The sequence below is a fragment of the Chelmon rostratus genome, chromosome 3 (assembly GCF_017976325.1).
Source record: "Chelmon rostratus isolate fCheRos1 chromosome 3, fCheRos1.pri, whole genome shotgun sequence".
NCBI lineage: Eukaryota > Metazoa > Chordata > Actinopteri > Chaetodontiformes > Chaetodontidae > Chelmon > Chelmon rostratus.
The window spans coordinates 15,727,957-15,831,260 of record NC_055660.1 but is presented as its reverse complement, the minus strand read 5'-3'; the positions used below and the strand labels follow the sequence as shown (position 1 = coordinate 15,831,260).

Here is a 103,304-nt window from a genome sequence, read left to right as displayed (position 1 = left end):
GAGAGGACGCGGCTGAGTAATTTGAATGTCGTGTTTTTGAGCGTTATGGCGAATCTGATTGAGCCGGGCGGTCAACAGATGGGTGGATGACGGCTCCATTCCGCATCAGGAGGCAGTGATGGATGTCTGACCTCTGGGAGACAACAATCAGTTCAAATATCCCATCATCTGCAGTTCACTCTTCTCCAAACGTGCAACAGCTGGACGCCCAAATAAACACACACCCAGGAAGCACACACCAGTTCAGTAGAATTTTACAAGTAAAACTTTATTGGAATGATACTCATGTTGCAAAATATTACACTTCGTGTTTTTATGTCACTGCTCCCATGACTTTAGACGCTTCCCTTTGCAGCGTGTGTGTGTGTGTGTGTGTGTGTGTGTGGCGGGGGTTAACATGGTTTACATTGGGGTCTCATTTCCCTAAAAAGTGCGACAGTATGTACCAGCATTGTGCCTGCATCGAGAGGAAGTTGTATCACTGCAAAAAAACATCGAGGAGACACAGAATAATATTGTATTATAATTTCAAACATTTGTCCATGATGATATAGCCAACATTAAACTTGACATGGAGGAAATACAGCAAATGTGAAGTCTCAACAAGTGGTTTACAACAATGTAATAATAATAATAATAATAATAATAGGTCTGTAAATTAGTCCATAATAACCAATAAGCCGACTGATAACTAAGCAGGGTGTATCCACCTTGCAGCTCTTGCCACCATCTATTTGCCAGTGTGATCTTCACTTCATATTGATCAATGAAATGTTTTCAGCTTTCACCACTCAATGAGAAAAAAAGTGGAATCTGAGCACTGAATATGAAAAGTAGTGAAAAGTCGGGGGGAGTAGTTGTAATATTTTGGTCAAAAGTCATTTCTTTGACAGGAAACAAGTCGACCATACGGCTATTTCCTGGGCCTTGGTCAGGGCTGGATTACCAATTGGGGACCCAGACCCCAAATGCCCCAGGTTCACTGCAGCAATTGGTTTGTGGTTATTTGATGTGTGTGTGTGTGACAGGGACATATGTATATATACAATTTACTGTATATATAACAGGGACAATGCTCTCATCGATCAACAGGAACAAAACTAAATGATTTACGCACGCACGCAGGCACGCACACACACACGCACACACACACCCCTGATTCCAAAAAGTTGGGACGATGTGTAAAACATAAAACAGTGATAATTTGCTATTACGTTTTGACATATACTCAATAGAAAACAGAACAAAGAGCAACCAAAGACTGGGAAAGTTGTGGAACGCTCCAAAAACACCTGCCTGGAACATTCCACAGGTAAACAGGTTGATTGGTAGCAGTTGATAGTATCATGATTGGGTATGAAAGGAGCATCCTGGAAAGGCTCAGTCATTCACAAACGAGGATGGAGCGAGGTTCACCACTTTGTGATCACATGACTGTATAACGGATGTTACTACATGGGCCCAGGAACACTTTGTTAATGCTTTTCTAGTCCTGCCAACCACTCAAAGTGCTTTATAAGTCGCTTTGAGTGGTTGGTAAAGGCTACCACCTGCTTGTCAGGTGGACTAACCTTTCACACACACAGCATCAGGAGCAATTTGGGGTTCAGTAACTTGCCCAAGGATACTTCAACATGCACAGAGCAGTGGCCTGGGACCGAAACACTGACCTTCTAATTAGTGGATGACAGCTCTACATCCTGAGCCACAGCTGCCCGAAAAAAAAAAAAAAAAAAAAAAAAATTTTGGAATCAGGGTTATGTATGTATGTATATAGGTGTGTGTGTGTATATATCTATATATCTATATATATATAGATAGATATAGACACACACACACACACACACACACACACACATATATTAATTTTGTCAATGCACAGTATTTGAAAACCTAAAGAGGCCAAATCATTTATCAATCAACCTTCTTGAATTGTCAGATGATGTCAGTGCTCGCAAGTCGTAAACATCTTTCCCACCTCCATCCCACATGACGTGAACACAGCATAATAGGCAGGGTATGTAGGCCTCTGCTGTGAAAATCAAATTACCACACAGTAAACCTGGGGCCATGTAATATTCCAGTTTAGCGATACTGTACATAATGTACAGCGAGTGGGAGGCTCGTGGACCTCTCTCTGGTTAATCCAGCCATGGACATCAGGCTACGCAAACCTACAAGTGATCTGAAACAGATCTTTTGGCCCACTTTGACTGGCTTGTTGGTAGGCCATTTTAAATATCATTCCACACGACTGGTATGATACAATGGCAATGGTACAATCACACATAACAAATGGGTAATTCTGAGACAAGGCTCGCAACATTTTCCCATATCTGAGTTGTTCTGGACAGGAAGGACTCATGTGAATCAAACAACGATGGGAAGAAAATGGGACACCTATATGAGCCAAATTAGATCTTCACTATGGTGGCACACACAGCTATGAAGAAGGCATTTGAATGTTTGAAAAAGACACTAGTGTCACTCTGTTTTATTTGAGAAATTCTGAATGAAACCCTACAACGACCACAATTTTGGGTTCTGCTTAAGTACCTTGCCATCATAGCTCAAGAGCTAAGGAGGCATTGAACACCTGAAGTGCTGTGTGTTGTGTACTTTACATTGGCAGGCTGTTTGTCTACTCTCAGTACTATTCTCACTCTACTCAACTCCATGTGCTCAACCTTTCCCTAGCTTGTTCAATGGAGTGCCTTTCATCTTTACATCATCAGCATGTGAAAAATGAAATCAAACAAAAACTGTTCATGTAAACACAGAGATGGGAAGAGATATGTCCTAACATGTAAGACTGAGAGTGTGGTCCAACTTTGCAAGTGATAAGAGGCCAGGTGCTGGGGAGATGAACAGAAAGACAGGTTTCTGTAACAGACCATAGAGCACACTATCCAGACCACCTCCAATGACTGGTCAAAGTGCTCTGGTGACCGGCAGCCAGAGGCAGTTTGAGGTAGTCTGCCTCAGATGGTCTCCTTCAGTTGGTGCTGGCAAGGGCCAAATGGTTGATTTGAAGCGTCGAACCAGCTTGACAAGTAAGTGAGCTCTGAGCGGAGACGGCGAGTGCTTTTATGAGTTTTTGAGTTAGCAAAAACAAATCTTCTGGGAGGGGAAACTACAGAATAAGCTAACCCAAAGTCTTAATATTCCCTTGTGTTCCTCTTAGTGCTAACCAGAAGACTACATTACCAAACCTAAGCAAGCGTCTCACGCATCTTTCTTTACGTGCTAATTCTGATGCTTTATGTTGATAAAATGCCTATCAAGTGATATGTTCAAACCTGAGATACCATTATGTTATGGTGCTCCTTCACAACACCATTAAAAACGGAGACGTTTCTGTTCCCTTATCCATATTTCCTTGTTAGTTAGCATCACATGATTTCACTGGAGCCACTAAGTGTCTTGTAACATTTAAAAATGGACTGCTTTAGATATGCACGACGTCTGGCTATGCTAACAATGAGTATAGATGGAGTTACACAGTAAACTTAACTGACTTTTCCCCCAGAAAGTGTCGTCCGACCTTGACTGAAATTTGTTTTGAGTACACACTGCACCATTTTTTTCTTTGGGCCAATCGTGCCAGTGACTCAAAGTCTGTCTATGCTATGAAACAGTTATGCTTTACATATTCAAGGAAAGTCATGACTGCAAAATATAAAAATTATTGAAGTGCATGTGTGTGTGACTCACTTTAATACTCCTCCTGCTGACTAGGCAAAGAGCATGTTCACTGGTTTAGTGTCACCAGTTTAAATTTCAGAAACTTGTTGTGTACACGAGACCTCAACCTACGCAGTTATGGGCTTCGTGTGATGACCGACAGACCGCAGCAGATCAGAACAGACGGACTGGTTTCTCTACGATGTGGCCCAAAATTGACTACGTGATGAATGAAACAAGAAAAGACCAGGGAAGATCTTGGGTGAAAATGTGTAGAGGCAACTCTAAATAAGTGGGGGTTCCCCAACACCCATGAATCTGAAGCACACCTTCATTATAAAGGGATCCATAAATAAGACAGAATAATAAATAAAATACAACAGAAATGCAACAGAAAAGGCAAAACTGCTGGTTATCAGTCTCCTTGCTCTTTTTCCCTTCTCTATCCCATTATTCCTCTTTTTGTAGCTGGTGCTTGTGATTGGACAGGAGACAGTACTCTCTCCTTACGTCTCCCACTTGACCAGCCTACCTTTGACTCTCCCTACTTCCTTCTCTCTTCCTCTCTCTCTCTTGCTCTCTAGCTCTAGAACTCTGCAAACTCCTTGGCACATTTCTCAGTGAAGGAGACGCGGATCTCCTCCTCCTCGTAGTCGTCAAAGTTGCTGGTGTCGCCTGGTCCTTTGAACTTGGGGACGAAGGGAGCTTCCACCTACAGGAGAGTAAAAGCACCAGTTGAGAAGGGAACTTTACAGGTGGGGAAGTCACACATCTACAGAGTGCACGCACACGCACGCGCACACGCACGCGCGCGCGCACACACACACACACACCTTTTTCTGGTAGATGGCGATCCAGTCAGTGGTTGCAAACCACTTGTGTCCCTTGATATCGTTAACCCCGTTCTTGAGGTTGCCGTAACGTTTTGTGAGATCCACCTGAAGGTAATACATTTTCCTCACTTTTACATCATAACAAATTCATATCACACAGTGAACTGAATGTAACCTGAACATCAAAACAACTGAGACATTTGTTTCCTACCTGTAACAGGTTCCTCAGCATGTCCTTCAGGTCTGAACTGAAGTGAGATGGGAAACGCACCTGAGAGAGAAGACCAGAGGAAGAAGAATGATGCAGCAGTAGTTTGGTGATGCAGCAGTGTGACCAGATGTTTGTCATTCTGAATCCTTCACTATGTGAATACGTTTGAACAGAGAGAGTGAGCAGCTAATGATTCACCTCTGTCAACTACCCAGTTCCCAGGTGTGACTGTGTGGAGTAAAAAAAATGCAAAGCGTGAAAAAGAAATTAACATTAAAACAGGAATGTATGATTGAGAATGCCCCGTTGACACTCATTCATACACACAGTCACACAGGCCTGGCCCAAAGGAGCCTTAGCTGTGGCAATGGTGGGGTGCTACTTATTCACTTTGCCCACCCAGAATTTAGGATCAAATCCAGTGCTTCTCTAACATTTAGGCCACCGCTGCCCCATGTGGTGGCCTGAAGAAGTGCTGCAATTTACAATTCTGTCATTAACAACAGTTTGTCACAACAACAAGATCTCACACTCTCACTCACACACGAGGGATTTCCGACATGGCTGAACAGAAACTGAAACTTTGCCAACTAAAGCACATATAGATAGGACTTTATTAATCTCACACAGGAGAAATGACTCCGAAGGACGTCAGTCTCCTCAGTCCAGTCCAGTTTATTGTTAAGGTGAACACCCAGGTACTTAAAACTATCCACTGTCTCAATGTCCTCCCCCTGTATGTTCACTGGTGAGTGTGGTAGTGAACGCCTTCTGAAGTCAACCACCATCTCCTTTGTTTTACTGGTGTTCAAGCACAGGTGGTTGCGCTCACACCAGTCCACAAAGTCCATAATGACTGGCCGGTACTCCAGCTCGTTCCCCTCCGACACACAGCCCACAATGGCAGAGTTGTTGTAGGTGAAGTCCGAGGTGTAGATGGTGAAGAGGAAAGGTGAGAGGACGGTGCCCTCAGTGAGGTAGTTGATGGTCCAGGCAGCAAGATGCTATCCACTCCCGCGTCCTCCAGCTTCCCCCTCAGCAGTGCCGGTCTGATGGTGATGACAGCGCTGGAGAAATCAAAGAACATAATCCTCACAGCGCAGCCGGTGGTCTCCAGATGGGTGAGCGCCCGTTGCAGCAGGTAGATGACGGCGTTCTCTACCCCAATGTTGGGCCTGTAGGCACACTGCAGCGGGTCTAAGGTCGAGCCCACCACGGAGCAGAGGTGGCTGAGGAGGAGCCTCTCCATGGTCTTCATGAGGTGGGAGGTCAGGGCGACAGGTCTGTAGTGGGCCGGTTCCTTGGCTTGTGTCTAGGTCTAGGTCTTCCACAGGACAGGGACCTTCTCCAGGCTGAGGCTCAGGTTAAAGAGGTGGCAGAGGACCTCACAGAGTTGGTCCGCACAGGTCCTCAGCAGCCTGGGGCTGATGCCGTTCAGTCGCCTCAGCTCTCTCCTTACCTGGTCTGATGTGTGAAGAGTGTGAAGAGGGGGGAGCAGGAAGGGGGGCAGAGGGGAGGGGGAGAATCAAATCTGTTGAAGTAACAGTTTAATTCGTCCACCCAGCGCTGGTCTCCATTAGCTGTCCCTCTGGCACTCCGTGCAAATCCAGAGATGTTCTTCAGTCCTCTCCACACGTCTCGCGCATTGTTCTGGGCCAGCTTCTCCTCCAGTTTCTTCCCATAATCCTTTTTGGCCCACCTGATCCTCCATTGTAGTTCGCACTGGACTCTCTTCTGCTCCACTCTGTCCCCTGAGTTAAAAGCCCCTTTCTTCTGGTTCAGGAGGGATTATATGCATACATATAACAGACCTCAGCACTTACAAGGAAAAGCTAAGACACCAGTGTGGTCGTGTTTGGTACAGGCAACACAGGCAACTGCCTGGAGAGGAAAAGGAGGGACAGGGACACTGTATCTGCCTTCAAAGTGTAAAGAAACATGTTTGAAAACTGAAAAAGCTGCTAAGGAGTTATTTCAACATTTTAGTTTATTCCCAAATAAATGCAAAGTAAACTCAGCCTAAAAGCACCAAAATAGATACGGAACGCAGCACAAAGTGGTTATCAGAGAGTCGGACTCACCTTCCCTGATACGATCTTTTCATATATCTGAATGGGCTGGTCGGCAAAGAAGGGCGGGTACCCTGCTGCCATCTCATACACGAGGACGCCCAGAGCCCACCAGTCTACTGCCTTGTTATACCCCTGGTGGACACAACAAGGAAGGAGAAGAGGGGTAGAGAGAAAATATTTATAGATACCTAATCAAGATATAATTCAAACTGTTGTTTTTGTTTTGAGAATATGTTTTAGCTTTATCAAACTTTATTCATCCTGTACACAAACTGCATCTTATTTTCCCAACAAAGTGTGTGCATCCCATCTAGATGTTCACAGGAAAGAGACATGTTGCATACAGAACAGTCACTCGCTGAATGAATCAGTCAAAATATTTTTGTGATGTTGGACCTTTCCAGGACATCTTCAAGAGAGCAAATAGCTGTCGGTCAGTGAAGATGTCATGATTGCTGTTGTCCCGCATTCTCACTTGAGTGGAAAAAAAAATCAGAATAATATTTCTAATAATAAATATATATAATAAATACTATGTTTTGTAGAAACAAACTGTTGACTTCACATTGCTAAGTCAATGTGCTACTCTGCAGCTTTAACACTCTACAGTGACCAGGTACAGCAACCTCAGAGGGTCAAAACTCAAACTCTAAAAGAAAAAAAAAATTGCTTACAAAAGGTAGATATGTAGCACTGTTTTATTTAAATGCTGAATATCTCGTTCTGAAAGGAAATACAGCTGACAAATCATGAGACACAAAAAGGGAAGCATGGTTGCTCACCTTGCTGAGAATAATCTCTGGAGCCAGATATTCTGGGGTGCCACATAGTGTCCAGGTCCGGCCCTTTACGCGTTTGGCAAAGCCAAAATCTGTGACCTGAGAGAGGAACAGAGAGAGCGACCACAAATATGAGAGAGGAAGAGGACGATCAAAAGAGAAGTCAGCAGACATACTCTCTGAGTGGCCAGGTGAGTGTCAGCACATGACAGGCAGAGGTGAGGAGACACAGATGATAGACAGAGGCAAAAAGATGGAGAGTGACAGGGATCCCTGGAGCAGAGAGGGAATTTTTCATTAGCTGTTGTTTCACCATTCACCAGTAGAGGGCAGCAGAATCTGTACCTCACAACAGCCCTCAGTCTGTCAGTGCGCCACACAGGAAACACAGACACAACAACTCACTGCCATCATAGCTTTACTCGTCTGTGCACACTCTCAATCACAGATTCAGGGGCAGGGCAAATGCACCACATTCTCTTTGTTCTGGGAAACCCATCTTCTTAAACACTCACTAACACAGGCCGAAATGCTCAGTTTTCTTAATTGTCTTATTTTCATTAGTTTTGGGTCACCCTGCTGATTATGATGGCACTGCTGAATTCAGCTTCATTTTAAAGACGGAGGAGTGCAGGAGACAAGCAGTTTACATGAGACTATGAGCCCCGTAGTAACACAACTAAAGCGAACAGTGTTAAAAAGGCTTGTTAAACTGAAACACGTATTTGGAAGTGATAAGCTAATTAAGAGAGGATAGACAGCTGTCCACTGTAGTTTGCAATGCACTGCAAAACTGCAGGCAACTAGTAGTAAACTAAAACAGGGCTGAACCTGCTTTTTAAAAAGCTGGATCAAGTCTGGATGCCTCATGGACTCTGCTGTGACGCAGTGACTAGTTTGGTCACTGCATCCCTATGAGAATAAAATCCAGAGGCTCAATTTAAATTGCGAGGCCAGGGAACCTCCTTCCTTTTATTACTTTTGATTTCATTCTTTTTCAGCAAATTCTCTATTGAGATTTTACACATAACTTTTAAGTGTCAATCCTGTTAATGTATCTAACTTGTACAGTTCCCCAGAGATGTGGCAACATATTATAACAGCAGCAACAATATCTCATTCCTTAATATAGCATTTCATATCCATCCTCAGGGTCCGTCCATCTTTTTTAGAGTAAGCACTTTTCAAGCACTTTCAAGGTACAAAAAGCAAAACTTTCCAGACTCGCGCAACATTTGCACATCTAAATTGCTGCTACAAATGCAAATATGAAAAATAAAACGCACATAATTATTTTATGCCCTCAGCGAGCAATATATGCTGTCACTTTGCTTATTTTATCAGATGTTCATATTAACTTTGTACAAACCCTGTGTCTTGAGTTACTGCATGTTTCACTTAAGTGTGAGCTGACTCAGGTGTGCTGGTGCCACTTAAATAAGGCTAGCAGAAAATAGAAAATAAAAGTTAGCATGCCTCACATATAAAGTTTAATCTTTATAATTTCCTTCCTGTATAAAATGATGAACAGCTTGAAAGGCTATGACACTCTTTGTTTGTAAAATATTCATGAATGTGATGTGGGGAGCTGAATCTTAACAACAACAAACATCAGCTAGCTAGCTGACGTGGCTGATGTTAGTTGCGTTGAGTTGAGTGTAATTACTTGGCCAATAAATATTAGAGCTGCAACAATTAGTCTACAAATCAATTGATAGTCTATTGATCATTAATTTTTCATTTTTCAAGCAAAAACACCAAATATGTGATGGTTCCAGATTCTCAAATGTGAGAATTTGCCTCTTTTTTTCCTTTTTTTTTTATCATGATTACCCACTGAAAATCTTTGGCAGGACAACACTTGACCTGGGGCTCCAGGTAATTGTGATGGCCATATTTCACATTTTTCATGCATAAAAAAAAAATCAGTAGATGAATTGATAATAAAAAAAATTGAAGTTGCACTGTTGACAAATATGAATTCAGCTGCATCAGCAGTGAAGTTTTTTCCTTCCTTTCAAATGCTGCACTGATGTTCCCTCAGTGCACGGCACAGCACACAGAAGTGGGCCTGTGTGTTTAGAAAAGCCTGAACAGTGATTGAGACAACACAAGAGTGGCTGCTGGCATTGTTTAGCATCACTTGTGAACTCCCACTGAATTACAACAGTTAATTTTGGCCTTGTGTGTCTATGAATACATGCAGGAGTTTATGTATGAAGAAGCAAAATGTGGTTAGTCAAGAACTTTTTTGAGTAAGTAATTTATGATCAGCGTTTACATATTACTGCATCAGGTGTCATTTACCTGTATGTAGCCCTGTTGGTCTATGAGCAGGTTTTCAGGTTTCAGGTCTCTGTAGATCAAGTCCAAAGCATGCAGGTACTCAAAGGTCAGGACGATCTGAGCAGCGTAGAACCGAGCGTGAGGCTCACTGTACACAAACATTAAGACAAGAGGTAGAGAGAAAGAGTGCAGATTAGCGGGAGCGTACAGTGCAGAACAGAACCGAACGGAAATGAACAAAGCTAAATAAAACCGAGCAGAGCTGAAACAGAATTGTTCTGTACTGAACCGAACAGGAAAGCATAGAGGAGAACAGAGATCCACAGTTCACCGGTATGTGCCTCTCACATGCTTCTGGTTGTAAACTGCATGTAAACTCCACCGCATACAGACACTAACCTAAATCTGCCAATTCTCCGTAGATGAGAGAACATTTCTCCACCCGGTACATATTCCATCACCATGTAGAGGTTAGTGTTGTCCTGGGGAAGGGAAGACAGAGGACCTGTTAGTCACACACACACACACACACACACACACACACACACACACACACACACACACACACACACACACACACACACTATACAATCCTGTTCCAAAAACGTTGGGACACTGTGTAAAACATAAAGAGAAACAAAATGCAGCCATTTGCAATGAACAGTTTAACAAAGTGCTCCTGAGCCCATGTAGTAACATCCTTCATACAATCATGTGTTCACAAAGTGGTGAACCTCACTCCATCCTCGCTTGTGAATGACTGAGCCTTTCCAGGATGCTCCTTTCATACCCAATCATGATACGATCACCTGTTACCAATCAACCTGTTTACCTGTGGAATGATCCAAACAGGTGTTTTTGGAGCGTTCCACAACTTTCCCAGTCTTTTGTTGCTTCTGTCCCAACTTGTTTGAAACGTGTTGCGGCCATCAAATTCAGAATAAGGAAACATTTACAAAAATTAATGAAGTTGATGAAGTAAAAAAATTATATATATTGTCTTTGTACTGTTTTCAGTTGGGTGTATGTCCGAAAGGATTAGCAAATGATCACATTCTGTTTTATTTATGTTTTACACAGTGTCCCAACTGTGGAATCAGGGTTGGACACACACAGGATGGGTAACTGGATGACATGGAAACAGTATTTTGCATGTGACTTTTAATTTCAGTTATTACCATATAAAATCCCAAATGAAAAAAATGCCTGTAACTGCGTCTATTATACACTCAGGCATGTTATACTTTCAAAACATGGTGTGCAAATCATATGTTCTTTAGACCTGGATACTAACACTTGCTTTATATCATTAGAGTATTTCATTCTTAACCCACATCTCTGTTGACACCTGCAAATACAACTTACATCTAACTAAGCTGAGGTAATATGTGTTGGTTGTTGACTGCTCTATCTGTGTACAGGACGAGGCACATGGACAGGAATATTCTGTTAATAGGTTTATTGGAGGCATCAAGGATATTCAATCCCTGGGCATCCAAGGTGCATCTAAACAGCTTAACCTGAATAAGGCTTTAATTGGAGTGTGGCCATCGGCTGGGTTAGTCTGTATGGCAGACATTGACAAAGCTAAGTGGGGGAAAGGTTGGAGAACAGAGAGACTGTGTTTGTGTGGTCATCGCATATTTGGTAGACCAAGCTCATTTCACTCTATATATGCAGATGACAACCCTTTAATCAGATTGATTGTCAATGATGAGGGAAGTGATACAAAGGATGAGATCAGTGAATTGACAGATGATTGCATTACTAGAGATAGCAGTCTGTTTTCACTAAAACAAACAAGAGGCCTGTATTGTGAAGACACGGGGCAGTAATGATGATGATGATGATGGTGAAACAGTCGGGGTGAGACTCTATTCGTAAAGTTAAGTTTGGCTTAGAAAAGAACTAGTTCCTATGAAGTGAAAGATGTAGAGAAAGACAAACAGCAACCTAAAAGCTGGAACAAGGGCTGGACGGCAAGCTGATGAGCAGATGGAAGGAAAATCTATCCAGTCACTCATCATCCGCACACAAACACACATAAGCCTGTGTACACACACAAACACACAGGCGTGCACGCACACACACACCCACACCATCTCAAATTCTCCTTACCTTGAATGAGTACTCTAACCGCACCAGAAACGGAAAGCTGACAGCCTGAAGAATCCTCTTCTCGTTCAGTGTGTGCTCTATCTGCTTGAGCTTCACCACCTGAAAGGCAAAGAAAGAGGAGAAGGAGAGTTTATATTCTATCATTAAAAAAAAAGACATAAAACTTCTGTGTACTTGTACTTCTTCAGACTCAGAAACAAGTGCATTAAGTAGTTTTGGCTCCAACACTTTTCCCTTGCCTGGCACTACTCATATAACACACATACTGCTTTAAAGGTAACTTGATAAACCAGATGCAGTACATGTTAACATTAGATACTTGACTATGTGAAGATAAAACATAGGTGGACAGATATTTATAATATTTTCAAAATGTTTCAAGGCTTTATTCTTGTAAAACTGTGAAAAAGTGCAAACACAAGCTGGAAGACAGCTGAAACACAGCGTCATCATCAGTCACACAAACATACAGTAGTTATGGTGCAACTAAGCAGCACAAACTGGAAAACAGGCCTGAACACAATGAATATATTATGAGCAGGAGGAATATGGTCTAAGCAGTTGGCATCAAATTGACCAATCACGCCAGCTGCTTTTATCCGGCAGGCAGAAGAGTCGCGTTCCTCTACTTTCCAAGAGGACTAGTACTCTCTAAGACCTTGATCTACCCATCTCTCCATTTCAATACCTGCTTATAATTTTCAGGGTTGTGGAGGACTGGAGCATATCCCAGCATGCATTTAGGTCAGGCAGTTTGCCAGGTCGCCACTACATACACAAAAACATCACTCACACCGACATCTACCGACCATTTAGTGACCAGTCCACCTGCACGTCTTTGGACTGTGCTGCAAATCAGGACTGCTTCGTGGCAATATTGTATTTACAGTATTTTTGCATCAATGTGATGAAGAACCTTGATTTTTCAGATATCAAATTCACTGGACTAGCCAATTAGCCAGAAATAAACATGCACATCTGTACATTTTATCTATAAAAATATATCTATATATGCTATGTCACAAGAAGGGATTGGGGTGGACCAAAAAGCAGGTGCAATTTAATTATAAATTGGGTACAATTACTCTACGTGATGTGTTCTGTATAAAGACAGCCCCAGCTCTGCCTCAGTTCTGCCAATGCCTGCTTTGACACAAGCGGAGTCACTGAGGTTCAGAGGGGGAAAAAATGCTTGCAGCTGTATTTGAGCCTTGTAAGTACAATCTTCACATCAATGACATTCCCATATTTTATATGACCGTCCTGCAGGATCCCGCGAGCGTCCTTACATCGCAGACACATTTATGCATCCTCCATCCCACTGCGACCCTGCCGACTCCTGACCCAGACTGACCTTCTGCTTGTTGAGGATCTTCATGGCATAATGCTGTCCCGTTTCTCTGTGCCTCACCAGCATCACACGGCCAAATGAGCCCGTACCCAGGGTTTTCAACCTCTCAAACTGCTCCAGGCAAGCAGTGTTCTGAACAGACAAAACAAAAAGCGTTGGCTGATTTTTGTGAATGTGGGATGGTGAGGGTTGTGGTGTGGGAATTATTTTCTAATGTGTCCTATGTCCTTTTGTATGTTCTTGTGCAGGCAAGCAAATGTCTGAGTATATAACGTACATAAAACAAGGTAGTTTATGATAATATGTTTATAGCACTGTATGCAACAGATATACCGTTACTTACGTGTACTATATGTGTATGTCATACTCCACATACACTGAAAAGGATATTACTATAGATCTCATTCATGCTTCATACCATTATTATACCAGCCTGTGAAATCTATCTTGACTGAGATCATCGACACATAGTTTATACACCTGTTATTTTTCACAACTACCTGGGTCTGAGTGAATGTTGGATATACTCTACAATGGAAAGAATATTGATACAGATCCTGTGTGAATTCAATATTCTTATCTGTGGCTACAATATATGTGTTGTTATTAGGAGGTCGAAAAGCTTTGTGCATGGCAGCACACAGAACATGCAACTTTTTCATCATACGGTTATTGGCTGGATCATACAGTTGAAATCAGCAGCAGAATATTCAACTAATTTATTCTATACATTACTCATACCTTGATATCAAAAATTGAATTTAAAACAACCAATTTAATGTTCAATGCTTCAATGCTATGCATTATGCAAAAAAAAATATGCACACATGTAAAAGGAAAAAAAAAGCATTATAGCTTGCTTGAAATCAATAACTTGGACAACAGAAAACTGTGAAATGACAAGAAAATGTGATCCTATCCTCACAATATGATTTTAAGTCAATAAATTATAACACTGAATCATCACCATGCATATTTTACTAACCTCTTGCTTTTGACAGCACAATAGCTTGTAGTGTGAAAACACACCAATTTGGGATGCACAATGAATATAGAAAACAAGTCCAGTGGCGAGACACATAACCCAACACCAACCTGTGCAGGGTTCTCCCACTTCTTGAGAAAGTCCTCTTTGGCTTTAGCAAGGAACTCCTTGACTGTGGAAGACAAAACCACAAGAAAAGCTTCAGTGGTGTGTGTGTGTGTGTGTGTGTGTGTGTGTGTGTGTGTGTGTGTGTGTGTGTGTGTAAAGAGTGAAAGAAACCAGGAAATAAATAGAAGGAAACCTCCTACGTTTTCTGAAATCGATTTTAAAGGCTGTGTTTTTCAAGTAATATAGCCAACATATTGGCTGGTTACATGTTGCTTACAATGCAAGAATACTTTAAATTGACATATGGAACACACATGGAACGAGAAATAACTGAGAATGAAACAAGAATGAGATTCAAAGAGGTGCCACACTGGTTTCAAACACAAAAAGTTACACGGTATGCACCTTAGCTCACTAAGAAAAACTAGTCACAACTAACACAGATACTCCAAATAAGAAGACATGGATCATGTGTCAGTGTGTCACAGTTTGTAAGGACATGCTGTTCAGTCAGTCCAATTTGAGGTCCACTGGAGACCTCTGAAGTCTGAGTATCACCAAACATACTGATTCTTTACATACTGCATACACAATAATCTTAAAGGGGCACTCCACTGATTTTACACATAATGGTGTGTTTACTTGTAATGGACTGTACCACTACGTGAAGTAAGACAGTTAAAGACAAAATATTTTCTGTGGATCTGTAGGGAACATCATCATATGACAGGTTGGGCTTGAGACTTTCAATTTTGACAGAACACCTGTGTTACAAAGTGGGAGTGTGGGGTTTGGAAGATGAGGGCATTTAACGGGCAACGGGGGTCTAATGGAAGACACTGTTGAGTTTGCACTGCATTGTGGGAATTGTGGCATCAAGTATTTTTGAAGGTGAAAACTCTAAGACACTAAAAAGTAAGACATCTCAGGATCTGCTGCTTAGATTTTTGGTCATTTTTTATTATCTGTTTCTTATGAGTCCCCCAACTTTATGGAAGTGCACTACTAAATCTCTGGAGTACCCCTTTAAACGGAAAACCACATTAATTGAAACAAACTTGAAAATAACCAAACATTAATTTCTTCGCTCACTTTCAGTACACTAATAATACACAAGGTAACGATTTGGTTTCAACTGAAATATTTCCTCATTTTCTCCAACAGGTTGCCTGTGTAGTTGAGGCAACTACACAGGCAAAAGTGCTCAATGACCAAGTGGATGTGAGATGCATTCGCAACTGGCAGCTCCCAGAAGTGAATGCGTGACACTCGATACACGCACAGCTTCTCAAATCATATTTTCACACACTCTTTAACCATCCTTGTTGCCTTTTTCAAGTTATCACATGCACACGTAGGATGCGTATGGCATCCAGCAGTACCAGCCAATACCCAGACTGACAGTATGAGATACACACAAACCCATTCTTTATTCCTCATTGCTAGTCTGTGCTGAATATGTCAGGGTAACAAGCCCTAGTAAATAACTACTAAAATCTCATCCTTCTGCATAACTCAAACCTTCCATTGGACTTCCGGTCAGACTTGCTAAGACCAGCTCAGCCAAACCTGCAGCCTTTTATGGGTTTACTAAACAAAATAGTCCCCACATAGATTAGATTCAACTCACCCACACAGCTTCAGTAGCATCTCCAAAAGGAGTGAAGCAACAGGCCTACGGTGTTTGGGAAATATCTTACACATAGATTGTTGTGATATTGCCAGTATTTCAGTGCAGTGAATATGCCAAGATGCTTGCACCGTACAATTGCTGTTGGCTGTTGTGCAGCTCACACAGAGATCTGGCTGTGGACAGAGCACTACATCCTGCTTCATCCTACCACAGAATCCAATAAAATAAATAGAAAAACGTCCAAAACTTAACAGTACTTCTGCACCTCAATACAAGAGAGATTCCCTTTACATCTGCACTAATGTTTCTGGTTAAATCATATTTAGGTCACTGACACCATTGACACAAGCTAATTCGTTTGCAGCAATGACTTGCCATGGACGTAAGAGTGGATCTTAATGATCTGGAAAGCAGGAGCAGGCCTCGAATAAACAGTGTATGGCTTATTATGTAAAGCTAACATAGCTTGCTGTATCACATCGTCCCACGATCGTTTCATGAGGCTGTAACCGAGCAGGTGCTGCTCATGACTGATGTGTACTGGCGACGGTACCCACCGCTTTCCATCTCGCTGCCCTTCCTGGCCGTGGGCGCGTTGCCCATGATGACAACTTGTCAACGGACAATCCGTGGCTTTTTGGCCGCCCCGCAGCCTTCTCAAGCCGGCCTAAGCTCGATTAGGTCTGAACGGTGTTTCCTCGATCCAGCTGTAACAGTTACCAAGCGTCAACTCCTAGGTCTTGATCTTTAATAGCCTGACAGCTGCTGATGCGGTGCCACGGCGAGACGGAGTGCAGCTCACTCACTCACTCCACGGTCATCAACAACCGGAGACCGATATCGAGCTTAGATCCACGCGGAGCAATCGTTGTGGTATCTCGGTGAGTGGGGTTTCAGTGGACTGTCAGGCCGACCTCGGCGCAGTTGGCCTGAACACGGAGGATTCAGTCTTCTCCTGTCCCTCCTTGCAGCCCCCTCCGAGCGAGGCCCCCCGGCTCCCCACTTCTCCCCCAGCCCAAAAACCAGCGACACCGACGGAAGGGATGCCGTAACCTCAACCGCAAGCCTGCCGCTTTTCGTTACCGAACCCAGCTTTAAAAATTAAACCTCAGCGGGGTCCGACAACGACGGAAATTCGCCCAAATCAACATCGGCCCCCTGTAGCCTCGGAGACGAGCGAGATGACGGAACTACAGCCGAGTGAACGTCCCGCCCACTCGCCAGAACCGGGTTGATTGGCAGCTTCAGATCGGGTACGGATTGGCCATTTCCCTACGGCGCTGGGCCACGGAACGCTCTGGTTGGCCCTTCGCAATCCATCAAAAGCGGCAAAGTCCTATGGATAGAGTCCCGACGCCCTACAAAAAGCAAGCGAGGGGAACGTCACTGATTATTTTCCTCCCGACGGCGTACGCGCCCACTTTTCTCTGGTTACTCGCCTCTATTGGCTTGGCGCGGCCGAACCGTGGGAATCTCGGTGAATGCGAGGATATCTATTGGCTGTCAGCAGCGCTTGACAGGAATGCCCCCCCGCCCTTAAAAAAAAATGTTAACCCCCCCTCCCCGCCACCAAGCGACTGATACACGTTTGGCTAAGTGACGTCAACCGCGAGCTATTTTTAGAAATGTTGGTCAGAATTGAACGCACGCGCGGCGCGATCTGGCTGGCAAGGCTTCTAAACACATCGCAGACGGCTGTGCACGGAGGGAAGAGTTTATCTGGTGGAAAATGAATCACCGAAAACAAAAGACAACCTTTTTTTTCTTCTACAATGAAAACACGCGGAGTGACATAATGTCTGCGTACCATCGACCTTTACAGTCAGGGTCCTCCAACAGTCTGTCGTCCTCGCCCCGCACCTGCTTTTACCTACAGGGCGAGTGCCGCAGATGCCCAAAAGGCCCCTTTATTATCAGGATCCTCATTAGATTTGCATCTGAATATCTAATTTCAATAATAATTTGAGCTTGTGTCGGTAAAATTTGGAATTTCTGAACAAACACCCGAGCTATAAATAGGTGATCACTACAACTACTGCAGGGTCTGCCGCCATCACATTATGGCTTTACAGCCACGTACTTTGTTCTATAAGAAGGGCCCAATCTACAAAACTACTACAGCTGTCATTGGTCGAAATCCAGCCTCAACGTTTGTGGAAAACGATTATAGGAGCTTCGAGCCTTTATGATCGGTGTCTGCCCGACATACAGCACATGGTGTGACCTGGGCTCCAAGTCACTGTCACTGGAGTTCAAATTTATTTTCACAAGTAATCATATAGTTTATAAAATGTGTCAAAATACTAAAGGCGACATACCCGGATTAAACTAATAAACAGACTAAAACACAAGAGTTTCAGTTTACAGTGACATAAAACAGAGAGAAGCAGCAAATCCTTACATCTGAGCAGCTGGAACAAGCTAATGTTTGGCATTTTTCCTTGAAAATGGCTTAGTCGGCAATCACAATTTTTTGATTAATCTGTTGTCAGTCGACTACTCATACAATATGAGCACTACTACTTGCAGCTATCAGAGGGCATGGCAGGCAATGCCGCATGTGGACTTCAATGACAAAATATGAATATGTGCTGTTTTAGATTCTAGATTTCTGCTTTTTTCTTCCCCACTCTAGCAAATAAACCCACCTATTTTTTTTTAGTCTTTCTAAACAGTGTAGACATGTGAGAAGGAGAGAGAGGTAACAGATGGATGGAGTTAGTCCCCTCAACTAAGAAGAGATAAAATGGGTGAGAGCAGACAGTCCCCCTCCTTTTTGTGCTGCAGTTACCAAGCAACATGAGGCTGGAGTGAAAATGGCGAAAAGATGCTGCTGCATTTTATGAATGAAGCTGGGAAAAAGAAAGAAGCCAGAGTGGGGAGGGGAGAGAGTGGCCTGATGCACGTGCATGCACCCGTGCAAACACACACACACACAAGCGCACACACACAGGCAGAGTGTCGCTGTGCTTCCTTCTCACTAGAAAAGGTTGAAAGCAGCTATGTAAGTAAGCTGTGGTGATTACCAGAAAGCAGCACAAGGTCCACAAAACAAACTTTATTAAGTCCATTGCTGTTGTTACAAATATTGAGGCAGAGAATATATACTAAGTACAAAAAGAAAATGTCTTCTCACCTCGAAGACAAAATAAGCACTGGGAAAACATTATTTACAGTATGCTTAAAGCATCCAAACAACTTCACTGCAATATGGCATCCATTTCTCCGTAGTCGCATCTTTTGTGCATAATTACAAACATCTTATGTAACATTTTAAAGAACATTATCTGAACTGAAGCCTGTTTGAAGAAGCAGGTTTACTGAGTTATCTGGATAACTCAAGGGCAAATCATTCAAGCACAAGGTTGTACTCAGCATAAACTATCCAGTAAGTAAAGCTACTTCTTACAACAGGCACCTGAAAGTGGGCTTCATTTTCAGTCCAAGATTTGCTTCCACAGGTTCTCCAGATGTTGCAAATATTTATCAGTGGAGACAAACCTTCAGGACAAGAAATGCTTTACCATGAGCGGCTAATGCCACATCTATTCCAACATACAGAGCATTGCCCACAGCTTCGACCTGCGCTCAAGGGGACAAAGTGTGTATGGGTACCAAACGGGTCAACGTCAGCTTATGAGTATGCAAGTCTCAGGGCTGTGAGGATACGATGGTCTCGCCTTAAATTCAGCCCACCCTGATGGCTCAAGCTTTCTCTGGCTCAGCTTGAACATCTACCATGACAGAGTTACGGTTAAATAAGGCATTGTTGGTTGTGCAGATCTGTGTTAGCGAAGAGAGTGGAAAAAGAAGGAAAAACAGTTTGTAACAATCCCAGATCCATCCCATTTGTTTATGCTGTATAAAAATAATGTCTCTGCTTCCTGTTAATGTCCATGTTATATAGACGCATCCATTGCCTCCTTGTCCAAACGTGTGTTAGTGATGTGGGTGAGTGTACAGATAAGAGCTTCTGGTCCATCATCTTACTCTGATGACTCTTATATGCAGTCCATGGAGTTGTCCGGCATCAGTCCAAGAGGTGGCATCTTCCCTGGTGCACAGGATGGGGGGAGCATGCCACTGATGTTGGGCGATGGGTCAACGTTCTCGCAGTCCTCCATCTTGTCTGCCAATCCTTCCCAGTTGATGTGGAAGCGGGTGACACGGGGGTTGGAGGCCAAAATATTCCGCTGGAGCTGTGTGAATGAAAGAAATGTTGGTGAAATGTCAGAATTATGGTTTATGAAGAATGGTCCAAATGAAAGCAGTAGGTGGAGATGTCCTGGCTTTTGGTCCCAAATACAGGCCAATAGAGAAAAAGAAAAAAAGAAAAAAATTCAACGGGTTTCAAAGGACCAACGATGTGGCTAAGAGTATATGTTGTTGTTGAATGCAAATAAATTTTAAGGCATTTTTATGGTGGTTTAAATGGCATACATCTCAAGCCTAGCTTAGATAATAAAAAGTAAAACCTCACTGTTATGCTTCAGCTCTTTAAACTGAAAATGCAGCGTTTGGTGCAATTTTGCAGTGCACAAAATGTTGTTTATTTTGTCTGACCAACATGACAAAACAATGAAAGATATTAAATTACCAACGACCATGTAAATAGGATGAGGCAGAGACAATCAACTTTAACACTATTACTACTAGGAAGCCTCCTTATTATGGGCTATTATATTATCTAGACTTTGCTGATACCACTGCAAATATGATAAAATAACAAAACAACTGCAAAACAAAAATGAATAATGTATATATATATGTGAACTGGACAGTTGACAGTTCATGTTACGCTTATTTCTTGATGTTACTGTTGCCTGTAACTTCAGTTTCAAAGCACCAGAGGGCAGTAGAAAACTGTGTATATTTCAAATGATCCTTTTCACAAGCAAGGGCCCGGAACTGTATTGTATGTTTAAGATATCTGTAGATCAGGTACTGCAATATTTTTTTGAAATGGCATAAAAAGATGATGCAAAGGTGTTTGGTGATTTCAGTCCAGTAAGTACAGTTTGTTGTGAGCAGGTCCCCTCGGCAAAAAATATGATCACGATCATTTTTTTCCATATTGATCAGTATCAATATTTAATACGTTATATAATTTGATGATGCTGCCAGTTTGAAGAGCAGCCTGATAACGATTGAAGCATGAAGAAACCAGAGAGCTCAGGAGTTAAACTTGAGTATATAGCTTATCAACATAAAAAAAATAGAGCATAGCATAAACTTTGAACTGTGCAAACATGCTGTATCTGCCTGAACAAAACAATAGAGGTTAGTTTGCCCTGTAACTTATTAAAATAATGGTGTAGTTTCTGGGAGGGCAACTCTTCAGGTGATGATAAAGACTTGTGTTTCCTGTCTTGGTTGGGACCGACTGACAGCATATTGTACAGACTATCTTAGTCTGCTCTTCATTGCTTTTAAGATACCTAAACCTCTTCCATATAATTGAGGTCATGTTACCTTTTTTCAACTATTTGCTTTGTGCTAGGAAAAGGGCATGGAGTCTAAAACTGCAGACTGACTGGCTGTTGTTGGAATTATTTCTGCTGCGCTATAGGCTGTTAGAGCAATACACATCAAGTAACAATGGCAAAATCTTGTCATTGTTCTCAACGTCAATTTTATCTAGATCGTATTGTCACCACCCCTACTTCTATCCATGACAGTCATCCCTGAGTGTGTGTGCTACCTGGGTGTAGTCTGGTTTGAGAGGTGGGTTTTCCCGTAGTTCAGGGTCTGTGTATTCATTGTTGACATAGTAACCGATGCGGATGAATTCCTGTCCGCGGTATGTGCAGGTTATAAGGACTACAGTCACCCCTACGGCATCACTTTCAGGAATCAGCCCTGTGTTAGGAGCATCAGCCTGAGGGGGGAGAGAGAAACACAAAGATATCAGATCAAAGTAAAGCATACTAATCATGCTATTAAAGCAGAAACAAGCTAAATGCTATCTAAAAACATTTTTTGGATTTTTAGTGTTCAATGGTTCTGTGGTCGAGCTGTATTTTGAAACAGGGTGAGAGGTGACATGGGACCACAGCTTACTTACCTGAAACACAAACATGTGTCTGCCAGCTGGTACCGGGCCAACTAGAACAGAGTCCAGAACCTGGTCGTATTCCTCACTCTCAGCTGAACCCACATAGATGATCTTCCACTCCAGATCTGACATTACACACAACAGTGAGACTTAAAGGTATAGTTCAGTTTGCAAATAACATGATGTAATGATATTGATAAATGAGCATTAGATACATCTCTTGACACTCTGCTTTGAAACTGAAACAAAACAAATATATCGGCTCAGTGACTGGTGGAAAATCTAGATCATAGAAGTTATCAAACTATCAAATCAGTATGCACTGTGCAATCGGTGCATCTCTGGATACTTTGTTTAATTTGATGTCTGCAACCACCAATACAAATAAATATGTATCGTTATCCCCTAAAAATGTCCTACAATCAATTCAGTCAGAGCTTGATGGCACGTAATATTTTCACTGTATACAGCTACTCAGTTAATGTCACTACAGGCAAACTGACTATTTGCATTGCCAGCTTACATGCAACTTAACTTCCCTGCTGTCTCTCACCGCAGTTCGCGGCAACTCGTTGAGCTTGTCTGTTGCTACAGTAACGGATGGTGGTTAACCAATCAGCTGCTCGACAAAAACTCCGAGCTCCGCACCCGAACCAATCACTGCAGGCAAGAGGCGGGGCTCTGACCACAAACGCGCCAGCGCCAATTTTCAACCACTTGCCAAATGAAATGTCACAAACCAGCACCAACGACCACTAATAATGGTTTATCATCGACTAAAACGGTCTGTTTATCGATTACGTACGATGCACCACGTCAACCAGCAACGTACAAGTTACCAACTGTGCAGAATGCGCCCAGGGAGGTAGCTAGTATTCAGCAGCTAATATAACGTAATTTACACACGTTAGCTAGCTGAAAACAATACTCACCTTCCGGCAAATCCTCCATGCATTCAAACGTTATTTCAAACTGAAACGGATTTCCAAACGGGCTCGGGTTGTCCAGCACAGCAACATTCAGCACTTGTACCTTCGCCATGGCAGTATCTTCTGAGGCACCTCGACCTGGAAAACTAATTAGCTTTTCTCTTGCGGGAACAAAGTTTAATGAGTCACTCTTCACTTCACTGTCGCTGTGGTCCCGGGTTGGCTCGCACGCTTTGGCGTTGCCTGTCTTCAGAGTGAAAGTTAAAGTGTGATTCTTTTATTCTCCAGAAACACCAACATGAACCTCTGGCGGCAGCTGGGCGACAGGAACTACGTCACTAAATTCTTCTTCGGGGTTTAACGGCATCTGACGTTCTAATGGTTGCATTACTGCCACCATCTGGAGATAGTTTAATCCTACATTGTCCGCGTGAGTCTTCTAGTACTGCACCTTTCCTTGTGCTGTTACCACTCTTTATTGATTTCCTTCCATGCAGTACCTTTTCCGTCATTTCACAGAATGCCCATACAAGCAGGAATTCCACGTGCATGTGCCGTATTTTTATTACTTGTGAGTGTATTGCTATTATTTCAAATAGTTTGTCCTGATGATGACTTGACACATTTGTCATAAGACTGTACAGACTCACATGACCTCTCCATGACCTCTCAAATCTATCCAACAGTTGACTCTGATATGTTTTCAATTAACATTTCCTATCTCTCGGCAGACACAGGTGAAGTTCTTACTGCCATAATCTGAGAGCCCAAATCGCTTTTTGATGTTGATCGAAAAACTATACTGCAATAATCCAAATTATCCAGCCTTGAGCTAATCAGAGCTTCAAATACAGTGTGTGTGTGTGTGTATACATACATATATTTTCACAATCACACACATAGATAGGTATGCATATATATTTAAATTATGCAATATCCAACCCTAAGGCATTTTTTTTACTGTTTCTTTATTTATGTTTCCTTCCTTTAAATTATCCTCTAGACATAACACTGGATCCAAAGCACTCATTCCCAGTGGGGCCCAGAGAAATTTTTCACAGTTGTGGCCAGACGAGTCCACTAAAAATCTTGGGGTGGCACGCAGCAGAGAGGGGGATTATAATCGAGTCTCTCAAGATACATCTGAGTTTTCTAATGCAAAACAAGATGGTGACCAGAAATTTTTATATGCTTTTGTTACGGCGAACAGCAATTAAAAAAGATTTTATTCCTTTCAGTTTCTCTATTGCTGACATCCAAAGAGTCTGTACTGCCGGACCATCGTCTCCATGCCCACACAGGTAGCGTTGTATTTCTCAATTTTGCACTCAGCTTCTGTGGGCCAGTACTCGATCCAGGTTCTCTCAGCGAGTATATACTGATACCTGAGGAGAGCAAAGTGAAAAACACATTGGGCCTTCATGTGGCCAACTATCTGTAACATGTTGAAATGAATCAAAAAAGGATGACCGCAAAATAAACAACAATACCACGTGGAAATGTGGAAATGCTAACAACATTTAGAGGACACACAACAAACTCACGATTGACTCTGTTGATCTCTGTAAATATCTTTGGATGCACCCATGATAAGGTAGGTTTTGCTGGTTCTCAGATCTAAAGCTGCTCTGCAGTGCCGGTAACTGAGGAATGTGCGCAGTTTTCCTTGAGGACCCACATCATTATTTCCTGTGATTGAAGTATAGGAGAAGAGAGAGATAGCCTTAAAGGGAAACAATGTTTTTTTTTTATTTCTATTTATTATATAGATCTTTGTAATGACCTTGGTGAATACAATCATAACTGATGGAAGTGATGGCGAGAGCTGCGAAAATAAAACCCCTGTTGTAATGAACCCTAATCTTCCTTTAAGCATATTTAGATGCATAACAACAAACACATCTTAGAAACATTACTGTTGATTCTCACATATTCCCACTCGAAGGGCTATATAGGGATAAGATTTTTTCTTTCACCTTTGGGGAGATCTGAGGTGCCCATAAGGAAAAGAAATGCGGTATCTCAGCTTTGAGGTGCTTTAGTTTTGGCAGTTCAAGGTTCAAATGAAATAAATACCCACCTTCTTTGATGACTTCCAGGACCCGCACTGTGTAAATGTCAGTGGACAAGCCATCAGTAAACTCTTGCAGTCTCACTTTGTACACTGCAGACAGACAAGTTGTAGATGATTATCTTGCTTGCTTGACACGTCAAGTCAAATTTCTTTCCATAGCACATCTGAAACAACATTAGTTGACTAAAGTGCTTTATAAGCGTAGAAGAAAGCAAGATCAACAGGGCAGACAACAGAAACATACATATGCCCAAGCAGAGATCAAGATGAAATAAAATAAAAAAAATAAAAACTAATAGGCCAAACATTATAAAAATCCATTTAGTGGTGGGAATTTAAGTATGTTTAAAATCCAAAGACAGAAGAAGGGTCTTGGACTGTGGACTCATTAGAGAGAGCAGATCTGACGTGGTGGGTTTGTACCACAGACTAGGGGCTGCAACTGAGAAAGCAGGGTCACCCCTGAGCCTCAGCTGAGCTGAGATGACCAGAAGTGACTGGTCAGAGGTGAGACGTTTCTGTTTGTCTGCTGCTAGTACCAAGTCAACCTGGACTTTTAAAAGAGCTGATTCAGTGCTATGGGGGTCCCTAAAACCAGACTGAAAAACTTGAAATATTTCATTCTTGCTGAAAAAAGGGCTGGAGCTGCTGGTAAACAACTGTTTTCCAGAATTTTAGATAAAAATAGGAGCTTGGACAAGGGCCTAAAATTAGATAGTCTATTTTATTTTTTAAGGAGCAGCCGAACCACTGTGTATCTAAAACAAGAAGGAAAACAACCTATAGAAAGGCAGCGTGTAGGCAATGTATGATAGATGTTGGGGCCTACAATATCAAACACCTATTTTAGTAGGAGAGAGGGAATGTGGTCAGATGGACTTGTGGGCTTCAGATGACAAACTACTTCCCACAGAAAGACACAGACACAGGTTAAATCTGATTCAAAACAGACAAAACAGACAAGGCTAGAGGACATTTTGCTTTCTAACATCAGCTGTTTTCAACAAAGAAGCTTCTGTTTCTGTGGAGGGGTCAGAGACGCTGTCGCAGCTGACATAAATAATGATGATTAGGACACTGCTGCATTAATCCAGGAGGCTGGGGGCATTTCTCCTGGATATCTGCAACCTTAGCCCCAGGGAAGCAGACAATCCTAATGGATTTTACTTTAATATTTCTTACAGCGGAGTCTAAAGTGACAAGCGTGGCTGGGAGAGGGACTGGTGAAGAGATAAGAGTCTGAGGTGGTGGAGTGGAAGGCAAACAAGTATGGATGGAGGGAGGCGGCCAGGAACTGCGCCGCGGTGCTGGTGTAAAATCTGGCTCGGATGTGAGATAATCTGACGAGTCAGCTCTTCTCGTGGGGTTGACGAGTGGCTTCACCCCGTGATCTGAGATGTTGGTCGTGCACATACACAAACAAAGTCTTACCATAATCTATTTTGCTGGTGACTAGAGTCTCGCAGGCCTTAGCTGTGCGCTCGTCATTGCTGACGTTGCCCTTCTTCTGCATACTGCAGTTCTCTGGAAGTACACAACAGGCACACAGTAAACATGCACCTGATGACATGATCAAATGCAGAAGCGTGTGTGTGTGTGTGTGACTCCATGTCAACCTTCACCAGAGCTTGAAACAGACGAACAATCTATTACAAGTGCAATTCCCACATCAGTGATCAATATATGGTTTAGCACAAGAGTATCGGATGTGACGCATTCCTGTTTACAGCACATGGATTAGCTCATCGGTTACACATCATCCTGCTGACCTTCAGCACATGTGCATTCATTGTTTCTGCAGAGCCGCAGCAGCTGTCCAGCTCTTCTCTCTGGGTGGTAGAACTTCATACAGCGTGTTTCTGCAACAAGAGAGAAAGATATTTGCAAGATATTTTGTTTGGGGGTTGCAGCTGTATGAGTGTGTGTGCGTCACAGAAAGAAGCAGCATGCAGTATGTTTCTTGGTCGCTGAGACTCACGGTTACTGTCTTGATGGTGGCCGTGTTCATAGACAGACACAGCAGCTGGTTGTAAGATGCCCACTTTCAGCTTCTGATGGATCCTGAACATGATCTCTTCTGGTCGCGTGTGAGAAACCTGCGGAGAGATGGAAAGCAAAGCTGAGACGAAAGAACAAAGCGAAGAGAAAGCAGAAAGGCAGGAAACAGTGATGACCCACCTTATCCAGGTAGATGATGAGGGAACCTCTTTCTGACTCAGCACTGTTTATGTTATATTTTGAAATAGTGCGGGCACGTCCTTTGGACAGCTATACACACACACACACACACAAAAACACACACATGGTTTGTATGTTTTTGTCCATACAAACGCACCTTTGAGCTCTTATATGTGTGTGTCTGTCTGTCTTACTAAGCTCAGGTCATTTGTGTCAACAGTGAAACCAGTTAACATGCCGATATCCAACACTGACATGGCTGCATCGCGCTCCCTGTCCTTAAACCTGTACAGAAAACGGGCCGGCTCATTAATTAATTCAACCCAATCAAACAAATGTTGAAAATAAGTGACCCCAATAGCATTTGTTGTCTATTGTCTTTGAAGAAGGAGAAATGAAGCAACTGGAGCACCAAAACCAGCAAATCAGAGACACAAGGCACAGAACAGTAACAGTTTGTTGGTATGACTTCTTCAATGTACTTACAAAACCTCTATTCTCATCTTGTATATCTTCTCATTCTCATCCAGTTTCTCTGGAGAAACAAAGCATTAGATGAGCATGAAATCTTTTCGTATTAAAAAATAAATGGTCAAAGGATGGACAGACAGCAAACAATGATACAAAACAGACCAAAACAATCAGACAAACAGATGAAGACACATTACCTGGGAGGAGCTGCACTGACAAATTAAACTTCTGACAGTCGCTTTCCCTTTCTTTAGGCAGAGCGTAATACAGCGACACCATCTGTTACACAGATAGAAGTGTATCTTAATGTGAAAATAGGAATCCGTCTTAATAATATTCTCCACACAATGTTAAAAAGCACAAAAATAAGCTTAGAAAATATGTAACTTACTGTCACTGTTGCTTCTCCTCTGCCCGTCGCAGTCACTTTCACATTGTGGTTTATATTTTTGATCTGCAGGAAATTAAACACACACACACACACACACACACACACACACACACACACACACACACACACACAATCAACAGAAGAAATAACAGGAATGACAATATTAATGAGCCACCGTGTGTGTGTGTGTGTGTGTGTGTGTGTGTGTATGTTGTATGTGTGTGTTCTCTCACTTTAGACGTTCTCGTGGTAAAGTGGTTTTCGTTGTTGAAGTTGTACTTCTCAGGCTTTGACCTGCCTGGCAACAAGATGTCCACGTTCAGATCATAGTCTGGTTCTTTAGGACTGGCCCAGTACTCAGCCACAGCCTGGTACACCATTATGGTAGCCTGGAGGAGAAAAATGAGTCAGGGGGAGAAAATGGTTGAGGCCAGACTAACGACTCCCTAAAGACTCCCTAAAGAACAAGCTAGAAATAGCTGGAGGAAGAGAACGAGAGGTGTGTGTTACCTGAGTTGACCCATAGCCTGCTCTCTCTCTCCGCTGTTGGTTGAACCATCTGACAATAGGTCTGGCTTCATCAAAGGCCTTTATTAACAGAAGGCAACGGTTTGACTGTGCATTGGAGTTTTTTTTTAAAATCATCATCAAAAATGTATTTTGGCTGTTTTAGCACAGAAATATCATTTTCATCATTAAAGGTTATACTTCATGCCAGTTTCTAAAGTGCACCTTAAATTACTGGACATATTTTTCCTTTTTTGGCACAATCAAATTTACCTAACATGAGCGCTATACATCAGAAACATGATGTCTGCTTTTAACAAATACAGTAGAGAAATAGTTTTCTCTGTGATGAATTACTTTTCTCAAACAAGAGTTTGCAAGTGGATTTTCCCTCTGTACTAAAATAAATGAAATGGCTGCCTAGAAGAGCAAGAAAAATGCTCTCAGCTATCGACATAACTGCTGTATGATGTTCTGTGGAAAATGGTCAGCAGTGTATTCTGTCCTTTAGTGTGGTGCCGTGAAAGATGATTCGACTGAAAGTTTTTTTTATAGCATTTCACGCCGCTGACACACACACACATACAGGTGAGTGCGACTTGCTTACCGTGACCTTCACCAGAGCCAGAAGAGCATAAGCTGTGGCCTCGAGTGTGTAAACACGTCCCATAGGTGCCTGCCAGTGGGACAAATCTAAGAAAAGCACAGATTTTTGTATAACTGTACTTGTGACAAGCCAAGATACGTACTGCAGTGGACAAACTATGCAATGGCAAGACTATTTCTGTATTTTATTCGCCTATATTCTGTTTCTAAATGTGTGTGTCAGCATTGTTGTATGAAGAAACCTGGGGAAGCAAACTTGAAGAGGAATTCTCGGTTTAGTTTGTTTTCATTGGCCAGGGCGTATGATGTCATGGCAACAGCATATGGGTTGGTGAGGCTGGGCAGACGCTTCTGCAGGTAGGCCACGGCTTTGTTTGTACTGTCTGGAAGACTCTGGAAAGAGAGTAGAGAAAGGAAGGCGACAGGAGAATAAGGAGAGAACAGATGGAAAGCTGGGTGTGGCGTTGGTAAATGAAGAAATAAAAGAGGCGAGGGAGAATGAAAAACAACATTGTGTGGAGATGACGTACTGACCTTAACAGAGGCAGCACATAATGTGCGTGACTCCTGCATAGCAATTAGGCAGAAGGCCGTCATGGAGGCATCTGAATCTGTGCCTTGCACGTCACCCTGCACATGCACGCACAAATATGTCAGCGCAATCATTATCGTGATCAGCGACAAACATCACTTTATTCATACAAGATGACAGCCAGTGACATGTAATATTGATACGGTCTTTTGTTCAACATCAATCTGAAGGCTGCTGTTATTGGAATCAGTGCACGCACGATCATCTCTCTGTGGACCACCCTTCCGACTTCTCTAAACATGCCGTCAGGTTGTTGCGCTCTGAGAATAAGAAACTTGACAGCGTCACAGATGGCGCTGTTTGGCACTGCCACCAGATTGTTGGCCATGGCGAACACCTTGACAACATAAGCTGTCAGCCTTAGAGAGGAGAGGAGAGGAGAGGAGTAACGCCAATTGCATTTATTTGCACATAATATACACCCATATACATACAATCTAAAGGAAAGGAGGATGTGCAAGCATTTATGTATGAGTTCATGCATGTTTGCAGGCCTCACCAGGTGCTACTTTGTTGGTCACGATGCACAGCAAAAGATCCATCATGTTTACGGTAGGCAAGCTCATTCTGGTAACCTACATAAAACAAACATAAAACCTTTTAACTGACAGCCATTCAACTCTGTATTGAATCTTATCTATTGAAAGCCCTTTTGAGTAGTGCTTTAGCTCTGCCAGTGTGTCTTTTTTATATCACTTCTGCAACAGTCAGAGCACTTCATCTCTTCCACACAAGGGCTTCAAACAAAAGTTCTAGTGTCTGTGCTAGCTAATGCATTCATTTGAGCCCACCGGTCTTGATGTGTTGGAGGGCTTCTTTACGTCCGTCGATGTTCACAGGTTTCCACTGGTTGGTTTTGTCCAAATAGGTGGTAGCGGTGACAGGCAGGGTCATGTGGATCATGTTCTCCTCTCCACAGCCTGAGGGCTGGTAGATCAGACTGCCCATTGATTCCCCATTAATTTCATTCGTCAGCTTGTTTACTTGCTCTCTTCCTGCAAACATTTCCACAACAAGTGAGGTCATAATTTGCCAGTAAGAACAAGGAAGAACAACAGTTAAAACTGCAGTGAGGTAATTCTACAGGTGCTTTACCATAGACCATGCCATTAACACATCTCACCTGTCACAGAGATCTGTGTGGCAGTAGGTGTGTTTGGAGCAAAATCTTTCGGAGCAATTCCACTGCTGATCATTTCTACTTGTTTACCATCTAAAAGGCAGAAATAGTTTCCAGGGTTTGGGATTAATTCACAAATAATAAACAGACATGGTAATGTCTTAACTAACAGACCATTAATTACATTCCATATGGAAAAAAATAGCTAGGCATTAAATAAGTAAAATCAAGGGTGCAGGTCCTGCACTCTGCCTATCCAGCTTCAGTTTGACTCAGTAATTACTGAATGATTGCAGTTTTACAGTTTCTGTTATTGCATCTATGTAATTAACAGCCAGTAGATTAAAATCTTAAAGACTATTACTAAATGACTGTGTTTCGTCCATACTGCAGCTGCTCAACGAGTAGACTCACCTACACCTGTTTTCGCTGGGTCAAGTCTTACAGTCTGAGGAATTTTCATCAGTACACCTTCAGGCTGGAAAACAGTTAGGATCAGCAATCACAACGATAGTTGTAAGTAACCTTTTCTACTTTAAAATTAGGGGTAAAACTACACCCGCTTTTGAGCCGTCCAATGAAATCAGTCGATTGGACGGCTCAAAAGCGGGTGTGGCTCGGCGAATACAGAGAGATACAGGACAGAGATGTCTTGCTGTATTTTGATGGCCGCACATATTTAATGAGAAGGCTTTCAAAAGTCCATGTGACTGTGGACAGCAGAGGAAAAGCTCTAAACCCATTACATGGAGCGCATTTCTCTTACCACCACCCGCAGCATCTTCATGATCCCATCATTGAGCGACGAGTCTTTAACAGCTGCCTTGACCTCAATGCGGTATAGTCCTTCCCTTGTGGGAATAACGACAAAGGGTACAGATCGCGCTGTTTGGCGCCCAACTTTAACCTGCTGCCGATATTTCCCACGCTTAGAAGCTGCACTGCACACGTGTGCCTCCTCAATCAGATCCACAAGCACCTGGAAAACAAGAAAAAGGTGGAGAAAGAGACTGAGATATGTGTAGGTGATCAAAGACACCCCCAAACAACTTTTCCTAAACTTAACCAAGCATTTTTGTTGCCTAAACCTAACCAAACAGTGACCATTTCACATTAATCAAGTGTTAATTATTAAACACTTATTATATTCATTATTCTCAGCAAGCTTTATTTTGAAAGTCTAAATGTATGTTTCACATTTATCATTGACTTGACCGTGGAGCCCTACACATGCAAAACTGAGCCTAGAGTGGTACTCAGAGCTTCATTGTTCGAAGTGTAGGATCACTAAGCATCCGTATACGATGAGCTGGGGGTGAGAACTAAATAGTCCTTCCATGTGGTCCCTGAAAGCAACACTCATGTAGCAGTCACGGAGCATCATCATCACTATCATCCGACATCAGACACAGCTACCGTCATCACATTGAAATGGCCCTGGATTGGTTCTCAGCCCCTGGTTTATTTGAATGACCCTGACTTACAGTGGCAGCATCAGGGCTGTAGTTGTAGAGGACTGCTTTAACTTCAATCTGCTCCCCACGGACAGCGGAGTACGGCAGCCTGAGATCAATGAAGAAGTCCTTCCGGACAATCACCTCTAATGGTTCGGCCACACAGATACCTTACAGAAAAGTAGAACCAAACAAACAAGGCATGAAACATAGTAAAGAAAACAGAGGCAGCTGAGTGAGGGACAGACCACAGAGACAGTACAATGTAGGTTACAGGAACAACTAAAACACAACACGTTTTAGCCAGTGAATCCTCACCGTGAGTTTTTGACAGACTAATGCCAGTGAACTGCCAGGTTGTGATTGAATCTTGCAAAGGAATGTCTCTCTGCACTGATGTGGAGTCACTGAAACATAGAAAAACGTTAACACTTACAGAGCCAACAGGTAAGTTACCGGTGAATTTTTCTATTGACTCACCAGTTTGGTTTTTCCTGAGGGCAAGGAGGAAGTTTGATATCTGACCACAGCCAGCTTTCAGGGAACTTGGTGCGAGAAACAATTTCATTGGTGTCCATGTAACTGTCGTCCTCCTCACCTGAAGTGTCATTAAAAAGGTTATTACTTTTCGGTGGAAGGCAACGATTGTTGTCTGACAGTATGACCATGTCTAGTAACCCCTCAGGGCTCAGGGCCCTCCATCCCTTCTCCTCATCTCTTACTGCGAGCTAATTGGAGACTATCCTTCTTCCTGTCAGCTCGCTGGCGTTCCATCTCCTTGCAGCAGTGCAGGAAGGCTTCGACACAGGCTGTGCCATCCACGATGTACTCACTGCGCCTCTCGCAGCTGTATGACACAGGGATGTCCCTTATGCCATCCAAACAACAGTCACGTTGCAGTTGGTCTTCATACTGACTCGCTGGGAAGAAAGATGGTTGTGGAGGAGAGACAGAGATGAGAAGGTATGGAGTACAACCAGTAGTAACCACTAGCTCAATCAGAGGCTAAAACCTGCTCAATTGCTAAAAAAGTCACCCAAATTATCTCCTGCGAACAAGATATTATGTTGTACACGGGAGATAAACATAATTTTTTCCACCTTTCCTTTCAGGGCTTCCATAATAACCCTATCCTGAATGAAGGGTCACTGCATCTGTTATTTTTGAGGGGAAAACAAAACATAATGAAACTGTAAGATTTGTCCATAAGTTGTTTACATGAACCACCCTGACTGCCAGTTGCTTAATGCAAGCCGAGAACAAGCTCCCATGTGACAGTGTGTAGCTGCTCAGCCAATGATTGTGTGGCCCGTCAGCAGGCTGAAAAGTGACCAAAAACTGATCATTATATATTGAAAAGTTCATTTTCCAGACTAAATTATTTGTATTTCAAATATGCCTTCGAACTGAGGGTACAGAATTCTACACCTTGGCTTAAACTGGAAAAACTCCCAAAAAATGAGACGGGATAGAAAGAAGTGAGAAACCTGCCAAGGGACAAGAAATTAGAAATCCCCCTCTCATAGAGTCACTGCAGCAGTATGAAGAAAGAGACTGTAAAAAGAGTTTGAGCTCACTTTACATTAATGCACAACACAACAGCCAACAACACAAGACGTCCAATGTTAAACATTTTGGAGAGCCTGAACTGTGTAGCAGAAGATGACTGAATATGTGGTTATTGTGCAGTTTTGAGCTGTGGTTCTTACCTAAGCTGGTTGTGGCATCCATCCCAGAAATGGCTCGTTTTCTCCTGCTGGGGGCCGAACATTTCAATTCTAGAAACGCAACAGAGGCTAGACTCTTTACCAGAACCCAGCAAGTTTAGAAAGAGACTTGATTGTTGCATGCATACAACTGATGTGAGACTCTTTAAATCAAAGTCATTTAGCTGGTTGGGCACAGGGTGTGAGGGGGAGAAAAATGGATCTACAATTGCTCCTCTCAATTCTTGGACTGTTAAAATGTAAAATTTCACCAAAAGCTTGCTTGCCCTGCCTCAGCTTAACCCTGGTTCCCACCTGTTGCTCAACTTTGGATTCCCTTGCTCCACACAGGAGGACATTTGGAGAGAGCGAGATCAGTAGTTGGAGGGAAAAGATTGAGACCAGAGAGTGAAGTAGTATCACCTTGTCTGTAGGGAGTCCCAGATGCCGTGTTGGACTCAAACAGCAGCCCAGCATCGTAGAACACACCCATACTGTTTTTCCCTCCACCTGCTGTGCAGCCTGTGTCATACGTCTCCACCATATCCCACACCTGAGCAGGGTGGAAGTCATTCACACACACAAATACAGGCAGACAAGGCATAGGGTTATGCCAAATCAAATCCACAGGCTAACACACTTGCACACATTGTGTTTTAGAGTGTAATAATTTGCACTTCTGAAATACTCAGAGGTGAAAATATGAGCTTTTTAAATTACACCCCTTTCAAATATTTCCAAAGACAAATGTGAAATAAAGAAACTGCCTTTTTCTGGTTGAGGCGGTGCTTGTTGTTTAGGAGGAAGACGCCTTTGTCAACGGCCACCAGTCCCACCGCGGCCCCTGGATCTCCAGTGACCCTCAGACGAAACATCTTGCGAGGCTCATAAGATGAAGCAGGTGCTGCTGATTCCAGCTTCAACTACAGGAGGAGGCATACTTGTATTTGTGAAAAATATGAAAAACTTTACCCCTTTGTGTTTGGGTGCATTGTTTCCCCACTTAAACTTTGCTACGTCTGTGTTGTGCGTCTCACCGAGCCCATGCAGGAGTCCTTGACATCCACCCAAACGGAGTCTGCCACCACTTCATTGGCATTTGCATGGTAGTAGGCTATGATGCGGAACGATGGCACCATGTTTCTGGTAATGGTGACTATCATGGAAATCAGTACTTGGCCTTTTGTCGTGTAACGGCCATATTTCACCAGCTGACCTCTGCTCAGGATCTGTGGACACAGATTTGAACTTCACCTGGCATGCATGCAAACAGGAACACTCGAGCATGTGCACAAACACATACATAAACAGGTGCAGAACATCCCTCACCAGGTACGTGATGTCCTTTTGTGTGCTTTCCGCTCTGTGGAGGTTGAGGCTGATTTTCAGGTTTTCACCTAATGTGGCCTCAGCTGTATCCACACCTACAATAATGGCATTCCCAATTCCAAGATTAGCACGTTAAAAAAAATCTCATACGGTATTTTGAAAGCACTGCCACCGCCATCACCATCACTTACAATCTATTATTTCAGTATGTACCTATGTGGATGTAACTGTTGCTGCTTGTTGTATATGGGAGAGCTGTCATGTTGGCTGATGCTTGCCTCTCAGCTGAAATACGGGGAAGATTGGTCTTTGCCTGCAATTACACACAGGTAACACACAGGTAAGAAAAGGCATACATGGTTACATAAAGTGTTAAGGTAAGGTGAGCCTCAGCTCACTACAGCACATCTCTCTTTGATAGTCACGCCCAAAACGTCACCATTCCTCAGGTGGAATTCGAACAGAGGGGGTTTTAAGCTTGGTTTAGACTATGTTGTCCCCACAATCCCAGTGGGAGAGACGCTGCTCAGTGATGGGCTTAGCATGCAGCTTAGCCTATGACACAAAGAACTGATCGGAACAGGCTCTGCTGAGCTGCAGCAGGTAGAATGTACAGTACAGTATTTCTTGGGCTGCTGCACACATTGCCTACATTTGTACTAAAAAGACAAACATTAATGAATTTGAGCAATTCTCAACACTTACTGTGACTGTCAGTGGTTGAGGATTTTCCTCTGTGTTGATAGAAAGCCTTGCTATGCCATTGGCTGAAGTGAGGCCCCGCACCTCACCTGGATTCACCACCACTGCGACACCTTGAGCCGGAGTGCTATCAGGATTCAGCACTTCAACCTGCCATCAAAGAGCCGAACAACTAAACAGTCAAAAACATCTAATGAAAAGGCATTTAAGGACAATGTGTTGTCCGCTTATGGAAATTCTGTCTGCAACCTTCAGTTTTTTCTCATGAATTTTATCCGTTTGAGTAGTTTTACATTTGCATCCTAATCAAGATCCATGATAGATGAACTGAAATGGAGTAAGGACAGTGACTTTACATGTCAGTTCAGGCTTTGTTTTCAGAGCCACATTTAGTTTTTGATGGTAAAATTTAAAAGTCAGTCTCCTGGCTACATACAATCATAGCAGTGATAAATGAAATAATCACTGAAGTAATGTTTTGTGATGAAAATCGAGAGATTTATATCCATCCATCCATTTTCTTCCGCTTATCCGGAGCTGGGTCGCGGGGGCAGCAGTCTAAGCAGGGAAGCCCAGACTTCCCTCTCCCCAGACACTTCCTCCAGCTCTTCCAGGGGGACCCCGAGGCGTTCCCAGGCCAGCCGAGCGACATAGTCCCTCCAGCGTGTCCTGGGTCTTCCCCGGGGCGTCTTCCCAGTGGGGCATGCCCGGAACACCCTCCCAGGAAAGCGTCCAGAAGGCATCCGGTAAAGATGCCCGAGCCACCTCAGCTGGCTCCTCTCGACGTGGAGGAGCAGCGGCTCTACTCTGAGCTCCTCCTGAGTGACAGAGCTCCTCACCCTATCTCTAAGGGAGTGCCCCGCCACCCTGCGGAGGAAACTCATTTCAGTCGCTTGTATCCGAGATCTCGTTCTTTTGGTCATGACCCAAAGTTCATGACCTTAGGTGAGGGTAGGAACGTAGATTGACTGGTAAATCGAGAGCTTTGCCTTTCGGCTCAGCTCCTTCTTCAACACGACGGACCGGTACAACGACCGCATTACTGCTGCAGCTGCACCGATCCGCCTGTCAATCTCACGCTCCATCCTTCCCTCACTCGTGAACAAGACCCCAAGACACTTGAACTCCTCCACTTGAGGCAGGAGCCCTCCTCCAACCCAGAGGGGACAAGCCACCCTTTTCTGGTCAAGAACCATGACCTCGGACTTGGAGGTGCTGATTCTCATCCCAGCCGCTTCGCACTCGGCTGCAAACCACCCCAACACATGCTGGAGGTCCTGGTTCGAAGAAGCCAACAGGACAACATCATCCGCAAAAAGCAGAGATGAGATCCTGTGGTCCCCAAACCAGACTCCCGCCGGCCCTTGGCTGCGCCTAGAAATTCTGTCCATAAAAATAATGAACAGAACCGGTAACAAAGGGCAGCCCTGCCGGAGTCCAACATGCACTGGGAACAGGTCTGACTTACTGCCGGCAATGCGAACCAAGCTCCTGCTCCGGTCATACAGAGACCAGACGGCCTGTAGCAAAGAGCCCCGGACTCCATACTCCTGAAGCACCTCCCACAGAATGCCACAAGGGACACGGTCGAATGCCTTCTCCAAGTCCACAAAACACATGTGGACTGGTTGGGCAAACTCCCACAAACCCTCGAGCACCCTGCGGAGGGTGTAGAGCTGGTCCAGTGTTCCATGACCAGGACGAAAACCGCATTGTTCCTCCTGAATCCGAGGTTCGACTATTGGCCGAATTCTTCTCTCCAGTACCCAACAAATAGATTTATATCACTTGAAAAAAAAGCCACATCAATAAAATTATACGTGGCATTGAAAAAAGAAAATTGAAAAAAGGCCTATTTTTGGTTATTGAAAAATATATATATATACATATTTCCCGTGTGACCGCTTGTGATGAAAGAATTTAACCTTACTCTCATTTTAAATACATGTAAGTGCACACTTAACCGCAACATCAAAGGACATTCCTGGCTTGAAATATTTGGATGTTCTCTTGAAGTGGATGGTGTACGGTGAGGTGACAATCATGATCCCTCTCAACTCTGCCTCCACCATCTCACTACCTGTGCAAAGACACAGCAAACACACACAAAGTGATAATCAAGTACAAGTATTTTTGCTTTTCTTCCCTCTGGTTGTGTTTGACTGATTGACCAATGGAACCAAAAAGTTCATTTTACTATATACCATATACTTTAATGAATTTCGGTGACAACAAAATACATTAAACCTGCATTTCACTAAGACTTAATTAAATGGTTATAATAATCAATTTTCAAAGCATGGTACCCAGAGGTAAATCTAGTGCAAGTTTAATTCTGTTACTCCTTATGAATGCTGACAATTCCTGACAGCCCAAAGTTGAGTGCAATCACTCTATGCCCCATGAACATATTGTGGTACGATTGCAGGCATTAATGTTGCATGCTACACAAACACACAAGCACACACATGCACGCGCAGTCCCTCTTTCTTACCGCTCTCCGTCAGCACACCGACAGCTACAAATATGGAGCTCCCCACCAGGTCGAGGATGTTTTGAAAGGTCTGCACAATGTGCTCTCTCTTCAGTATTACCGCTCCATTACCGCTCGTGATCTAATATGACAACATTTAGAAATGCTTCACTTAATTTACTCGTAGATTTTGGACCACTAGTTAAAGATCAAGCTGTAAATCATGCTGAGGTTTGTGCCTGTCTTTGCATGTGTTGTAACTACAGCTGAGACCGATAATGCAATATCGGTCTCAGATGTCACACTGATGACACTGATCCACACACCAATCCAGATTGCATAATCCACCTGTAGTTAACTTATTTGTTAATGATGGTGTAGATATATTTATCTACACAGTTCTCAAATCAAATCTCTTTATTAGTACTGATTCATTGCTGTGCACTGGATGTTTTTTAAAACCGTTAAAGGAGTCACCACAGAAATTTACACTCCTATACCACCACTTAACAGTTCAAATAAACAATACACTTACATTTAAACAGTACATGCATTTAAATTAAATGCACTTCTGTATATTTTTTGGTGTGTGGTTTATTGCAGCCTCATGTAACCTTACACAACAACAACTACAATAATATTAATAATCATCATCATCAAGAAAAAAGAGCTCTGGTATCAGTATCAGCATGGGCAGATTCAGGCATCTGAATCGGATCAGAAAAGAACAAACGTGGGTCAGCGCATCTCTAGCTTAATGCATGCAGAAGAGAAAGAGTGAGGGGGAGAGAAAACTACCTCAAAGATGAAATGACTAATCAATGGGCTGATAAACAGACAGTGATGGAGCAAATATGTGAGTACGTACTAACCTGCACTCTCTGAAGAGAACTGGGAAGGCTCTTTTTTTGACCCTCATGCTTCACACCAAATACTCCGTAGGCTGTCCCATCCACCTCTTCCCCGAACAGAAACCTAAAACCACAAGCAACGTGTTTGTTCATGTCACAATAAGCTTAAGCGGAGGCTACAAAATGGATATGGTTAAAATATAACCACAAAAAAAAAACACCCTTACATCTAAACAGCAAGAAACCCCCAAAAAGTTAAACAAGCCCACAAGTCTCTGGATCCACCAAACAACAAACGTCACATACGTAGCTTTGATGTTGACGATGAGCTCTTGACCGTCCACATAGAAGAAGGGGCTCGCAGGCGTCAGTTTAACCTCAAAACTGGGCAGCACTGAAAAAAATAAAACGCATTCTATTGAGTGTCCAATCAGGTAAAAGACACAAGCGCCATCTGCCTCTATCAGGTTAAGAGGATTACAGGTAAAGACGACCTCTGCTCGGTCTCACCGTATTCTTTGACCTCGAACTCTGCAGAGTAGCTCAGCTGTGGTTTGCTGTGGAACCTCGCCACCACCTTCCACAGTCCGAAACTACGCACACGCACACACACACACACAATTACAGTATGTCTGAGCCATGCTTGTGATGTGGCTCTAGGGATGCAAATGTCGATTTATCGGTTGGTCGCAAGTCCAGACTGAAAGATCTCAATAACTACCAGATGGATTGTCATTAAAGTTTGCACAGACATGTTCTCCAGAGGATGAATCTTACTGACTCTGGTGATGCTGACTTCTCCTCCAGCACCACCATGCCGGTGTGTCGCGAAATGTCGCGAGACATTTCCATCGCCTTTGTTTTTAGTGCTAACTGGTCAACGTTAGTGCGCTAACAGGCTAAACAAAGATGTGAAGTTAATTTTACACCTGCTAAATATGCTCGCATTGTCACTGTGAGCATGTTAGCATGCTGACGTAAGCAATGAGCTCGCAGCAACACTGTTCCTAAGTAAAGCATCACAGAGCCGCTAGCATTGGCTGACGACTCTTAATCTTGCTGATGCAATACAAGTGAATTCATCGTTGCTTGCAATAAAGGGAAATTCACTACTTAACAGAAGTGTATAAAACTTAATAAATACTTACCTGACAACTTCAGCAAGTCTGTAATCTCCGGAGTGCATCCCTGAATTCAGAGAGACTGGATCAAGTGGTAAAATGATACCTTCAGGGGTCTAAAAAGAAGGTACAATTTAACAAAAGTTAACAGTGAGCATCACCACTTTAAAAACTCATTCATTCATTTCATGCTACACTTTTAACAAATGCTCAAATAATTATCTTTTCTCTGCATCCTCCCTGATTGACACTTAGCTATTTAGCTAATTTCTTGGGCTTCCTGTTGAGGGAGAAGCTGCATTCATCTGATCACTAGAATTTAACTAGAAGGAGCCATGCATACCTCTGCAGTGAGTGGTGGCTCAGATGTTACTAGATATTAAGGTAAACCTTAACATGGAGGATGTGTTCTTAGCTTTGCAAGCAGCATGGCTCTCGGGATGGCAAACAATGTTGCAGATTGGACAGACATGAAGTGGCCCAATCAGAATCTCGAACCCACCCAACACAAACAAAACGTAGTCTAATCTTTAATTCTAACTAAATACTGACAGATCACAGGAGTCCTTAAGAAAATGAAAGTCTTTTAGATATTGTTTATATTGTAAGGACTGCACAGTCTGGCTGCACTGATGGCAGTGCTGGTCTGTCAGTTGTTCGGACCACCGCTTGAAATATCTCAACAATGTTTGGATGGATCGCCATAAACGTTTGCACAGATTTCCAAGAGGAACCTAATGACTTTGCTGACCTTTGTGTTTTGGAGAGGACAAATGTCCTTGACTTTACATTTGGCGCCATCAGCTGTGCTACTTAGCAAATGATAGCATGCTAACATGCTAAACTAACATTGCAACATAGTAAACCGTACTAAACATCAACATTTTAACATTATTACTGTGTTAGCATACTGACATTAGCGTGTAGCTCAAAGCACCACTGAGCCTGAGCCACTGAGCATCACAGAGCTTGGCTGTGGACTCTTAGGCTGATTGTAATTTTAGTGTTTTAAAGGCATGAGGGAGACAAAGGTGAAAAGTATGGAAATGATCTAAAAATGAAGTCCTACAACAGTCCTCTAATATTCAATTCTGTGCTTAAAGATAAAACACAATACCACAATCTCAATGGCGATAGAAGCGTCAGTTAGAGTTTCATTATCTCTCTCCACAGGCTCCATGCGGGGCGTCACTGCGAACATCCTGTAGTGAACTGAAAGAAAGACAGCACTTTTCCTGTTATCAGGACAGAAGTGTTTTAGTAAAGGTAGGTGTTCAGCTTCCAAGCAGTGACACTGGGCACACCTTTGCTGTTGGGGGTGTAGAGGGTCTTGTCGGTCTGGATGTAGATGTACCCGGACTGGAAGGACACTAAGACAAGTTTCTCCAGTTCTGCATCAGGGAACTGAGCTTTCAGGTACACATACTGGTTCGTGCTGGGATCCTGACTGAAGTCACCGGCAGGGATCTGACACCAGCATGTAAAGGCACAAGGTGAGCGTGAGGAGTAGGACGAGGCATGTGCATTATCATAGATGCTAAATTCAAAAACCGGTTTGTTTCTTCTTGTTTGTAGCCATAACAGAAAACCATGTCTTGAGATAAGGTGATGCATTCAATCTTTAAAATGCTAATAATACTTATACATTCTGGCATTAAAACCAAGAAACAGTAACACACATTTCAGTATACCTACATTACCTTAATTTGCCCAAAGGTCTGGAATCTTTCTGCACTGGTGAGGGTCACAGATGTGGATGCCAGCCGCTTGGATTTGGTTGGATAGGACATTACGCTGATTTCAACCTGGATGTTGTTGTCATCGGTGCAGTCTTGACACTCCACAAAGATGTTTTCTGGTGTTTCTACCCGCAACACGTTGGGGGCAGACAGCACCTTCCTGAGGAGCAGCGAGAAAAGAGAAAGATTAAGAATATAGCCACTATACAGTAAGAGCTACATGTTGTTTAGGATAAACTGACTTACTGATAAATGTAATTACCTATTTAATGTTGTTTCGCTTTTCTCAGTGGTTGTTTGAGTGTGTTAAAGTTTTGGTTCTCCAAATTTGCAAAAACAGCATATTTGCTCAGAAGAGGATCTTCTGCTCCGATATTGACTTATCGACATAATGAGTGATCTATTGATTATCTTGACTAAAAGCCAATCCTGTTTCAGTAAAACGTGTCATCAGCTATGGGGTTATACAAATAATCAAGACAGGGAGCACTGACAGGAACAGTAATGTAAACAAACCAGAACCAGGGAACCAGAAGAACAAATGGAAATGCAAAATGCACTGGCCATGCAAATGCTCCTCTACATGGCAACAGCGTTTCATCAAATTCATATCTAATATTTGCACTTACCACACAATACACACAAATCTTTTGGTGTTGTGCAGCTCCATGCATGCAGGCAGCACAGACACCCCCCGCCCCCTTTCTGTCTCTTTCCTGTCTTTTCCCTTTAACCTCCTCAGCTTAATTGAGCACGCGTTCAAGGAACAGTGCGAAAAGCTAAAGCAGGTCTACTTACAATGGGGATGCATCAGCCAGAGAAATCAGAGGAGAAAAGACCAGTGAGGCCAACAGCCAGAGCTGAGTCAAGCACATCCTTCTGCCTGATCCCATATCTGCTGTTCTTGTCGACTCTTGCTCTGCGGCTCTGCTTTTATGCACTTTGCTCCCTCCTCCTGCTTTTCCCTACTGCTGTGTCATCCAGTTAAAGTCACGGAAACGAAAAAACTAAGGCGAACTGCGCAGTCCTCTTTCAGAATGGTGAACGGTTGCCGGGAACTGGTTTGAATAAAAGGTCAGTTGGACCACATCAATCCTTGTGCTCTTAAATCTGCAAGGTTCCTTGCACACAATGTTTGATATAGCTATTGATATCCAAAGCATGATGGTTGAGGCCTGCCCCTTTTTCCTGCACTTTCTGCCACATTCAATTACAAGTACTTTTACAAGTATTCTTTCAGTATATACAAGCATATACCATGCTCGTTGCACTGTGATCCCTCCAGCACTCAAACCACGCTGCCAGACATGAGGCACATGACAAAATCAGCTTTATTTTCCAGATAAAGTGAAATATCCAGTTAACCGTGCTTATCTCCTCCCTGATGTCTTCTATCACTTAAGCTGTAAAACCCTGACTTACAGTTGAACTGGTATCACTGGGCTCAATGGGCTGTGCTCTCTGCTGCCGGTGCCTTCAGGGACATTAGGCTCAGATGACTGACTGACTGACTAAATAATTTGTTATTTTGTGTTGTAAAACATTTGGCTCATGAGACTTCAGCCTCTCTCAGCTTTTCAGACCAACCTTTATGTTTTCTCTCATTCTGTTTATCTATCTTGACCCACTGCACTATTTATCTAAATGCCACCACCTAACGCAGATGGGGAAAAGGGCAGGGCCCAGGTAAAGTCGCGATGGACTGGACCAAAAGCTATTGGCTGGTAGAGAGAGACTGGCCAGTCAGCCATGTAGCACTTGGTCATTTTTATTTAAGTGGGGCTGGTGTGATTTAAAAATATCCATATGTTGCATTGCATCGGTTTCAGTTGAAGATTCCTGGCACGAGAGGCCTCTCTGGATTCCACTGGGGCTTTAAGTTAAGATCTATTAACAATATATATACACTACCAGTCAAACGTTTGGACATACCGACTGACTCAATGTTTTTTTCTTTATTTTAATTACTTTCTACATTGTAGATTCATACTGAAGACATCAAAAATATGAACGAACACATACAGAATTATGTAGTAAACAAAAAAGGGTTAAACAACCAAGAATATGTTTTATATTTTAGATTCTTCAAAGTAGCCACCTTGTGCTTTGATGACAGCTTTGCACACTCATGCATTCTCTCAGTCAGCTTCATGAGGCAGTCACCTGAAATGGTTTTCAATTAACAGGTCTGCATTGTTAATTAGGAGTTAATTTGTGGAATTTCTTGCCTTCTTAGTGTGTTTGAGACCATCAGTTGTGTTCTGCAGAAGTAGCGTTGGTACACAGTTAACAGCCCTATTTGACTACTATAATCCATATTATGGCAAGAACCACTCAGCCAAGTCAAGAGAAACGACAGTCAATCATTACTCTAAGACATGAAGGTCAGTCAATCCGGAAGATACCTCTGCTGCAGAGAAGTTCAAAGTTACCAGCCTCAGAAACTGCAAATTAACAGCAACTCAGATTAGAGCCCACATAAATGTTTCACAGAGTTTAAGTAGCAGGCACATCTCAACATCAACTGTTCAGAGGACAGTGTGTGAATCAGGCCTTCATGGTTGAATAACTGCAAAGAAACCACTACTGAGGCAGAACAACAAGAAAAAGAGACTTGTTTGGACTAAGAAACACAAGTAATGGACATTAGACCAGTGGAAATCTGTACTTTGGTCTGATGAGTGCCAGCTGATTCCCACAGAAAACTGTGTGCTGCACCTTTACAGAGGTGGGGCAGTTCAGCAACCTTTAGTCCTTATCCTTAAAGCCATTTCTCTTGTGAAAGTAAGAATGAACCTCACCTTTGTGTGGCTTGTTCGAGTCTGTTTTAAATTGACAACGTTCACAACATATCTTAGCCATTTATGGCACTTCTGTGCAGTTTTTTTAATCTGACTTGTAACACTTGCACAAGCAAACCACATAGAAAAAAGTAAGACATTTAGCATAAGAAGATGAAAATGTAATTGCTTGAGACACATTTGCATGTCTAGGAATATGGAAATGTATCTGAAGATACTTTAACGTGAAACTAGCTACTTCAACTGTCAGTACCAATGTGTTTCACATACAAGAGTAGAGCCAGAGTAGCATTTTCAACCCACCAATATAGTGACTGACAGAGACTGATGTCAGTTACATGAACCTCAATATAAGACAACGACCATAAAGACAGTTAAATTTTAATCAGCAGAATATACAGTAATATTGTGACCTCTGCATCCCATAGCTCATTGTAGTCAAACTTTTACATATTAAGAATAAAGCAAAAACAGCATTTTATTATCTTCAGTTTCATTAATGCAGACATTCGAAGAGTGTGTGCCTGACCAGCTCCTTCATGCCCAAACAGGTACGTCTGTGTCGCTCAGTCTGACACTCAGCTGCCGTGGGCCAGTACTCAATCCAGGTGTTCTCACCAAGTACATACTGATACCTGAGAAGAGCAAAGTAAAAAGCACATTTTTCTTAGGCCATGCTTATAATCCATTCACAAACCATAACAAATATCAAATGCATCTTCCAGCGATACAAAAAGACCTTATCCTGTGTACTTTTTATTGCATCTGTGTCGTTAAGATTTAAATAATTTCCTGTTATTTATTATTCAGGAACACTACCACATCAAATAAGCCTTAACGTGGCCAGACTTAAAATATAATGAGGAGGATGCACACACCACACACACCACACACATTGTACACACGAACAAAGAAATATACTCACGATTGTCTCTGTTGATCTCTGGTAATATCTTTTGATGCACCCATAATAAGGTAAGTTTTACCTATTCTCAGAGCTAAAGCTCCTCGGCAATGCGGATAACTGACGAACGTGCACAGCTTTCCCAGAAGACCCATATCATAACTTCCTGTAGTCAAAATATACAGTAAGAGAAGAGAAAACAGGAGAACATTATTAATTATACAACAGGTTTCATGCAGGAACATTGCTGCTCATATTCTGCATTACTCGTAAATATATTCTCCATGTATTCCTGCATAAATGGTTAAGAAATGTTCTGTCTGTCTGAAAACACAATCTGGGAGATTGTTATGTCACTTTTAAGCTTCTTTTAGAAACATTACTTTGAGGAAAATTAAAAGTCAGATAGTTCAAATACCATAATTTCTCAAATAGTGACCATGGCCTAACTCAACTGCAGAAGGTAACAGGCCTTTATTTGAAGCTTGTATTAGAGGCAGGCCTTCATCTCCAGTTCCCTCTATTTGATAAGTATAACTGGTCACATTTTTGCATGAAGTCTCATTTGGTCCACTTCCTTTTGCCCTGTTAAAGTTACTGCATTATGCTGCTAAAACAAACTCAGGGCTTCCTGTAGCATTTCAACAAATAGAAGCACTTAATTTAATTAGCAAAGGCTTTTATTGTGAAACATGTGCAGGAATGTGTTGTGGAAAGTTGCAGGGTTCCCACATGGCAATTGAAATGTAGCTACTGCCGTCTTGTGGTGCTTGTGCAGAACTACAAATTACAGTGTGAGACATTAACTGGCATGGTTGGGGTTAGTTATTTCCTGTCGTTCTTTTTTTTCCCACCTTTGTCACTGATTTATTTCACTTGGCTTGCTTATGTCCTTCCCTCCCCAGTGTTTTTAAGTTTATGTTTTCCCTCAGTCTGTGCCAATTCGTATTAGTGCCTTGTGTGTCAAGCAATCACGCCATTTCCAGTGTTTTCCCGTCAGTGACAGGCTGCTTCACCCACGGTGTGTGAAGAAGAGATATGCAGCTCCTTCCTTCCTGTTGCTGTCAGACTTTACAATCAGCACTGTTCCCATTAGACACACACATCTAAAGTGAAACATTCACTCAAGTGCAATAACAGTGTTAACTGAACTGGACAATATCAAGGTTTCCTATGTGCAATGATGTGAATTCAATCATTGGCTTTTTTTCTTGTAATATTTTTACTTTTTTTAATCATATTTTACTTTTCTACTGATGCTTCTTACTACTGCACACCTTTGCTGCTTTAACACTGCAAACTTCCCGGCTGTGTGATTAGTAAAGGATTGTGTTATCTAATAGATTAAAATGAGGGTTGCATGAGATGTGCAGGCAGGAAAAATTAGTATGAAAAAGTTTGTCAGCTGTCAAAACCAATGATAAGGTAGGCTTAATTTGCAATAGAGCCCAGATTATACTGAGGCTATAGTACAAAACTATGACATATAGCCAAATATAGTGTCAAAAATATAACATTTTCCTGCCTTCCTTGAAACACCACAGTGAAGAATGGATGGAAAACTGGTGTATAGGGAAAAGCAGATTAATACCCACCATCCTTAAAGACGTCCATTATCCGCGCTGTGTACATGTTGATGAACAAACTGTCCTTAATTTCTTCCACTCTGACTTTGTACACTGAGAGGAGACAAGTGGCAGATTGTTAGTTCACTCGCGCACACCACACACACACACACACACACACACACAGGTCACTGACTTACAAACATGCAGTCTGGTTTCCATAATTTCTGGGGACATTACATAGACTTACATTCATTTCCTGGACAATTACCCTAACCATAGCCATAAGCACTACTTGCCTACCCTTAACCTTAACCCAAGTCTTCCTAATATTTAATGATTTACATTAAGGCGACCTGCATTTTGTCCCCATAAGTAAGGCGTGTCCCGACAATGTGACTGTGTAAACAGTTTTTTGTCCCCACAATGTAATGAATACATGGTACACACACACACACACACACAGGTCATCAGCTCACAAACATACACTCTTACCAAAATGTGTGGTCTCATCAGCTTTAGCTATGCGCTCATCATCGCTAATCTTGTCCCTCCTTTGCATAGCGCAGTTCCCTGGAAATACAGAGTGAGCACAAAGTAAACACACAACTGAGGGCTCAAATGAATGAACAATTGAGCATGTCTGTATGTATGTGTGTGTAGCTGTTAACATGTTTAGTGTGTGTATCTGTCTGTTGTCTGTTGTCCAATCATCAGTGCCTGACATTTTTGTTCAATTGTGGAAATTTCTGAGGACACTACACAGTGCATAAATCTTACACGGGACATTCAAATAAAACAGCGTAGGGTAAATGCGATGCATTGTATAATGTGCATGTCCCACTGCCCACACTGCCTCAGACAGTTGACAGTTGACACTATTCTCCAGACTTGACCTAACATGCCTTTAGGGACACATTCCAAGTGTATCTGCATGGCCAGGTCCTCCATGCCCAAACAGGTAACTCTGTGTTCCTCAGTCTGGCACTCAGCTTCTGTGGGCCAGTACTCGATCCAGGTTCTACCGGTAAGTATATACCTGAGAAGAGCAAAGTGAAAAACACTTCCTATCATAAATAACTCACTGCCTCTCAAAAAAGAGCTTGTGGTTTGTACTTTTCATTTCATGTGTCATTAAAAGTAATTTTAAAAAGTTAGTAAATGTCTACATTGTGAGATTATTAAAGTCTTATCTAAAATAATAATGAAGATAATTTCCCATGTATTATTGAGGGACACGATCACATCAAATAAGACAGAGAATGTAGCCATACTTGATTTGCTCAAGAACGCTATATGCAGCAATAGAAGGCAGGGAAAAGGAAGCCAGTAAAAGTGTTTAAAGGGTGACAATATTACGAGGGGGACTCACACACCACACACACACACACACACACACAAACAGTTTACTCACGATTGGCTCTGTTCTTCTTTGAGAACGTCTTTGGATGAGCCCATGATCAGGTAGGTTTTGTTTGTTCTCAGATCTAAAGACTCCCTGCAGTGCGGATGACTGAGGAACATGCACAGTCTTCCCAAAAGACCCATATCATAACTTCCTGTAATTTAAGCATACAGTAAGAGGAGGGAATAGAGAAGAACACCATTAACTACACAACAGGTTTCATACAGGAGCAATAAACTGTTTCAGGCGTACTCCTTAATATCTCATGTATGAATGGGTATGAAATGATTTTACTGTCTGCCTTGAAATACCACAGAAAAAAATGGATATAAGGAAAGAGGAAATTAATACAGACCTCCTTTAAGGACTTCCACTATCCGCGCTGTGTAAACGTCAGTGGACAAGCTGCCTGTAAATTTTTCCAGTCTGACTTTGTACACTAAGAGGAGACAAGTTGCAGATTGTCAGTTCATGTGTTCTCTTTCTCACCCATTCGATCTCTCTCAAACACACACACACACACACACACACACACACACACACACACACAGACTCATGTGTCACTGACTTACAAGCACCAACTCTTACCAAAATCTGTTCGACTGGTCGGTGTGACTTGAGCAGCTTTAGCAGTGCGCTCGTTATTGAAAATGCGGTCCTTTCTCTGCATAGCACACATCGCTGGAAATACAGAGTGAGCACAAAGTAAATACACAACTGATGACTCTGATAACACATATGCATGTCTGTGCGTATGTGTGTGTTTACTGTTTTTATAAAACTTCAGACTAATCAACTGCGCCTGTCCAATCAGCAGTGCCTGTCCAAAAGCACTGCCTAGACTGTTCCCTGTGTCATAGATAACATGTGATTTTCTCTAAGGTGGGCAGCAAAGTGAGACTTGTTAATAATCATCATTCTGCATCATCACTGACTGGTGAAATGCTGTGCAACCTTAATTTTTGTACCTATCAGTTGTGATGCATTGCATGCTGGGATTGTTAATAGGAACCAGTGTACATGCAAGGGACAGTTTTTTGGTTCAGTTGTGGAAATGTCTGAGAGCACTATACAGGGCATAATTCTTATACTGAGCAGATAAAATGGCAGAGAGTACATGCAGTGAACTACATGCACAGCATGTCCTAGTGCCCACACTAGGGCAGTAGTTTAGCTGCACGTCATCAAGGGGCTTCTGCAGTGGGTATCATGCTGTGCTGTTGTAAATTTGACACAATTGTCTAACCACAAACCTAACATACATGTAAACTGCATTTAAATTCAACAGAACAAAAGCAAAGTTCCCGCTCAGTAGTAAATCCACCAGTGCTTTATCCACCTCTAGACAATGTTCACTTTGAGACTTTGATAGTATCTTATAGAAATGAGAGTAAACATTTTCATTACTTCCACTCTTGCTTCTATTGACAACACCAAAATGATTAATTAAGGTGTGATTTGCATCCTCAAAGCAAAATGTTGGTGTGGTTTTTGAGTGTCAGATTTAAAAAAATGTATGTTTAGACAGTTCAGGTCAGGGGTGGGGAACCTCCGGCATCCGAGCCGTATACTGCCAGCAGGGCTGTTTGATGGGGCATCTGAGGCAATTCATAGATACAAAAAAAGCAGTTACTTTTTCTCAGCAATAAAAGGAAAAAACTGAAGAGCAGCCACATCTTCCGAGTCGTCCCTGAACGCAACACTCACATAGCAGTTGATATCACATCAATGCATTATGGCGACTGTCAAGAAAAACTGTATCCAGTGCTCACAGTGATACAAAATGATTGCACGCCTCAGCTCCAACCATCGCAAGGGTTGGTGAATCAGAAGTGTTCAATCATTTAATATTTAAATGGTTTAGGTCATCTGATTTACCGTCAGCACATGTGCATTCATCATTCACACAGAGTCTCGGTAGCCGTGCATGTCTCATCTCTGGGTGGTAGAACCTCACACACTTTGTCTCTGCAACAGGCAAGAAAGACATTTAGAAATATTTTCTGTTGATTGATCACAGCATCACAGCACATCAGCAGATACACATTAAATATCTTGGTTGGTTTGGTTTGGTTTGGTTTTATTAATTCATGCTTGCAGTGGAGCCATGGCTCCACTGAAAAAACGCAGAACTTTACAAGAAAAACATTGGAAAAAGAAATTACACAACAATTTCAAAATTAAGAAACATAAATAAATAAGTAAAATATTTCTGGAATATATCAGGGCAGTGAAACAAAGGCAGTTAGCAGTCATGGTGGCCATGCTATATTATTGTTTTTTTGGTTTTTTTTTTCTTTTTTTTCTTTTTCTTTTTTCAGTCTAAGTAGTGTCATTATATAGCCTGACTGCTGTATGCAGTGTTGAGTTTCTCAGCCTGCTGGTCTTGGCCATGGGTTCAGCCAGCTTGTGCTGGTTCCTCAATGTCTTGGCTGTGCAATTGCCTCGTGTTGGGGGTAGCAGGTCATGCAGGGGGTGTTGCTCATCATGCATGTCCCTGATTAACTTCACTGCAGCCTCCTCCCTCCTGATCTGGAGTGATGGTAAGGGTTGTGAAAAGTTACCAGCTCTTCTTATGATGATTTTAGAGGCACATGTCTGGACCCGCTCTAGCTCTGCTTGTTGTTTTTTTGAGCAACCCACCAACTGAGCTGTATTCGAGGCATGGCCTGATGAGAGTGGTATAGATGGTGATGAGGCCATCTGCAGGTAGACCATATCTCGCCATGACAGTGAGACAGTGCAGCCTCTTGGAGGCAGTTTTTACTGCCTTCTCAATATGCACATCTCCGGTCAGCTTTTGATCCAGGTGGTATCCCAGATATTTTGTTGTTTCTACAACAGGTACTATCTGTCCCCCCAGCACCAGCGGGGGAGGTTGTGGGGGGTCACGTGCAAAGCATATCCGTAGCTCAGCTGACTTTTTCCCATTTAACATCATGTTGTTCTTTGCTGCCCATTCGTCCAGCCTTTGTGCCTCCAGGTGCATTGATGTGTCTGTCTTGACGTTGCATATGGGGATTGCTCTCGACAGCCCAATGTCGTCCACATATCCCACATCAAGAGTGTCCTCGAACACAGCATCCCGGGTAGCCATATAAAGGAGGAAGACATATGGGGAAACCACCCCCCCTTGTGGAACCCCCGATGTAACTTCAATCCAGGGGCTGTGGGCCCCATTTGCTATCACTCTTTGTCTCCTCCCTGTGATGTAGCTTAAAATCTTAAAAAATGTTTCTGAAATGTTTCTGAAATGTTTCTAAAATGTATCCTCATCTACTCTGTCAAGATCAATGTTGTGTTTTCAGCTAATTCAGTTAATTAATCTTAAGGATTTATTCATTTCTCCAGGTAGAATCTAAGAATCAAATAAGATTATTTTAAATGATGCGACAGAGCGCATTTAAGATTACACAGCACTAAATTGCTCATTAACCAGACCTTAATCTTACAGTACAGTTGGCAGATCACATTGTCGCACTAGGGGTCTTTGAAGAAAGCAAGGCTACTTGGTCTTAATGTGCGTGAGTGGAAATGACTTTGAGTGATCTTCTGTTTCTGAACATAACTTTACATCAACATGCAGCTGTTTACAGTTGTCAGTAAGGTGATTATGCTGGGTTTTGGACCCTGGCTCGTGCACAGAACAGCTTGTTAGCACTGTCCATGTGATAACCGTCAGCAATGTTCACCCTTAACTGACTAAGTCTTATGGAATCTCATTAACATCTGATCACATTATGCCCAATGGCCAATCAGCCTGCAACAACTTGCAACAAATAACACATTTTGAAAGGGGAGGAAGGCCAGACAAACTGATCTACCATCAACTGTCCTCCAATACGAATCGCTTCTGGAACAGCCCTACGAGTTGCTTTGAAAGACACTGACAAACAAAATGTTTTGCGGTTCAGGCATGAGCATTTGTCTCGGAGACTCACGTTCATTGTATTCATAGACAGACACAGCAGCTGGTTGTAAGACGGCCACTCTCAGCACTTGGCGGATCCTAAAAGTGATCTCCTCTGGTCGGACGTGAGAAACCTGTGGAGAGACGTCCAACAAGGGTACAATACACATGTGTGAGAGAGAGAAAGACGAGTTGATTTCAGCTGTTGTTTGGCCATGAAGATTCAAGATTCAAGATTCAAGATTCAAGATTTCTTTATTGTCATTGAGCATGACATGTCAATGAAATTTTCATTGGAACCCCCATATTAGAAACAAGATAATAAGGAAGATAAGAAAGATTATAAAATAAAATTGAGATACTAGAATAAAATAAACCAACATGCAGTAAAAATATTCGTAAATGCAATAAAAATATACCAGAAATGAAAATATACTAAGACAAGAAAAATATACTAAACAATAAACAATAAACAATAAAATATACCAGTGAAATGTACCAACAGCAGCTGAAATATACTAAAATGTATATACCGAATGCAAATGGCTGACCATTTAGTTAAGCGTGTGTGTACTTAAATGTTCACAGTAGACAGAAGGTGCAGGTGGAGGTGGAGGTGGAGGTGGAAAGTGCAGGGTGCAGTGGCTCATAGTTCTCACAGTCTCTCACTCTAGTTAGGGCTGGGGGTGATAGCTCTGACAGCTCTGGGGAAGAAGCTGTCCCTCAGTCTGTTGGTGGTGGTGCGGATGTTCCTGTACCGCTTTCCTGACAGTCTGTGGCCCGGATGACTGGGATCTGTGGCGATGGATCTTGCCCTCTTCCTCACCCGGCCTTCATATATAGAGTCTAGGTCAGGAAGGGGGCAGCCCACGATGCCCTGTGCAGTTTTAACCACCCATGCCAGTTGTTTCCTCTCCTGTGCCGTGCAGCTGCCATACCACACTGTCACACTAAGGCAGAGGATGATTTCAATGTTGTCCACACGCTCCACCACTTCTCCGTCCATGAGGAGGGGGGCGTGATCCGTCTTTCTGGACCTCCTGAAGTCCACAATGACCTCCTTGGTCTTCCCTGTGTTCAACACCAGGTTGTTGGCTGAACACCACTGGGTGAGCTGGTGTATCTTCTCTCTGTAGTGAGTCTCGTTGTTATTTGAGATGAGACCCACTACTGTAGTGTCGTCCGCAAACTTCACGACTGTGTTGGTGGGGTGGATGGCAGCACAGTCGTGAGTGAACAGGGTGAAGACGGCTGGGCTGAGGACACAACCCTGTGGCGTGCCCGTGCTGAGGACCAGAGGGGATGATGTTGTGCTCCCTATTCTCACCACCTGAGGCCTGTTGGTCTCTGATCCAGTGGTACAGTGACGCAGGCAGACCCACTGCGTGTAGCTTCAGCGCCAGTTTGTCTGGGATGATGGTGTTGAAAGCTGAGCTAAAGTCTACAAATAGCATCCGGACGTGGGTGTTGGGCTGCTGCAGGTGGGTCAGGGCTGTGTGCAGGGTGATGGAGACAGCATCCTCTGTGGGCCGATTCCCTCTGTAGGCAAACTGAAGGCTGTCTAGGTCCGAGGGGATGAAGCCTCTAATGTACCTGAGAATAATCTGCCAAAACCCATGATTACCGGGGTCAGAGCAACAGGCCGGTAATCATTCAGGCAGGTGATGGATGTCTTCTTAGGTACCGGTAACAATGAAATACGCACACACAATAGCGGACCTCACTGCCGACAGGTTACATGAGTAGAATGCAGTTCCACTGAAAACTTTAATGGTTGGCAGACTAAACAAGCACTGACTGGCCACTAACAAACTAGAGGTTCGAGTAACTCTCTTCAAGGACCTACAGGTCCAAATATATAACTGAGGAGCACCACTGGGCTAGTGTGAAGAATTAAAAGCGCAAAGCCAATTTAAGGAAATAACAGTTCTCACAGTCCCTGAGTGTGTGCAAATATATGAAGGTAAAAACAAGACAACAAGAAAGATAAAACAGGACAGCAATGCAATCTTAGATGTTCTCTCTTGTTAATAAACTTATTTGAATTTGATAAAGGTAACCAGAGAGAAAAAGGGGATAGAGGGAAGTCTCACCTTGTCCAGGTAAATGATGAGTGAGCCTCTTTCGGTCAGGAATGTGTCCATTTCATATCTTGCAATAGTATGGCCCCGTCTTCTGGACAGCTACACACACACACACAGACTGGATATAGAAGATTGTCTGACCCTGTATGTTTGTATGTTTTTGTGCATATAAGCTCTTACTAAGTCCAGGTCACGTGTGTTAGCAGTGAAGCCAGTTAACAAGGCAATTTCCAAGACTGACATGGTTGCATCGCGGTCTACGTCCTTAAACCTGTACAGAAAATGGACAGCATGATTCAAACAATTACATAAAAATGGTGGGTGAGAAGAAAGCAAAGCTCTTTATCCAATTTAACATCCAGCTGCTGACAGGGGAGAGAGTAACAGGCAACATTTGAATCAACAATATATCGTGGAGAAATTATTATCTCTTCAATACTTACAGGACCTCTATTTTCAGCTTGTATACATGCTCATCCCAATCCAGTTTCTCTGCAGGTGCAAAACATTTGATGAGCATTAAGTTTGTTCGTGTTCCTCATAAAAGAAAAATACTAGGCAGCAAAACCAACTCAACAGACAAACATAAGCAAGACAAGGATAGCTAAAATAAAAACCAACCACAAACAGAAAGACAGGCAGAAAGAGGCAGATTACCTGGCAGGAGCTGCACTGACAAGTTAAACTTCGGACAGTCGCTTTCCTTTTCTTTAGGCAGAGCGTAATACAGCGACTCCAGCTGTCATGTAGAGAATGCATTCGTGAGAAATCAGCACAGCCTCAAAAACAGGCCAAGATAAATTAAAAAAAAAAGTATTTTGTCTCATTTAAAATGCATTATATCTTCAAGTCATTTATTACAACGCACAACAGACACTCAAATATCAAACAAAAAATGTGTTGCGCTCACTGTCACTGTTGCTTCTCCGCTTCCTGTGGCAGTCACATTTACATCCGCGTTTATAGTAGAGATCTAATGAGATTTCAAATATGCACACATGCAAACAAACACATTCAGTGCACACACATGCACAGGTATCAGTAGGCAGTCAGTCGACAATCATCACTAAGATAGAGTATGCAGAACAAACACACAAAAGCGAAAGGAAATCTGACTTTAAAGCCAATTTTATATTCAACATTGAAACATATTAAAGAGAGAGAGTCACAAATCCAGAGAGAGCAACGAGAGCCCTGCAGCTCTAGTTTAACTTGTTAGCCCCTGTATTTAATTTTATACACATTATATTCTATTCCAAAAATGTAAGTACTGCATTTTTTTATGTCTTATTTGTCAGGAATAATATGTGCTACAATAACTCCATGTTGGATGCCACAAGGTTTGTTCCCAACAGAGTTTGAGTTGCTGTACTGATCTGATTACTGCTGGAAAAACTGCCTTTGTAGCTCATACTAAGTGTATGCGCATGCGTTTGTGTGTGTGTGTTCTCACTTTAGATGTTCTTGTGGCGTAGTAGTTGTTCCTGTTGAAGTTGTACTTGTCAGGCTTTGACCTGCCTGGCAACATTATGTCCACGTTCAGATCATACTCTGGTTCTTTAGCACTGGCCCAGTACTCAGCTACAGCCTGGTACACCATTATGGTAGCCTGGAGAGAGAGACATACTCAATACCCTCAATATACTCAATACGAAAACAGGCAAAACAGCACTAAAAATCTTAAACATGGACACATGCAGTTAAAGCTCCCAGACAGAGAAGGAGCGAGTCCTGTGTTACCTGAGTGGATCCATAGCCTCCTCCCACCCTCTGCTGTTGACTGAACCACCTGACAACAGGTGTTGCATCTTCAAAAGCCTAACAGGAGGCAAGAATTTAAGAAAATGTTATTCTTTTAATCGTTTTAATCGTTATTTGTTCTTGTCTCTCTATCATTCTTCTTAGCACCCTTATTGTTCTTATTCTGCATCTTATTGTGAGTGAATGTCTCCATTGGGAGATCAATAAAGTCTGATCTAATCTAATCTAAAATGAGAAGCAACAAAAAAACTATAGTAAAAGACAAACACTTGCCTTTTTAGTTTAGTTTAAAAAGTCTTTCTGTGATATTTTTTGGCGACAACTGAAAAATCTCAACAACAATCAGGTTCGTAATTCTGTGCAGACATTCATGGTCCCCAGAGGATGAAGCCTGACCTTGTGACACTGACTGTGGGAGCCCCAGACTTTAGTGTGAGTGAATTATCTTTACAATTCATGTGTGGGTTATCCTTAGATTTGGGACAGATTTTCAAGGTCTACAGGGTATTTTATTTTTAGGATTTTCATAATCCCTTTGACAATGCTTTTTTTATTGCCATCATGGGGTAAAAAATGGGACTTTTTTGGGGTGTTTATTACCACAAACCTGCAAACTGACATTTGTCCAAATGTCACCCTCACTTGTGCTTTGTCTATGAATTTCTAAATGAATGGATTATGGCTCTGTTGTTTTTTGGTTTTTATGTATTGAAAAACACGCATAAGTACATAAGTGGTACATGCTCACCTCAGCCTTGACAAGAGCAAGAAGAGCGTAAGCTGTGGCCTCCAGTGTGTAAACATTTCCCTTAGGTACTGGCCAGTGGGACAACGCTACACACACACACACACACACACACACACACACACACACACACACACACAAAGTAAACAAACAGTAAATATTCTTTCTGATCATGTTTAGGAAAATTATGTAAGGAAACCTGTGGAGAAACTGAGGAGGATCGCCCGGTTGAGTTTGTTTTCATTGGCCAGGGCGTATGATGTCATTGCAACAGCGTATGGGTTGGTGAGGGCGGGCAGACGCCTCTCCAGGTAGGCCACTGCTTTGTCTATACTGCCTGGAAGACTCTGGACAAAAAGAAAAGAAAGGAGGGCGAAAGGAGAATAAGCAGAGAACAAATGCAGTCGATAGCTGGAATTACATTGTAAACATAAAAGGCTGTCAAATGGGTCTGATAACTGTAATCTGTCTGTTTCGAAAATATGCTTCTGTTGAGGAATTCATAGAATTTGACCACCACAAAGAGGTCTCATTACGTCACATATGTGTCAGAGAGGTATCTGAGAAGCAGAGAAGTGGTCCCTTTTTACAAAATACCATCACAGTCTTGAATTTAATGATCCCATACAAATGTAATACCAAGAGTTTTTCCAGCAAATGTCGCAACTGGAATATTGCAAATCCTACAATAATTTCAGCACAAGTGACTATTCACTAAACCCCTCCCCTGGACAGATAGGTAGGTAGGTAGAATCATAGCTGGATTGCAGTGAGCAGTTAGTAAGTTGTTCTTAACCTTTCCAAAACTGAAAAGCACACAAAAGTGTAAGGAACTGATTAAACTGTGTGTTTATCTATTCTTTTATAAGTTTCCATTGTTAGCATGTCCATTTAAGAGGCTTATTGTCTACAGTAGTAGTCAAGTGTTTGAGGGGCTTCATGTTTAAAAAAGCCTAACATGCACCTCATGACTAGCACATTCACTGTGTAGTGTTTCCAAACAGCGTGGCAGTTATTGCATGATATTGGAGGCAACTTTCGGCAACTCCATCCTGCTGTTTGTTGTATGTGGAGAACCCCAGCAAACATTATCCAAGATCGCATTACGGTGTTGATTTCAGCAGTTGGTAAAAAATGGAAACACGCTGTCCAAAAATCTGAACAAATGTAAGCAGCCATGTTATGTTATGAAATCAGTCTGATGCAAAAATGTTTCCTTCTTGTACTCTTAAGACAGGGACTAACCACTATCTTGCAGCTAGCGTTTGCTGAATTAGGTATCTAGCAGCAGATGACAAACTCTGGCAGCAACTCTTGGCTAAAAATTAAGGCTGCTTTTGCCTGCCTCGAATGAAGAACCCACTGTCTCAAAAATCATTAAGCATTTCGAGTGTTAAACCTGCCCCCATTACCATTGTGAACTGTATAATGTGCCGTGTGAGTTAAAGACAGCTTGATGGGAGTAGCAACAGTAACGAAGCGGGGCAGGCTTAGCAAATGGTCAGTTGCTTCACTGGTTCAGAGCTTCAGAAAGCTTTGTTTTGCTCATCGCTGTAGAGCCAGTAACTGAAGAAATGAAAGGGGTAGAGAAGAGAAAAACATGTATGGAGGTACTCACATTAACGGTGGCAGCACATGATGTGCGTGACTCTTGCATAGCAATGAGGCAGAAGGCCGTCATGGAGGCATCTGAATCTGCGCCTCGCACGTCACCCTGCACATGCATGCACACACACAGACATGTTTGTATTCACATGAGATGTTAGTCAATGACATGTAACTGTTTTCACCTCAATTTCTTTACATTTAGTTTAAGGAATTCTGTCAATGAAATCAGTGCACTTACGATCATCTCTCCGTGGACCACCTTTCCAAGCTCTCTAAACAGGCCGTCAGGCTGCTGTGCGTAGAGAATCAGAAAATTGACAGCGTCACAGATGACGTTGTTTGGCACTGCCACCAGATAGTTGGCCATGGCGAACACCTTGACAACATAAGCTGTCAGCCTTCAAGAGGAGAGATGGTGTAACTGTTTCACATTTGCTTTATGTTATTAATTTGTACATAAAATACACCCAACATGTTAATGTTGTTAAAAAAGTTAAATACATTTATGCATGAGTTTATGGATGTTTGGGTGCCTCACCAGGTGCTACTTTTGGAACTGGTCCAAGCAGAAAAAGACCCATCCCTTTTACGGAAGGTAAGCTCTTTCTGATAGCCTTAACAAAAGAAGAACATGCAAGCTTTTTAGTGACTGCCATTGAACTCTGCTGAATCTTGTCCATTGGAAGCCGGTTGGAGGAGTGTCATTAAATTGCACTCCTTAGTTAAACAAAAATTTCTGGTACCTGTACTAACAAATGCAGCCTACCGGTTTTGATGTGTTGGAGAGCTTCGTTACGCTTATGTAAGCCCACAGTTTCCCACTGGTTGGTTATGTCCAAATATACAGTTGCAATGACAGGCAGTGTCATGTGGATCATGTTCTGCTCCCCAGAGCCTACGGGCTGTCGGATCAGAGAACCCATAGAGTTCCCACTAATGACGTTTGCCACTAGTGTACTTCTCTGCTCTTTTCCTGTGTGGACACAGATCACGGTCCTCATAAGGTGGTCAGTTGCAACAAAATCTTTGGCAACAATAACAGCTAATAATGCAAAGTGAGAATATACAGACACGCTGTCACATTACATTTCCAGACACAAGATAATGGGCCCTATTATCATGCAAACAAGTTAGTGGTGGCAGAAATGGAGCTTCAATGCAGCTGAGGTGTCGTTTATGAATTTTGTTGCTCATTTTGCCATTCAGTTGTAATTGTACCCCTTCCAAATTAGGGGTCAACCCATATAATTTTTGCAGGGTTGATAGCAACAACTACCAATACCAATTGTTAGTAATAAATGAGACCAATAACCAATATTAGTAACGGATGCCAGTGGCGTGCACAGACTTTTTGAGGGGCAGGGGCGAAAAGGAAAAAAAGGGCACATATAGCGCATCCTCGCCACTGAAGAGGGCACTTTAGCACGCGTTTTGGCTCCCAGGGGGCACTTTAGCACACGTTTTGGCTCCTAGGGGGCACTTTAGCGCATTTTGGCTCCCACGGGGCACTTTAGCACGCGTTTTGGCATCCAAGAGGGCACTTTAGCGCGTGTTTTGGCATCCAAGAGGGCACTTTAGCATGTGTTTTGTCTCCCAGGGGCACTTTAGAGCGCGTTTTGGCATCCAAGTGGGCACTTTAACACACGTTTCGGCTCCCAAGAGGGCACTTTAACACACGTTTCGGCTCCCAAGAGGGCACTTTAGCACGCGTTTTGGCGTCCAAGAGGGCACTTTAGAGTGTGTTTTGGAGTCCAAGAGGGCACTTTAGAGGGTGTTTTGGCTCCCCGGGGGGGACACTTTAGCGCGTGTTTTGGCTCCCAAGAGGGCACTTTAGCACACGTTTTGGAGTCCAAGAGGGCACTTTAGAGCGTGTTTTGGCTCCCAAGAGGGCACTTTAGCACGCGTTTTGGAGTCCAGGAGGGCACTTTAGAGCGCGTTTTTCAAAAACTGGGCCACAAGGGGGGGTGGTCGCCCCCCCTGCCCCCCCCCTGCCAGATGCACATTTGCAGTAAAAATGAAAATCTTGATGTCAAAATTTAGAACAACTCTCAAATATAGTGATAGCTAAGACCTGTCATTCAAAACTAGGCTACTTCATCCACCTTGATCCACCTTGCAGGGCAATTCATTGATACAAAAAAGCAATTAACTTTTTCAGCATTAAAGAGAATAACATAAAAGGGTAGACTAAGGCTAATCTTGAGCATCATTGCAGCCACATACATGCTAAACTGGATGAGCTGTGTGGACAAACGTGCTTGGATAAAGATAATGCTCTTCAGTGGAGTTAGGGGGCCAACAAGCAGCTTTGACGAGACCACATTCTAACAGAGACAGCGTTCTGCAGGACAGCTTTGTGGTGAGAGAGCTAAAAGGTAAGAACTGAAAGTCTCTAACAACAATATCCTGCACATCTGTACAAGAACCAGAGTCAGAGACAGCTTAAGGACACACTTCAGTGATGCTACCAGTAACAGGTAGTCGTATGACCGGTCCTGGTCAGTTACGTGCAAGAAATACTGTTCTAAATACTGCTCTAACGTTGGAAACACCTGCTGGAACTGCTCCAGTCTACAAATGCATTCTCCTGTACCTGTCTGTGGCACAATAGCCTTGTGGGTGGGACATGAATAAGACGACAGAGTGGCGACTACAGACAGAGAGGGTCTGATGCACCAGCACCAAAGTAGGATTTTTTTAAGTTAATATATTTTATATTGGCAACGGGATTACATTTTATATATATATATATATATATATATATATATATATATATATATATATATATATATATACAGTGTGTATAGATATATATATATGTACAGACGTGTAGGATATTGTTGTTAGAGACTCCAATAATTGGAAAAATGCTGAATATTGGATATGATAATTGGCCACTGCCCTGTTGCATAAAACCACTTATGCTTAAGTTGTTCTTAAAATTTAATCTAAGGATGTCTTCAACAAAATGATTTGCATAAAATCACCATCAGGACTTCTTTTGATGATGTAAGGGAAATGCTTTGATCTCTAAGTTTTTGCCTTTAGCTACTTAAGCATTACAAGTAAGTCTTCAGTATTAAGTATACACATCCCTCATGAGTTGCTAGATGGTCTTATACTTAAGACAACGGCTGAATTTATGTGATTTTTCAGAAGGAGGAGGTACCAAGATGCATTTTTGGGACAGGACAATTAGGCAAGGAGACAACCGAAGAGGCTCTATGCAACACTCCTAAATGAAACCCTTGGTGCATGGCCACAAAACCCTCAAATCTATGTTCTTCCTTTCACTTTCTCCAACAATTAATTTATCTGCTGCATATTGAAATGTTATTTAAAATACTCAACAAAAAACAACAAATTCAGTGTGATGCATGTACCTTTTAGCCCTTTTTTAGCTACATGATAGGATTAGAGCCAGTTTCAGGAAAATATGCCCCCTGATCTCACCTGTCACAGAGATTTGCATGCTCGTAGGTGTGTTTGGAACCAAATCTTTGAGAGGAATTTCACTGCTGATAGTTACCTGTTGTTTGCCATCTGAAGGAAGAGACAATTGGCAAATTACCAGATTAGCAAAAAAGAAGCTTGATTTTTTTTTTTTCTTGTTGCAGCTGTTTCAATAAGAAACTTACCGACACCTTTGTTCTTCGGGTCTAGTGTTATAGTCTTAATGGATTTTGTTAGTACACCTTCAGGCTGGAAAAACAGCACATCAGGAATGACAAGTACAACAAAATACAGCAGGGCTTGCAGGTTAAAGTTAAGATTCTTACTCTTTTTTCCAGTAGGATTGATAAACTTTATATACACAAAAAGTATCAAACATTATATTTTTCATCCCCGAGGTAGGAGCTGCATACAGCTTCTCATCTGAAGATGTCTGTGAAGATTCAGTCATCCAGGTCAGGGTTAACCAAGGAGGGCAGAATCTAGGGCCACTGGATTTGGTTGTACATAGATACATGAAAACATTTAACCTCTCTTCCAAAGGGACTGTTCAGTTCTAAGTGACTGGTGGGGAGTCCCAGCTATTTACAACCCCACAACTCCACAGGGGTCAAATGCCTGGGACTCCCCACAAGTCACTTAGAACTGAAGAAGTCTCGTGGGTGAGAGGTGAAATGTTTTCAAGTAAAACCGAGTACAGAGCAGAGTTGCCCTCGATTCAACCCTCCATGGATTCTCAGCTGAGCGTCAGCCCAGTGTTGTTGTTGCAGCTGTCTTAAAGCGGCCACACACACATGCAAATCAGACAGCTACAGGCCCCAAATGAAAATGCAAAGTTTAAATCTTGTCCAATTCTATTATTTAGATTAAATGTTTACTGCAGTAAGAGAAGAGTTCAGAGTGTACAGAGTGTGTTTCTCTTACCACCACCCGCAGCATCTTCACGATTCCGTCACTGAGTGATGAGTCTTTAACGGCTGCCTTGACCTCAGTGCGGACTAGTCCTTCCTTCATGGGAATAATGATGAAGGGCACAGATCGTGTGGTATGGGGCGCAACCCTTACCTCCTGACAATACCTCCCAATCTTAAAAGCTGCACTGCACATATGCTCCTCCTCAATCAGATCCACACGCACCTGAAACGGGTAAAGATGGAGAGGAGGAAAAATCGATCTATCAATATTCAGACGTTGGCAAATGAAAAGGAAAAATCTGAATAAATGACAGGTGTATATAAAAAAACATGTTTCCAGGGCACATGGGAAATACGTGCAATAGCACAAGCCTTTTGCTATCTCACTGATGATCTAAAATTCACCCCAACTCTCATCACTTCTCCTGTGCCCTTGATTGATTGTTTTCTCTACTGGCGCTTTCATTTGTGTTCTTATATTTGGGGCAAGCTACGTTTTTTATTTTACTTAATGTTATTATGCTTTTATTGCTTATTTTAAACGTCATTCTAACACCTTTCTTTGCCTATGTAGCAATACTATATACATAAAGCTGCTGTGCCTTGCCTAATGCTTAAATCCAGGGCAGTGGCAAGAATAAAGATATCTACCATTAAAGGAAAATATCGACATTTTTGGAAATACCCTTGTCACATTTTTGGTGGGGAGTAAGACGAGAAAATTGATGCTACTTTTATACTTGTTTGTTGAATATGAAGGTACAGCCAACAGCCAGTTAGGTTAGCACAAACACTGGAACACTGGAGGGAAAACAGCTCCTACAATTATCAGCCTCTTTATTATCTATTTAGAATCCAGCTTCTAAAAAAGTTGGGACCCTTTTAAAACAAACACAGAATGCAATCATTTGCAATTCCTTTTTGACATACATTGAATTGAATACAGTGCAAAGACAAGACATTTATGTTCAAGGTGCTAAACTTTGTTTTTTGTAAATATGCATTAATTCTGAATTTGCAATCCAAATAAAAAAACAAAGTGTACTCAGTTTGTAGGCTAGCTGTTTCCCCCTGCCTCCAGTTATTTTTGCTAAACTAGGCTAATTATGTCCTGACGCTCCACACCGAACATACAGACATGATAATGATACTGATGTTCTTCGCTCAGTCTTGGAAAGAATACCATAAGCAAATTTCCCAAAATAAGTATTCCTCTAACAAGAAGATTGTGAGTATGATGTGTGATACGCTAACAGAGGCTGATGATGGGCATTGGTGAATTTAATTTTTGAACCACATGCGATATCCTTTGGTCAGTAAATCTGGTATAATTTAAATAAAAATTGCACTGCGTATTCGTGGGTCGTATCTTTCATCAGTGGCGTGCACGGGGGGCGACTGCCCCCGCTCGTGGCCCAATAGTTGAAAAACGCGTGCTAAAGTGCCACCTGGGAGCCAAAATGCGCATTAAAGTGCCCTCTTGGGAGCCAAAACACGTGCTAAAGTGCCCTCTTGGACACCAAAATGCGCGCTACAGTGCCCTCTTGGACACCAAAATGCGTGCTAAAGTGCCCTCTTGGAAGCCAAAACACACGCTAAAGTGCCCTCTTGGACACCAAAACGATTGGTAAAGTGCCCTCTTGGACACCAAAACGCGCGCTAAAGTGCCCTCTTGGAGGCCAAAACGCGCACTAAAGTGCCCCCTGGGAGCCAAAACGCGCGCTAAAGTGCCCTCTTGGAAGCCAAAACGTGCACTAAAGTGCCCCCTGGGAGCCAAAACGTGCGCTAAAGTGCCCTCTTGGAAGCCAAAATGCGTGCTAAAGTGCCCCCTGGGAGCCATAACGCGCATTAAAGTGCCCTCTTGGGAGCCAAAACGCGTGCTAAAGTGCCCTCTTGGGATCCAAAACGTGTGCTGAAGTGCCCTCTTGGACGCCAAAACGCGGGCTCAAGTGCCCTCTTGGACGCCAAAACGCGTGCTCAAGTGAAGTCCTTTTCGCCCCTGCCCTTCAAAAAGTCTGTGCACGCCACTGTCTTTCATAGTAAACAGTGCCATCTGTCCTTAAACACGAGAGCAGAGTAGCCCAGACTCACAGTGATGGAATCTGGGCTGTAGTTATGTAGGACAGCCTTAATTTCGAGCTGCTCTCCACGGACAGCAGAGTACGGCAGCCTGAGATCAATGTAGAATTCCTTCCGGATAATGACCTCTAATGGATCAGCCACGCAGATACCTTAAAGTCAAGGAGAAAAATAAGCATGAGATAAAACAAAAGGAAAAGAATGAGGGGAAGAGGATTTTACGGGAACAGGCGAAGTGAAGATGGTTAAATTTCTTTAATATTTTACTGTTGCAGCCCACTGAAGTTTCATGCTGCCTGCCTGAGTGAGCCCTGACTGAGCTGTGGACGACTGCCAAAGGACCACCAACCACTCTGCCCTTGACTTAACAAGCCATAATCTTATCCGGTGGTAGTAGATGAGGTTATCATTTCACACTGAATCATATTTCCTGTATGTGTATGTATTGTAAAAATTCATTTATATGACATATGTTGTCACAACTCTTCAAGAGGAACCAAAAGATTCAGCAAACAAAAAAACAAATGTCCGATTGCTGAAATATAACAATGTTGTAAAAGAGTATTGAAATGTCATTGACAAGTCTTTTTTGGCATTTTGATGCTATGCGACAGCTGACAGTTGAGGCAGACAGGGGATGTGGTTATAAAGAGGGGGGATACACAACAAACGACCAGGACAGAATCAAGCCAAAAACACTGCAGTTATCCACTCAAAGACAGCCTGTGCGAGCACAATGAATTTAAAGAAAAAGTCAAGTCACATGGAGAAAGAAAAAGAACCTCACCGTGAGTTCTTGACAGACTGATGCCAGTGAACTGCCGGGTTGTGATTGAGTCTTGCAAAGGAACATTTTTCACATATGATGTGGCTTGACTGAAACAAAGACAAGTGTCGTCAGCGTCAGTGGAGAAGAAATTCCACCAAAGCTGAAGTCTTAGTGACTGTGTGTGTATTTCTGTCGTCTCACCAGTTCGGTGTGTTTCGAGGGCAAGCAGGCAGTTTGATTTCTGACCACAGCCAACTGCCAGGGAACCTGGTGCGAGAAACGACTTCATTGCTGTCCATGTAACTGTGGTCCTCCTCACCTGAAGCGCCCCAATAAATGATTTGAGCATGAAAGCAAGCTTAAACAATCTAACCAGAACACAGTCACAACAGGTAAGTTTGAAGGCTATTGAAATTTAAATTACGTGGCATGGTAGCTTCCTACAATTCAGCATTTACAGTCAGCAGCTGCCACACACCACTACATTGACAAATACTGTATTTAAAGAGTCAGACATCCAAGAAACATTTGGAGAGCCTGAGCTGGCATGCACAAGTTCAGCAAAATATGTGGTTACTGGGTAATTTGAGCTCTGATTCTTACTCGAGCTGGTGTGGAAGTCCATTAGAGCACTGCCTCGTTTCCTCCTGCTGGGGGCTGCACACTTTAAATCTGTATAAGTATAAACAGAGTCTGCTTGCTAGGGATAGGTCATTTGACACAGTAATGCCTCTTTGTCCAAACACAATAAAATGCATTATTCTAAAAATCACATGAAGGAACAAATGCTTTAACCCCTCTGCCTCATGTACACTTCTAGTGGAGGTACACTGATGGTGTGCAAACACCCGCAGGGATTGAATTGCAGCGTGTTTCAGGGCTGCCAGCTGCTGCTTTCTCACTCAGTGAAGAAAAAATTGTTGTCTCCATTCGTCACTTAGACATAAAAAACATGGGAACGCGGGATCCATAATCAGACAATATTTGACCGGAATTCCTCCTGCTTGTCTGGGACAATGAAGTCTTCCAGGATACAAGGACCAGCACCAACTGGAAACTCTGCACACACAACATCACTTTCATTGACTAAAAATATAACGTAGGTCAAGCTGAAACAAGCGGAGAATTCAACAACACGGTATAGGACATAGTTTTTATATGTGTAGGTGTGTTGATCTTTTAAAAGACATGTTGTGTTGACATAATATAAAAGTAGTATGGCTCTTTTTCCTCTTATGGATGTAATGCACAAAAGCCTATTTGAATGGTTCGAACCTATGTTTTTTTAGATAGAATATTCAGACGTCATTTTTGGCCAATTTTGACAGCTCGACTGCTAGTTAGTCAATCAATGTCTTTGAAGATGCTAGCTTCCTTTGCATTCAGCATGTGCTTTTGTTTATGTTTATTATATTTTAAATCATCCTCATCAACCCCCGCGGCCAGGAATGAAAGGTTGAGGAGCTGCTCAACGTGGTACGTCAGACTGTTGTGCCCGCATCTTTACAGAGACCTGGCACCACCACAACATCCCTGATCAAGGTATCACTTAAATGTTCTGTCTCTGCACGATAGTTTCCCCACTGCCTCTCTGATGCCTGACCTGCCTCTCGCTCCTGTCCTGATATTTTCACATCCAGCTCAATGAATTCAGACTTTAAGAGTTTATTTTGACCAAACCAGAGTTGGTTGTGATAGTGGGAAAAGTGGAAAGACTAACCAACACAGCTTTGGTGAGCTGTATTTTGTTCTCGTTGATCTGGGAGGTTAAAATGAGTCAATGGAGTCTGGTGGCTTTAAGGAGAGTGAAATAATGGCTGCATCTAGTTGAAAAAAAAATCTCTTACTCTTATTCTTTAACATGAAGGTGTATCTCTGCAGGGATCCTCTCCATAATGTCAGCGGCAAAAACAGAACTTACAGTAGATGTACGCTGACAGCATGCAAGAGCCTTGAAGGATTAGACTGCTGCACCAGTCTTGCTCAAAACTGGACCATTTTCAAAAATTGTTGTCCCCATTAGTCACTTAGACGCAAAACATGGGAAATTAGCATCCAGGTGGAAAAATACTTACGTTTTCCTTTACAGATATTGATGAGCAGTCAACTCAAAACATACCTATATAGACTGAAACCAGTAAAAGGAGGGAGAGTCAGAGTGGAGAAGTAGCATCACCCTGTCTGAAGGGAGTCCCGAAAGCAGTGGACTCGAACAACAGCCCAGCATCGTAGAACACACCCATGCTGTCCTTCCCTCCACCTGGTGTGCAGCCTGTGTCGGACTTCTCTACAATGTCCCACACCTGAGCAGAGAGGAAGTCATCACACAGAAATACAACCAGACAAGGCTTAGTTATGCAAGTTTAATAGCGAACCAGCAGAGGTGGAAGTTACAAATACCATTTACTGTCAGAGTAACAAGTTAATGTTGACTGACACTCCCTTATGTAACAAGAAAAATACTACATAAATAAAGTTTATTATTATGATAATTATTACTATTGGTGAAAATGATCAAGTAGTTCTCAGAGCTGAATCTCAAGCTCCAGCCAGCTTCTCAGCTCTCTGTTTTCAAATGTGAAATGATTTGAAGTGAATACAATGATTTTGTGTAGGTTAATACGATGATACAATTGCTCCCTCCAAGTGAGCATCCCCCTTCCCCCCATTGCATATGCATAATAAGCTTCTGAGGTGCTGCCTGATCACCAGTGACCCCCCATTAAATCTTTCTGGGGGCGCCACTTAGTTCAGCCCTTGCAGAATGTTATAAAAACTAAATGCCCCCAGATAGGAAAACAGTTCCCCACCTCTGACCGATATCCTCTTATCATTTGCAGGGTGCAGAAGGCTGAAGCCAATCACAGCTCAAATTGGAAGAGTGCCGGGGCAAACCCTGGACAGGTCAGCTGAGGACAAACCCATATAGACACAACTATCTATCCTGACATGAGTATCAGTAACCTGCATGTCATTGCCTCCTCCATCGACACGCTGTGGGCTTAACTGAACCTACTTTTAAAAAGATTTCAAAAGACAGAAAGAATAAAGAAATCACCTTTTTCTGGGTGAGACGGTGCTTGTTGTTTAGGACATACACGCCTTTGTCAACTGCCACCAGTCCCACTGTGGCCTCTGGATCTCCAGTGATCTTCAGGCCAAACATCCTGCGAGGCTCATACGAGGGAGCGGGTCTTGTTGTTTCCAGCCTCAGCTAAATGTGAGAGGCATTCAGATTTGGATTTGTGAAAGCAGTTTAATAAGTAAAAATGTATTTTTTCCCAACTTAAACTCTACATGAGTGTTGTGCGTCTCACCGAGCCCATGCAGGAGTCCTTGACATCCACCCAAACAGAGTCTGCCACCACTTCATAGTAATTTGTATGGTAGTATGCTACGATGCGGAACGATGGCAGCATTTCTTTGGTAATGGGCAGAACCAGAAAAATCAGAACGTGATGTTTTACCTTGTATCGGCCATATTTCACCAGCTGACCTCTGCTCAGGATCTGGGAACACAGATTTACACATCAGCACTTGCCAAATATGAGTGTACATACAGCACAGACTGCCAAGAGCAACACAAACACTCAAACATGTTCACAAACGCCCACATACACAGGTGCAAAACATCTCTCACCAGGTAAGTGATGTCATGTTGTTCGGTTACCGGCCTGTTGAGGTGGAGGCTGAATTTCAGATTTTCCCCTAATGTTACTTCAGTCATATCCACACCTGTAATAACAACATTCCACAATTAGTATTAGACATTTAGGAGCGTCCTATTCATAGTTTCTAGGCAGGACTGCCACCACCATCACCACTGACTTTACCATCTGATTTTATTCCAGGACGTTCCTCACCTATGTGGATGTAGTTGTTGCTTTTCGTGGTATATGGGAGAGCTACCATTGTGGCTGATGCCTGTTTTTCACGTGAAATCTGAGGATCGTTGGTAATCGCCTGCAATTAAATTAACACAGTTATAATAACAATAACTTCTAAAACAGCTCACAATCACTATCCCCTGCAGCCCACCTTCAATGTTGTGTTTATGTTGTGTTTTGCATAAGCTTTAATGTAAAATTTAAAAACAAAATTAAACAATGCTTAAGACATACTGTAACAATCAGTGCTTCACTGGTTGCTGTATTGATGCTAAGCGTTGCCATGCCTTTGTCTGTGGTGAAGCCCCGTGTCTCACCCGGAGCAACCACCACTTCAACAAATTGTGCCGGAGTGCCGTCTGGATTCACAACTTCAACCTGCCCTTAGGGACACAAACAGCTGAACCATCAGAAATCATCTAGTTAAATCTGTCTGATGAAAACATGTGTAGGAGCAGCTAATACTCTTAGCAGTATATTTGTGAGGACACAGTCATCTTCCAAGTTGCAAAAATATAAATCTAAATAACTACTTTACCGCAACATCAAAGGGCATTGCTGGTTTGAAATATTTGGCCGTTTTCTTGAAGTGGATGGTGTACGGTGATGTGACGATCTGGATACCTCTCAGCTCTGCCTCCACCATCTCACTACCTGTTGTGATAAATGCACATCACAGTCTGTTACATTTTGTCCTCCCTTCAGAGCTCTACAAATACAACCTGTCACAAAAAGGCTCCCCTACTAAAACACAGAAAAAGTCAGCAGAGCGGGAGGACATTTTATTATAAAGCCCTTAAATCATCATAAAAGGAGCCATAAAACATTAAGTAGACTTGGTCTGTAGTCTTAAACCTAATTCACATAATAAACTAGAAGGGCACTTGGAGAGTGCACACCGCCAAGACCAAGGCCAACAGTCCACTTTGCTATGATGCGTATGCAAATCTACATCTACACATGTACGTATGCCTGGATATACTTCAAAAACTGTTAGAATTAGGTCAAAATATGGTGTGTGAAGCCTCATCACCACGGCTGTGCTTTTATTACTATATTTCTAAACTTGAAATATTTCACATGCTAAAAAGTACATTTGTGAAAACTGTTTCCATAGTTTGAGAAACAACAATACAATTGCACTGGTTCTCCTGTGAAACCGCTGCTCCATAACAATTGCTTTCAGAATAAAGAAGGATTTCCTGTAGCCGTGAATATGGATTTGCTGTATTTCGACATTTAGCTGTTTTATCACTATTGAACTTCACTACCATCTACTGGATTTTAAGGTGTATTTTTCCAAATCAAAGCCCAAATCCCCAAATGTTAACGAAAGTGAAAAATGATTTGTGTGTCCGCCCCGCGACTTGGTATCCACTCCAAACTTGAATGGATTCATGCTCGGCCAATCCTATGTCCTTCCACGAGTCTCGTGAAAGTCAGGCCAGTAGTTTTTCTGTAATCCTGCTGACACACAAACCAACCAACCAACAAACAAACAAACACACCAAACCAAAACCATAACCTCCTTGGTGGATGTAACAAAGCCCATAATAGTAATGGCAGCACTTATGGTAATTTTGAGACAGCTGAATCACTGTGATCACACACACACACACACACACAAACGCTCTCTTTCTTACCGCTCTCCGTCAGCACGCTGGCAGATACATATATGGAACTCCCCACCAGCTCGAGGATGTTGCTGAAGGTCTGTGTGATGTGCTCTCTCTTCAGTCTGACCTCTCCTTGTCCTTCCGCAATCTAATGTGACATAATACAAAAAAGCAGCTTGAAATGCAGTCAGTGAAGTTTTTTTTTTTTTGGCAATGAAAAGGCCAAACTGGTGAGTGGTGGTTTTAGGTTTGGTCTTTGTTTCAGTGTTTGCAAAAGAAAGCCCAAAAGATAAAAGCCAGTCACATTCTGTGCCGTATGGACTGACCAGTCGACTGGCAGACTGGCAGAGATACAGGAAATATGGACTCACCATCACTCTCTGAAGAGAGCCTGGAAAGCTCTTTTTCTGGCCCTGTTGCAAAACCCCAAATAGCACATAGGCCGTCCCGTCCACCTCTTCCCCGGACAGATATCTAAAGTCAGGCAATAACAGAGCAAACCAAATGGGAAATGTCAAAAAGTAGCAACAGGAAAATGATATCAAAACAGCAAAAGGCTCAACATCCACACCAATCAAACCCGAGGGGTTTACCACGAAGCAAGTTCGACTTTGCCGGGCTTTCACTGCATTAGCCGGCTTTACGAAACCTAAAACCCCCATTCACTGTGTGTCGTGTGGGTCAACTTCCTGACAAAATGGACAGGCCGCATGCTACACACTTCAATCCAGAGGAACACGTTATAATGGAGAGCTATGTCAGTCTCTCCCGTTTCCTTCTAATGTGTAGAGGCCTTTGTTAATCTTGATACAGCACGTTTCAAGATTACACTCTGGAACTGCATTAAGGTTGGCCCCCTTCTGATGGAGATCACTTTAGTTTCCAGCTAAAGACAGACATGATCCAAAGTGATGTGTGGTGACAAAAAAAAACAAGAACACAACACGATGCATCCAATTTGCACTGCAGTGCACCGAACTTAACCTCCTCCAGAGCAGGTTAGGATGTGCAGCGCAAGTTACCATGACGATCTAGCCACCTTTGTGACACTTTAACCCTGTTAATCTCGCTTCCCAATACACCCCTCTGACCCCTAAATCCACCAAAAAAAAAAAAAAAAAACCCTGCACACACGTAGCTTTGATGTTGACGAAGAGCTCTTGGCTGTCCATGTCGAAGAAGCGGCGCTGAGGCGTCAGTTTAACCTCAAAACTGGGCAGCACTGGAAGAGTGAGAACATTTCATTTTGTGTCCAATCAGATAAAAAGTCTTTAAAAAGTTTATAGGTTTTAAGAAACAGTTAATGAGGGACTCACCGTATTCTTTGACCTCGAACTCTGCAGAGAAGCTGCGCTGTGGGCTGCTGAGGAACTTCACCAGCACCTTCCACACTCCATGACTACACACACACACACACACACACACACACACACACACACACACACAGGTTTAAAACATTGATCACAAACCAGACTACAGGTAACAAAGGTCTGGACAGTGTCACTAGGGGGCCTTGGATGAACGGAGTGGACACTGAATAGAAGATGAACAGGCTTTAATGCAAATAGAAAGCTGCCGTATGGGTCAGTATGGATATGTCCACAGTTTATTCCCACATCACATAGATGCTTCATGAGTGGCAAACTGACACCAGTGTTAAACCCAAAGGGCATGACGAGGCAAGTTTATGGTTTTGGATCATTTTCTCTAATGGAAGCACGTACATGTTCAATAAGAAGCAGCTGGACTGATTAAAGGAACTCCACATATCATATTGGTATGCCATGAAAATAATAATCGGTTTGGACAAACTGGCTCCTGTCCCAGACTTGAACCACTTCAGGACTGTGTCCAACACAGTTTACCGTCCGGTAACCTGGGCCACAGAACTGTTTGAGATGCAGCAGGACGAGGGCTGAAACCTTGTATTGGTCAGATCTAGATGAATGTCCGTCAAACCTCAATGACCGCATCTTGGCGCTGTACTCAGAAGATGGAGTGTACTGACACAGCCTTTCACCCAATACTTTGAATATGTTTTACTATCCACTTCATGTGCTTGCTTTTGTTTTTTCTTGTGCGGAAAGACATGGTTACATGGACTCTGAAGTCTTCCCATGTTGTGACACTATGGAGTAACTCACCTGACACGATCACCAAGATAGTAAAGTCCGTGGTGAATCCCTGATCTCAGAGAGACAGGATCACTTTGTACAATGACGCCGCTTGGGTTCTAAAAATGAAAAGCATTAAACATTAGTAACAGTAAGCATCACCAATTTTCTGATTCCTTTTGGAAAGCTGTACTAACATTCCCATATCTTGCCTGTAGGTGACTATTTCCTGGCTGCTGTCTGTGTGGTCACTCGTCTCGCTGATTTAAGCTACTTTTTTAATTTGCCCATCTATTTTTTGTGGGTTCACACCAGTATGTGCAACTTGTGTATGGATGTACTTTCACACGGCTCCTGTGGGAGACTGTGCAGAGTGAGTCTGGATGGATGTTTTAGTTATGTTAGTTGTACTAAGGAGCAATGTTTGGTGTTCAGTTCTGCACCATATAAAATACAATACCTCAAACTCGATGCCAATTTGAGTTAAAGCATCAGATTCAGTGCTTCTGTCCACAGGCTCCATGCTAGGGGTCACTGCAAACACCCTGTAATGGACTGCCAGAGAGAGACAGAAAGTGAAGCACTCGCTTAAATTACACCATTTATTCCATGTCCACTGTCAGCTGCTTGGGTTTGCTAGGCAACATGCAGCTAAACACCAAACAGCCGACAGCGGGAAAGGGTACGTTTCACAAGGCTGTTCTTGAAGTTTCAAAATCCTGAACAATTTTTAAAACTGGTGAGATACGTTTCATACGTTATACGCTCAACACCTATAAAAACAGCACAGGGTTGCAGCCTACGTCACATAAGACAGTCTTAATCATGTGATACCTGTTAACCACCTATTATCACGTGACCAAGTTTCATACTGGTAACAACTGGACCATCTCCCTGACAGCTGAGCGAACTCCATCTGCTATTGAACGCCCCAAGGTAGGGCCCTGGACTCACCGTAGCTGTTGGGGGTGTAGATGGTGGTGTCAGTATGGATGAAGATGTAGCCGGACTGGAAGGAGACTAAGACAATCTTCTCCAGCAGTCGGCTGGGGAACTGAGCTTCCAGGTACACATACTGCTTCATGTCGGGATCCTTACTGAAGTCACCAGTCGGGATCTGAGTATGGAGAGAGTAGCAGCAGCATTGTCTGAATGTTGAATAAGATCTAAACAACTTTATTAGAAGATTAAACCCTGTCCTTGTGAGGCACAAAATGACAAACAATGCCTGGATGGATTTACCAATATGGACAGCGCTGCCTCAAGCTGGAGACCTGAGATCGCTGAAGTAGGCAGCAATTTACAACAAAAATGCAACTATATTCTGTAGGATACGACTGTGAAGATTAGGGCTTTAGGGTGCTTAAAATTAGGTATGCAGTATCAAATGGATATATGCTCCGTGCGCCATGCACAGTCGATCACTCACAGGTCTGCTACACAGGTAAAACACACTCTGTCCAAATTGCAGAGTCACTGATGCACATGATGAATATAAACCATCGTGTCTCTGCTGCTGTTCATCACATCTGGGTGACAGGGCCTTCAAGGCTGCTGCTCCCCGTCTGTGGAACGCCCTCCCCGGCCACCTCAGGGCTCCACAGTCGGTGGATGCTTTTAAAAAAGGACTTTCCTTCCTTTTTCAGAAAGCTTATCCAGACTGATCTTATCTGATTTTATCTGCTGACCGTTTTTATTGTTTTGCTGTGTTGCTTGTTTTTACTGTTATTATTGCTTTTATTGTTATTGTTGCCTGTACTGTGCACTTTAAGATTTGTGTTCAAATGTAAAGTGCGTTATAAATAAAATCTATTATTATTATTATTATTATTATCTGCTCGGATGTTCGTCACTGTAACAGGCTGCAGGATGATCTGAGTTTCAAAACTGGGTCTGGAGTTGATATGTGTTAAACTGTGCTGCTGTGAACCGACCAGGTTATTGCGAAACTGCTGGTCAAAAAACACACACACACAGTAGCACTGGAGTGTCTGTAGTGCCACATCCTTTCTGTGTGCTCTGTGTTTAACTGAACATCACCTGTCCGACACCGCGATTATCTGATTTCGGCCCTTAATTGAAATCAACATATTTTGCTCTTGTCCAATAGTAATATAATATCTATTGTGATGATGTGGTGTGTAATTATACTTGAATTTGTGTGTAATGTTCCACATTACAAAACATTTAAAAACCCACCTTGTTTCCAGACCCAATGCTTGTCCTCCAGCAAAATTAAAACAAGTTCATTATCTTAAGAATTTCATATAGAAATTTGTTTTACACTGTAATTGTATTTTTTCCAGTAAATCTACCTGATTCTAAAATAAATGATACTACAATTAATTGTATTGATATTTCATTGCAATATCAGAATTGGTAACATTTTTTTTTCCTATTCTCCTGTATTGTTACTCGGTAACATTACTGCACCCTGTAATTATGAAATATGTATATAAATAAAACAAAAATGAAAACCAATACAGAATGCATCTTCATTAACCAACCCCATGCACATGCGTAAATACTGCCAGGCCTGTCAAAAGCAGGCTACGACTGAACACAGTAAAATCCAAGTCAACAGTGAGACTGGATCAAGGCCAATGAAAGCTGTCCTATTCCACCACGAAACTTTTAGTGCATTGTACTTTCTGTTATTTTAGAGTGAAATATATAACCACAGGAATCTTGCTTTTAAATCAGTAAATCTGTCATATCCTTCAGTATTTCTCCATTACCGTAATTTGTCCAAAGCCCTGGAAATCATTTGCCTTAGTAAGGCTCACAGATGCTGATGCCAGCCTTTTGGTTTTGGTTGGATGGTTCATCACGCTGATGTCAACATTGATGTTTCCTTCATGCACGCAGTCTTGAATTTCCACAAAGATGTTTTCTGGTGTTCCTACTCGCAACAGGTTGGGGGCAGACATCACCTCTCTGGAGAGAGAAGTATGGAGTATGTAGTACTGCTTGTACACAGGGAACACATAATGCTGCTACTCAGGATGTTCAGCAGAATTGCCCACTGATAATATACAACTTTGAGCTGCTTTTTTTGGAATGTTGCTTTAAGAAATGGGCCACCGGTTGTGTTGTTTTTGTGTGTGCACTGATTGATACGTGTGCACTGACACAGCCTCACCAGTAATATCAGTGCTATAATGTTCGCCATCCCACAAATCTCCACATGGTCCTTTTGATTTCCACAAACAAACGTGAATGGATGACAAGCCTAATAAGACAGGTTTAGAGTTATATTTTTAGAGTGCACCATACTTACGAATTTTGACCTTCGCTCTCAGAAATAAGTACCCTTACACAACAACATGCACACACACACACACACACAGACACACACACACACACACACACACACAAGTCTTTTTATAGAGACACATTAAGCTAAGCCTAAAGCCTTGACCACATACTTATGTATATTTGGCAAAACAAACCTTTTCCTTTGCATTTGGTCCTCTTGCTCACACACAAATGGCATTATTGGTCACTAAAGGAGAGATTTTTAAAAACGGCTTGCTAAAGTACCGCATCGTGGAATTTTTTAATGGCGGCATCTATCATAGTTTAGCATGTTAACTTTTGCTAAATAGCACTAAATGAAATGTCCAGTGTTAATCAAAGTCATTGGGATTGATGGGGTACATGAACTTGTGCACCGAAATTTCATGGCAATATGCAATATGGTTGTTGAGATATTTCAGTCTGGACCAAAGTGAAGGACTGACAGAGAACACTGTCACCTCTCGAGTCATGCCTACAGCACAGCTGTAGAGTGATCAAAAATAATGGGAACATTGTGACCAAGTGAATTATAAGTTGTATCCTGCGACAGGATAGGATGCAGAGCATGCACTCCAGCATGGACTTTACACGTAATGAGTGATATATTGATTACCTTGACTAAGATCCAGCACTGGATCAATAAAACATTTAATCATTGCTGTGTCTGTCGTAATGCACCACTTTGCAAACTCAACATCTAGGCCAATTTTCAGGTATCATTTGAAAGACTACTGCACTTTGACCTATGCTACACAAACATGGGTGAAACATAACAGAGCTAAACTAATAATAAATCAATAGTCTGTAGGCATTACTGGAAAATGCCTTGACTTATTGTTAATCCCATTACAATTTCTAATCTAATACCAAGAGGTTCTACATTTCGTTGGACATCAAAAGGAACCAAACACATAAGTAGTCTAAATTCAAGAAACTCAGTAGTATGTACATCATTGTAACTAATTTCTTTTTCTCATGGGCTGAGCAAACACAGCCAAAAGCGTAAGGAAATGTGTTAGTATGATAGCATCCGCTTCAATTGTGTTTCTATATTTCATTTGTCATTGAGACTGACGGTCACTTAGTTTCCATCAAAACTAATTTTGTCTATCTGTTCACATGTTTCTCACAATCTACGCATTTCACTTCCAACGCTTCTTCCATTTTTTACTGTTCTTCCTATAGAGTTTGGATTGTGTCAGAAACCATTGTGACAGTATCAGGTCAGACGAAGCAGATTAAGACAAGGTTACAACAATTGACTTTAAACGTCAGGATAAACACACACAAATACACTATTATTCAGTATTCAGAAGGGCAGTTTACCCCATTTTTGTCACAGTAATGAATCAATGGGCCATTTGAAGATTACACATTTGAATTCTCTGTGAAAGCAACAAGGAAAACAGCCTTTGTGGTAAATTTAGCCATAAAAGTGGCGCACTGAGAAGAAGAAAAGCAAACAAGAAAAACTGAAGTTTAATTTCCATTTTTGCTCTTTCGATCTCAAAACAATTTTGAACAGACATTCAGGGTCTGTGAAGATGAGGAAGGTCAACTTACAGTTGAGATCCATCAGTCAGAGAGGAAAAGGCCAGAAAGGCCAGCAGCCACAGCTGAGTACGACACGTCCTCCTTTGTGATCCCATGTCTGCAGTCAATGTTGTCTCTCGCTCTGCAACACCCTCCTTTTGTCCGCTCACCTCCCTCCATCCTGCACCTTTAATTCTCCTCACTACTGTCTCATCCAGTTAAAGGTTGGTGGTTCACAATGCTTCTAGTCTTTCTCAAAACAATAGTCAGGTACCCATATGTTTGCTGTAGTCATTCATTCCTGCTCATAGTGGGTATTAAGAGATCCCATCCTAATGCACTTCCAATGTAAAATCCACAGTCCCTGTGCAAAAATATGTTCCAAAGTTCATATAACATATCCTCTATATTACTCTGCTGCAGCAAACACTGTCAGAGGAATGTCACACCGTGGTGAGGTTTGTATCGTCTTGGGTTTGTTGTCTTGTCAACCCTGTTTTATTTTGAAAGTCTAATTCTCCTCCCGTTTCAGAGCACTTGCCCTTCCTCATGTGTCACCATTGTGTCTGCCCTGATTACCTATTGTCTCCACCTGTTCTCCATTACCCTCCATGTGTTCATATAGTCTGCGTCTCCTTTGTCTTGTGCCAGAGTGTCTTTGTCCGTAGGTCGAGTCCTCCACGCCAGTCCTTGTCCACAGCCACAGTATTCTTCCACGTAAGCCTGTTTTCCCTCTTTGAGAGTGATTTTTGTTTGTAAGTTTCATAGTTTAGTTCCTTGCCTTCTTGTTCCTTGTTTTTGTTCATTTCATGCCATAGTCCTCCTTATGAGAGTTTTCTTTTGTTTCTTAAGACATTGTATTTCATTGTAAGCTTTTTGCCTTCTCGTTCTTTATTTTGTTCATAGTAGTATCTTAGCCCTCGATTAGAGTGTTTTTTGTTTCATAGCCATTGTTGTATAGTCTGTTGTAGATCCTCTTTTGTTTCACCCTAGTGTATTTAAGTTTACTAGTTCTCCAGTCTGAATTCCTCCCTTTTGGAGTGTTTTGTGTTTGATAGCCTTTTGAGTTTCTTCCTCCATTAGGAGCGTTTTTTGTTATCTAATTTCTTACTTTATTTAGTGAGTAACTTCTGCTACTCACTTCCCTAGAAACATCATAGTTCAATTTCATAGCCTGTTTGTTTGGTCACTCTTTGAAGAGATCTGGTTATCATGCTTAATAAACTTGTGTGCTGTGAAAACTCTGCATCTGAGTCCTCTATCGAGTCCCGGCCTGACAAGGAAAAATGAGAAAAGCAGGTCTGCTCAGCATTAGGAGTCATAAGACATAAGGACTAGTCACAAGCAGGAAAAACAAAATTTAGGTATTTGCATATGTGTGCATGCACTTTAGATCGGTTATGTAAGACCTGGACAGTATTTATTAATTGAAAGAACAACTGAATATACAAGTCTCTGTGTAGCCGTCAGCCATAGCGTTACGCATCAAGTTCTGCTGGCATCAAGTGGCACAGCAAGTGTAAACAATTGACAAATTATTTCCTGTTAGCCAATGGAGCAACGCAATGTAGCAAAGCTGAACACTTTTCCCACTCAGTTTACATGATGTAGTTCTCTTATAGGCATATTCGATGAAACACATGCCAATTAATTCATTTAAGTTAGCCTGCCTGCTTTAACTAACTTAAAAGCAGGAACCCCCTACCATTCCAACAGCCCACCCGGGGCTGCTGGATAGTTTTTTTTTTTTTTTTATTCCTTTCTGTCTATTGTTCACATTTATATTCATATCATACATTGCAAGAAAGCTTAGAGTCACATAAATTGATTGATGCAGACCATTTCAAGATTCAATTAAAACAGAAGGCACAATAAAAAATTTCATCAAATTGATGCAACATTGAGGCAACTCACCAATTACATCTCAAATCAAAAATACTCCAACAAAAACGGTCTGGTAACATCGACAAAGGTCCAGATGATCCACTGTAGTAAAAGTATTTAGTCCAAAACATGATCCGCAGAAAGATGTTTCCTCCTTTCAAATTATCAGGCACTATGCTTATCTTCTGAGATGCCAATAACAGTCTGAATTGAACTGAGGAGCTACCCTCTCTTCTTCCATGTGAACATCGAGCCGGTCACAACTGATTATGCAAATGACTGGTGCTATGAACAGCCAATAAAATTCTGAACACGACGATTATTGAACTTGGAGTATGGCTAAGTAGCTTACAGCCTTCGCAGCCTTCCCGTGCCTATGCTCAGAAGTATGGATAAATTAGTAAATTTTCTGATTCAGTTGCTGAATCACAGAGGATTTTAAATGTTTAATTTTACACTACTACTACTTGCAAGAAGAACAATACCACAGGTCCTTTGTCCCAACAGCTGTCAGAGTGTTCAGCTTCAGCGTTGTTAGATTTAGCACTGGTTTTCCATATTCCATATTTTTTTCCACTTTCAATGAGTACTCTACATATCAGTACATAATAGTATTCTACTTTGATAATACATATTTATTTCTGTGCAATAGCACATATGCAATTTGTGTAAAGTCTGTGAAATTCTACAGAATTTTTGGCAGTATATTTTTATGGTAACTTTCTTATAGTTCTTTGCAACAATATATAATTTCTTCTCTAATATAGCCCACATACACACACAGTTTTTATTTTGTATTTTGTGTTTCTCTGTTTCTGTTGCTATTTCTTTCCAACTGCCATTACCTGCTGCTTGTAATACCTCAATTTCCACTTCTGGGAATTAATCTATCTTATCTTACCGAACTTCATTTGTATCAATCCACTGACCTCAACATTATCAACCTTTATTAAATTCTACTACTAGTTGAATTTATCAAAGCTTATTGTGCAGTCACTGACATGACAGTAATCACTATTTGTGTAATTTCTTACATGAACCAAAAGTTAATTTACATATAAGACAAAGACAATGAGATTTAAACCATTTTAATCAATGCAGTGTAACATTGTCGTTTTAGCAGCCCTTATATCTCATAGTAGTGAAAGTTTTACATGATAAGAACAATGCAAAATAAAAACAATTTGAAAAGTTGAGTTTCACTACTGCTGACATCCGAAGAGTGCATACTGCTGCACCAGCTCCTCCATGCCCAAACAGGTAGGTCTGTATTCATCAATCTGACACTCTGCATCTGTGGGCCAGTACTCGATCCAGGTTCTCTCACCAAGTACATACTGATGCCTGCAAAGAGCAAAATGGAAAATACATTGGGTCTTCATATGGCCAGCAATCTGTAACATGCTGGATTTATAACATGAAAAACAGACAACAAAGACACAACTCTCTCCTTGCCGCAAAAAAACCCAAACACATTTAAGAGCACACTACATTTAATCACTTTAAGGTGAATTTGATTTTGAAAGCAGTGAAAGAGTTAAAATGTTTTAAACTTACATAACACAAAGAACAAACTTACAGTTCATTTTGCTCATCTTTGTGAATGTCTTTGGATGTGCCCATGATCAGGTAGGTTTTGCCTGTTTTCAGATCTAAAGACTCCCTGCAGTGTGGATAACTGAGGAATGTGCGCAGTTTACCCTGAGGACCCACATCATAACTTCCTGGAATGAAAATTTAGGAGAAGAGAGACAAGGGACTTAGGGATGAAATGCATGGCTAAAGGTGAAGTACATTACCGTTGTATTTTTACATATTCTCAGTGGAATCATGCTTAAAGGAATAGTTCAACATTTAGTGACTGCATAAAGACTGGAAACGGTTATCCTTGCTCTGTCCAAAGGTACCAAAATCCACTTAGCAGCACCTGTAATCTAATTTGTTTAATTCATACAAAAAGAATGTGTAAAAAGTATAAGTGTAAAAACGATAATTTGCCATTTTACAGGAAATTACTGGACTATTTCTTGAGCTTGAGCATCCACTGATTGCCTGGCAATGCAGGCTAAGGCTGCAAGTGGTAGTTTAATAGTAAGTGTACAAGTATGTGCGTGGTATCTTCTCATCTAATTCCCTGCAAGAAAGTGGATAAGTATGTTTCTGAAAATGCTAAACTTTTCATTTTCAAGAATATTTCTGTCTGACTTGAACACCATTGCGACACAAAATGGCCATAAAATTTCAGAAAGAGACAAAAAAAAGTTATGTCACCGAACCTCAGAAACACTTTAGAGAAAACATCAGGGGATAAGACAATTAAGCCAGTCGAGGATAATACCCACCTTCTTTGATGACTTCCTGTATTCGTACTGTGTAAATGTCAGTGGACAGACCGTCTGTAAATTCTTCCAGTCTCACTTTGTACACTGGAGACAGACAAGTTGTAGATTGTTAGCTCAATTGCTCCCTTGCTTAATTATTCTCTCAATAATGATAATAATAATGTAGTATATAAATGCAGTTCATTCACACTAACTTACCAAAATCTATTTTGCTCGTTGTAGTAGTCTCACAAGCCTTAGCTGTGCGCTGGTCATTGCTGATATCGCCCTTCTTCTGCATACTGCAGTTCTCTGTAAGTATGCAACAGGCTCCAAGTAAATATACAACTGATGACGTGATTAAATGTGGATGCACATGTGGATTTTATGAGCAGGCCTTTTGAGACATTATCCACTACAGGGGCTGGTGTCATCGGCTCCCAACTGAAGCACTCTGAAGTTAGTAATGTGTTTACGTCTTCATTTAAGAATTTCAGATCTAGCAATCTTAAGTTGCAGCAGTTAGTACAGGTCATCAGTTACATATCATCCTGTTTACCTTCAGCACATGTGCATTCATCATTTCTGCAGAGCCGCATTAGCTGTCCAGCTCTCCTCTCTGGGTGGTAGAATTTCACACAATGTGTTTCTGCAATGGGAAAGAAAGATATTTGAAAAAGGAATTTTTTTTGTTGACTGCAGAATATCAGAAAATGTCCATTAAACAAATGTTATGATGCCTACTTATCCACTGTGTTATCTACTCTGTAATCTAATGGCAGCAAAGGAAAACATATTGAAACTCATGGAGACGGCATATGTTTCTAAGTGCCTGACACTCACGTTCATAGTATTCATAGACAGACACAGCAGCTGGTTGTAAGACGCCCACTTTCAGCTGCTGACGGATCCTGAACGTGATCTCTTCTGGTCGCCTGTGAGAAACCTGCAGGGAGATGGAAAGCAAAGGTGAGACGACGATAAAGAAAGAACAAAGCAGAGATAAAAGGGCAAAAGAAGTAAGAGTGACATCTAACCTTATCCAGGTAGATGATGAGTGAGCCTTTTTCTGACAGGGCTGTGTTCATCTCATATTTTGCAATAGTGCGGGCACGTCCTTTGGACAACTACAGACACACATGAACACACTTATCAGACAACCCAACCGAATCGCATCCCGTTTCTGCTAACCATGAGCACTGACTTTTGAACTGTACGTATGTATCTGTAGAAGATCTTACCAAGTTCAGGTCATTTGTGTCAGGGATGAAGCCAGTTAACAAGCCAATATCCAAGATTGACATGGTTGCATCACGCTCCGGGTCCTTGTACCTGGACAGCAAGTGGACAAGATCATTAGAATAAATAAATGATGAGCAGCTCAAGTAGGTGTGAAAATTCAAAGAGGATGATGAAGAAAAAGTTTACAGCATCAAATTTTTCTGATGCAGCAGAAGTGTGAAATGGGGGCAGATAACAAGGCGTGGCAATTAAAAATAACAAGAAAAAAAATGGAAAGGGGAAGAAATTAAGTAATGTAAGGGCCATAGCTCGTTAGAAAACATTCTCAACACTCGTCGGTATGATTTCTTCAATGTACTTACAAAACCTCTATTCTCAGCTTGTATATCTTCTCATCTTCATCCATTTTCTCTGCAGGAGCAAAACATTTGGTGAGCATCAAGCTCATTTGTTTCCTCATAAAACAAAAATACTTGGCAGGAAGATGGATAGACAGGAAAAAGTGATGTGCAAATAAGAAAAAAAAATAGACCAAAACAATCAGACAAACAGATAAAATGATGACAGATGAAGACACATTACCTGGGAGGAGCTGCACTGACAAGTTAAACTTCTGACAGTCGCTTTCTTTTTCTTTAGGCAGAGCGTAATACAGCGACACCATCTGTCACACAGGTACAAGTGTATCTTAATGTGACAAGCTAATAGACATCTAAAGGTGTTTTCAAGGTCCCACATTGTAGAAAGGCAGACTTCCATATACTGTTTAATTATAAAGCAGGTTAGCTGATATGTAAACACTGTGAAGCATGATGGTCGGTGCCTGCTCCGGTCTGTGAGAGCTGACCAATCAAAAAAAACATACTGGGGATGAATACAGGTGTTGCAGCAACAGACAGTATCAGAAGAATAATGTGTTTTTTGGAACTTAAAACATGCAAACATGTTTCTTGTAGACACCTACGTAAAGTATGGACCTGAAAATGACCGTAATATGAAACCTTTAATAATACTGTCCAATGCTTTTAGCTCTATCTGAGATTTCAAAAAGACCCATCAATAAAGATGATAAACTCAGAAGTAAAAAAAACAACTTACTTTCACTGTTGCTTCTCCTGTGCCTGTGGCAGTCACTGTCACATCCTGGTTTATATCATTGATCTGTAGGAGAGAAGAGAGACACAAAGAGAAAGAGGAATGATGGCAATGATGACACACTCTATGTGTGTGTGTGTGTGTGTGTGTGTGTGTGTGTGTGTGTGTGTGTGTGTGTGTGTGTGTGTGTGTTCTCACTTTAGATGTTCTTGTGGCGTAGTGGTTCTGCTTGTTGAAGTTGTACTTGTCAGGCTTTGCCCTGCCTGGCAACATTATGTCCACATTCAAATCATACTCTGGTTCTTTAGCACTGGCCCAGTACTCAGCTACAGCCTGGTACACCATTATGGTAGCCTGGAGGGAAAATCGAAGAAGAAGAAAACAAGACTTTAAAAAATAGGTTATAAGCCCAGATGAACGAAAAAAAAATCTGCTACTGCTCTAAAAACAGGTACAGGCACAGTCTAGAGGAGTTGGTGTTACCTGAGTTGATCCATAGCCTCCGCCCACCTTCTGCTGTCCATTGAACCATCTGACAACAGGTCTGGCATCTTCAAATGCCTTTATTAACAAAACAGAGAGAAGTCATTTTACAGTAATACAACCTGACAAGCCTACCATAGAGCTTCTGAATCGGCTTTCTGTTTTTGTCAAATTTGTGTTATTATTGTGTGATTATTGAGTGCAGGATGTTCAAATCTCTCCCTTGTTTTTATAACTCACATTTTAAGTCTAAATCATTGCAACTCCTGTAACCAAAGGCTTCAGATATCAAAGGTTCATAATGAAATATATGGTCATTTAAAAGTATAAATCTTCACCTTTGGAAGCAGGGACATTACAGAGACACATTTTACTGACTTTACTTTCCAAAGCCTCGACCCTTTTTAGTGAGGCAGCATGGATGATGACTCTGTTGTATGTTTTCTGTAGCATGAACTACAAGTCGGACATGCTCACCCCAGCCTTGACCAGAGCAAGAAGAGCATACGCTGTGGCCTCCAGGGTGTAAATATGTCCCTTAGGTACTGGCCAGTGGGACAACGCTAAGGAAGACACACACAAATACCTTTTTGTTACTATGTTGCACCTGGAACAAGCTTCATTCATGTCTTATTCCTCAATTACTGATCTTAAAAGATTCACTCTTCTAAAAATAAAATGAAAAAGGAAGTAAGTAAAAAGTGCTCACTTCTGAGAATTTTAGATTATCGTTCTATCCTTGTAAGGTCATTTGGTCACAAAGAGTGGATATTCACACGTGAGAACCCAACAAATAAAGGATTTCAAGGCCAATCCAGATTTATTTGAGATTAAAAAATCTAATGACGGGTTTTAAAAATAAATACTCACTACATATCTTTGGTATTGTTATTTCTGTCATTTTCACTTAGTGAAAATCCCATAAGGGCTTCGGTTGGCTCTAATAAATCCATGAGAGTGATTATTCATGGATGTGCAACGTTTTTTTAATCTATACACCGACAGACTGTGTTTCTGAATATTAGTTGAAGAATATTGCTGTATGACGATACCTGGGGAAATAAATTTGTAGAGGATATCCCGGTTCAGTTTGTTTTCATTGGCCAGGGCGTATGATGTCATTGCAACAGCGTATGGGTTGGTGAGGGCGGGCAGACGCCTCTCCAGGTAGGCCACTGCTTTGTCTATACTGCCTGGAAGACTCTGGACAAAAAGAAAAGAAAGGAGGGCGAAAGGAGAATAAGCAGAGAACAAATGCAGTCGATAGCTGGATTTACATTGTAAACATAAAAGGCTGTCAAATGGGTCTGATAACTGTAATCTGTCTGTTTCGAATATCCGCTTCTGTTGAGGAATTCATAGAATTTGACCACCACAAAGAGGTCTCATTACGTCACATATGTGTCAGAGAGGTATCTGAAGCAGAGAAGTGGTCCCTTTTTACAAAATACCATCACAGTCTTGAATTTAATGATCCCATACAAATGTAATACCAAGAGTTTTCCAGCAAATGTCGCAACTGGAATTTGTCAAATCCTACAATAATTTCAGCACAAGTGACTATTCACTAAACCCCTCCCCTGGACAGATAGGTAGGTAGGTAGAATCATAGCTGGATTGCAGTGAGCAGTTAGTAAGTTTTTCTTAACCTTTCCAAAACTGAAAAGCACACAAAAGTGTAAGGAACTGATTAAACTGTGTGTTTATCTATTCTTTTATAAGTTTCCATTGTTAGCATGTCCATTTAAGAGGCTTATTGTCTACAGTAGTAGTCAAGTGTTTGAGGGGCTTCATGTTTAAAAAAGCCTAACATGCACCTCATGACTAGCACATTCACTGTGTAGTGTTTCCAAACAGCGTGGCAGTTATTGCATGATATTGGAGGCAACTTTCGGCAACTCCATCCTGCTGTTTGTTGTATGTGGAGAACCCCAGCAAACATTATCCAAGATCGCATTACGGTGTTGATTTCAGCAGTTGGTAAAAAATGGAAACACGCTGTCCAAAAATCTGAACAAATGTAAGCAGCCATGTTATGTTATGAAATCAGTCTGATGCAAAAATGTTTCCTTCTTGTACTCTTAAGACAGGGACTAACCACTATCTTGCAGCTAGCGTTTGCTGAATTAGGTATCTAGCAGCAGATGACAAACACTGGCAGCAACTCTTGGCTAAAAATTAAGGCTGCTTTTGCCTGCCTCGAATGAAGAACCCACTGTCTCAAAAATCATTAAGCATTTAGAGTGTTAAACCTGCCCCCATTACCATTGTGAACTGTATAATGTGCCGTGTGAGTTAAAGACAGCTTGATGGGAGTAGCAACAGTAACGAGGCGGGGCAGGCTTAGCAAATGGTCAGTTGCTTCACTGGTTCAGAGCTTTAGAAAGCTTTGTTTTGCTCATCGCTGTAGAGCCAGTAACTGAAGAAATAAAAGGGGTAGAGAAGAGAAAAACATGTATGGAGGTACTCACATTAACAGAGGCAGCACATGATGTGCGTGACTCTTGCATAGCAATGAGGCAGAAGGCCGTCATGGAGGCATCTGAATCTGCGCCTCGCACGTCACCCTGCACATGCATGCACACACACAGACATGTTTGTATTCACATGAGATGTTAGTCAATGACATGATTTCTTTACATTTAGTTTAAGGAATTCTGTCAATGAAATCAGTGCACTTACGATCATCTCTCCGTGGACCACTGTTCCAAGCTCTCTAAACAGGCCGTCAGGCTGCTGTGCGTTGAGAATCAGAAACTTGACAGCGTCACAGATTACGTTGTTTGGCACTGCCACCAGATTGTTGGCCATGGCGAACACCTTGACAACATAAGCTGTCAGCCTTAGAGAGGAGAGGAGAAGGTGTAATAGTATAATTCAATTTATTCGCACATGAAGTACACCCATAGACGTGAAGTCAGAGGAGGATGTGCAAACATTTATAAATGTATGAGTTCATGGATGTTTGGGTGCCTCACCAGGTGCTACTTTGGTGACCTGCCCACGTAGCAAATGCCCCATTACTATTACGATAGGCAAGCTCGTTCTGATAGCCTGGACACAAAAAAACAGACGTTTTTACTGACAGCTATTCAACTCCCTGAATCTTTGGATCCTGTTTGATGAATCCTGTTGCATTATTTTCTGTAATTATAGTATCCTTTAAATTATTCTGAAAGCACTGTTTTTGGTTTGTATAAGACAATCCTGGTGAAAAAACTTTTTTTCATCTTAATTCTGCCAATTCAGAAGCTTACAGTGCCATACAGAGGGCCATCAATAATATTTTTGCTATCTGTGCCAACAAATACTGTGTGAGCCCACCGGTCTTGATGTGTTGGAGGGCTTCATTACGCTTCTCAAAGCCCACAGCTTCCCACTGGTTGGTTTTGTCCAAATATATGGCTGCTATGACAGGCAGGGTCATGCTTATCATGTTCTGCTCCCCACAGCCTCCGGGCTGTCGGATCAGAGTACCCATTGAGTTCCCACTAATGGCGTTCTCCACCAGTGCAGCAACTTGTTCTCTGCCTGCATGCACACACAAACAGGAAAACCAAAACATTATAAGCAAATAGGAAAAAACAACTACACAAACTTGCAAAGGTCCCCACAACCAGCGATAAGAACAATAACACATTTAAACCAATGCACAGTCCATTGTTCAGGCCATGTTTTGCATAACATAGCCAAACATAACATTATAACATCTCACCTGTCACAGAGATCTGTGTGATAGTAGGTGTGTTTGGAGCCAAATCTTTCTCTGGTATTCTACTGTTGAGAATTTCTTCTTGTCTACCACCTAAAGGGAGAAACAGTTAATTAGTTAGCAAGTGATAAATACTGTACATAATTTATTAAATTACTATATAATGTGGCTATTTAATAGGTAAACTCACCTTTTCCTTTGGTAGTTGGGTCTATAATCACAATCTGAGGTGATTTAACCAGCACACCCTCAGGCTGGAAAAACAACAGTGAGGACAAACATTAGAAATCACAACTGTCTTTGAATAATCTTTATATGCTGATGTGGAACAACAACAATACAATATGTCTTGCTTGGAGTCACAAAGTTAGCATTGTGACGGCGGCACATGCAGATGCAGCGGTCAGTAGCTCCCTCAAACTGAGATGTTTAAAAAATCAGCAATGGGAAATTTGAGACAGTTGTGGCCACATCTTTACAGAAACCTGGCTCCGTCACAACATCCCGGATCAAGCTATTGTACTCGACGGGCAGACATATTCTGTGTCGACAGAACACAAGACTCCAGAACAAACAAGGGGAGGCGCACTCTGAGTTTACATCAATGATGTTTGGTGCTCAAACACTATCAAAGTGAATGTTTCCCAGATGCAGTTTTTGATGTTAAGATGTTGGCCACATCTGTGTTATAACAAGTGTTTTTGCTGCCTTTTTTGTGTGCTGCAGTGGATACGTCTGTATCTACAGAGCAGTTTTTTCTTCCGGCTGTAAGACTCCTCAATTCACCATAAAATGTAGTTATTTTTTTGACTTATTTGTTCTTATATTTATATATATATATATATATATATATATATATATATATATATATATATATATATATATATATATATATATATATATAACAAAAACTATAGAACACAGTGGAAGCACAAAGTATAAAATGTGGTGAGACCATTTTACTGCAATAAGTAAATTAATTTATATATGTCTTAATATGGTATAAAAGAGTCCTAAACCCACTAAATGGGATATGTTTCTCTTACCACCACCCGCAGCCTCTTCATGATTCCATCATTGAGTGATGAGTCTTTAACAGCTGCTTTGACCTCAATGTCATGGTTCCCATCCTTCATAGGGATAATGATGAAGGGTACAGATCGTGTAGTTTGGGGCCCAACTTTGACTTCCTGACGGTACCTTCCATGTTTCGATGCTGCACTGCACACATGCTTCTCCTCAATCAGATCTACTCGCACCTTTGAAAACAAAATGAGAAAAAACAGAGAAAGAGACTGTGGTATGTGTAGCTGGTTAAAAATGACAACCCCCCATAGGGTGAATAATAAGGATCAGTTTTACTTTAGGTCACCAATAATGACTCATCCCTAAATCCAAGAAATCTAACGCTTTAGATTGTTTCCTATAGGATCAATTTGAATGGAAAGGCACACTTATCAAAGACTGGAGAAAGGATTTCATTCATTCTCGTTTTTGCTTCAGATGTATTGCAAATTTTAACCAAATTTTGAGAAAACCAGCATAAAAAAAAAAGCAAACGAATGCTTTCCATCCACCACTCTTACGCAACTATTACAAGTTGATTCACTGAGATAAGCACTAGGTGGCAGCAATTCTCCAGTCGGAGAACCGTTATACCATTGCACACGAAGAGGGTGCAACAAGATGATGCACTTAAACGGGCATCAGTCGAACCTCAAACTGTGAGAAAACAATGGTGAAAACACAAAGCAAATATGACATTGCTCTTTGTTTCACACATTTGTGTGAGGAAGGTTACATCAAGTCTGTGTGGAGCGATGAGGAGACGTTTCAATCTGTGGAAACAGCTTCTACATCATCGTCTTGTGACCTAAATCCTCACTAAGTAGGAGCTTATTGGAAAATGTGCTTTCATCTCCCATTAAGCACATTGAATCTTCTTCAAAACACCTCAAGTGGGCGTATAAGCTGTTTTGCAAAAATTCTGGCACTTTTTCCAAATCTTGACATTTCCATCAAACTTTTCCAAAGCAATACTTCAAAATGTGCTTAAAATTACATTGATGGATATATAGCTGTTGGATCTGGCCTGAAAGACCAGAGTGACACAGACTTACGGTGATCAGATCAGGGCTGTAGTTGTGGAGAATTGCCTTAACTTCTATCTGCTCTCCTCGGACAGCAGAGTAGGGCAGCCTGAGGTCAATGAAGAATTCCTTGCGGACAATCACCTCGAGCGGATCGCCAACACAGATTCCTTAAAGATGACAGGGATACAAAAACAAGTGATGAAACAGAGGAAGGAAAAGTAAGTTTGAGGGATGGTGGAGGTTTTAATGTTAGAGGGGTAGAACTAACGCCGCTCACCGTGAGTTCTTGACAGACTAATGCCAGTGAACTGCCAGGTCGTGATGGAGTCTTGCAAAGGAACATTTTTCACAAAATATGTGGAGTCACTGAAACAAAGAGTGTTTTTTTATTTGAGAGGTAACAGGCAGCTTTAAATCTTGGTGGTGTCATTAATGAAGTGTATTATTGTGTGTCTAGCTTTCTATTGACTCACCAGTTCGGTGTTTGTCGAGGGCAACTAGGCAGTTTGATATCTGACCACAGCCAACTTTCAGGAAACTTGGTGCGAGAAACAATTTCATTGGTGTCCATGTAACTTTCGTCCTCCTCACCTGAAGTGTCATTAAAAAGGTTGTTATTTTTCACTGGGTGGCAATGATTGTTTTCTAACTACCAGTATGACTCTCAGGGCTCAGGGCCCTCCATCCCTTCTCCTCATCTCTTACTGCGAGCCAGTTGGAGACTATCTTCCCTCCTGTCAGCTCGCTGGCGTTCCATCTCCTTGCAGCAGTGCAGGAAGGCCTTGACACAGGCTGCGCCGTCCACGATGTACTCACTGCGCCTCTCACAGTTGTATGTCAAAGTAGTGTCCTTCATGCCATCCAAACAACACTCACGTTGCAGTTGTTCTTTATATTGACTGACTGAAAAGGAAGGTGGTTGTGGAGGAGAAACAGAAATGAGAAGGTATGGAGTACACAAGGAAGGGTGAAATGGAAAGATGTAAATTAACCTTATTAAAATAAGGAAAATTCAACATAAGTCAAGTACATTTTATTTACATGTCCTCTATCCTAAGACCCTAAATGGGAAAGGAAGGAAAGAAAACAATTAAACCTGATGAAGGCCAGAAAGAAAGAATCCCTCTCGCCAGAATAAAAAGTAGCCGCAGGACATAAGAGAATACCACGTTAAGTAAATAAACTAAACTTTCAGGTCACTTTTATTTTCCCGCTAATACATAGCATGGCAAAGACGACTATTGTGAAAGTCAGCGACACACCAACTACAAACATTTTAGAGAGCATGTGTGGCAAAAGATGACTAAATATATAATATTTGGGTAGTTTAGAGCTGTGGTTCTTACCTAAGCTGGTTGAGACGTCCATTATAGTGGTTCGTTTCCTCCTGCTGGGGGCCGGACATTTCGATTCTGGAAATGCAACAGAATCCAAAAAGGTTGGACCAAGACTTGAGTTGTGCATCATATAATTGATGTGAGACTCTACAAATCAAATTTATTTGATTGGACACATGGACAGGGTGTGGGTGTGAGGAAAAGAAGTCTACAATTGCACACCTCCTGTTGAAATTTTAAGACATTGTATTAATGCTTTATTAATAAAATTCTAAAGCTAACTTTTAACACCAATTCAACCAAAAACATGTTACGTCACTTTCTGCTGTAGGTATTTGGCTCAATATTCTATGTGCAGAAGTCTAAGAAACCTGTTGCTGAGACCCCCCCCAAAAAAGTTTGTTCAACACATCCTCATACAAGCTGTACAAGCGACAGTCCAGTAAAATGAAGGTTGTTACTGTTACATATATGGTGTAACTTAAGTTCGTAACTTAAAATGGGCCAATGCTCGGTTTCGTATGGGACACAAACAGCTGTGTCCTGGGTGTAATTATATTATTAATATTTGTTTCACTCATCCATCCACCCCACCTTCTGTCATATGTGGACTTTCTTGCTCTTTATACTACATCACCTGACTTCTTCCTTTGGTCCTGTCAAATACTACGGCCACTAGAGGTCACTGCCAAACAATAAACTTAAATATGAGCTGGCACGACCTACTTATTTGCAAAGTCTGACCAATACAGTCAGTTTTCTGGTGAGAACAGGCTCACTTTGTCTGGGATGCTCACAACATGGAATATTTACTCTGAAAAACTGAACAATAACAAGTTTGGAAAACACTATCTGCATGGCAAAAGATCCTAAATTCCACTGGGCACTGCATTCTGGCAGTGACTTGGCAGGAAGTCAGACACAGGAACGGTATAGAGAGTCCGTTAAAATTTTCAAAATAAAACACCCTGTGCAGACTTCCAATTGTATGGCAACAATAAACATAAATAAATATAAACAAGTCATTAAAATCAGACATGTAAGATACGCACGTTATACCTATAAATGCACTTGAAAGATGTTAATGAATAAGAAAACCCCAAACCTCTACACCTACTTCTCTAACTAGTAATCTTTCACTAGTACAATATCGAAGCCTAAAGAGGGGTATGCTCATGGGAGGGGAGAGTTAAGTAGCATCACCTTGTCTGTAGGGAGTCCCAGAAGCCGTGCTGGACTCGAACAACAGCCCAGCATCGTAAAACACACCCATACCATTCTTCCCTCCACCTGGTGTGCAGCCTGTGTCGTACTTCTCTACAATGTCCCACACCTGAGCAAAACAGAAGTCACACACACAAAAATACAAACAAACAAGGATATAAGTTAAACAAGTAAACTCACATGACATTATGATACGGCGTTAGAAATATTTGCTCATGCAATGTGTTTACTGGAGGACATTTTTATACTGAATATTATGTATTCGAAGCAACAGGCCAACAAACAAGAAAATCAAATAAAGATTAGTATGAAGTAAAGAAATTGCCTTTTTCTGGGAGAGACGGTGCTTGTTGTTCAGGACATAGACACCTTTGTCAACTGCCACCAGTCCCACTGTGGCCTCTGGATCTCCAGTGACCTTCAGGCCAAACATCCTGCGAGGCTCGTACGAGGGAGCGGGTCTCGTTGATTCCAGCCTCAGCTACATGTGCAAGGGAGGTCAATGAGAAGCATTCGGTTTTGGATTTGTGAAAGCAGTTTAATATATAAAAATGTATTTTTTCCCCACTTAAACTCTATATGAGTGTTGTGTGTCTCACCGAGCCCATGCAGGAGTCCTTGACATCCACCCAAACAGAGTCTGACACCACTTCATTGTCATTTGTATGGTAGTAGGCTATGATGCGGAATGATGGCAGCATTTCTTTGGTAATAGGAAGTATCAAGGAAATCAGTACTTGGCCTTTTGTCTTGTAACGGCCACTTTTCACCAGGTGACCTCTGCTCAGGACCTGGGGGACACAGATTTACACATCAGCACTTATCAGACATCAGTGTATATGTACCACAAAGGTCATGGGATGCAACAAGTTATATATGTGTGCACATGCAAAAGGTGTAAAACACCTCTCACCAGATATGTGATGTCATTGTCTGGATTTTGCCGCCTGAGGTTAAGGTTGATTTTCAGATTGTCTCCTAACTGGAGCTCAGCTGTATCCACACCTACAAAAATGACAGGTTGCAATGAGTGCTAGACAGAGAAAAGATCTACTCCACTACTCCACGCACATACATTGCCACTGTGACCACCATCACCACATTTTTTACCACTTGATGTTATTTCAGGATGTTCCTCACCTATGTGGATGTAGTTGTTGTTTTTGGTGACATACGGGAGAGCTACCATTGTGGCTGATGCTTGTCTTTCACGTGTAATTTGAGGATCATCTGTCTTTGCCTGCAATTCAAGACACACACAGGCAAGCACATGCAAACAGTTACATACAAAAAAAGTCTATCTTGTCTGATCCTACTCAGACCTGTGTTTTCATTTATATAATGCAGGGATGATCATATCATTTCACTTCCGACCAGGTATCTGATATTGACCACCTAACTGTCGTCACTTAATGTAGGAACTAGTTAACCCGATCCTTTGAATGGCTAACATGTTAGCAACAAACGTCTGCTTTCATATCCAGCAGACATAGTGACACAATGAGCTAAGGAAGCTAAAAGTCTACACAGGGCTGCAGAATTGGGTGACGCCTCTGCTTGATTTCAACAGTTGAATATCCAAAATGATGATCAATGTAGATTTAAGCTTGCTTTTCTAGACACGCTGTAATGCAAAAATAGCACAAGAACTCAGAGACTTACTGTGATTTGCAGTCTGTCTGTCCTTGCTTCTGTATTGATGGTAAGCCTTGCCATGCCATTGGCTGCGGTGAAGCCCATCACATGGCCTGGCTCGACCACCACTGCAACGCCTTGTGCAGGAGTGTCATCAGGATTCACAACTTCAACCTGCCACCACCGGCACAAATGGGTGAACCATCAGAGACTGTCAAGTGTTTCATTAAAATGCATTTCACTAAAGTCAAACTAATGCTAATGCTGTAAACTGCACTAGTTGTGCACTAAGTATTCTGACTTAGATAGTGTTGTGGCCCAAATTATATATGGGTGAATTTTCTCTTTTTGTTTCTGGAATTTGCATCACAATGAAAATCCATCAAAACATCACAACTCAGTTAGTTATTAAAGGAGCATTAAAGTGTGCCTGTATTTTGGTGGTGAAATGTTTTCTGTAAAGCATCTTTTACTAAAATAGAAATGTATCCATATTTTACCGCAACATCGAAGGACATTCCTGGTTTGTAATATTTTGGTGTTCTCTTGAAGTGGATGGTGTACGGTGACGTGACAATCTGGATGCTTCTCAACTCTGCCTCCACCATTTCACTACCTGTGAGTTGATGCAGAAACACAAACACGTTCCCACTAACTTGGGTGTTCACTTTCTTCTTAACTGATACAAACATATCCTGATACCTTCATTGCTTACTTTCCCCCCTGTTTTTGTTCAGTTTTGGGGCAGTAATAATACTGATAGTTCCTTTGAGGATTTGTGCTGCTGAATTACTCTGAATCTCACGTAATCAAACGTACTGAACAGGCACAAACGCACAGTCCCTCTTTCTTACCGCTTTCCGTCAGCACACTGACAGATACAAATATGGGATTCTTCACCAGCTTGAGGATGTTTGGGAAGGTGGCTGTGATGTGCTCTCTCTTCAGTGTGGCTGCTCCAACTCCTTCCTTAACCTAATGTGACATAATACAAAAACGCACCTTAAAATGCAGTCAGTGAGCAGTTGGAGGTACTTTACTTAACGTGTAAATTGTTATGTCAATCTGGTTTTATCCCGAACCTCCTAAAAACGGAGTATGTCTGTAGATAAGAGTTTAAGTGATATGATTGCAGACATCTGAATTCCACAAATTCTCGACATTTTTCTTGAGTCTTGCAGATTTGGTAGCACTGCTGACGAACATGCTGTATAAGACAGACTGACCAGTCAACTGGCAAACTGAGGTAAGCAAAAGTGCAGGTATGAACTCACCTGGACTCTCTGAAGAGAACCTGGAAATCCCTTTTTCTGACCATCTAGTATAACCCCAAATACTACATAGGCCATCCCTTCCACCTCTTCACCAAATAGATACCTACAACCACAGGAGAAGGACATATTTAAGCCCACAATGAAGTAAACCTGGACAATTAAAAATAGGCGGGTCAAAATTTTAACAAGTGACTGACAGACTTCAAAAGCCAAGAAACTTCTGGCCAACACACTTCTGATAACACCCGGTGTCTTCAGTAAGGAAGCCGAGAACGGCCCTGCTTGCCATTTTTTCGTTAAATGCCATTACCTCAGGATCATGATTTAATAACCTTGAGGTGACGAAGCTTATTTTGTTGTGGTTTGGGAGTTTCAAAGCAAGCAGTATGAACTTTTTCTCAACTTTTGCCATTTTTTGCGAGAATGTTTTCCTGTTGATTTCTTGTGATAACGGGTTGATTATCTCCTCTTCTCGAGATAACAAAGCTCATAAAATAAATGACATAAAATAATAACTTGTCAACTGGAGATAAGGGCGTGAAAAAAATAATTGCAAGCACGGCCGTTCTCAGCCTCCATATATGAGCCACCAAACAAAAACCGTCACATACGTAGCTTTGATGTTGACGGTGAGCTCTTGGCTGTCCACGTAGAAGAAAGGGCTCACGGGCATCAGTTTCACCTCAAAACTGGGCAGCACTGAAAAATTGAAAGCATTTTATTGTGTGTCCAGTGAATGTAACAGGTTTAAATAAGTTTTAAATAGCAGCGCACATAATGAGGGACTCACCGTATTCTTTGACCTCGAACTCTGCAGAGAAGCTCTCCTGTGGGTTGTTGTGAAACTTCACCACTACCTTCCACACTCCAGGACTACACACACAGACACACACATAAGAACACGTCGCAAGTAGAACAGGTGCTCCCATGAACCGCTGCCCCCAAGTGCTTCATAACAACTGCTTTCACTGCTGTCACTGCTGCTGACACTGTTATGTCAAATTCCCTATCTCGCAATGTTAACAAAAGTGAAAAATAATTTGTACATCCACCCTGTTAGTCAGATTCATTGGCCCTCGGTTTCACCAAGTTTCACGAAAATCAAGCCAGTAGTTTTCTTCATTATCCAGCCGACAAACATAACCTCCTTGGCAGAGGTGATAATCAAGCAAATCATTCAAATATTCACAACATTTAGAGACTGAAGATAATGCAGGAAATCAGACTGCAGTCTGCATGAATTTGCAGTATTCAAATCTTACATAAATAGATATGCATAAATGAGCAGCTGCAAAGTGCTTGCTGTTTATCTTGCCTTACAGAGAGCAGTATCTACAGAAACACTGAGGTTTTTTTTTTCAGGCTGACCTGCACGCCATGCAATGGTTGTACTTTTTAATGCCTTTTTAGGCTGATCAATGTAGCTCACAGTTAACAGGATGAAATGTTTTGTTATACCCCTCTGTCCATTTACATTAATGTCTAGATCTAAACAGATGAATCTCTCTGCACTTTAATGGAATGGTTTAAAAGTTTGACAGAGTTGGATAAGAAGATTGATACCGCTCTATCAGTACACACTGATTAATCATCAGCGAATCAGCAAATTCTCAAACTGCCAAACTGTTTGATTGACGCTTTGATACGTTCAAGTATATAATTTAAAAATAAAAAATACCAACTAAAATGAGGATATATTAGGTTACTTGTTAATATCAATAACACAGCAAGCCAGATTATTCACATTCGCTTATAACATTAGGAAATGAGTACAGTTCAGTTCATGTCTTCCAATGTTACTAATATTTATTGATCCATCAGCTGGCCTGAACTGGCTCGACTGAGAAGTGACTGTGTGATGTGTGTGCTGAGGATTCAGAGCATCTTCCCACTTTATACACTGTATGAATTTTGTTTAGTTTTTGCCAAAACACTAAATTAGCATGGAAATTAGTTGTATAAAACACAACATAAAGATAAAATTAAAATAGATTTGCATTAATTTTGAACAATTTAAGGTATTAATATTTCAAATTGAATTAATATGTTATCTGTGTTAAAATGTAAATTCACCACACTCAACAAAATATAAAGAAATACAATCTGGAAAACTGTATTGAAATAAAATCAGATGCTCACCTGACAATTTCACCAAGTTGGAAATCTCCAGAGTGGATCCCTGATTTCAGAGTGACTGGATCAAGTGGCAAAATGATGCCATCAGGGGTCTAAACAATATTGGACAACAGTGAGCTATGCCAGTTGACAAATTAATTAAATCTAGATTCACACTTTTTTCAGCTATTTCTTAAATTTCTCCCTTCCCATGAAGGGAGAGCATGTGTACAATGTGCAACTCAATCACTAGAGCAGGCATGTCAAACTCATTCCATAAAGAGCCGTGTGGCTGCAGGTTTTTGTTCCAACCAAGGAGTCAATCAATTAATCAGCTGATCTTAGTCTTCAGCTGATAACTAAGTGATCCCTTGATGTTGATTGGTTGGCCTGGTGTGCTCCTCCTTGGTTGGAACAAAAACCTGCAGCCACACGGCCCTTTGTGGAATGAGTTTGACATGCCGGCACTAGAGAGAATCACGCCTTTATTTTTACAGTGAGCGGTGGGACGGGTGTTTCTGGAACAATGACAGTTCAAGGTTCAGTAGATGTGTTTCTATTATTTTGGTCATTTGTAGGGAAAGGATCTACTGTTTAGCATTGTTTGTTGTTTTGTGTTATCCTCTTGTCAGAAGGCTTGCTACTCCTAACTGCAGCTGACTTTATTCAGTTGTGTGTCAATGGAACAATTCAGTTCTGTGTTTACCAAAGATAAAATACAATACCATAATCTCAATGGCAATAGAAGCTTCAGTTTGGGTGTCAGCATCCCTCTCTATGGGCTCCATACGAGGCGTCAGCGCAAACATCCTGTAATGAACTGACACAGAGACAGAAATGGGTCATTCACGGTAACCACACCACGGTGATATCTCATGTGGAGACATTCTCACAGAGGTGGGTGTGTTTTTGTCAACACCGATGCAGCATTGAACTCACCTTTGCTGTTGGGGGTGTAGATGGTCTTGTCAGTCTGGATAAAGATGTACCCGGACTGGAAGGACACTAAGACGACTTTCTCCAGCACTCGGTCGGGGAAGTGAGCTTGCAGGTACACATACTGCTTCATGTTGGGATCCTTACTGAAGTCACCAGAGGGGATCTGAAACCAGCATGTAGTGGCACAAGCAGTGCGTGAGGAGCAGGACGAGGGATATGATGTGTATAAATCCTAGATCTCTTGTGGTCATGATAGAAAATGAAGCCACGCAGGATTATATACATATACAGTAAAAGTATTTTATTTACCGTTATCTGACCAAGCTCTTGGAAGCTGTTTGCATTGGTGAGGGTCACAGTTGTGGACGCCAGCCTTTTGGTTTTGGTTGGATGGTTCATCACACTGATTTCGACCCTAATGTCCGCTCCCGTGTAGTCTTGACACTCCACAAAGATTTTTTCTGCTGTTCCTACCCGCAACAAGTTGGGGGAAGACAACACCTGCCTGCAGAGCAGCATCCAGAGAGAAAGACAGAGAATAATCTGTAGTTGCCGTGCAGAAAGAACCACATGCTGTTAGGATGTACTGACAAAAATGTTCTTTTTTATTATATGCACATAAGGATGGAGGGTTGTGACTGTATACGCATGATTTGAAGATGTATTTGTTTGTTTATATTTATAAACATTTTAAGAGTTTGTCTCTTAGAGAAATGATAAGCATAGTTTTTCTGCATGTAAACCCCTTGAAATGAAGAAAAACATGCTTGTAACCCCTCACCAGGTATTGGCATGAGAGCGAGGTTTCCTTCAAAGCTCCTCTCCTGGCATTGATCAGACCCTTAAAAACTAATCTCTCTTCATCAAAACTGCATATTTAGAAACTTTTTTCATGAAAAAAATCCCTCCATGCCTTAAAATGGCTTAGATGTAACTAAATCTTTACCTTAATTTCGTATGTGTTGGTCTATAAATATGCAAATAGTCCCTGCCTCTATCTCCACACAAACCTCTACTAGTTTTCTGTTTTGCTAGCCAATATCTGCTACACAATGGCCAGTGGTAATATAGGCATAATTCAGCCATAGTCCTTGAGGAAACTGGCTCCAAAGACAATGAAGAAGGGTGAATTGGACAGGGTCGCCGACAAGTTGATGCATCAGAATGGTAGTGTATTTTATGCATCGCTCTCTACACTGTTGGAAATGCAACGGCAACAGATAATATGAGCATTTATCTTAATATATTATCATGCTATGGAAAGCCTTCAGCCCACAAGTTGACAGGACTAGTTTCTTAGGTATGTGACATATGAAACCCTGACCTCTGTTTCTGAAAAACGTGCCATGGGCATTTTAACAGATTTAAAAACTTGATATTCATTGGAGCAGGTTTTAAGTTTTGTGCATTTGAATTATTTTTATTTGTCTGTAACATTTCCAGCTTTTTTTAAAAAAAAAGCAAAAAGCAAAAATGATTCTGACAAAAAGAATCTAAAAAATAGAGATTTATGCAACAGAAAGGTTTATCTCCTTTAGTCATCTTGTGACTCAGGTTTATCTTGGGACCCTTTGGGGGGGTTCCAACCCCAGGTTGAGAAACACTCCCTACTAACTAGTGTGTTAAAGTTTCAACTCACACAAATGGCCAAACCCTCATATTTGCTCAGATGAGGACCATGAGCACCAGCATGGACTTCACACGCAATGAGTGATCTAGTGATTATTTTGATTAAGATCCAGCACTGGATCAATGGAACATTTCATCATAGCTCTCAAGTCTGTTTGTTCAGTTTATGTCACCGTGCAAACGCTGAAATTTCTACATTTCTCAAAATTTAGGCCATCTTACTGGAATCACTTGGAAGACCACATTACATTGGCTCATGAAACACAAACTGCAAACTGGGCTAAAACTCTTCATTATGTAAGACAGGTGAAATGGGCCTGAGTTAAACCATAATCATTATATTATATTATATTATTATATATATTATTACTATTATTAAACTGGTATTCATTCACCCGTGAAACATATATATTTATCTACTGTGCAATAGAGCAAACACTATACTTACCCATACCCACCATGTGCAATTTTTTTCAATCTTTTCCATTGGCAACATACTTTCTATAGTCTTTTTGTATAAAATGTATATATATATCTTATCCTATTACAGTTCAACCAATAACAGTCTGAATATCAGGAAGCTGAACAAACAGACAAACTGTATAGTTTTAGCTCTGTTTTCTGTGAATTTATCCAAACTCAGGGAGAATGTGTAAAGGTAACGCTGGTTTACTTACAACGGAGCTCCATTAGCCAGAGAAGTGAGAGAGGCGAAGGCCAGAGAGGCCGCCAGCCACAGCAGAGTCCTACTCATCCTCCTACCTGATCCTGATCTGCTGTCAATGTAGACTGTTGCTCTGCAGTGCCCTCCTTTTATCCACTCTCCTCCTTCCTCCTGCATGCTGTCTGACCCGTACTCCTCCCAAAATGTTTCTGTTTGTGTAAACACAAATACATGATTGATGAAAGCACATGATTTCCCAGCAGCAGTTGAGAAACTATTCGTTATCTCTGCTCTGAGGAGAAAGATAAACAGTCAAAAATCAATGAGGGTTTACAAGTTTGACTGACTTTTACTGCAAATTTACTGGAAGACAGAAAGTCTGTATTTACAATGTTTTTTTTATTATGATTTTGTTTTCTTTCTCTCTTCCTTGTATGGGAAATTTGAACTTTCAGAATTGACATTCTCAGCCTGCTGAATCAGTATACTTACACATAAACAAATGTACTGAACATGCACAAACATACAGGCAACAATTGGGTGTTGAGTAATTTCTGGGTAAAGTTTCTGCCGGGGCTTTTTGGAGTTTCAACAGCAGATCATTTTCCCTATCTATTCCTTATATTAAATATATAGAAATAAAGTATTCAGATCATTATATGGCTCTGTGGATTCAGTGATGTGAATAGATGCTGTAATTTACTCTTTAATCATTTGAATTTCTGGAGAATGACTGGATTTACTAACAGATGAATCCAGTTATTTGACAATTATGCTGAAATATTTCACTAGTCTGTATTTCTTGGGCCAGATGAAAACCAAGGATCTTGTGGTCCACAGTTCTATTAATC

The 103,304-nt window shown here is 41.8% G+C and overlaps 4 protein-coding genes across 4 annotated transcripts; all 4 read right to left on the bottom strand.

The window, feature by feature from the left end:
* Window positions 1–1,833: 1,833 nt before the first annotated feature.
* Window positions 1,834–16,984, bottom strand: prkacab (protein kinase, cAMP-dependent, catalytic, alpha, genome duplicate b). Its single transcript, XM_041934446.1, has 11 exons — window positions 16,618–16,984; window positions 14,430–14,491; window positions 13,338–13,466; window positions 11,984–12,082; window positions 10,265–10,347; window positions 9,887–10,013; window positions 7,583–7,678; window positions 6,810–6,932; window positions 4,729–4,788; window positions 4,518–4,622; window positions 1,834–4,396 (listed from the first exon to the last, which is right to left on the bottom strand). The coding sequence occupies exons 1-11, from the start codon at window positions 16,661–16,663 to the stop codon at window positions 4,271–4,273; spliced, it is 1,056 nt and encodes a 351-aa protein (XP_041790380.1). The 5' UTR covers window positions 16,664–16,984; the 3' UTR covers window positions 1,834–4,270.
* Window positions 16,985–19,103: 2,119 nt separating this feature from the next.
* On the bottom strand, window positions 19,104–23,364 carry asf1bb (anti-silencing function 1Bb histone chaperone). Its single transcript, XM_041933729.1, has 4 exons — window positions 23,048–23,364; window positions 22,125–22,240; window positions 21,762–21,938; window positions 19,104–20,259 (listed from the first exon to the last, which is right to left on the bottom strand). The coding sequence occupies exons 1-4, from the start codon at window positions 23,154–23,156 to the stop codon at window positions 20,062–20,064; spliced, it is 600 nt and encodes a 199-aa protein (XP_041789663.1). The 5' UTR covers window positions 23,157–23,364; the 3' UTR covers window positions 19,104–20,061.
* Window positions 23,365–24,287: 923 nt separating this feature from the next.
* On the bottom strand, window positions 24,288–78,922 carry LOC121604481 (complement C3-like). Its single transcript, XM_041934003.1, has 85 exons — window positions 78,837–78,922; window positions 76,712–76,910; window positions 74,928–75,090; window positions 74,434–74,528; window positions 74,004–74,092; window positions 73,176–73,258; window positions 72,994–73,081; window positions 72,231–72,333; window positions 71,887–72,007; window positions 70,782–70,897; window positions 70,478–70,621; window positions 70,220–70,319; window positions 69,997–70,091; window positions 69,674–69,865; window positions 69,415–69,570; window positions 68,533–68,659; window positions 66,960–67,028; window positions 66,558–66,675; window positions 66,375–66,463; window positions 65,600–65,739; window positions 63,519–63,731; window positions 62,780–62,843; window positions 62,595–62,684; window positions 59,908–60,114; window positions 59,680–59,755; window positions 59,380–59,539; window positions 59,152–59,247; window positions 57,733–57,880; window positions 57,537–57,622; window positions 56,768–56,845; window positions 56,481–56,636; window positions 55,938–56,000; window positions 55,685–55,766; window positions 55,471–55,519; window positions 55,208–55,298; window positions 55,037–55,126; window positions 52,975–53,077; window positions 50,912–51,001; window positions 49,622–49,714; window positions 49,389–49,472; window positions 46,085–46,229; window positions 45,667–45,794; window positions 43,157–43,241; window positions 42,320–42,518; window positions 41,924–42,086; window positions 41,737–41,831; window positions 40,647–40,735; window positions 40,009–40,091; window positions 39,805–39,892; window positions 39,520–39,622; window positions 38,669–38,789; window positions 38,139–38,254; window positions 36,178–36,324; window positions 35,686–35,785; window positions 35,473–35,567; window positions 35,181–35,372; window positions 34,911–35,066; window positions 34,567–34,696; window positions 34,147–34,215; window positions 33,160–33,357; window positions 32,918–33,035; window positions 32,756–32,844; window positions 32,468–32,607; window positions 31,750–31,962; window positions 31,398–31,461; window positions 30,987–31,076; window positions 30,655–30,858; window positions 30,363–30,438; window positions 30,063–30,222; window positions 29,806–29,901; window positions 29,514–29,664; window positions 29,273–29,358; window positions 28,669–28,746; window positions 28,392–28,547; window positions 28,159–28,221; window positions 27,965–28,046; window positions 27,783–27,831; window positions 27,491–27,581; window positions 27,297–27,386; window positions 27,103–27,214; window positions 26,888–26,977; window positions 26,550–26,642; window positions 25,125–25,208; window positions 24,589–24,733; window positions 24,288–24,429 (listed from the first exon to the last, which is right to left on the bottom strand). The coding sequence occupies exons 1-85, from the start codon at window positions 78,920–78,922 to the stop codon at window positions 24,288–24,290; spliced, it is 9,756 nt and encodes a 3,251-aa protein (XP_041789937.1).
* A 2,970-nt stretch (window positions 78,923–81,892) lies between these two features.
* LOC121627795 (complement C3-like) lies at window positions 81,893–102,543 on the bottom strand. Its single transcript, XM_041966861.1, has 43 exons — window positions 102,467–102,543; window positions 100,470–100,665; window positions 100,161–100,323; window positions 99,947–100,041; window positions 99,246–99,334; window positions 97,897–97,979; window positions 97,718–97,805; window positions 97,107–97,209; window positions 96,687–96,807; window positions 96,333–96,448; window positions 95,860–96,006; window positions 95,338–95,437; window positions 95,111–95,202; window positions 94,797–94,988; window positions 94,523–94,678; window positions 94,177–94,306; window positions 92,983–93,048; window positions 92,342–92,539; window positions 92,110–92,227; window positions 91,914–92,002; window positions 91,664–91,803; window positions 90,590–90,802; window positions 89,734–89,797; window positions 89,547–89,636; window positions 89,156–89,362; window positions 88,810–88,885; window positions 88,514–88,673; window positions 88,303–88,398; window positions 86,884–87,034; window positions 86,309–86,394; window positions 85,832–85,909; window positions 85,547–85,702; window positions 85,352–85,414; window positions 84,836–84,917; window positions 84,616–84,664; window positions 84,253–84,343; window positions 84,049–84,138; window positions 83,855–83,957; window positions 83,571–83,660; window positions 83,231–83,323; window positions 83,033–83,116; window positions 82,270–82,414; window positions 81,893–82,034 (listed from the first exon to the last, which is right to left on the bottom strand). Exons 1-43 carry the CDS (start codon window positions 102,541–102,543, stop codon window positions 81,893–81,895), a joined length of 4,968 nt encoding a protein of 1,655 aa, XP_041822795.1.
* Between the last annotated feature and the right edge of the window lie 761 nt (window positions 102,544–103,304).

Bases quoted from the DNA above. Each gene is read 5' to 3' on its own strand.
- prkacab (XM_041934446.1), bottom strand. From the start codon at position 16,663: ATGGGCAACGCGCCCACGGCCAGGAAGGGCAGCGAGATGGAAAGCG. The intron at 12,083-13,337 runs GTCAGTCTGGGT...TTTGCCTTTCAG, and splicing joins AGATCCTCAACAAGCAGAAG to GTGGTGAAGCTCAAGCAGAT. The intron at 10,348-11,983 runs GTAAGGAGAATT...TCCCTTCCCCAG, and splicing joins GGTTAGAGTACTCATTCAAG to GACAACACTAACCTCTACAT.
- asf1bb (XM_041933729.1), bottom strand. From the start codon at position 23,156: ATGGCGAAGGTACAAGTGCTGAATGTTGCTGTGCTGGACAACCCGAGC. The intron at 22,241-23,047 runs GTGAGTATTGTT...GTGTAATGTCAG, and splicing joins CATGGAGGATTTGCCGGAAG to ATCTGGAGTGGAAGATCATC. The intron at 20,260-21,761 runs GTAGCACACACA...TCATTCACACAG, and splicing joins TCAAACCAGACTACACCCAG to CTCCAGCGGAATATTTTGGC.
- LOC121604481 (XM_041934003.1), bottom strand. From the start codon at position 78,922: ATGGGATCACAAAGGAGGACGTGTCGTACTCAGCTGTGGCTGCTGGCC. The intron at 67,029-68,532 runs GTGATGCTACTT...ATACTTATACAG, and splicing joins CGGGACTCCCTTCAGACAGG to ATTTAAAGTGTGCAGCCCCC. The intron at 27,832-27,964 runs GTAATGTGTCTT...TTGTTTCTCCAG, and splicing joins GTCAGTGCAGCTCCTCCCAG to AGAAACTGGATGAGAATGAG.
- LOC121627795 (XM_041966861.1), bottom strand. From the start codon at position 102,543: ATGAGTAGGACTCTGCTGTGGCTGGCGGCCTCTCTGGCCTTCGCCTCT. The intron at 94,679-94,796 runs GTGAGACACACA...TTGCACATGTAG, and splicing joins AGGACTCCTGCATGGGCTCG to CTGAGGCTGGAATCAACGAG. The intron at 83,117-83,230 runs GTAAGTTAGTGT...GTCTGTCTCCAG, and splicing joins AACGAGCAAAATAGATTTTG to TGTACAAAGTGAGACTGGAA.